This window comes from Petromyzon marinus, chromosome 6 (genome assembly GCF_048934315.1).
Source record: "Petromyzon marinus isolate PM22_M1 ecotype Great Lakes invasive population chromosome 6, UKy_Petmar_22M1.pri1.0, whole genome shotgun sequence".
NCBI classification, from domain to species: domain Eukaryota; kingdom Metazoa; phylum Chordata; class Hyperoartia; order Petromyzontiformes; family Petromyzontidae; genus Petromyzon; species Petromyzon marinus.
In genome coordinates this window covers 16,941,977-17,057,284 of record NC_133672.1, presented here as the reverse complement: position 1 = coordinate 17,057,284, position 115,308 = coordinate 16,941,977, and the positions used below count along the sequence as shown (strand labels likewise).

Below are 115,308 nucleotides of genomic sequence, written 5' to 3'. Positions count from 1 at the left end.
CGTGTGCGTGAGGTGTATGGTGTGCATGTGTGTGTGAATATACGGGGGTGTTATTGGCTGTGCGTATGAGGGTGTGGGTTATAGGGCGTACGGACGGTTTGTGTATGCAATGGAGTCGTCTTGTTCGTCGGGATGTTTGTTGTTGTGGAGCAGCAACAATAAGAATTTTCCATCTCAGTGGTTGAGTCGGATGATTGCCTTCGGGGTAGCGGAGTGCATCGCTGTGGTGATGCCTCCTTCGTATTTGTGAATGGGGCAGCGAGTCGTCTGTTCCATGGTCTGCTCTGGGTGACCACAGGCGTACGCTACCGGAGGGATTTTAATGTTCCATTTGTGCATCAAGTGTCCGAATCTGCTACCATAGTTTGTGCGGATGCGATTTAGGGGTTGCCCATAAGGGATTGTATAGGTTATAGGGCGCCGCGATAGACAGGAGGCCGTGGGTTCGATCCCGAACCCTGACGCCTGTATATGTGGAGTTTGTATGTTCTCCCCTTGGTCGCGTAGAATCAACATGCGTTTAGAGCATTTGGCTGCTATAAATTTCCACATGATAAACCACTTCGTTGAGCTATCGTTTGTGGTGAGGGCGCTTCTGAAAACGAGATTCATAGCTCAGTGGGCCTTACCTGGTAATATAAAAAAAAAGAGTTCGTGTTAAGTCATGTATGTGGGAGTGTGTACGGTTGGCTACGTACGGTGCACATTGAGTCCAACATAATCGAGGTTTTTTTTGGGTTAGATCGCGTAAATATATAAATGTGTCGTTAAACCCGCCACCACCCGACACAGCCAACTAGTTGTCACGTAAACCGAACGTGGCCAATTCGTCACTAGTACAGCACACCGGTGTGTTGGAGAGCCAAGCCACAGCATTTACAATTCGAGTACGACGTTTCGCCAGTAATTACAAATTGCTTCATCAGGCGACAGCCAGATTTGTGGAGAAATCCTCCTGTTTCGTTCCTTAATTACAAGGGGTAGATGTGATAACAACACTCGTGTCACTTATATTCTCCGCGACGACGCCGATGATTACGTTGTGTTGCGTACTGACTAAATTCGTACACACCAGAGGACCCCACGGTCTATTCAGTGCACATGGAAGGAGGTCTTCTGTAAACACACACACACACGTGTTCTGGTGTGTACGGGACCCCGTGAGAGGGAACCCCGTGAGAAAGGGGGTGGGGAGAGCACGAGAAAGGGGGCCCCCGTGATCGAGGAACTGCGTGGGGGACATTAGCATGTGTGTGCGTGTGTGTATGAGGACGTCTCGCGACAACAAAGGCCCCTGCTTGACAATGGAGGCGAAGAGAGATCCCAACCAACAGAGAGACCTGAGCGGAGACGTCCATAGCCCGGCATGGGACTTTGACAGTACGTTGACATCCGTTGTGGGCGACGTGACTGTTAGTAGACTGCTGTGAGTGACGTGACCCCTAGCGATGACCATGACCTCTTCCCGACCCCGTGGATGAAATGTCTTATCCACCCCGAGCCGCGATATGTATGAGAATCCACCTCCCCCGAGGCGTCTGCTGTCCTCCCGCACACAGCCCACGTATTTGTAAGCATGGGGTTTGTTCTTTCGGGTAGGTTTTGTTAGGGGTAGGGTTTTGTTGGGGTTTTGTTGGTCGCTGGCGGGTCCAAGGAAGGGGGTGGAGAAACGTCATCGCACCCCACACCTTTTACGACCGTAAAAGTTGGCATTGTATCGACACTAAGCAGAGAAAATACATGGTATCCTTATATTGATATAGGGCCCGATTAAAAAAGCTTGAAATTTCGAGACTTCCCATAACCGGCCTTCTGGGAAGTGTCTAGATCGGTATCTGATGTTTATTTAGGTTATTGTGCTGCAATACATTTACACCCTATAAGCCACTTCGTTGAGCTATCATTTGTATTGATGCATGTTGAACTTCTTTCGCACCGTACGTATCCAACCGTGCTAATTGGAGGTACAGGACCTGGCCATTTATGGCCATGTCATTTATGAAAAATAAGCAAATAACTCAGTGGGCTCTATCTGGTAAGATATTAAAAAAAAACTTTATATTTCTTTGTATATTTTTTCTTTGTAAGTAGTTTGTTTACCTTTACTATACACTGCCCTCCTATCGTGCTTTGTATTGTCTGTTGTTGTAACGTTCTGACTTGCCCCAACTGGACATTTGTGAAAACAAATAGCGTTATAGCTCATCGGGTTCCTCCAGTATAAATACATATTCTGAGTCTGTGTGTGTAGGGAAGAGGTAGTGTCGTGGTGAATGAACTCCGCAACTTTTCCCGGGAACCGATCTCGATTTCCGAACATGGGTAAACACCAGTGACCATTTTTAAAAATCAGTCCTGAACTCAAATGAGTGCTTGATACGATAGGTAAACATTACGACGAGGGAGACAGAGGCGGCTGAGCATGGTGCTGGCCACCCATCCCCTGGAGTGCCTTGCAGGCTTTCCTAGGTGCTACTCGCTAACAGCACTTCCCCCTACAGTCTGTAAAGCCTACACGGGAGAAACTTTGTCTTTGTGTCTATGTGTGGGAAGCGGTGGTGTAGCGGTTAGCGCGCTGCGCTACGAACCTGGCGACTCGAGTTCGATTCTCGCTCACGGCCCACGCCAGTAACGATTATCTGAACCGGTACTGGGCCTCCCCTAAGTCGACTCAGCCTCAAATGAGTACTTGGTGTAGCGGTGTGTAATAAACATCGCTAGCACTGGGGAGACAAAGGCGGCCGGGCGTGGTGCTAGCCACCCACCCCCTCGTGTGCCGTGCCGGCCTTCATAGGTGATTGCTAACAAAACTTGCCCCAACAGTCTGTTAAGGCTACAGTCTTTGTCTGTGAGTGTGTCGATGTGAGTGAGTGTGTCGATGTGAGTGAGTGTGTCGATGTGAGTGAGTGTGTCGATGTGAGTGAGTGTGTCGATGTGAGTGAGTGTGTCGATGTGAGTGAGTGTGTCGATGTGAGTGAGTGTGTCGATGTGAGTGAGTGTGTCGATGTGAGTGAGTGTGTCGATGTGAGTGAGTGTGTCGATGTGAGTGAATGTGTCTATGTGAATGTGTCTATGTGAGTGTGTCTATGTGAGTGTGTCTATGTGAGTGTGTCTATATTCAACATCGCCTTGCCAGGCACGCTGAGGAGAGGCTTGCGGAGCCCCAATGCGGTTTTAGGAAAGGGCGGTCCTGCACAGATGCCATATTTTCTGTCCGTCTGCTACAGCAGAGGTGTAGGGAATTCCAACAAGACCTACATCTCTGCTTTATTGACCTGGTCAAGGCCTATGATACAATCAGTACCCCTGCTCACGATCATTAAGGACCTTCATGATGGTGTGCAGGCCCGGGTAAAACTACGTGGCCGGGAGTCAGAGCCATTTCCTGTACACCTTGGGGTGCGACAGGGATGTCCTCTGGCTCCCACATTATTTAACATCTATTTTAACCACAGTCCGTGAAGCCTTTGATGGCTGTACCGGGGGAATCTCCATATGGTACAGATATAATGGGAGGCTGATCGATGCCCGGGTGCGGTCAAGGGATGGCTCCCTATTGCTCAACCACGTTATGTATGCCGATGATTTGGTAATAGCTGCTCATTCAGAGGAGGAGTTGGAGACGCTGCTGCTGAGACTGGAGCGTGCCACTAGCCTCACCAGCCTCACCAAAACTAAGCACCTGGCTGGGTATTTTGTACCATCGGACACTCCACCCCCACAACTCCCAATCGGTGATGGGGCAGTTGTTGAGAGAGTGGAGAGTTTCCCATACCTGGGCAGTGTGCTCATGACCGGCTCCAGTTTAACAGCAGAGGTCTCACTCCGAATCAGTCGAGCGGCAATATATTTTCATCGGTTGCGTAACGCTGTGTGGAAGTTACCTGGTCGGTCGCTCCGCACTAAGCTTCAGGTCTTCTCGGCCACAGTCATTCCCTCCCTTCTCTACGCTTGCGAAACGTGGACCCCCCTAATGGAACATCTTCGCCGGTTAGAAACATTTAGGCTAGCCTGCCTACGATCCATCCTGGGTTTAACCAGGCTGGATTGTGTGAGGAGCTCACAAATCCTTGAAAGATCTGGGCAGGGTCCCATCGGTGAGCTCCTCCGGCAGGCAAGGCTGCGATGGCTGGGTCACGTAGCCCGCATGCCCAGCCACCGCATGCCGAAACAGCTTTTGTTTGGCCGGATCGAGGGGGGCTAAACGGGCGCGGCACGGGCTAGAGAAGAGATGGAGTGATGTGGTACAGGAGGACGTGGAGCTGAGTGGACTTGCTGATGACTGGTACCAGCGTTGTCAAGATCGGCCTCTGTGGAGGAGGCTCGTGAGGGACGCTACTGGGCAGTTGGAGGCAGTCGCCCTCCAACAACAACGGAGGGCGGAGGAGCGACGCTCAGAACAACGAGCGGAGCGCCGGGTGGCTAAAGCACAGCAGGTTGGCACAGTAGGGGGCACAGCCAGTCATCTGAGTCATCTTAGTCAGTCGACCCATGGCACTTGGGTCTGCCCCGTGACCTCCTGCCAGCGGGCGTTCGACACTTCACGTGGCCTCAAGGTGCACATGGCCTGGCACAAGCGTCGTGGTGACGTCACCGCCACTTAGTGGCGAATGGCGGTTGTTGTTGTTTCTATGTGAGTGTGTCTATGTGAGTGAGCGTGTCTATGTGAGTGTGTCTATGTGAGTGAGCGTGTCTATGTGAGTGTGTCTATGTGAGTGAGTGTGTCTATGTGAGTGAGTGTGTCTATGTGAATGAGTGCGTGTGTCTATGTGAGTGTGTCTATGTGAGTGTGTCTATGTGTGTGTCTATGTGAGTGAGTGTGTCTATGTGAATGAGTGAGTGTGTCTATGTGAGTGTGTCTATGTGAATGTGTCTATGTGAATGAGTGAGTGTCTATGTGATTGTGTCTGTGAATGAGTGAATGTGTCTATGTGAGTGTGTCTATGTGAATGAGTGTGTCTATGTGAATGAGTGTGTCTATGTGAGTGTCTCTATGTGAATGAGTGAGTGTGTTTATATGAGTGTGTCTATGTGAGTGTGTGTGTCCATGTGAGTGTGTCTATGTGAGTGTGTCTATGTGAATGAGTGTGCCTATGTGAATGAGTGTGTCTATGTGAATGAGTGAGTGTGTCTATGTGAGTGTGTCTATGTGAGTGAGTGTCTATGTGAATGAGTGAGTGTGTCTATGTGAATGAGTGAGTGTGTCTATATGAGTGTGTCTATGTGAGTGTGTGTGTCTATGTGAGTGAGTGTGTCTATGTGAATGAGTGAGTGTGTCTATGTGTGTGTCTATGTGAGTGAGTGTGTCTATGTGAGTGAGTGTGTCTATGTGAGTGTGTCTATGTGAGTGATTGTGTCTATGTGAGTGTGTCTATGTGAATGAGTGAGTGTGTCTATGTGTGTGTCTATGTGAGTGTGTCTATGTGAGTGTGTCTATGTGAATGAGTGAGTGTGTCTATGTGAGTGAGTGTGTCTATGTGAATGAGTGAGTGTGTCTATGTGAATGAGTGTGTGTGTCTATGTGAATGAGTGTGTCTATGTGAGTGTGTCTATGTGAATGAGTGTGTGTCTATGTGAGTGAGTGTGTCTATGTGAGTGTGTCTATGAGTGTGTGTGTCTATGTGAGTGAGTGTCTATGTGTGTGTGTCTATGTGAATGAGTGTGTGTGTCTATGTGAGTGTGTCTATGTGAGTGTGTCTATGTGTGTGTATCTATGTGAATGAGTGTGTCTATGTGAATGAGTGTGTCTATGTGAATGAGTGTGTGTGTCTATGTGAGTGAGTGTGTCTATGTGAGTGTGTCTATGTGAGTGTGTCTATGTGAGTGAGTGTGTGTGTCTATGTGAGTGTCTATGTGTGTGTGTCTATGTGTGTGTCTATGTGAGTGAGTGTGTGTGTCTATGTGTGTGTCTATGTGTGTGTGTCTATGTGTGTGTCTATGTGAGTGTCTATGTGTGTGTGTGTCTATGTGAGTGTGTCTATGTGTGTGTGTATGTGAGTGAGTGTGTCTATGTGAGTGTGTGTCTATGTGAGTGAGTGTGTGTCTATGTGAGTGTCTATGTGAGTGAGTGTGAGTGTCTGTGTGAGTGTCTATGTGAGTGTGTCTATGTGTGTGTGTCTATGTGAGTGAGTGACGTTGATCAGCCGCGCGGCTTCCCGGTTGAGTGCCCCGCGTCGCCGTTACGTAGCGGGCCCGAGGTCCGCCCCCGCGCTCCCCGCGATATAAACCCCGGCCCCCCGGGACACGCAGAGTCGCGTCCCGCGTGGCTCCAAGTCTCCGTGTTACCCAGTCCCCGTGTCTCCCGGTAGCCCAACCGACCCCGCATGTTGACGGTTCTCCCCGTGCCCGTGTTCCCGCGTCTCTCTGTCCCCCCACCCGTGTCTTTGTGTCTCCTTCGAGTCCCATTGTTTCTGGCTCCGAGGTCCCCACACTCCGTGCGCGCGCGCGCGCGTGAACCCCGAGCTCCGGATTTGGACCCCGCAGACTCCGCTGGGCCCCTGCCCGCAGGTACGAACCCACACCCCCCCCCCACTCCCCCGACCCCCCCCCCCACGATCCCCGATCGGTCCCTAGTCCACGGGGTTCCCGAGTTCCTCGTTTCGCGACGTCGCGCCAGGAGTCGCGCACAAAGCGCGACTCCCGGGGACCATGGCAACCGCGCCGCCCGCACTCAGTGCTGCCCGGCAGGCGGGGCACGGCTCCTGTTGCCCGTGGGGCACGGCTCCTGTTGCTCAAGGGGGCACGGCTCCTGTTGCTCAAGGGGCACGGCTCCTGTTGCTCAAGGGGGGGACACGGCTCCTGTTGCTCAAGGGGCACGGCTCCTGTTGCTCAAGGGGGGGACACGGCTACTGTTGCTCAAGGGGCACGGCTTCTGTTGCCCGTGGGGCACGGCTCTCGTGGGGCACGGCTCCTGTTGCTCAAGGAGGGGGCACGGCTTCTGTTGCCTGTGAGGCACGGCTCTCGTGGGGCACGACTCCTGTTGCCCGTGGGGCACGGCTCCCGTTGCTCGTGGGGGCCATGCCCTCGCCCACGCTCCGCTAATGACTTTGCCGCTTGCGTTGACAGCGTTCGCGGACATGCTCGGAGCTGCCCCGCGGCGGCGGCGGCGTCTCTAGCGTCGCCTCTCCACCGCCTCCAACCGGGGCGGGGGTGGAGGAGGAGGAGGAGGAGGGCGCCTCCCGCACCGCCTCCCCCCGGGCCACCCGGCACCCTCGCCGCGCGCCCCCACACCGACGATGTCCTCCACGGGCCTGGAGATTCTGGGCTTCTCGCTGGGCGCGCTGGGCTGGCTGCTCGGCGTCGTGGCCTGCGCGCTTCCCACGTGGCGCGTCACCGCCTTCCTGGGCCAGACGCTGATCGTGGCGCAGAGCACCTGGGAGGGCCTGTGGATGAACTGCGTGGTGCAGAGCACGGGCCAGATGCAGTGCAAGGTGCACGACTCCATGCTGGCGCTCAACGGCGAGTTGCAGGCGGCTCGCGCGATGACGGTGCTCGCCAACCTCCTCGCCCTGCTCGCGGTCGGCGTGGCGGCCACGGGCATGCGCTGCACGACGTGCGGCGACGAGGACGGCTCGGCCAAGGGCCGTCTCACGGCCACGGGAGGCGTCGGGTTCGCGCTGTGCGGCCTCCTAATGCTCGCGCCCGTGTCGTGGACGGCGCACAACATCGTGCGCGACTTCTACGACGTCGGCGTCCCCGTCACCCTCAAGCGGGAGCTCGGCTCGGCCCTGTACGTCGGCTGGGGGGCCGCGACGCTGCTGTTTCTCGGCGGGGGGCTGCTGTGCTGTTCGTGGCCACGACCAGAGCCTGGTCGGCCCCGGCCCTTTTACGGCCTCCAGCCGGGCGGGTTGGCCATGCACGGGACCGGCCCGAACGCTCCCGGGGCCCCGTTGCCGCGGATGCACTCGGCGGCGGCTGCGGCGGCGGCGGCGGCGGCGGCATACAGCGCCCCGCCGTACGAGGCCGCGCCAGCACCCTGCAACGGCAAGCAAAGTTACCACGTGAAGGAGTTCGTGTGAGTGGAGCGACCTCCGTGGGGGGGGGGGGGTGGAGACGTCGTGGGACGTGCGCGTTCACTTGGAGCAGCCCCTCTCGCCCGCAGCGAGTCCGCAATGCACAATGCCGCGCGCGTGAAACCCCTGGATTTGTGTTTGTTTACGGCGACGGGTGCGTGGAGTGGCCACGCCGGGCTGGGTGAACTGCGCGTGCCAGTTCTGTGTGCGGGGGCGGGGGGGGCACTCGTGTCGTCGTGAGCCGCGTTGGTGTTGACGAAACCATGCTCGCGTCTGTCCACTTGACGCCAGGAGTTAGATTATGGAGTTTAACCGAGCCACGTGTGACGTAAAGAGAGAAAGAGAGCACGCGACTTGTGTTAAGCTCGTCATCCCATCAGGATCACCGCGCAGACGCCGAGAGACACGGATCGCCATGCACTCAAGGCCGCCTGCTAGCCCGGCCACTGAGCACCTCGTTGCATTCCTCCAGACAGAGCCCACGGCTGCAACACGCGTATACCCCACCACCCTGTCAGCTGTCTTGTCAAGACAAAGCCACGTGGACACCCGAAGAACAACCTCCTTGAGGGAATTCACCTTGAGAAGCTCCACCTTGAGATGCCCCACCTTGAGATGCTCCACCTTGAGATGCTCCACCTTGAGAAGCCCCACCTTGAGAAGCTCCACCTTGAGATGCTCCACCTTTAGATGCTCCACCTTGAGAAGCTCCACCTTGAGAAGCTCCACCTTGAGATGCTCCACCTTGAGAAGCTCCACCTTGAGATGCTCCACCTTGAGAAGCTCCACCTTGAGATGCTCCACCTTGAGAAGCTCCACTTTGAGATGCTCCACCTTGAGATGCTCTACCCTGAGAAGCTTCACATGGAGATGGTCCACCTTGAGAAGCTCCACCTTGAGATGCTCCACCTTGAGATGCTCCACCTTGAGAAGCTCCACCTTGAGATGCTCCACCTTGAGATGCTCCACCTTGAGAAGCTCCACCTTGAGAAGCTCCACCTTGAGAAGCTCCACCTTGAGAAGCGCCACCTTGAGAAGCTCCACCTTGAGATGCTCCACCTTGAGAAGCTCCACCTTGAGATGCTCCACCTTGAGAAGCTCCACCTTGAGAAGCCCCACCTTGAGATGCTCCACCTTGAGAAGCTCCACCTTCAGATGCTCCACCTTGAGAAGCTCCACCTTGAGAAGCCCCACCTTGAGAAGCGCCACCTTGAGAAGCTCCACCTTGAAATACTCTACATTGAGATGCTTCACATTGAGATGCTCCACCTTGAGATGCTCTACCCTGAGAAGCTTCACATGGAGATGGTCCACCTTGAGAAGCTCCACCTTGAGATGCTCCACCTTGAGATGCTCCACCTTGAGATGGTCCACCTTGAGAAGCTCCACATTGAGACGCTTCACATTAAAAAGCTCCACTTTGAGATGCTTCACTTTGAGATGCTCCACCTTATGATGCTCCACTTTGAGTTGCTGCACCTTGAGATGCTTCACCTTGAGAGACGTCACCTTGAGTAGCTCCACCTTGAGAAGCTCCACCTTGAGGAGCTGATGTTGGCCCACGTGTCCCTCTCGTGGCAGTGCCCACGGGGGGAGGAGTCTCCACGGTCTCCACGGTCTCCGTGGTCTCCGTGTGGATGCGCACGAAGCTGTGAGGCCCCCCGCGTCTCACAGCCGCCTCCTGCTTGTCCAAGCGACGGCCACGCGATACAACTGAACCTTATGGCGGTACCCCGGGGTTCCATAGTACCCCGGCTCTCGCATAATGTGCGTGATGCAGTCATGTTTAGTCTGTGTTGATGGTCGGCGATGCGGCAATCGACTCATCTCGACGAGCTGTACTCACGATGCACCACCACGTCCTTGCTGCGTTTCGACTTTGCGGAGTCGCACCGATTTCGGATTGATTGGTGCCCCAGTCGTCGCGGAGTTAAGTAACACCCCTGGAAAAAATAGTGTCCCAGAAATACAATATTTAATTGCCTCGGCCCATTTTGTATTATTTGGTACCCCGGGGTACCACCACCAGGAACAAATGTCCCGCGCATTTATTCGAGGCTTTAATAATAATAATACTTCACAATAGTAGCCGGAGCATTACGATTGGGAAGTACGATTGTTATTTACAGAACGCCACGTTGAAACCGTGAGTGCTGTGTAATGGTGAAGTGTTAAGGCAACGTACTCTGATGGTAAAGTAACATTATGGTGAGGTAAGTACCTGCGCTTGTGAAGTATTGTAAGGGTGGCGTGAGCTCTACGATGGTGAGGTGAGCTCTGTGGTGGTGAGGTGAGCTCTATGATGACGGATTATGATGAGGTGAGCTCTATGATGGTGATGAGGTGACCTCTATGATGGTGATGAGGTGAGCTCTATGATGGTGATGAGATGAGCTCTATGATGACGGACTATGATGATGTGAGCTTTATGATTATCTGAGTTCTATGGTGGTGAGGTGAACTCTGTGGCGGTGAGGTGAGCTCTATGATGACGGATTATGATGAGGTGAGCTCTATGATGGTGATGAGGTGACCTCTATGATGGTGATGAGGTGAGCTCTATGATGGTGATGAGATGAGCTCGTTGATGACGGACTATGATGATGTGAGCTTTATGATTATCTGAGTTCTATGGTGGTGAGGTGAGCTCTGTGGTGGTGAGGTGAGCTCTATGATGACGGATTATGATGAGGTGAGCTCTATGATGGTGATGAGGTAACCTCTATGATGGTGATGAGGTGAGCGCTATGATGGTGATGAGATGAGCTCTATGATGACGGACTATGATGATGTGAGCTTTATGATTATCTGAGTTCTATGGTGGTGAGGTGAACTCTGTGGTGATGAGGTGACCTCTATGATGGTAATGAGGTGAGCTCTATGATGGTGATGAGATGAGCTCTATGATGACGGACTATGATGATGTGAGCTCTATGATGGTGATGAGGTGAGCCCTATGATGGTGATGAGGTGAGCCCTATGATGATGATCATATAAGCTCTTTGATTTTCTGAGTTCTATGGTGGTGAGGTGAGCTCTGTGGTGGTGAGGTGAGTTCTATGATGACGTACTATGATGAGGTGAGCTCGATGATGGTGATATGAGCTATATAATGGTGAAGTGAGCTCTTGTGAGGATGAGGCGTGGAATATGATGGTGGGTTGAGAGCTCTATGATGGTGATTAGGTGAGCGCTATGATGGTGATGAGGTGAGCTCGATGCTGGTGATGAGGTGAGCCCTATGATGGTGATAAGGCGAGCCCTATGATGGTGATGAGGTGAGTTATATGATGGTGATGAGGTGAGCGCGATGATGGTGACGCGTCGGAGTGGTGGCGCTGAGATGCGTGATGTTCCTGTTGTGGTAACGATGTTATCGATGTGCTTGTAATACATTTAGGCACGCGTTTTAATCATTAAAAGCAACGCGGAGGGGGGTGGGAGCGGTGGGGGATTGTGGAGTCGAGCGCGTCGGGGTTGGTAGTTACTTAGTGACACTTTAATTAGTTTTAATTGGGAGCCGCGAGGCAACACTGGGTGTTGATCAGCGGCGCGTGGCGTTTTTCTTCACTGTGTCTCGCTGCTGCTGATGTTGTTGTTGTTGTTAGCGTGCGAAGTTGGCTGAGCCCCGTTAAGAATCGTTGTCGTACGTCCCGTGATTGTCTGTGTTCGCGCACCTGACAAGCATTAAAGCTTAATCACTGATCGCGTGACTCGTGATTTTCACCCCCCCCCCACACCCTTCCCCCCACTATTCATAACTCAGGGAGGTCCCGATACCCCCACGGCCATACCTGAGTGGATTCTTCCCCCGTCTTCCTGCATACAGCAGCAAACCATCGTGACCTCCATCACCATGGTGACCTATATCACCATTATGACCGCCGTCGTGACCACCAGTACCATGGTAACCGCCATCGCCAAGGTGAACCATCACCATCGTGTTATCATCATCATTATTATTGTGGCCTCCATCACCACCGTGACCTCCATCACCACCGTGACCTCCACCATCACCGTGGTAACCGCCATCACCGTGGTAACCGCCATCACCGTGGTAACCGCCATCACCGTGGTAACCGCCATCACTTTTGTGCAAGATTTCCCAAACGTCACACCGACCAACCTACCGTATATAGTACGCGCTGTAGAATTGACCAATTTACCGGCGTCGAAACGCGCAAATGCAGTTGTTACACGCTGCACGCGCCCGATGATTACTGAGCGTCTCGCGTGATGTGGGGTAGAGTGCTGATTGCAATGGGAACGCTCTGCGTCGCACGGGACACGCGTACGCACCAGGGACATTCAATCAGTGCCCTCTAAAGGGCGCGTGGGGCTATTGTGGTCGTTGATGATCAGGCGCGTGCAACTTGCAACATCTCTTAAGTTATGAAATATGTGATTGACGAGAAACCCCCGCGCAAAAGAAATAAAAACAGCGCAGACCACAAAAGCATGAGTTGCAAATCGCACGCATAAACGTGTGCAAACCAAAACAAATACTCAGCCTTTGTGCATGACGCTGCATTCTGCAGGAATTGTTGGATTTTGCACCATGCACAAAGACTGAGTGAGTGTTTTTGTGTTGGTTTTTTTTTATACGTTTCTGTGCGTTGTTTAAACATTTGAGATGGCTTTTAACGGAACGAGAAGACTGGCAAAAAAACATGGAACGGCGTGCCTGGGTGGGTCAGAGCACTGGAGTTTGGGAAACGCTTGCCATGGTTACTGCAAGAGTGGGGCACGGATCTTGCCAGACACGAGGGCCGCAGCTACCCGGCTGTTCACCCGCAGCAGGGAGGAGGAGAGCAGGGACGGTTACAACAACAGGTGAGGAGGACGCCAAACAAAGAGCCGCCGGTATTCGTCTCGCACCTTCATCGAGTGGCCGATGTCGAGTGTGAGGGTGTGCATGGTGCGGCGTTGCCTGGCTGGTGTGTGTGTGTGTGTGTGGGGGGGGGAGTGTTTAGGGTAGGTGGTGTGGCCGTTGAGTGCGTGGTGTGGCGTGGTGTGAGTTGAGAGGCGGTGGGAGGAATGTGGAGTGGGGGTGTGGAGAGTGGTGGCGCCGTCCACTGGCACCCCGTCAGCTGAGGGTGCCCTAAGAGCGCGCGTCTCCGGGACGCGCTCTCAAGCAGCCTCGCGGTCAATGCCGACTGTGGATGATGCCTGAAGGATCCACGAGTGTGGCGGATAAACCCTGGGGATGCTGAGAGCCGCGCTGAGAGACCCGGGAGGCTGCTGCAGGTTTCTGAAGTGAAGGGATCTCTGTAAGATGGGGTCGAATCGTGGGGTCGGTGGAACGTTTGGCAGGACCCGCTTTCCTCGGCTCGCGTGCCCTCACCATGGCCCATGACCTCCACCCAGTGGGCCCCCTCACGAACTCATGAACACGTGCCCCAGCAGAATCAGAATGTGTATTTATCCTGGAGGAATCCGATGAGCTATAAAGCTCTTTTTTCCACAGATGTCCAGTCGCGGCACGTTGTAAGAGCGTTACAACAACAAACAGTACAAAAACACGAAAGTAATGCAAAGTACACGAAAGGGAAACACCCAAACACATACGAATTAAAGTAAACCATCCCCATCCTATACCAGGCAAAGCCCACTGAGGTGTTAACTTATTTTTCAGAAGCGACCTGGCCACAAATGATAGCTCAACAACGTGGCCCCCACCATTTGGACATTCGCAGCAGCAGCAGCAGCATTGTGAACATCCACGACGGAGGCGCAGACTCGCACAGGGGGACACGAGACTGCGAATTCCACCGATGACACGGGCCCGTGGTAAGGGTCCCTCAGTGCGCTTCACAGAGCCCCCCTCCCCACCTCGCAGCTCCACTCTCGAGGGCCTCCAGAGCCCGCAACTGCCACGGAGTGGCGAATACAGTAAATAAATGATATAACCGCGAGCCGAAACCGGACACCGCGGACAAAGAGGCCCCTTCATGCCCCAGCCAGACGGCCAGGTGACGCGCGCCGAGGGGAGGAGGTATGTGGGTCAGATAACGGGGAATGTGACCATATAACGGGTGATGTGGCAGCGCATCCCTTCTCTTTTTTTAATTCGCCGACATAGCTGATGGATTAATTGGTGAGCCATGGAGATGTTAATGTCTTTCCCCGCGCAGAGGTATTTTCGTGACAATGGGAGGGAACCTGGATCGGGTCTCAGCGCGCTCCAGGACATGGAGCCACAGGTGGTGATGGTGATGATGATCGTGATGGTGATGGGGACGATGCTGAGGATGATGGCAGGATCATGGGTTGGAATTGAACCTGGATCGCTTCTCCCCATGCTTAGACAGAAAGGGGACGCAGGTGGATGGAGAGGGAGGCGGAAAGGTAGTGGCACAAGGAGAATGGAGATGGGAAGATAGGCAGCGAGACGCCGGCACCCCGGCTCGGATGAATGGACCTTGGCGAGGCATCTGGCGTTTTGTGTGTGGATGGTGAGTGTCCCTGTTCTCCATGGTAACCGTCGTTAATGCCGACAGAGTCCATCACCAAGCGGCACTCGGTGCTTCAGCATCGCTGGCGCAATCGCGCTCACCAACCCATGGAAGGAATTGTTACACACATTGTACACACCGTGTGCATGCCGTGTTCGACCATTTATGGGGTGTTTATGCGTGTGTATTCTTAAAGACTGAACACGTGTTTGTGTTGCTCTATATGTATTTGAATAAACACATCATAATCATTTGAATATTTGAATACACAGCGCTTACCAACAGATGCGTCTCTGCGTCCCCCTCAACCTGCATGCTATTATTATTCTAAAATGTGTTTTTTTTTTGCTCAAGGCAGCATCATTGAGTAACGACTCATTCTTTTTCGGAGGGACCTTACCTTAGGATATTTGGTAGATTATGTTGGTTAGCTTTTTTGCTTCACGTGGGACTAAACAGGAGTACCCAGAGAAAACCCAAATAAGTAAAACTCAAAAGCTTCGCACGTATTAAACATTCATTGATGCAGTCATACATCATCTGTTTCCAGAAAGTATCTGATCAAAGCACATCCCCGACTCAACCCATATTTAGCTGTAAATATCTGACGAGATCGGGCGCATTCCTGACGATGTGTTGGTCGATAACTACATGGCGAGGAGGAACTGGCCACCGTGAAACTCTGCAACTCGCGTCTCTGAGAACCTCGTGTTTTATTTCAGAGTGGTCCCATTGGGCCAGTGGACAGGGTGGCCCGAGTGACCCAGAGGTGAGCCAGTTTGGCCCGTGGGCAGGGTGGCCCGAACGTGGCCCTGTTTGGCCCATGGGCAGGGTGGCCCGGGCGTGGCCCTGTTTGGCTGGTGGGCAGGGTGGCCCGGGGGTGGCCCTGTTTGGCTGGTGGGCAGGGTGGCCCGGGGGTGGCCCTGTTTGGCCCGTGGCAGGGTGGCCCGGGCGTGGCCCTGTTTGGCTGGTGGGCAGGGTGGCCCTGTGCCGATTCGGCGGCGTTTGGAAGCGGATAAGCCGAGTCACACCGGGATTTTGAGGGTTAAGCCGGTGGCAGCGATCGAGGCTTCTGTGCGTGGAATGCGGCATGGCCAGGCCATAGTCCGCATGATCCCGCTCGGGGGTCGTGACTCAGCTGAGGTTACGGCACAGGGACGGGGGTGGGGCAGGTGATGGTCATCGCGGGGTAGATCTCCCAAGGAGCGAGCAGAGAGGGAAAGTGATGGCTTGTGAATGATTTGCACTCAACCAGCCTTCTCGCCGTTGATTCCCTGGGTCCCTCTCCCGGCCCTGCAGGACGCACTCAGCGTTCTTGAACGGGAGCCAGCGAGGGCTAGGATTGTTAGCGCTAATAACAACAATAATAATAATAACGCGTGTTTCTTACAAGTTAATGGGCAGGATGAGAGGCGTTCCAGGAGAGCAGCCAAATCAACAAAGCAACAACAACAACAAAAAACATCTCCGTAGATGAGTTTACACAAAGGGGCATTCCAAGTGCTCCACACAAAGACCCCCCTGCTCCCACAGCACCCTGCACCCCCACCCCCATCGCCCTGCTCCCCCACCCCCATCGCCCTGGACCCCCACCCCCAGCGCCCTGCGCCCCCACCCCTAGCGCCCAGCACCCCCACCCCCATCGGCCTGCGCCCCCACCCCCAGCACCCAGCGCCACAACCCCACCCCCAGCACCCCCAGCGCCCTGCACCCCCAGCGCGCTGGACCTCCAAATGAGAAGGGCGCTCTCCATTAGTGAGCTCCGGTGCAGGGCGCCCACCGGAGATAGACGCGATGACCGTTGGTGTATCTTCTGTGTTGTTGTTGTTGTCGATGTACCAGATGATGAGGAGGACGATGACGTCTCCGTTCTAGAGATGCACGCGGTGACTCGGGAGTTATTACTTTTCTTATCGTCCGGGAGATGCTTGCGATGACTTGTCTTTGCACTTTAAAATGCGTAATCACTCCCGCAAGTACTCCCACGAAATAACAGGGTTACACGTCATGCTCGTGGAACTCATGGGCATCAGCGCTGAGGTGCGTGCCTTCGTGGTGAGGTGTGTGTCTTGGTGGTGTGGTGTGTGTCTTGGTGGTGTGGTGTGTGTCTTGGTGGTGTGGTGCGTGTCTTGGTGGTGTGGTGTGTGTCTTGGTGGTGTGGTGTGTGTCTTGGTGGTGTGGTGTGTGTCTTGGTGGTGTGGTGCGTGTCTTGGTGGTGTGGTGTGTGTCTTGGTGGTGTGGTGTGTGTCTTGGTGGTGTGGTGTGTCTTGGTGGTGTAGTGTGTCTTGGTAGTGTGGTGTGTGTCTTGGTGGTGTGGTGTGTCTTGGTGGTGTGGTGTGTCTTGGTGGTGTGGTGTGTGTCTTGGTGGTGTGGTGTGTGTCTTGGTGGTGTGGTGTGTCTTGGTGGTGTAGTGTGTCTTGGTGGTGTGGTGTGTGTCTTGGTGGTGTGGTGTGTCTTGGTGGTGTGGTGTGTCTTGGTGGTGTGGTGTGTGTCTTGGTGGTGTGGTGTGTCTTGGTGGTGTGGTACGTCTTGGTGGTGTGGTGTGTGTCTTGGTGGTGTGGTGTGTATTTGTGTGGTGTGTGTCTTGGTGGTGTGGTGTGTGTCTTGGTGGTGTGGTGTGTGTCTTGGTGGTGTGGTGCGTGTCTTGGTGGTGTGGTGTGTGTCTTGGTGGTGTGGTGTGTGTCTTGGTGGTGTGGTGTGTGTCTTGGTGGTGTGGTGCGTGTCTTGGTGGTGTGGTGTGTGTCTTGGTGGTGTGGTGTGTGTCTTGGTGGTGTGGTGTGTCTTGGTGGTGTAGTGTGTCTTGGTAGTGTGGTGTGTGTCTTGGTTGTGTGGTGTGTCTTGGTGGTGTGGTGTGTCTTGGTGGTGTGGTGTGTGTCTTGGTGGTGTGGTGTGTGTCTTGGTGGTGTGGTGTGTCTTGGTGGTGTAGTGTGTCTTGGTGGTGTGGTGTGTGTCTTGGTGGTGTGGTGTGTCTTGGTGGTGTGGTGTGTCTTGGTGGTGTGGTGTGTGTCTTGGTGGTGTGGTGTGTCTTGGTGGTGTGGTACGTCTTGGTGGTGTGGTGTGTGTCTTGGTGGTGTGGTGTGTATTTGTGTGGTGTGTGTCTTGGTGGTGTGGTGCGTCTTGGTGGTGTGGTGCGTCTTGGTGGTGTGGTGTGTCTTGGTGTGGTGTGTGTCTTGGTGGTGTGGTGTGTCTTGGTGGTGTGGTACGTCTTGGTGGTGTGGTGTGTGTCTTGGTGGTGTGGTGTGTCTTTGTGTGGTGTGTGTCTTGGTGGTGTGGTGTGTCTTGGTGGTGAGGTGTGTCTTGGTGTGGTGTGTGTCTTGGTGGTGTTGTGTGTTTTGGTGGTGTGGTGCGTCTTGGTGGTGTGGTGTGTCTTGGTGTGGTGTGTGTCTTGGTGGTGTGGTGCGTCTTGGTGGTGTGGTGTGTGTCTTGGTGTGGTGTGTCGTGGTGTGGTGTGACTTGGTGGTGTGGTGTGTCTTGGTGGTGTGGTGTGTGTCGTGGTGGTGAGGTGTGTGTCGTGGTGGTGTGGTGTGTCTAGGTGGAGTGGTGTGTCTTGTTGGTGTGGTGTGTGTCTTGGTGTGGTGTATCTTGGTGGTGTGGTGTGTGTCTTGGTGGTGTGGTGCGTCTTGGTGGTGTGGTGTGTCTTGATGGTGTGGTGTGTCTTGGTGTGGTGTGTGTCTTGGTGGTGTGGTGTGCCTTGGTGGTGTGGTACGTCTTGGTGGTGTGGTGTGTGTCTTGGTGGTGTGGTGTGTCTTTGTGTGGTGTGTGTCTTGGTGGTGTGGTGTGTCTTGGTGGTGAGGTGTGTCTTGGTGTGGTGTGTGTCTTGGTGGTGTGGTGTGTCTTGGTGGTGTGGTGCGTCTTGGTGGTGTGGTGTGTCTTGGTGTGGTGTGTGTCTTGGTGGCGTGGTGCGTCTTGGTGGTGTGGTGTGTGTCTTGGTGGTGTGGTGTGTGTCTTGGTGTGGTGTGTCGTGGTGTGGTGTGACTTGGTGGTGTGGTGTGTCTTGGTGGTGTGGTGTGTGTCGTGGTGGTGAGGTGTGTGTCGTGGTGGTGTGGTGTGTCTTGGTGGTGTGGTGTGTGTCTTGGTGGTGAGGTGTGTGTCTTGGTGTGGTGTGTCGTGGTGTGTGTGTGGTGGTGGTGTGGTGTGTATCTTGGTGGTGAGGTGTGTGTCTTGGTGTGGTGTGTCGTGGTGTGGTGTGACTTGGTGGTGTGGTGTGTCTTGGTGGTGTGGTGTGTGTCGTGCTGGTGAGGTGTGTGTCGTGGTGGTGTGGTGTGTCTAGGTGGAGTGGTGTGTCTTGTTGGTGTGGTGTGTGTCTTGGTGGTGTGGTGTGTGTCTTGGTGGTGTGGTGTGTCTTGGTGGTGTGGTGTGTGTCTTGGTGGTGTGGTGTGTGTCTTGGTGGTGTGGTGTGTCTTGGTGGGGTGGTGTGTTTTGGTGGTGTGTGTGGTGGTGTGGTGTGTCTTGGTGGTGTGGTGTGTGTCTTGGTGGTGATGTGTGTCTTGGTGGTGTGGTGTGTGTCTTGGTGGTGTGGTGTGTGTGGTGGTGGTGTGGTGTGTGTTGGTGGTGTGGTGTGTGTCTTGGTGGTGTGGTGTGTCTTGGTGGTGTGGTGTGTGTCTTGGTGGTGTGGTGTGTGTCTTGGTGGTGAGGTGTGTGTCTTGGTGGTGTGGTGTGTGTCTTGGTGGTGTGGTGTGACTTGGTGGTGTGGTGTGTCTTGGTGTGGTGTGTGTCTTGGTGTGGTGTGTGTCTTGGTGGAGTGGTGTGTGTGGTGGTGGTGTGGTGTGTGTGGTGGTGGTGTGTGTCTTGGTGGTGTGTGTCTTGGTGGTGAGGTGTGTGGTGGTGGTGTGGTGTGTGTGGTGGTGGTGAGGAGTGTGTCTTGGTGGTGTGGTGTGTCTTGGTGGTGTGGTGTGTGTCTTGGTGGTGTGGTGTGTCTTGGTGGTGTGGTGTGTCTTGGTGGTGTGGTGTGTGTCTTGGTGGTGTGGTGTGTGTGGTGGTGGTGTGGTGTGTGGCTTGGTGGTGTGGTGTGTGTCTTGGTGGTGTGGTGTGTGTGGTGGTGGTGTGGTGTGTGTGGTGGTGGTGTGGTGTGTCTTGGTGGTGTGGTGTGTGTCTTGGTGGTGTGGTGTGTGTCTTGGTGGTGTGGTGTGTCTGGTGGTGGTGTGGTGTGTCTTGGTGGTGTGGTGTGTCTTGGTGGTGTGGTGTGTGTCTTGGTGGTGTGGTGTGTCTTGGTGGTGAGGTGTGTGTCTTGGTGTGGTGTGTCGTGGTGTGGTGTGACTTGGTGGTGTGGTGTGTATCTTGGTGGTGTGGTGTGTGTGTGGTGGTGTGGTGTGTCTGGTGGTGGTGTGGTGTGTCTTGGTGGTGTGGTGTGTCTTGGTGGTGTGATGTGTGTCTTGGTGGTGTGGTGTGTGTCTTGGTGGTGTGGTGTGTCTGGTGGTGGTGTGGTGTGTCTTGGTGGTGTGGTGGGTCTTGGTGGTGTGGTGTGTGTCTTGGTGGTGTGGTGTGTCTTGGTGGTGTGGTGCGTCTTGGTGGTGTGGTGTGTGTCTTGGTTGTGAGGTGTGTGTCTTGATGTGGTGTGTCGTGGTTTGGTGTGACTTGGTGGTGTGGTGTGTATCTTGGTGGTGTGGGGTGTGTCTTGGTGGTGTGGAGTGGTTCTTGTTGGTGTGGTGTGTGTCTTGGTGTGGTGTATCTTGGTGGTGTGGTGTGTCTTGGTGGTGTGGTGCGTCTTGGTAGTGAGGTGTGTGTCTTGGTGGTGAGGTGTGTCTTGGTGGTGTGGTGTGTGTGTGGTAGTGTGGTGTGTGTGTGGTGGTGGTGTGGTGTGGTTTGGTGGTGTGGTGTGTGTCTTGGTGGTGAGGTGTGTGTCTTGGTGGTGTGGTGTGTGTGGTGGTGGTGTGGTGTGTGTGTGGTGGTGTGTCTTGGTTGTTTTGGTGTGTGTCTTGGTGGTGTGGTGTGTCTTGGTGGTGTGGTGTGTGTCTTGGTGGTGTGGTGTGTCTGGTGGTGGTGTGGTGTGTCTGGTGGTGGTGTGGTGTGTGTGTGTGGTGGTGTGTCTTGGTGGTGTGGTGTGTGTCTTGGTGGTGTGGTGTGTGGTGGTGTGGTGTGTGTGTGTGGTGGTGTGTCTTGGTGGTGTGGTGTGTGTCTTGGTGGTGTGGTGTGTGTCTTGGTGGTGTGGTGTGTGTCTTGGTGGTGTGGTGTGTGTCTTGGTGGTGTGGTGTGTCTGGTGGTGGTGTGGTGTGTCTGGTGGTGTGGTGTGTGTGTATGGTGGTGTGTCTTGGTGGTGTGGTGTGTGTCTTGGTGGTGAGGTGTGTCTTTGTGTGTGTCTTGGTGGTGAGGTGTGTGTCTTGGTGGTGAGGTGTGTCTTTGTGTGTGTCTTGGTGGTGTGGTGTGTGTCTTGGTGGTGTGGTGTGTGTCTTGGTGGTGAGGTGTGTGTCTTGGTGGTGTGGTGTGTGTCTTGGTGGTGTGGTGTGTGTCTTGGTGGTGAGGTGTGTGTCTTGGTGGTGTGGTGTGTGTATTGGTGGTGAGGTGTGTCTTTGTGTGTGTCTTGGTGGTGAGGTGTGTGTCTTGGTGGTGTGGTGTGTGTCTTGGTGGTGTGGTGTGTGTCTTGGTGGTGAGGTGTGTGTCTTGGTGGTGGTGTATGTCTTGGTGGTGTGGTGTGTGTCTTGGTGGTGTGGTTTGTGTCTTGGTGGTGTGGTGTGTGTCTTTGTGCTGAGGTGTGTGTCTTGGTGGTGTGGTGTGTCTTGGTGGTGTGTGTCTTGGTGGTGTGGTGTGTGTCTTGGTGGTGAGGGTGTGTTTCTTGGTAGTGAGGGGTGTGTGTTAGTGGGGAGGTGTCTTGGTAGTGAGGGGTGTGTTGGTAGTGAGGTGTGTGTGTTAGTGGTGAGGTGTTTCTTGGTAGTGAGGGGTGTGTCTTGGTGGTGAGGGTGTGTTTCATGGTAGTGAGGGGTGTGTGTTGGTGGGGAGGTGTGTGTGTTAGTGGGGAGGTGTGTCTTGGTGGTGAGGTTTACGTCTAGGTGGTAAGGTGCGTGTCTTGGTGGTGAGGTGTTTCTTGGTAGTGAGGGGTGTGTGTTGGTGGGGAGGTGTATGTCTTGGTAGTGAGGGGTGTGTGTTGGTAGTGAGGGGTGTGTGTTGGTGGTGAGGTGTGTCTTGGTAGTGAGGTGTGTGTGTTGGTAGTGAGGTGTGTGTGTTGGTGGTGAGGTGTGTCTTGGTGGTGAGGTGTGTGTGTTGGTGGTGAGGTGTGTCTTGGTAGTGAGGGGTGTGTGTTGGTAGTGAGGGGTGTCTTGGTAGTGAGGGGTGTGTGTTGGTAGTGAGGGGTGTCTTGGTAGTGAGGGGTGTGTGTTGGTGGTGAGGTGTGTCTTGGTAGTGAGGGGTGTGTGTTGGTAGTGAGGGGTGTGTGTTGGTGGTGAGGTGTGTCTTGGTAGTGAGGGGTGTGTGTTGGTAGTGAGGGGTGTGTGTTGGTAGTGAGGGGTGTGTGTTGGTGGTGAGGTGTGTCTTCATAGTGAGGGGTGTGTGTTGGTGGTGAGGGTGTGTGTTGGTGAGGAGGTGTGTCTTGGTAGTGAGGGGTGTGTGTTGGTAGTGAGGGGTGTGTGTTGGTGAGGAGGTGTTTCTTGGTAGTGAGGGGTGTGTGTTGGTGGGGAGGTGTGTCTTGGTAGTGAGGGGTGTGTGTTGGTAGTGAGGGGTGGATGTTGGTGGTAAGGTGCGTGTCTTGGTGGTGAGGGTGTGTTTCTTGGTAGTGAGGGGTGTGTGTTGGTGGTGAGGGTGTGTTTCTTGGTAGTGAGGGGTGTGTGTTGGTGGGGAGGTGTGTCTTGGTAGTGAGGGGTGTGTGTTGGTAGTGAGGGGTGTGTGTTGGTAGTTAGGGGTGTGTGTTGGTGAGGAGGTGTTTCTTGGTAGTGAGGGGTGTGTGTTGGTGGGGAGGTGTGTCTTGGTAGTGAGCGGTGTGTGTTGGTGGGGAGGTGTGTCTTCGTAGTGAAGGGTGTGTGTTGGTGGTGAGGTGTGTGTGTTGGTGAGGAGGTGTGTATTCGTAGTGAGGGGTGTGTGTTGGTGGTGAGGTGTGTGTGTTGGTAGTGAGGGGTGTGTGTTGGTGGTGAGGTGTGTGTGTTGGTAGTGAGGTGCGTGTCTTGGTGGTGAGGGTGTGTGTTAGTGGGGAGGTGTGTCTTCGTAGTGAGGGGTGTGTGTTGGTAGTGAGGTGTGTGTGTTGGTGGTGAGGTGTGTGTGTTGGTGGTGAGGTGTGTATTCGTAGTGAGGGGTGTGTGTTGGTGGTTAGGTGTGTGTGTTGGTAGTGAGGGGTGTGTGTTGGTGGTGAGGTGTGTGTGTTGGTAGTGAGGTGCGTGTCTTGATGGCGAGGGTGTGTTCCTTTTCCCATGTGAACAGCATTTGTTCACATAGGTAAAACTCTGAACGAGTTTTAACCTTCGAGTTCTCATTGCCAGGGAGGCCTCTTAAACAAACGCTGCTGTCGCCCAATGCTTTAGGCAAGTGCCATCCATTTAAACTCTAGGGGCCCACTCACCGCAAAACGTAACTGTAAACGCTCATGTGCTTTTTTCTCATGGCTGTCTTGTAAATACAGCGACTTTCTCTCCGTGGACACATTCCTCAATTTTCCCTCGGTGTGTATATACAGGGCGTATCAAAAAGATGGACCCGATTTTGAAATCGCTAAATCTCTGCAACCACGAACCGCCCATGAATGAAACCCTAACCACTTGAGAGGGCGGGGCGTAGAGAGGGCGGGGCGTAACGTTTCAGATGATTACTGCTAGATGCCTCTCCCAGCGCACAAACAGCTCCTAGCCTCAGTCATTCTCTAGATGGTGGCCCCAGCACACAAACAGCCCCTAGCCTCAGTCATTCTCTAGATGGTGACCCCAGTGAACACAAACAGCCCCTAGTCTCAGTCATTCTCTAGATGGTGACCCCAGTGAACTAACAGCTCCTAGCCTCAATCATTCTCTAGATGGTGACCCCAGCACACAAACAGCCCCTAGCCTCAGTCATTCTCTAGATGGTGACCCCAGTACACAAACAGCCCCTAGCCTCAGTCACTCTCTAGATGGTGACCCCACAACACAAACAGCCCCTAGCCTCAGTCACTCTCTAGATGGTGACCCCAACACACAAACAGCCCCTAGCCTCAGTCATTCTCTAGATGGTGACCCCAGTGAACACAAACAGCCCCTAGCCTCAGTCACTCTCTAGATGGTGACCCCAGTACACAAACAGCCCCTAGCCTCAGTCATTCTCTAGATGGTGACCCCACAACACAAACAGCCCCTAGCCTCAGTCACTCTCTAGATGGTGACCCCAGCACACAAACAGCCCCTAGCCTCAGTCACTCTCTAGATGGTGACCCCAGTGAACACAAACAGCTCCTAGCCTCAGTCACTCTCTAGATGGTGACCCCAGTGAACACAAACAGCCCCTAGCCTCAGTCATTCTCTAGATGGTGACCCCAGCACACAAACAGCCCCTAGCCTCAGTCACTCTCTAGATGGTGACCCCAGTGAACACAAACAGCCCCTAGCCTCAGTCACTCTCTAGATGCCTCTCCCAGCACACAAACAGCCCCTAGCCTCAGTCATTCTCTAGATGGTGACCCCAGTGAACACAAACAGCCCCTAGCCTCAGTCATTCTCTAGATGGTGACCCCAGTGAACACAAACAGCTCCTAGCCTCAGTCATTCTCTAGATGGTGACCCCAGTGAACACAAACAGCCCCTAGCCTCAGTCATTCTCTAGATGGTGACCCCACAACACAAACAGCCCCTAGCCTCAGTCATTCTCTAGATGGTGACCCCAGTGAACACAAACAGCTCCTAGCCTCAGTCATTCTCTAGATGGTGACACCAGTGAACACAAACAGCCCCTAGCCTCAGTCATTCTCTAGATGGTGACCCCAGCGTACAAACAGCCCCTAGCCTCAGTCACTCTCTAGATGCCTCTCCCAGCACACAAACAGCCCCTAGCCTCAGTCATTCTCTAGATGGTGACCCCAGTGAACACAAACAGCTCCTAGCCTCAGTCATTCTCTAGATGGTGACACCAGTGAACACAAACAGCCCCTAGCCTCAGTCATTCTCTAGATGGTGACCCCAGCGTACAAACAGCCCCTAGCCTCAGTCACTCTCTAGATGCCTCTCCCAGCACACAAACAGCCCCTAGCCTCAGTCATTCTCTAGATGGCGACCCCAGTGAACACAAACAGCTCCTAGCCTCAGTCATTCTCTAGATGGTGACCCCAGTGAACACAAACAGCTCCTAGCCTCAGTCATTCTCTAGATGGTGACCCCAGTGAACACAAACAGCCCCTAGCCTCAGTCACTCTCTAGATGCCTCTCCCAGCACACAAACAGCCCCTAGCCTCAGTCATTATCTAGATGGTGACCCCAGTGAACACAAACAGCTCCTAGCCTCAGTCATTCTCTAGATGGTGACCCCAGTGAACACAAACAGCTCCTAGCCTCAGTCATTCTCTAGATGGTGACCCCAGTGAACACAAACAGCCCTTCGCCTCAGTCACTCTCTAGATGCCTCTCCCAGCACACAAACAGCCCCTAGCCTCAGTCATTCTCTAGATGGTGACCCCAGTGAACACAAACAGCCCCTAGCCTCAGTCATTCCCTAGATGGTGACCCCAGTGAACACAAACAGCCCCTAGCCTCAGTCATTCGCAAGGCGGTGACCCCCGCAACACAAGGGGCGTTTTGCGTTCTGCAGTTCAGCAAGACTGAATCCGTAATTGCAGTGCAGCGTGCGTTTCAACGGCGTTTTGGCATTGACCCGCCAATGTCAAAGAGCATTCGACGTTGGTACCGACAATTTGAGGAAACAGGCTGCTATTGATGTAAGGGGAAGAGCACAGGGCGACCTCGCACCTCGGAGCAAAACGTGAGAAGAGAGAGGCGTTTGGGGCGAATTCAACTATCGACTCGACGCTGTCCGTACAGCAGGTGGAGGGCACATAGAGCATTTATAAAATGGTTAGTAAGACTTGTATATCTATTACCTACGGCTTTCATAACTCTCTTATGAAGACAACTCAACTTCTATGTGTCTGTGGCCCGAGGCTCTCAGGCGTGTTCGTCAGTCCAGCTTCTCGAAGCAAACACTTTGTGGGACGCCCTTTCTCTCAAGCGCCTCGAAACCCCTGCTGCTGCTGCTGTTGCTTTACTGTAACTCACGCGTCCAGCGAGGGCTGCGGAGATGCAGTGGTCGGTGCACCGGAGGCCACCGGTGCGATTGTATCATCCCGTCGCACAGCAGTGGAAACGACGGTCCAGGTTTCTCAAATCCCAAACCCACCGCCGCCGTCTGCCCAACAGCGGTATGAATGGGGTTACAGCGCAGTAAGTCCAAGACGTCTGGCCACTGTGGAAGAGTAGACCAAAATGCGCTCCAGAGTTTTTTTTTCTAGCAGAGGCGCACCCGCCAGTGGTGGCCTGAGCAAGCGGTGGCAGGTCTACCCATTTCCCTTTTATAGCACCACCACCACCACCGGTAACACCGGTGAACTAGCACAGGGGATGTTCCTCCAAACAGCACGCTCAACTTCATCGGAGCACACACAATACCTCGCTGATCTCGTCAAGGAGCGTAAACCATCAGTCGGACTCCGGTCATCCTCACAGCAGCAGTGGCTTCTGGTTGGCGATCGAAGAAAGACGGTTACTGCGTCGCACGCTATAAGATACACTTCTGCGGCCGTCTGGAACGCTCTTCCTTCTGACATTAGGATGTCACTGGAGCTATGCACTTTTAAATCGAGATTTAAAACTCAGTTCTTTATAACTGCTTTTTGTGTTTAGTTTATTGTCCTTCCCCGCATGTCTGACTGGCTATGTACGATGTGAAAGAAGTTCAACATACATACATACGAGTAAACTTAAACATCGCTGACGACGCAGGGCAGCAGGGATGCCTCTGCCTGGCCACTGTGGTGGGGCCTTCTCGTGTCTGTTAAAGCCTCGGGACTCGGCGATGGGGGTTGGGATTCGGAATTGTGTGTTGTGATCCTGAGCAATTGTAAATTTCCAGACCATTGCTTCAGACAGGATATCAGGGTGGATGTGATGACACGACTCGAGCCCTGAAGTCACAAAATAAACCAAACAGCATACCCAGCATAAAGTCGTCATTATTGCTCGCTTCGTGGTTTGTGTGGTGAGAAATCTTTGTTTCTGTCTCCACCCCTCCTTCTCTTATGGTGTAAACTAAATATTGTATGTAAGAGAAGATGAACGATTATTTTTAATGCTTAGTGTTTTAATGTCATTTCAGAGATTTATTTGAAAAGTGGGACGTTGTTTAATGTGCTTGTGTTGGTACGTTGGCATGTGGTTTATATTTTACAGATCGCAGTGAGATATTTGTGAACCCTCTTGCACATGCATCCCTCCACGCTGACGTCCACCATCGCTTCCCGCTCACCGCCACAGCCATCGCCTCCATCACCTCTTCCTGTGTTCATAAGCAAAGAGGTGCGTTCACTCTTAAGCAATCAGGCACTCGTAATATTCGGCCATAACAAACGATGCCACGAACGGCCAACGAACACAGTGGACATTGAACGGCAATGAAAAGACTTTCGTTGCACAAGACAAAACACTCGATGGGAAGGCATGACGGGTACGCACGTGCAGAACAAGGAAAATTGAAGCCGGTCCTCCCAGCACACCTGCGCCCCTCTGCGCCTGCACACCTACCTGTACCTGTACACCTACTGTACCTGTACACCTACTGTACCCGTACACCTACCTCCCCGCCGGGGCCCTGCTCAGGCTGCCGAGCGCAGCGTGCTGGCGGCCGACTGCACGGCGTAGGTGGCGGCCGCCAAGTGCTGCCGCACTCGGTCCCAGGAGCCCGACCCCGCCAGGATGTCGCCCACGGCGTCCACCACCCCGGGGAAGGCCTCCACCGCGGACGAGCGTGGAGTCCACACCACGTGCCTGTAGCGACCGTGCCCACATGAAAGGTGGTGATGCACTGGGGTGGACGGGACACGAGCTTCCACGGGATATGGGGGCCTCCGGGGGGAAGTGGCTCTGACCGCGCCGTGGGGAACCCCGGCATGGCCGGTGGGAAATGACCCAGTGGCGGCAGCAGCAGCGACCGGTGGCAGGTGGGGCTTAATGTCTAAGACGGACAATGTGTGTCGCTCAGGAGTTGTACAAGCATTGCTGTACAAGCAAATCTGTAAATTACGACAAACAAAAACCCCCAATGCCCGTTTAACAGACGCCGGTGTGCCGGTGTGAATTCTGATGGTTCGTCATGCAGGTCACAGCGAGTGAACTGGAAATGTGGGGAGTGTGCTGAACCTAACAGCCTTTAGAGGGCTGGGTGGGCTCGTGGGTGGGCTAGTGGGTGGCTGTAGAGGGTTGGGTGGGATGTATGGCTGGGTGTAAAGTGCTATCGGGGGGGCTGGGTGGGCTTGTTACCAGGTATAGAGTGTTGTAGCGGGCTGGGCGGGCTGTGTTGTAGGGTATAAAGTGGTGTCGAGGGCTATGTGGGTTATTTGGTGGGCTGTAGAAGGCTGGGTGGGTTATATAGTAGGCTGTAGGGGCCTGGGTGGGCTAGATGGGGGCTGGGCAGGCTGGACTCAACCCCCCACTGGGTCCCATGTAAATGCTTCCCACATAAATGGGTTTCTATGAAAACGGTTCCCATGGAAGCAGCTGCCATGGAAATGGCTTCCAAGTAAAACGTGCTGAACGCTTTAACCCTTTCAGAAGCGCAGAGACTTCATTAACTACTGACTGCGGCAGCTGCGGGAATTAGAAAATTCAAGGCTGCTGCTGCTGTGTTGTCTGAAAATGTGTGGGTTTGTGTCGGTGACTTATTGGGAGAAGGGGCGTGTGTGTGTTTGTGTAGAGCTGTGTGTGTGTGTGCTGATGTGATGGTGGTGTGCTGTTTGCATCCCTCAAGTAGAGCTATGGGTGTAAACTTCACATGGGCCCCACTCATTCGGGGTTAATACCCCGAAAAACGTAGAATACTATCATTTCAAAAATGTGCTGGGTTATTTTCCCATTTAAATCACAATTTGTAGCTAAGCTGTAGATTCTTTATGAAAACTTCACTTGCATGATATCATTGTTTATGAATATATTAGTCCTATCGTCACCCTACATCTAATTAATGTGTAATATTTCCATAGCTTAGTTTTGTATTTTGTGCAGTGTTCTGTTTGGAGGTAATCTGCCCGAGCCGATTTGTGCTGCGGGGAATTGTGCTCGCGATATTTTCAATCACTCATCGTGTGATAGATGCATTCCTTTTTTGCAATTTGTTCCCGATTTTTGTTATTTTTTTTGCGCTTTTATAATTTGCGCGGCCAAGGTCACCCGAAAGTTGTGCGTGTCGTTGTGAGGGTGACGATGTGCGGCGCGCACCTGTAGTAGAGCTTGTCGGGAAAGGCCACGGGGTCGGTGAACGCTCTCTCCAGGAGCATCAGCTGGTCGTTAATCGCACGCACCTTCATTGGTCTGCATCAACAGATACAACTTTGATCACCGTGTGACTTCAAAAGCGTAGCTGGTACGGCCAGTGAGCACTTGCACAGGAGCCGCGGGATGGTGGATCCGCACGGCACCCGGGGACGGGTTTCGGAGAGAGGAGCCGCTCCTTGGGTGGAGGCCGCATCTCCCTCTCCTCAACGGGGCCGCGGTGGCCGCGGTACATGCCCTGGCTGTGTGGCCCCCACTCGCCGCTTGGAATGGAGCCCTTCACCCGGACATTCGAGCCCTTCGTTGTTTTGGCTGCACCGAGTTTTTCACTGAATAATTAATTCATCGGGATGAGGGAGTTTACTTTGATGGTAATCGTCTTGAAAGTAAATGTACTTTCGTGTATGAAGGGGACAGAATACATGTGACCGCTTGGGGAGGTTTTTTATTTTTTTGCTTTAAAGCTTTCGCGACTGCAGGGATTCATATTCTTGGTTCATATTGCTTTTTTCAAATGTCCTTGCTGTGGTTTTCACACCTGATGATGATTGCTTGTGTTGCAGTCGAAACGTCGTGAGAATTGTATAGCTTGGGGAGGCTTTAATCCAGCAGTGGCCGATATGGGTAATATAATACATATTTCAATGTGTACGTACTCTATTTCACATACAGTGTAATATGTGCATTTCACTTGTGGAGGTAGTTTAAATATACCGTGCATATAAGTGCTGGTAAACCGATTGAGAGCGGGATGCTGACAGGAGTCCCAACAGTGTTGCTGTTGGGCTTACTTTGCAGTCCTATCTGCATTGGCTACTCGCGCACATGAATGAGAGCGGTGTCATTAGGGCAAGCTAATCTTCATTATATTTTTTGTGTAATAACCGAGTTTGACTTGAAATTTCCCTTCATGCGTGTCCCATTTTATGAAAACATGTTGACAGCACCGAACGCGTGAGGTCACCTGGCGCGAGACGTGTGCACAATCGGAATCTTTATTTGGAGTTAGGATTCCTATGAGCTATGAAGCTGTTTTTTTTTTTCACAGATGTCCAGTATGGGCGGGTCAGCGAGTTACAACAAAAACACGACGGGAGTGAAAAAATCGAGAAAACGGTAAGCAAGTCACAAAACAATAAATAAGGGCATAACGCATTATTTATGAAAATTACATAAGTCCGATTTATCAAGCTTGGGCAAGGCAGCAAATACAACAACAAAAACAGTCCCAGACCCCACCAAGGCAGCAGCACAAAGTAGGCCCTCAAGGAGGGGAGGGAACTCACTCTGTGTCCGGGTTCACCGCGCTGATGAGGATGTTGAGATCCTCCGCGGCCTTTGATAAATCCTCGACCGCCGACTTGAGATCGTCTGTCGATCAGAAGTTACGTTAACAACTGTGGATGGTTAACATTTAAACTCGCAATAAACTCTTTGTTTCTATTTTACCAAGTGAGGCCCACTGAGCTACATAGCTGTTTGTTTCAGAAGCGACCAGGCCACAAATGATAGCTCAATGAAGTGGCTTATCATGTGGAAACTTAGGCAAATAACTTAAACGCATGGTTCTAAATGTGGAGGGGAAAAAACCGGAGGACCTGGAGAAAAATCCACACGACCAAGGGGAGAGAGACGCGCAAACTCCAAATACACAGCAGTCGTCATGATTGGAATGGAACCCACGACCTTCCTGCATACTGGGCGAGGTAATTAACATCTCGCCACAGCTGCTGATTCGGTGCTGGACTCGAGTTCAAGTTTTCCTTGCATTTGTTAAAACAGGTGAGGACTCGAGAGAGGCCAGGATAAAAAAAAATCTTCTTTGCTACAGGGATCTGTGTCAACAAAATGACAAAACGCAAAAACGATCAAGTGCAGCAATGATGCAAATGGGAATGAGAGTAAAGCAACTGTATCGCGTGAAAAATCGAAAATATTACCAAAACAATAAATCACCGTTAAAGAATGAATTACCTGTAGTCTAACTCGGCTCGGACAGATTCTGTTTAGACTGATCGGAGTACAATTACAAATTAACTAAAGCTGAACCGCTGTTGACTCAGAGGCCACAGGCCCACAGCCTCAATACAATTTTACCTTTCGATTTAAAGCTTTCGTGACTGCAAGGATTCATGTTCTTTGGTTCTTTGGGTAAAGTCACGTAGAACGAGATTATTATTATTTAGTTATTTTATTCTCATTCTACGTGACTTTACCGAAGAACCAAAGAAGACAATTTTACCTGATATATTTTAGACCTTTATACGCGTCCTTCACGCATGCAGTCACTGCACATGTATAACATTTACTGATTGTAATGTGGAAGAAAAAAAACTTGTCTTACAACGCCTGCAAAACGGCTTTTTCTTTGCACTTCTCTCATGCGTCCAGCCACGGCTACTGTTGCTCACTCGATGCTGGCCTCCCAATGTGCTGCCCTGGTAATATTTGAGGTCAGGTCGCTTCTGAAAAATAAGTTAATACCTCGGTAGGCTTTGCCTGGTAGGACGGGGATGGTTGAGTGTTGCATTTGTTTGTGTTTGGGTGATTTTATTCCTTGGTTCAATCTTGATTTTGAAGCTTTCGCGACTGCAGCAATCCATACTCTTTGGTTCTTTCGGTGAAGTCACGTGGGTAGAAATGAAATCAAACAAATCACGACGTTTCGATCGCCGCTTGTGCTGCGATCGAAACGTCATGATTTGTTTAATTTTATTCCCAACTAAATAAAAAAAATATATATATTTTATGTCTACGTGACTTTACCGAAAGAACCAAAGAATACGAATTCCTGCAGTCACGAAAGTTGAAAGTAAAAATTTGGGTGATTTGTTTACGTTCCTTGTACTTTGCACAATCTCACGTTGTTGTACTGTTCGTTGTTGTAACGTTCTTACCCGCCCCTACCGGACATCTGTGAGACATTGCTTTATCGCTCATCAGATTCCTCCAGGATAAATCAAAGATTCTGATTCTGCTCTGTTGTACTGCCTTGGCACGCCGACCACGTGCTCGCCTATTGCACCGCCCCCGATGTGCAACCTGCACACTCCGCTCGGTGTGATTGATGCCCGCGCGACGCACGTGTACCAACCGAGTGAGATGCCCTGAGCGTCGAGCAGCTGCCCATGATTGGAGGCGAGCGTGGCGTGCATGGCGAGCAGAGTCTCCACGTAGTCCATGCCATTGTAGGGCAGCAGCAGGGAGTCCGCGAGGCGCAGCAGGGTGTAGGCAGCCGTTCGAGCCACAGCCTGGTGACTCGTGAAGCCTGCGTCGGGGGTGGGGGGCGGGCAGAGTGGTTTAGGGGTGTGCACGTGGAATCACGCGGTGGTATATGCAGGAATTGGAGAACGGAGAGACTGCATCCGGTACAGAGTGGGCCTTTGATAGGCGTTGAAGACATCGTACCCGGGTCGATGAAGGTGGAGGCGTAGTCGAACGTGTCGTAGCCGGTATGGTACGCCGGATATATGCGAGCCTTGGATTTACTCTGTGAACAAAAAAAAATAAACAACGCAAAGCTGTTTTGTTGACGGTACATAGAGTGCGGTTCCGATTGCCTTGGCTGAGCGTTGTGTGGTCGCCGGCGCGGGCACGTACGCTGTCGTACGTGTACGAGAAGTCGATGCACGGCACGCCCAGGTAGTGGATGAAGGGCCCGTAGTCACTCCCGTCCCCGATCTCCAGCAGTCTGCACGCGGAGAGAGGTGTGCAAGCCAGTGCCGGATTACCCGAGGAGCAACAGTAGCTGCGTATGCTACGAAACCCCGCACTTTCAAGGGTCCCCGCGCTAAATGATTTCAAGCTATAAATTCCGGTTCAGTGATTCTGCACTTGCTCTATTACTATAGTACTATACCGCCTTCAACTTTTATGAACGACTGGGTGTTTAAGTTTAGCGATTTGTCGTATTATTTGGCTGTATAGCACGTAAAAATAGGCAATTACTTTACTATGCAAGTAAAAAAATAGTTTTTTAATATTTATGTTTTTTTTATTTAGGGCCCCTTTTTAACAACATATGCTACAGGCCCCGCACTTAAGCTTCACCCGGCACTAGGAACAGCACAGGCTCAGGTCAAGTTGGCAGTGCCCTCCTCTGTGCCACCACGATGGCCTGCCTGCCTGCCTGCACCACACAGCAGCTCCACGCCGCTCGCCTTTAACGCGCGCAATTTGTTCTGCACGGAGAGAGAGTCAGCTGCCACTCGGCCTGGGGCTTCTTGTCGAAACGAAAGCGTCCTGTTTTGGAACCTCACCAGTTATCCACGGCGGGGGGGTGGGGGGGGAGTCGTTTAAAGGTGTGCGTCTGCCGACACGGCGGGCAATCCCAGGAGGGATGGCAGAGATCCCACGCCCCACGATTACCTGTGACCTCTCTACCCTCTTACTCTGTTGTCCTTGGTGAAACTGAACAAACACTGGGCCATGCCCGCCAAGATGATTCCAGCGTGTGTCGGTGGTGTTTGGGGGGGGGGGTGATCAGCTCACTTGGGGATGACGCCCAGCGAGGGGCTAGTTCTGTTGTAGTGCGAGAGCCACACGTCATACACGGACTTGTGGCTGCCCGACAGGTCCGGGTGCTTCACCTGGCAGAGAGAGAGAGAGAACGGCAACGCGCGGAATCTGGGTCAACGTTTTCGTTTCTGCTGCGGTAACGAGACCCTCTTGAGCACGGGGAGCCCCCTCGAAACCGTCAACGAAGGCAGCAGAAATTGCGGGCAGAAATCTTTTGCACGGCAACAGAATTCTGGTGACATCTTATTGGGTATGAATTGACCATTGAGGACGAATCCGTTACACAATCACGAGCACAACTCTTAGCGTCACCGATTTGGAACGCAATTCTCCAAAGTGCGAGAGACAATTCCGCAATTTCCCGAAAGTGTCATGCCTGGCGTTTCTTTAGCCGAACTGATGATGCGAGGTGGGGGCACTTTGCGTGGGGACGGAGCGTGCATTTGCGTGAGCAGGAGGAGGGATGAAAGAGTTTGTGAGTTATGGGGAGCGGTGGTGTGGCGGTTAGCGCGCCGCGCTACCAACCCAACGAATCGATTTCGATTACCCGCTCACGGCCAACACCCAGTGACGATCATCTGAACCGGTACCTGGGCCTCCCCTAGGTCGACTCGGCCTCAAACGAGTACCTCGCGCGCTGTGTAAAACAACGCCACGGGGAGGGAGACAAAGGCGGCAGGGCGTGGTGTTGCCCAAACCACCCCCTTTCGTGTTGTTAACAGGTGCTGTTCGCGCTAACAGCACCTGCCCCAACAGTCTGTCAGGGCTACACTATGGGGAGGGGGGGTGGATGGGGGGGGGATGAGTGTCTTTGTTGTGTGGGCGTGGCGTGTCTGTCCCTGCGTGTGCGTGCGTGCGTGCGCGTGCGTCCCTGTGTGTGTGCGTGCGCGTGTGTGCGTGCGTGCGTGCGCGTGTGCGTGCGTCCCTGTGCGCGTGCGCTTACGTTGCGTGCTGCCTCCATGGCGACGCGCTGCATGGGCGGAGTTCCGCGCACTCGCAAGGTCGCATTGGCTTGCGCGTTCGGGGGAAACGAGAAAGAGAGAGCGAGAGAGAGAAAGAGAGCCTCATCAACAACGTGGCCGGGGGCTGCTTGCGATGGGGGTGAAGAACGACCGTCGGCTTGACCGACGGTCGTTACGTCCCGAAGTTTAAACCCCCCTCCCTCCCACAAAACAAACGAACAAAAACAAAGGAGGAAGGCCGCTGACTTGCTGCTCGCACGCCTCCGATTAGCGCGCTCGGTCTACGCGCGGCGTGCCAAGGAAATTCCACGTGCACGGCGCCCTCGTGATGGGAACCGGTATTGGGTGACATTTACCCTTGAGATGATTCTCACGCGACGCTCAGAGGGAAATGTACGCGTTTCCTGCCTTAAACAGCCGTCGGCATGCTAAGATGAATCGCAGTTTGGCCATGACGGTTTAAAGGGCTCTTATCAAGGCTGAAGAAAATTACAAAACCGCAGCCACCCTCTCTCGGGAGAGGGCTGCAGGGATGTCCTCACCGAACACGGAAATGTCAACATTGATGTAGCCCACGGCCCTCTCCATGAGAGTCTTGTAATACTCCTGTGAAAAGAGAGGAAGCTATTACTCCGAGTCTGCTCGTTCACACGCGGACGCATCAAGGAGCAACTCGGCTTACCCCCAGGCCATTGTGACCTAAGCACGCTGCGAATGACTGTGGCACCCACCACAACCAGTGTCAGCGCCCCTCGGAATAAAGGCATTCGTGAAAAACACCCCGCCTCTTGATGTGGAGCCGTTCGGACGAGGCTGAGGCTGGCTCTGCTATGTTGTTTTGGCTATTGTCCACACGAAGACGAAGTAAATTAATTAAATCGACTCAAACATTTTTTTTTTTAAATATTTTACCACTGAGCTATATAGCTCTTTTTTTCAGAGGCGACCTGGCCACAAATGATAGCTCAGTGAGGCGGCTTATTACGTGGACATTTCTACGAGTATTTGTAAGCACAAGTAGGCTGGTAAATGCGAGACGAGCTTTTTGAGGAGGATGCTCATCAAACTCTCGCACGTCCAAATGAGGCGCATCTCATTTGCAAACGCCTCTGTCTGACGGCGCAGAAGGACGCTCTTCCGAGGCGTAGGCGACTGCTGGGAATGGCGAGAGCGGCAATCACTCACGACCCCCAACCGAACAATGTGAATGATCAATTTGAAAGAAAGAAAGAAAAAAAGCAGTGGAGGAAATAGATTGTTACAAGGCTTTTAATATTTAAATAAGTGTCGTGACTGAAAATGTCAGACCACGTTGGCCCTCACGCATTTAATCTGCGGAGGTTTCAGGGGGGTCGGCTTCCGGCTTGTAAAGCATCACGGCTGATGGCACGGGCTACATTTTTATAACGTTATCAGATGGACCATGAGGTTTCGCATTAACATTCATCAAAGTGACATGGAATCTATTTCCACGAGCTTGGATCTGGCTCCACATAGCCCCGTTAACAATTCAACACGTGACGAACAAGAACCATAAACTCGTGGCCACGTGCGGGTCGGTGCGACCGTTGTCGCTCGCGATGTGCGAGTCTTCATCCCTATCGGGGCAGTGCTTGGTTCAGAGGGCATGGAGGCAAGACGGCGGTGTGGATGGTGGGGCGAATAAGGGGGTGGTGAGAGAGGGGGGGGGGGGGGCAAGGGGTGGTGGGGGAGGGGGCTCTGTCGTTTGTGAAACCTCGGCCCACTCGACGGAGCCGATCAGTCCGAACTCCTCCGCCCCCCAGCTGCAAAACACGATGGAACGCTTGGGTCTCCACTGGCCTGGGGGAGCGAAGCGGCCATGGGGGGAGGGGGGGCGGAAAGAGCACAATGGTTACACTGGGGGGGTCACACCGAGATCGGGGATTAGAGATTAGGGTCAGGGGTCGTGGGTCGGAGGCTGGGGCTGTGTAGCGATTGGCGGAGGAGGCTGACCTTCCTTGACGATGCTGCCCAGGGCGCGCGTTATTTCCAGCATGACGCTGGTGCCGCTGCTGGGGTCGATGGCGCCGTGCACCCAGCTGTCCCGATGGTTCCCGTACAGCACGTAGCGGTCTGCAGGCCGCGGCACCGGCTCCCTCGGTCAGCCACGGCTCGCACTCCCACCCCCCACACCCCCCACACCCCCAACGGGTTCGTGCCCGCGACTGAAGCAGGGCGCTTCACGCCGCCTCACCCCCCCCTCGTTAAAAAAATTAAACCCCTACGCTGGCACGATGGATTTTGAGTTGTTTTTTGTTTACGAGCAACTACAGCCACAGCTGTTGTTAAGGGTTGAGGTATGAAGCCGTGACGGTGTTGGCTTCGGGGAGGAGTATGCCCCGCGGTTGTGCAGTTTTACACTCGCGTGTTCAATTTAGCCTGTCATGAGGGCGTGCACCACCGCTGTCTCTGCGGCAGTGCAGCTGCCAAGAGTTTCCCTCCGCAACGTCTCAGGTTTCCCCTGTGCGAACACACCAGCTGATGTCTGGTGAACGCTGCTTCCATTGTTTCCCGCACCTGATGTGGCCGATTTCGACAATTTGCAAAATTCTGGTGTGGAGTGACATTGTACCTGGCTCTGTGCTTCCGCGGATGACCCCGATCACGTTGTAGGATGTCTTGATCACTCGCTTATTGAAGGAATTTATTTGCACGTCACTGTTAACGGGGATATAAATAACACATTTTCTGCGTTGGAAACGCACTCTTGAAATATGAATGTGGCAGAGGCGGCGTTGCTCAACTTTCGCTGTGAAGCGGCGTGCAATGTGCACAGTAGTAAATAGGGCGATGAGGATGGTGGAAGTGGGATCACTTCAGCATGTGTGATCATTGTCCATCACGTAGCCAAGCTCTTTAGCCCGTGTACGTGGAGACTGGCCAATGATGCATCCCTCTGCCTTGGCAGGACAGGCAGCAAGGGGGACTTCACCTGTTTTCCTCAGGGGCGGAGAAGCCGGGCCCGATGTTGTAGGGGCAGTCCAGGGCCCCTTTCCAGTCAGCTGGCGCAGCCTCACCCGCCAGCTTCCTGGAGGCACGCGGATCATCGCGAGTGGGGTGCACGGGTGAAGTGGCGTTAGCCAGTCACGAGTGATGGGATGCTCTGCTTGAGCATCCCATCATCAGAATCATCGTCTTCCGCAGACGGCTATTGGCAATAGGTGCCGCGTGTTTATGTACAGCACGACAGTCTCTAATTTGGAGTCTTTGACACCAGGATATGGACATTTGACTCCCAAGAAGCGTACATATGATAAATCATAATTTTTTTATTGATGAATACGATTAATATGGTTAGAAGCAGTGGCAGCCCAAATCAGCAGAGCTGGAGTCAAGATCCTGCTGATGCCATGGCTGAGACGAAAGAGATACTGCTTCACTAAAATCCTACCTATAACGCCCACGGATGCGTAGGGCTTTCACCCACAAGCTTTGGCATAGCGAGTACTGGAACGAATTCGTGGAATCCGCTGAGCTGCCATCTCGTTTGCGAGCATTTCAGGGTTGCTCAGCAAGAGCAGCTTAATGAAGCTTCAGCCAGTTTAACCACGTAGGCTTTTGCGACCAATATTATCATGATGCTAGCTGTAATTACTGGCAAAACGTCGTACTCGAATTGTAAATGTTGTGGATTTACTCTCCAACGCACCGGTGTGCTGTACTAGTAACGAATTGGCATGTTTTGTTTACGTGACAAACCTTACTAATTGGCCGTGTCGGGTGGTGGCGGGTTTAACGACACATTTATATTTACGCGATCTACTCCCCCCCCTATTATGGAAGCCCAAGCCATTGGCGTGGCAGTGTTAAACGTGCAACGTTGCCACCTGCTGCACGAATGGCTGAGGTGATGCACTGGGCACCCGTGCCGCTGGAGGGGACCCGGGGGAGAAAGTGTCCTGCGATGGCCTTCGAGGTCACTGCGCTCACCTCATGAGGAGCTCGGCATCTTCATAGCCAATCGGCTGGGCTGGGATGGGAGGGAATGACTTGATCTCGCTGTCGTTCTTTCGGAAGGCGTAAGCTGTGACACAATATGGGTCACGCTGGTGAGAGACGCTGTCGCCGGGCGAGCCCTATGGAGCCACACTCAAAACAGAACGCTCTCCCCCAAGACACGTAGAGCCAACGTTAGTGAAACCCATTTACCACCGACGGGTGCGCGTCAATTTTTCACTTTGCTTGCAAACCTGTTAAATGGTTTCGTTTAAGTTACACATTCCTCTTGTGATCCCCGTGTTTTTTTTCATGACAATTCCCCTTGTTGTGGCCCCTCGACTTTCAAACTCAGATCATGCTTTGATGTTCCGCGTGGCGCGGGGAGTCGCAGCGTGAGGCATGAAAAGCACGTTTATTAATTCTCAGAAACAGCCGTCGTCCACGACTTTAGCCACACGCACGGCACACGCAGCGCTGCGCTGAAACTCAGCCAGCACCTTCGCTGATGCCAAGCGTCTGCCCACTGTCACATGTTACAATTTAAACAGGAAAACATTCAGGAGAGAAAAAAATAACATTTTGAATGTTCGAAACAGATACATGCCCTCTTATATGGAATTTTTTTTATTTTGTCAACTGACACCCCGGACAGCCTTGCAAACAAGACGGTCCATCCTCAAGGGATGGTACTGGTGAAGCATATTTATAAACAGAATAAAGTAAGAACGTGAGCGTCAGGATCTTCACTCACAACACGTCGTCCCGAGTCGGTTTGAACTTTGAAGCCTCGATGGTTGGGCTTACTTCGTTGGGGTGCTCAGTCTGCCAGCGAGCTGCGCCCATTGACAGGCAGCGGTGCCTTTGTGCGTGCCTTTGTCTCCACTGTGTGGGGAGCGGTGGTGTGAGCGGTTAGCGGCACTGCGCAACGAACCCGGCGACCCGAGTTCGATTTTCGCTCACGGCCAACGCCGATGACGATTATCTGAACCGGTACCCGGGCCTCCTCTAGGTCGACTCAGCCTGAAATGAGTACCTGCTGTGGCGTGTACAAATCGGTACTGGGGAGACAAAGGCGGCCGGGCGTGGTGTTGGCCACCCACCCCCATCGTGTGCCGTGCCGACCTTCACAGGTGCTACTCGCTAACAGCCACTTTGCCCTAACAGTCTGTTAAGGCTACACGGGGGATCTTTGTCTTCGTTGATCTCCACTGCGTGGTGTGGGCGTTCTAGGTTTAAGTGAAGGGGGTGCGAACCTTTTGCTGGGTAGTACGGGGTCAGAGGGTCGCCCATGTCCTCGAAGTAGGAACCCCTCTCCACGCCCGAGCGAGGCAGGCCCCAGGATTTGGGGTAGGCGTTGTCGACATCCCCGTCGTTGATGTCGGCCGGGTCGGTGTACACCAGAAGGCCTACGACGCCCACGCTCTCCGCGTTGATTGCCTGCGGCGACAAGTACGACCGTGTCCATTGGTGGGACAAACGGCTGAGGTTGACGAGCTCTAGCCGCGCACTGGGGCAGTGCACCACATGGCGTTGATGTAGCTGTAGTTTCCAAGCGTTTTTTGCCCGATGCGCTACGCTACACAATTGCTGTGCTAGCGTTCTCTTAAAATACATGGGGAATAGATTTTTTTTCTCTCTCTCTCTCTTCCAATGGAAAGAATCGTTTTTATTGAGCTGGCCTCTTTTGAAATAAACATAACCTTTTCTAGTCAATGGGAAAAATTCAATATGAATTCTCTTTCATCCCCTTGACCTCAGCAATGGTCACCGAAGTGGCAGCAGTTTATTTCCCAAACCTGAACAGGTCATCTCACTGTCTGCATTGGTTGTTTGGACCAGCAGAAGCACGTGGCATGGCCCATCGTTAGCCTGTTCGCGGTTTGAATCGGGACGGCCGTGCCGGTTAATACTGCGGGTGTTTTAACCGTAAAATTACACGCCGTCTGCTCCACAGCCGACCTTGAAGGTCCCGTGACATTCATTCGAAGAAGAACAGGCCATTGTGTTGCCAGCGTCATTCTTTCGTCGGGAAACACGCAGCGGCTTTAATAGTCACGCTCTACTTGGAAAGCCTCGGCAGGACCCTGCTGAAAAACGAGTACCGAGGCTCGGTGAGGCTTTCCTGGGTAGACAAGCCGTAAAAATACGAGTACTGTAACAACACACCAAAATGTATTACAGCAATTGTAACGCGAAAACACGAAACGCTCGTTTGGGGTGTTCGTGGTGTGGCCGGGGCCCCGGAGGGGGGGGGGTGCGAGACGCCGCTTTCCACCTTCCTCGCGCGTCCCGCTTTGCCGTATTTGCAGATGGCGATGGTGCCCGTGAGGTTCACGTTTCTGGATTTCAGATGCTCAAAGTCCTCGGCTCTGCCGTAGTTTGCGAACACGAGCTTGCCCTGCGCACAGCACACAGCATGCGAGTGCACCAAAGCGTGCGCCGCTCAAGAAAACCCCGCCGAGTTCTCTCTTTCTGCAGCGCTGGGGTTTCGTTGGAGTGATGCGTGGAATATTATTGGACTAATGTGACGTATAACAGCAGCTAGTTGGGACGAATGATTGCGGGCTCAATTATAAGTGAGTTGTTGTAATTACGGACGAATGCTCACCGACCCATGGCAAGGTGTACGTGACTCCACAGTACACCCTACGGCGTGGCTCTGATGGGAGGGAGTGGGGCTACGTGTGGTTTACTGGTGATGCGGTGGTGTGTGGTGTGTGGAGCGGTGGCGCAGCCGTTAGCGCACTGTGCTAGGAACCTTGACTACCCGAGCTAGATTCCCGCTCACGGCTAATAGCAGTGGCGGATATTTAATCCGGTCCTGGGCTTCCCTTAGGTTGACTCGGCCTCAAATGAGTACCTGGCGCGGTGTGTAAGCATCGCCACTCGGGAGACAAAGGCGGCCGGGCGTGGCGCTGGCCACCCAACCCCCTCGTGTGCCGTATCGGCCTTCATATAGCCGCGTTACCCGCTAACAGCACTTGCCCCAACAGTCTGTAAAGGCTATACGGGGGGGGGGGGGTGTCTTTGTATTTTGTGTGAGCAGAGAGTGTGTTGAGGGTCAAGTGTGGGTCATGGTGAGTTCTGTTGTCCATGCGTCTGTCTGTGCTTAAACTTTCTGACCTGCCCCTACTGGACATCTGTGAAAAAGAGCTTCATAGCTCATCGGATTCTTCCAGTCGAAGTAAGTAACTGATTCGTTCCGTGGGCGTTGCGAGTTACGGGTCTTGTGTGGGAACAAACGAACAAACAGTCGGTCAATATTAGAGGGTTTTTTTTCGGTGGGGGAGGGGGGGGTGTCATCCAAAAAAACCTGTCATGGATAATATTGGTCGCGAATGCCTACGTGTTAAACAGTCGGTCGGCGCTCACAAAAGGGCACTTTCCGCCGCGTGTCACCTACACCGTGGCCCAGCAGAGGGCAGGAGCAGGAGGGCGATGCTCGGGGGGAGGCACAACGCAGCCCTCTGGCGACGGGCGAGAGCAAAAACCGAGCGCACGGAGAGGGGAACTCCGCCGTGAATCGATAGCGCCGACTCAGTAAGGTCTCCCGCAATACCGCACGAGTGCCTTGGGGCAGGCAGCCTCACTGCCAGACCTCCGCTCACAAGTGGTTCGTTGTTCGAACGCTTTCCCATCAGCTTTCTCTGGTCGAACCCTCGTTCCCAACAACAACAACAAAATGAATGAAACCGAATTGACGAGCGGGCTTGAACGTGTGAGAGAACAGTCGTATGATGAAACAATGTCCATGGGCTGCTCACCTTTGGTCTCCCAGGGGGTGAGTAAGCGGCGTACGGTGGGACGATGCTTGAGTCCTCCTGGTCCGCGGTCACCACCTCCTCCTGCTTTCGTGCAGTGTAGGTCTCCACGCCGCTCGAGTTCACTGGCGGTGCGGCCAGGGGCAACCGCGTGTGGGCAGGTGCAGGGGCGAGCAGGTGCAAGGTGCAATGTTAGTCTTGGACATAGCTCGGGGCTACCTCTGCTGGAGGCCAGGGCATCCACTTCAAAGAGCCCCAGCGGAGACATATGAGTCATGGGGGACTGCGAGGAGCTGTGTCCCCGCAGCGATGAGAGGCTGCTGGAGTCACCCAGGAGGGGAGGGAGCCAGGTCCGGATGTTGATGGTGATGGTGAGATTGGTGGTGGGAGTGGGTTGATGGTTGTCTTGTGGGGAGCAGTGGTCTAGCGGTTAGCGTGCTGTGCCAAAAAAAAAACAGTGACCTAAGTTCGATTTCCGCTGATGGCCAACACCGGTAACGATTATCTGAATCAGTCCTGGGCCTCCCCTAGGTCGATTCAGCCTTAAATGAGTACCTGGTGCGGTGTGTAAACATCGCCACCGGGGAGACAAAGGCTACCCAGCGTGGCGCTGGCCACCCACCCCTGTGTGTGCCGAGCCGGTTTTCACAGGTGCTCGCTAACATGCACTTCACTAAAAGTCTGTTAAGGCTTTGTCTTTGGTGGTGGTAGTGGGTTCATGGTTTTCTTGCGGGCGATGGGGGTGATGGTGGAGGAAGTGTTGATGAGAGTAATGATGATAAAGGTGATTGTGACAAATGCTGCATATGCTGTGATGTTGATGGGGGTGATGTATCACTGCTGCGCACAGAGGTCACGACATACAAAATGTCAGCAGAAGCACATTTTAAATGAACAGCGTGAAAGTCATTCTTGGGACACGGCACAAAAGCATTCCATACATTTTTGGGAGCTGAGGTTTTAAGCTCTGCATACCATCCCGTTCATTACATGCACCGCGGGAGCACTTTGGATTTTAAATTACAGAAATATTACGTAATTTAGCATCATTGGAGGAAACAAAAAATCACGGACTTTAAAATGTATGATTGTGTACCTTCCCTGTGTCTGTAAGTGTTTGACGTGTGTCGAGTGCCCACGTCAGAGATCTCCACCCGCTTGTGTGACTGACCACCCTCCTGGGTCCGTGTTCACCTTTCGGCATTTGCCCCGGTAAAGTTCGAATGGATGGTCAACGATTGCTGCGCGCGACCGTGTCCCGGGCGACTCACGGGTGACGAAACGTCTCCTCCCTCTCGTGTGGGTGCGCGAGTGTTTGCGAGGTCAGCGCCTGCCCGGCGTTCACGAGCGGAACGCACCGACCGTCACGCTGTTTCCGTTCTTCTCGTCGGGGAAGGAGAGGAGCACGTCGTAGGGAACCAGCTCGGCGTGGTCGAGGCCCTCTGCTCCGTCGGACCAGCGCGACAGGATGAGCTTGGCGAGATTCTCGTCGCCTGCCGTGCTGGCCAGGTGGGGCTTCGCGGACAGCTCCCTGCACCCAGGGAGGTATCGCCAAACCCGTTCACATTCCCCCCCACCACCACCACCACCACCTTGGCATGCTCTAGCAGGAGCGAATGCGTCGTTGCCGAATAACTATGATACTTTTTTTTCGTCCTTTCTCCCCCTCCCCCCGATGTTGCCCCGTTTGTTCTCCCAGAGTTACGTCACGAGATAATCAATGAGACAAATAATCCATTCGCAACTCTCGCATAGGGAATTCACTCCCGATTCCCCCTCCCCGCCCCCCATTCGTGTGAGGAAATGGCCTCCGGAAGCAGGTATCACAGCACTACTTCTTAAATCCCTGCAAGTGATCTCTTATCTCCACGGGGGGGCAGAGCTTTCCCACCCACCTAGCTTCAGAGTAATGCTCATGGCATGACAACTAATATTTATAATTTTCAGAGCTGGAATTCGGCCAAATTAATTAGAAAACTAAATTTCACATCGTGGGGTTTTTTGTTGTTGTTGCAATCATTGGTGGCTGGATTGACACCATCAACTCAGCTCATCTGTAACCCGGTTTAATCACAAGAGTCTGAACCTTGAGTTCTAACCTGGGATCTTAGCAGTGCCAACTCAGCGTTCTGACATTTGGGTCCCCACGGCCACCTCGTTATGAAACTTTAATGCAGTCGCAAGCATCTCGCTCGTCTGCTCTGCCTTACTCAGCGAATGCGTCTCGCGGCTCTACGTCGACACGCGCTGATGAATTTGTTCAGGGTGCGAGTGTGTGTCTTTTGGTGTTCCTGATGTGTTCGTAATAGGGGAAAGGATGGAGTGTGTCTGTGTGCGTGTACTTGTGATGAGTGACACAGACACATACAGACTGCAGTCTGTATGTGTCTGTGTGTTTGTGTGTGCGTGTGACTGTATGTATGTGTCTGCGTGTTTGTGTGTGCGTGTGACTGTATGTGTGTGTCTGCGTGTTTGTGTGTGCGTGTGACTGTATGTATGTGTCTGCGTGTTTGTGTGTGCGTGTGTCTGTATGTGTGTGGGGAGCGATAGTGTAGCGGTTAGCGCGCTGCGCTATAAACCTGGCGACCTGGGTTCGATTCCCGCTCACGGCCAACACCAGTGACAATTATCTGAACCGGTCCCGGGCCTCCCCTAGGTCTACTCAGCCTCAAATGAGTACCTGGTGCGGTGTGTAAACATTGCCACTTGGGAGACAAAGGCGGTCGGGCGTGGTGCTGGCCACCCACCCCCTCGTGTATCGTTCCGGCCTTCAAAGGTGCTCGCTAACAGCACTTGCCCCTACAGTCTGTTAAGGCTATATGGGGGATATTTTTTATGTGTGTGCGTGTGTTTGTATGTGTCTGCGTGTTTGTGTGTCCGCGTGTTTGTGTGTCTGCGTGTTTGTGTGTGCGTGTGTCTGTATGTATGTCTGCGTGTTTGTGTGTGCGTGTGTTTGTATGTGTCTGCATGTTTGTGTGTGCGTGTGTTTGTATGTGTGTGTCTGTGTGTTTGTGTGTGTCTGCGTGTCTGTATGTGCCTGCGTGTTTGTGTGTGCCTGCGTGTGTTGTGTGTGCCTGCGTGTTTGTGTGTGCGTGTGTTTGTATGTGTGTGTCTGTGTGTTTGTGTCTGCGTGTCTGTATGTGCCTGCGTGTTTGTGTGTGTCTGCGTGTCTGTATGTGCCTGCGTGTTTGTGTGTCCGCGTGTTTGTGTCCGCGTGTTTGTGTGTGTCTGTGTGTTTGTGTGTGCGTGTGTTTGTATGTGTCTGCGTGTTTGTGTGTGCGTGTGTTTGTATGTGTCTGCGTGTTTGTGTGTGCGTGTGTTTGTATGTGTCTGCGTGTTTGTGTGTGCGTGTGTTTGCATGTGTCTGCGTGTTTGTGTGTGCGTGTGTCTGTTAGTGTCTGCGTGTTTGTGTGTGCGTGTGTTTGCATGTGTCTGCGTGTTTGTGTGTGCGTGTGTCTGTTAGTGTCTGCGTGTTTGTGTGTGCGTGTGTTTGCATGTGTCTGCGTGTTTGTGTGTGCGTGTGTCTGTTAGTGTCTGCGTGTTTGTGTGTGCGTGTGTTTGCATGTGTCTGTGTGTTTGTGTGTGTGTCTGTGTGTTTGTGTGTGTCTGTGTGTCTGTATGTGCCTGCGTGTTTGTGTCTGCCTGCGTGTTTGTGTGTGCCTGCGTGTTTGTATGTGTGTGTCTGTGTTTGTGTGTGTCTGCGTGTATGTATGTGTCTGCGTGTTTGTGTGTGCCTGCGTGTTTGTGTGTGCGCGTGTTTGTATGTGTGTGTCTGTGTGTTTGTGTGTGTCTGCGTGTCTGTATGTGCCTGCGTGTTTGTGTGTCCGCGTGTTTGTGTGTCCGCGTGTTTGTGTCCGCGTGTTTGTGTGTCTGTGTGTATGTGTGTGTGCGTGTTGTGTGTGTGTGTCTGTGTGTTTGTGTGTGTCTGCGTGTCTGTATGTGCCTGCGTGTTTGTGTGTCCGCGTGTTTGTGTCCGCGTGTTTGTGTGTGTCTGTGTGTATGTGTGTGCGTGTGTTTGTATGTGTCTGCGTGTTTGTGTGTGCGTGTGTCTGTATGTATGTGTCTGCGTGTTTGTGTGTGCGTGTGTTTGTATGTGTCTGCGTGTTTGTGTGTGCGCGTGTTTGTATGTGTGTGTCTGTGTGTTTGTGTGTGTGTGCGTGTCTGTATGTGCCTGCGTGTTTGTGTGTCCGCGTGTTTGTGTCCGCGTGTTTGTGTGTGTCTGTGTGTATGTGTGTGCGCGTGTTTGTGTGTGTCTGTGTATGTGTGTGCGCGTGTTTGTGTGTGTATGTCTGCGTGTCTGTATGTGCCTGCGTGTTTGTATGTGTCTGCGTGTCTGTATGTGCCTGCGTGTTTGTATGTGTCTGCGTGTCTGTATATGTCTGCGTGTCTGTATGTGCCTGCGTGTTTGTGTGTCCGCGTGTTTGTGTCCGCGTGTTTGTGGGTGTCTGTGTGTGTGTGTTTGTCGCGGTTCGATTCCCACTAACGACCAACATCGGTGACGATTATCTGAACCGGTCCTGGGCCTCCCCTAGTGCCACTCAGCCTCAAATGAGTACCTGGTGCCATGCGTAATAAACATCGCCACGAGGGAGACAAAGGTGGTCCGGCGTGGTGCTGGCCACCTACCCCCCCGTGTGCCGTTCTGGCCTTTATAGGTGCTATTCGCTAACAGCACTTGCCCCAACAGTCTGTTAAGGCTATACGGTAGGGCTGAACGATTAATCGATTTCAAATGGAAATGGAAATGTTTAACAATGCGATTAGCAAATCGCAAAGGCTGCGATTTTTTGCGATTTGAAAAGTCCTATTACTTTCTGATTGGAATTGTTTTATGTTTTATTATTATAACTTTATTTATTTAACTTAACAATTGTTCTATGTTTGATTGTTCTAGTTCAATTAAAACGTTTTAATGAATACATGTTAGAAGCAAATCATATCTTTTAAGTTCTCATCCTTGCATTATATAATATAGAGCATATTTTGATGGTATCATGTGGTAACGCTCCATCACATGTTTTAAAACCTATTACACAGTGAATATTGAAAAAAAAAATGTAATCGCAAATCAAATTGCAATCGCAATATCTATCAGAAAAATCGCAATTAGATATTTTCCCCAAATCGTTGAGCCCCACTATACGGGGGGGGGGGGGGGGGGATCTGTGTCTCTGTGTGTGTGTGTCCGCTTGCGCTCGGGATGTCGCAATGCCCCGCGGGCCACCAAGCACGGAGCGGCCCTCCTACTTGAGGTTCTGCTCCAGGCGCTTGGTGTCGATGTCGGACAGGAGGCGCCCGACGACGTCGCTGTCAAAGTCGCGGCCGTACTCGGCCAGCCAGGCGGGCGCCGTGTTCGTCTCCGCCTTGGGGATGGCGAAGTGTCCCAGCAGCATGCCGACCGTGAGACACAGGGCCCCCGCGGCCACCCCCACCAACGCCACCGTCCAGCTCCCGGGCATTGTCCGCCGAGGCCTGACTGCTGCCGTGTGCCGGCCGCTCGCCCCTTTTTGACGGCTCGGTTTCTCGTTTGACCTGAGACTGCCCATTTTGTGATGAGCAGGCGATTCCATAACCACCTTTGGATCTTCCTAATCGTTGACGCGTCTTTATTATTTGACGACCCTACGTTTATGGCGAGGAAAGCATTTTTTATGGCAATCAGGATACAAAGTTTGTTTTAGGGCTTGGTCATGAACTGTGTGAAAACCTCGCTCGCTGCTCGTCGCCCAGGGTGCTTGAGGCCCGCGCGTCGTGAACCCGGCCAAGCGCCGCTGGTGGGACACGAGACATCTGGCGGAGTGCTCCTCCAAAGGCCCCCAAGGGTCGTGTCGCTCTTCGCTTGTTCTTGACATGAACCTTCACGGAACACATTTGGGGCATTGAGACGCTCTCGTGTTAACTGCTCGGCGCATTCATTCGACGTGTTGACGCCAGACCCTGCATCCACGGGTGAACAGAAGGAAGAGCTGTAATTAAGAATCGTTGGCTGATGCTGACATAGATCAAACACACGCACAAAGGGGGCTCTGAGGGTGTGGTTTTGAGGGCGCTTATGGGGTCTGGAGGGTTGATTGTGTATGTTGAACGTCTTTCTCACCGTACGTAGCCAACCGTGCTAAACGGAGGTGCGGGGTAAGGACAACAAACTAAACACAAAACGCTGTTCTAAAGAAATTCGTTTTCCATCTACATTTAAAAGTGCATAGATCCAGTGGCTTCCTAATATCGGAAGGAAGAGCGTTCCAGACGGCCGCAGAAGCGCATCTGGAAGTGCGCAATGCAGCGACCATCTTTGTTCGATGGTTAGAGAGGAGCAAAAGGGTCCAGAGTTCAGGCTGGGAGCAGGCTGGGAGCAGGCTGGGAGCAGGTTAGGGCAGGCTGGTAGCAGGCTGGGAGCAGGCTAGAGCAGGCTGGGAGCAGGTTAGACAGGCTGGGAGCAGGCTGGAGCAGGCTGGGAGCAGGCTGGGAGCAGGGTGGGAGCAGGCTGGAGCAGGCTGTGAGCAGGCTGGGAGCAGGCTGGGAGCAGGTTAGAGCAGGCTGTAAGCAGGCTGGGAGCAGATTCGAGCAGGCTGGGAGCTGGTTGGGAGCAGGCTGTGAGCAGGCTGTGAGCAGGCTGGAGCAGGTTGGGAGCAGGCTGGGAGCAGGTTAGAGCAGGCTGGGAGCAGGCTGTGAGCAGGCTGGGAGCAGGCTGTGAGCAGGCTGGGAGCAGGCTGGAGAAGGCTGGGAGCAGGGTGGGAGCAGGCTGGGAGCAGGTTAGAGCAGGCTGGGAGCAGGGTGGGCTCAGGCTGGAGCAGGCTGGGAGCAGGCTGGGAGCAGGGTGGGCTCAGGCTGGAGCAAGCTGGGAGCAGGCTGGAGCAGGCTGGGAGCAGGCTGGGAGCAGGCTGGGAGCAGGGTGGGAGCAGGCTGGGAGCAGGCTGGGAGTAGCCTGGCTGCCCCGCAAGACAAACCGATCTGGAACCGCACCTGTTTCTTTTGTCATTCAATCGACTCATGGTGTCCCTTGGAGCTGGAAAAGTGAGTCGCCTCCATCTGTAACCATTGGTTTCACAGTCAATTCCAACCGTGGGCATCAATTTATACGTTCGCCTTGGCCTTCATTCACCCCAAGTTACCGATGGTTCCGGGCACATCTAAGTGGAACGTGTTTACCCCTCTGGTGCTTCTTGTAAGTCGTGACTGTAACTTGTAACATCGGCTGCCTCTGATGTGAGTTTGAATTTACATAGCTAGATATTTTTTTTTGATGGCGATTGCTTGTGTTGCGATCGAAACGTCGTGATATTTTTATTATTATGTTTATATCTACGTGGCTTTACCGAAAGACCCAAAGAATATGAATTCCTGCAGTCACGAAAGCTTTAAGGCAATCCTTTTGTGGTTTAGACGAAGGTATCTCCATGCCATGTGCATTGTTTAACCGTGGTGGCAATGGTCGAGTGGGTTTCAGAACGGATCTGCACCACAAAGCCCCATTACATGCAGGAAAATAACTTTGATCGTAAAGCGATTCTTTCAATGAGCTTTGATATTAGTGAACTCAACAAATTTGAATCATTTCAGCCGTGGAAATTCCTTTCAACGAAGGCCCCATGTATCTATATGGCTACACCGATTTGTCCACAAATTAAGCGTAGCGTGCCCTTAACGGATCTCGGGACCTTTCCCTTTGTTTACATTGGAAAACGCGAATGTGTGTTCAGGCAGGCGATTGCGCTCGGCACGCTTGCCTTCGTCGGTCATGAAGGTCGTCCACTTCAGAGCCGCCCATCATTTATTCCGCTGCCTGAGTACAGCAGTATGCATTTCCTCTCCTGCCGCTAATTACTCTTAATTCACGGCCACGAACATCCACGCTCATTCAGGCTTTTGTGACACTATTAGGTGCTGGGCGTGACGCGGAGAGCCCACCGCTGTCTAGTCTGTACCTTTATGAATTAGCCGTAATCGAGGATTGCTTTTCTAGTAATGTCAATAATTAGCTCTGCTGTAGTGTCAGCCTCGTTAAACATCCCCGTGGGTTTTTAATCAGGTTTTCGTGTGGTGTGCAATTTCCGCATTGGGGTTGTTTCCTTCAACACAGCGCTCAGCAGACATATGACTCGCTGGGAGTTACTTAATTATACCCTGGTCTGATGATCAGGAATCAGCAGTGCACATTAGCCACAGACGTGTGGCTCTCAGCTCGTGTCTCCCGGGGACCCCATTCTGTGCGGTCCGTGGTGCCAACAGCTGGGCATAAGGTGGCTTCACACGAGTTTTTGAGGTCTACCTGTGATCGAGCGTTTGCCTTGTCCGCGTGGCTCCTGAGTCAGAGACAGTGGCGATTTAATGCATCTGGACAAGCAAAGGTATGCCCTCTGTGAGTCATGCGCAGAAGATTTGTGTAAGTATGTGCTGCTATCCCGTTTTAAGCCGCACCCCAAATTGTAGCTTTGCTGAGATAATGTATTCTCTTCAGAGGCCGTGGTCATGCAGACACTGCTTTATTGAGAGAGCCTCGAAGGGGATGCCTCTCGTGGCATCACAGCCGCTCGACTGCCGGCTTTAATCACAGCTTTCTTCAACAGCTCTTCTTATTCCTGGCGGCGGGGCATGCAGGTGCCAGTATCCGGGCAGCAGCGCTTCATGCCGATGCCTGCCTAATTACACCGGGCGAGAGAACCCCATCACACCCTGAACATTGGCTGCCACCCTAGGTGGCGGTTCACCAGACTCGCTGAGCATCGACTACACGCGGCACGTGATCGGCCCGCCCGCACCAGCTGGAGTGTCGATGCCGCTGTGGGCCGCGATATCGCAGCTGGTGGACTTGGGCTGAGCTGGGTATTGGCCGCACCAATGACGCCAAAGGCAGCGGTGACAGCGGCTTCACTTGGCACGCCGTGGCCCTAAGTGACACATCATCAGAAGGACTCTGCTTCGTTTGAACAGTGATCACATTCGCACGACATCCCTGACAGAATTGCAGTTATTTGTGCACCACAGTGCCTTGCCTCACCCCCTCCCTTCTGCACCCCAACCTCTCACTGCTTTCTACCTCTCCCCATCTCCCTCCATCCCCCTCCATCCTCCCCAACTCCCCTCCCCCCTTCTCTCCCTCCCCCCCCCCTCCACTCCCACATCCTCCCCCTCTGCTCTCCATCTCCTCCTCCATAGCAACGGAGTAACGCGTGCTTTGCAGAACCATAATCGTGCGCTCCGACTCGCCGCTGCATCCCAAGGGGGATCGCAGAGAAGAGACGCTCACAAACCCCTCTGTCGGATCCCTCACGATGCCGCTCGCTGCCGCCACGGCGCTCTCGCTGCGCGCCGGGTCCTCGGAGCCGCGAGCCTCGGCGAGGCTCCCGGCGCCACCGCTGTGACCGATTCAGTGATCGCCTCGCCGGATGACTCTCCTCCTCCTTTGCCACTCTTCACCCATCTGCCGGCCCGGAGACACCGACCCTGAGCTAGCGATTCCGCCCACTGGAAGTAAGTGCAGCCCCCCCCCTTTCCCCCCCCCCCCCCCGGCGCCACTGCGGTGCTCGCGTGGAGGTTTGGTGTCACCGTCCACCACGTGGTTGTGCGCTGCCGGCGAGAGAACGCTCCCGGGGATGTTTCTGAATGTCGCGGGAAAGCTGTACACATTTTTTTGGGGGGGTTTTGTTGCCAACGAAGCGGCAGTGACACTGGAGCATCGTCGTGCAATTACGGGCGGTGTGCTTTGTCGTGTCGGTTGACCACGATGTAATTTCGCGTGTGTTCATTGCATGCATATCAGGTGGCGGATCTGCACCATGTCATTGCATAAAGCCGTATGCTGATGGGCGTTAAATTGTGTGTACGTGGTTGCATGGCTACACTCTCTTTGCTCCGAGCATGCCGGAGGTATTGGTCGCTTAACGCAGCCGCGCACGAGAAGGGAGATGAGAGACGAGCGTTCACTGAGCTCTGAGCCCTGCGTGTGTAAAGGAGAAGAGGGCGCGATGGAATGGGTCTCGTCGGGGCTGTGGTTAGCGGTGACCCGGTCACGTCGGCTCGAAACACCCGGACTGCAGCAGAGCCGTGCCAATTAGAGGCAGAGCTGTAGCTCATGGTACCTGCCTTTCGGGGACACGTGTGCCAGTGCTAATCAGCACACTGTGTCATGTAATGGGGGCTGGTGGATGACACTGCTGAGAGCATTGGACAGATTGCTCAGATTGCTCAGTTCGCTGCTTGGCCATTTAAGCCGCCCACAACCACAGCTTCCGCTCCGCATCGCGAGAGCAAAACCCAGTTAAGCCCTTTCGGTTGCCCGATGCATTTGTGAACGTGATCCAAAACATCTGATTGGGCAGAGTTCGATTGCAATGATGTTGCTGTAACTCATAAGGTCTAAATATAGATTGAAATGTCCTAATCAGCGCAAGTGCATTGGCGTGCTCTGAGCCGTCAACAAGACGGATCGCATCAATGATGCTTCTGACGATACATTATGCATTAATGTCACGATTTAAAAACAAGCGTGTAAGAAAACTCCCCAGTATATTATTAATATACCGGAAATGTTGTCAAGTCCAGTAATTTTTTGTTAAAAATTAAACACGTGGCAAAGACCAGCCACCCAACGCGCCGCCGACACCGAGGACACGTACAACGCAAGGGATTTTAGTGACCCCACAGGAGCCCACGGCGGACGCACCCAGCAGAACCGAGTCCTCCTGTCACCTCGCCGCTCTCTGCCACTGACCCCCCCCCCGTGCCAGTGGAGGTCCCATCATGCAGCAGGGCGGCCCCTCGCCTCTCCATCGACTCTCGCGTGACGGTGCTGACCGCGGGCGAGGATGCGGCGGACGGCGGCAGATTGGGCGGCTCCGTGATGAAGCGCAAGACGGTGCTGGCCGTGTTTTTGGTGGTGCTCGCGTACCTGGTGCTGGGCGGGGTATTGTTCCGCGCTCTGGAGCAGCCGTTCGAGAGCAGCCAGCAGTCGACCGTGGCGGCCGCCAAGGCGACCTTCTTGAGCCGCCACGGCTGCGTGCCGCCCCACGAGCTGGAGGTGCTCATACAGGTGGCGCGAGCGAGCGGGCGAGCAGCTGCACGTTCACCACCACCACCGCCGCCGCCGCTGCCACCAACAGCTTCACCGCCACCAATAGCTCCGTCACCCCGGCAGCGCCACCACCGACAACAGCTCCACCATCGGCACAACCGGCATCTTCGTCCCTACCACCTCCTACGCCACCACTACCACCACCGCCATGTGCATCTTGACTACTGCCTCTACCACTGTCGCCTCCACCACCACTACCTTCATCTCCTCTGTCGCCACCTACATATGCCCACGTTCACAGCCTCGCGCAAGTCACACGGCCGATCTTTGTGTCATCCGTACTGTAATTCTGTGCAGTGGCACGTGCGACACAAGCCGATGTATTGTGCGATTATGAAGGAGCCTAGAGTTTGGAGTGAAGAGCGTGACATTTACCCAGGCCCCTTTCCCTTATCCCCAACAGCAAATCTCAGACGCCATCAAGGTTGGGGTCAACCCCATTGGCAATGCTTCCAAGAAATCGAGCCACTGGGACCTGGGAGGAGCTTTTTTCTTTTCGGGAACCGTCATCACGACCATCGGTACTGCCCGTTTTGTCAGCTCCATCGTTGCGTTAGCACCGACGGTCATCGCCATCCTTCCTTGTGCCACTGCCATCTGTGCCTCACTACATACCGGGAATGAATACCGTCCACGTTTCGTGACTGACATTGTGTGTGTGTGTGTGTGTCACAATCGGCGTGTCACCACCGACTTTATGTCACTGTTATCTGCGCGTCACTGACATATTGGGTGCTGTCTTAGGTCGCAGCAGTGAAAACCGCCCTGTTCGAGATTGTGATACCCAAGATAAAGACAATGGAGCTGGGTCTATGTTTATAGACACACACAGTGTATATGTGGGGAGTGGTAGTGGAACGGTTAGTACCTTGCACTATGAACCCGGCGACCCGAGATCGATTCCCGTTCACTGCGAACACCAGTGACAATCATCTCAACCGGTCCTGGGCCTCTCCTATGTCGACTCAGCCTCAAATGAGTACCTGATGCAGTGCATGAACAATGCCACTTGGGAGACAAAGGCAGCCGAGCGTGGTGCTGGCCACCCACCCCCTCGTGTGCCGTGCTGGCCTTCATAGATGCTCGCGAATAGCACTTGACCCAAAAAGGTTGTTAAGGCTATACGGGGGATCTTTGTCTCTTATAGACAGTGTAGGTGTGTGTATATCTGTATAGACATTCTACATGTGTATACAAGTGGAGACGGTGTATGTGTGTATGGAAACACAGTGCAGGCCATAATAGAGGTTTTTGGGTTCAATCGCGTAAATATAAATGTGTTGTTAGTAAGATTTGTCTCGTAAACAAAACATGCCAATTCCTTACCAGTTCGGCACACCGGTGTGTTGGAGAGTAAACCCACAACATTTACAATCCGAGTACGACGTTTCGCCAGCCATTACAACTGGCATCATCAGGCGGAACAGCCAGAGTTGTGGAACCTCCTCCTCCTCCTGCTTCAGTGCAGGCGTGCATACACGTGCGTCGACGTTCCACGGTGGTGCTGTCTGTGCATAGGCACACAGTGGCGTGTGTTGTGTCCGCGCCTGTTTCTCGTGATCGCGTTCTGAATGCCGGAGAGCAGATTGCCTGTGGCCTTCGGGCGATCTGAAGGGGGGGGGGGGGGAAGGGGCGATGCTGGGGGTTAAGTGGGGAGTCGGGGCGAGCGGATGGGATTCTCGGGTCCACACGTTTAGGGTTGCATGCCTGAGGTGGCAGCGGGGTCAGGGGGCTCGTCGGGAGCGTGAATGAGGAACCGGTGCAGGTGAGGAGGTTTGGGGATGGGGGTGCGAGGGACAGCGGCGCGGGGGGAGTGATGGTGGGGGGGGGGGGGGCTCGAGATTCCGTTTGTGGTGGGGGAGCTCCAGATTCGCCGTCCCCAAACGGAGCAATTCCACCACAGATGGATGACGCTTTAGCACGAAATGTCTATACGGCAGTCTCCAATCGAACGGCGCGTATGTTCCTTATTGCTTTATCTCATATTTATATTGACATGAATGCTCCCAGATAAGTAATTATGCGGTTTAATGCCATTATTCTAGCCGCCGCGATAGAGGTTTGTCCATCACATTCATAATTTCTCCTTAGAGATGCATGGCGTGCTAATGAGAGTCGGACACCGTCTTTGTGTTTAAGTGGATCATTGCGGAGAGATGACAACACACTTCTCTGCAACACTCATCACAAGCACCGCTTCACAAATATACTCTTGTCGGATAATGTTTGCTCCATCGGTTCAACACAAAGAGCTTTCCATTTTCCGAGACAAATCCCCGAGTTTGCCGCTGGGACACACAGAGCAGCCTCGCGCACGGGCATGATGGCACATGCCCTGCAACCTCGCGTTTTGGAGATAAGCGTCAATGGAGTACGTCGGTTTGTTATACTAATTTAACAAATCCACTGGCTTGCAAGGTGGCAAGGCCAATGCAGTACAGCAAATCCGTTCGTGAATCCGTCTGTGAGGATTTTTGAGACCCGTATGTGAGTTTTCTCCCAGTGCTGAGGCTACCTTCCGTGTGCTAACACTGCTCAAAAAGAAATTGGTCAAACATCCCAAACACAGGGACCCTCCTTCAATTGCTCTTTGCTATGCAGACTTTCACACACACCCGCGTCCCATCACCGTGACTGGCCGATACTAGCGATGGCCCTGTCACCCTGGCCTGTGCAGGGTTCGGGAACATCGCTCCAAGCACACAGGGAGGCCGCATCCTGTGCATGGCCTATGCGCTCATCGGCATCCCTCTCTTCGGCATTCTTCTCGCCGGGGTGGGGGACCAGCTGGGCACCATCTTCGGCAAAGGCATCGCCAACATTGAGAAGATATTTGTGGTACGCAAGGGCAGCACTGGGGCAGCACTGTGGCTTATGGTGGTGGTGGAAGTGTAGCGGTCAGTGTGTTGCGCTACGAACCACCACAGTGACGATTATCTGAATCGGTCCTGGGAGTCTCAAATGAGTACCTGGTGCGGTGTGTAAACGTCGCCACTCGGGAGACAAATGCGGCCGAACGTGGTGCTGGCCACCCACCCCCTCGTGTGCCATGCCGGCCTTCACAGGTGCTTGCTAACAGCACTTTCCCCAACAGACTTAAGGCTACACGCGGTGTCTTTGTTATAGTGGTGGTCATGTAAAATTTAAACGGAACTATTTTGTGACAATAACAAACATCAACTACAGCAACGCATTCACAAGGTCCGACACAAGGTGTGCGAATGCAAATTGGGCCCACAATAGTTTAATACTGGCGACACATTTTGTACCCATTGACCCTCTCTTTGTTCGATGGCGAATGCATATAACTCTGCACGCCTTTGGATGCGTCACTTCGAGCCACGTGGATGGCTTTTTTTAAACACGGCTGATGACCAGAGTTGGATGCTGCTGCCGTAATTTTGGGAGTTGTGATTATCAGCAGCAGCAGCAGCTCCATTGGGAGGGTGGTAGGAGAAGGAAGAGGGCTGCCCTGGGTGAGCAAATCACACGAGCGTGGCACGTGTTGCTGTCCGCAAGAGCTTAAAGAGAAACAGGAGGGGAACTGGAGGCATTGATTATTCACATTTACCTTAATGAGACGTGCATTGCCTTTAGGGGGAGAGCAGAATCGAAAACTGCACATACAAAATTAAATATACATTGCAGTGAATAAAAAAAACCCCGACATTTCATTATGGATGAGCGTAAGATGAATATATTTGTGGCACTCGCGATAGAACCGTGAATGCTGCCGAGGGGAGGCTCGGTGCAGCCAGTTTGTAGACTCTCCTGTAATGAGATTCCAAGTTGAGTGGCAGACCCCAGCACCAGGGCAAGGCCCCCCTCCCCAATGCTGCCCGCAGCCCACGATCTCTCCCGGCAGACAGGGAAGAAGGTGTTGCTCCACGAGAAAGGAACATCTCATTCCTTCCTCCACCGCCTACCACAACCAACCATGTTCAGGGACATTAACACGGTGTACAACATTTGAGAGAGAAATCAAAGATTATTTTAAAATGAAGAAATGTTTTTTTAATGAAAAATTGAGTTTGCCGCTGGCGGGTCAACACAGAAACACACGCAGCGTGAGCTCAACATCCCTCTCTTGTTGTCAGTGTGAGCTATGCTCGGCAAACTGATGATGCAGCAGAACATTGATATAATGAACGTGCAGGGAATAAATGAAGGATGAAAATCCGCTCCCACAGTCTCCTATCTGCCTGGCATCTACACAGCCCCATGAACTGCATAGCGCATGCTTGTGCTTAATCAGCGCTCCTCTCTGAAGTGAGACAAAGGGGTAGACTCCGTGGCCCTGAGAGCATGTAGCACCTGGCCATCCACTGGGAGACCTGGAGGCACTGACGCTGCTCGCTGCTGGAGTGTATGTCGCCGACTTGCGACGTCCATAACGGTGCTCTGTTTGTTGCCATCTTGTTTCGCTCTTCTGTTTTGCGCCAGAAGCGGAAGATCAGCCAGACACGAGTTCGTGTCATGTCCACCGTGGTCTTTGTTTTGGCCGGCTGCGTGCTGTTTGTGGCCGTGCCAGCTGCCATTTTCATGCGCACCGAGGGTTGGAGCTCCCTTGAGGCCATCTACTTTGTGGTCACCACCCTCACTACCATTGGGTTCGGAGACTTCGTGGCAGGTGAGTGGTGTCGGCTGGTCTGCTCCCTGGGCTCTGGGCGGGTCCGGGTCCCTCGCTGATCATTAACTCGGTTGACCCCCAAGTGTGTGTTGGGTCAGCTTGTGCGATACCGAGGCGGCTTGGCAGTAGGAAGCCACTTCTGAGGATCCAAGCTCTTCCTGCTTAAGCCACCCATGGTGCTGGGCCATGGATGTTGCGCTGAGGTGCACACTGTGTGGATGTGCCGAGATCTGACAGAGATGCCTCTCCGTACATGCAAGCCATTGTCAAGCTGCGCACAAAATCCGAGGACTGTTCTTAAACTCGAAATGGCTGTATCCTACACAATGGCACCAATTATGGCGACAGTTTATTCGTCTTCTTAAATATTTCATAAATTCCTGATCTAACTCGAAAGTCAGCACGTTACCATGCTGCAAGCCTGGTGCGGTGGCGTTGCCTTGTTAAAGTGAGCTGGCTGGAAGCAGGGGTTTTGTCTGCCAGAGATGTGCGCGCACACGTCCTGGGGGACAGAATTTGTCTCGTTGAGAAACCGTGCCTCGGGAGAGCGGCTGCCATTCGACTGCCAGGGCGGGATGGGCACCCCCTTCACAGTCTCCCCGCTGGAGCCGCTCACACAACACACTCAACGCGTAGAAGTGGATCTCTGATAGCGCGCTCCACCCCACCCCCCCGTGCGCTCTGAAGGTTACTTTACTCTTTTAACTCTGCTCCAGTGGCCAAAGGAGCCGCTTTGCACCTGTTGACGGTTATGTAATGGTAGCCTTGCATCACGCATGGCCGGCCAGAGGTGCTTAATGTCGTGCATATTTTACCGCCCCCCCCACTCAATAACAATAACGTTCTCGATCGTGTTTGAAACGGCAGCGTCACCCGATAAAAAAAAGACAAACGATTTGACGTGTCCTGCTGTCCTCAAAGAGGCCCGGACGCATTTGACCCCAATCCCACTGGTGTGATGCCTGGTGCGACTTCCCCCAAACCCCACCCCGAGTGCAGCTGGTTGGTGTTTTATTGATGGGCACTGACTTCAAGCAAAAGCCATCATGTTGCTTTATACTACGCAGTTGGTTTAGTAAATATCGTCCATGTCCCGTTTTGTCTATATGTCTGTTGAACTTCTTTCTTACCGTACGTCGCCAACTGTATTCATCGGAGGTGCGGGGGAAGGACGACAAACTAAACACAAAAATCAGTTCAAAGAAATTCGTTTTCAATCGAGATGACGATTTGAAAGTGCACAGCTCCAGTGGCTTCCTCGTGACGGAAGGAAGAGCGTTCCAGACGGCCGCAGACGCGCATCTGAAAGCGCGCGATGCAGTGGGCCGTCTTTGTTCGATGACCAGCCTTTGAAAACTTTGCGAAAGGTGATAACATTTTCAGTCAGGGGTTCCACCAATGATCTTCTCAACCCTTTCCAACCAAGGGTGGAAGTGTTTCCGATGCGTCGACTCGGTCCGTTCGTCGGACTGTCCATCCATACACGGTGGGGGGAGTGGGGGTATGCCATCTCTCATAAAATGCATTCAATATGAAGCCAATCGTTGGTATAAAGTTGTGTCGCTATTAGGGACTTAACCATTTTGAAAAATAGCTACGTCGATCAGACGGTTGCCCATAATAAAGGTTTTTGGGTTAGATCGCGTTATTTATAAATGTGTCGTAACCCTCCACCACCCGACACGGCCAATCAGCAAAAAAAAGTGTCACGTTGACAAAAGACAAATAATTCACTACTTTAGCCCACCGGTGTGTTGAAGAGTGAATCTACAACATTTAGAGTTTGAGTACGACGTTTCGCTGGTAAATACATCCAGCATCAACGGGCAATTCGCCAGAATGGTAAAGCTCTCGCTTGCTCCCGGTTTTATATAGAGCAGCAGGGTGACGTCATCATTTAACTGATATCAGGTTGCCGACAACCTAAAGAGTTACAACGCCGCATTGAAGGGTCCCGCCCCGGCATCCCGGCTGAGGCTCACCTTCCCGGGCAGAGCGACTATCCGAGCCCAGCGGTCTCATCGCGGCCTATGGATGCGCCGCTTCTTTCCCCGCACAGTCTTGGCACCATTATTACCGCTGATCTTAAATACTTACGAGGGCCAACTCCGTTTCGAAAAGGGTCGCACGGCCACCCGGCTTCGCTGTCATACTTGCCGATCAACGTTTCAAACGTCGGCACAGGCGTCGAGGTCCATAGCCGCGAAGGCACGTAGCGATGGCTCCCTGCTCGAGGTGCCCAGGGGAGAGAGATGTAAAGTTGTCCCGCGGCGTTCTTTGTCGGCCTGCCTCTGCCACCCACCATCGTCGCCTGCCAACTCGCCCGTGCCGCGGGTGCCGCCTGCGCTGGAACGCCAGCGGCAACGAAGGGCTCCCTCGCCATTGCGCGGTGCCCATCCGAGCGTGGGGATGTGACATTGAGACGTCTATGGAGCCCGGTGTCGGCCGCATCGCCCGAGCACCGAGCCTCCGATCTCCTGAGATCATCCATAATAGGGGAGGGTTGGGTTAGATCGCGTAAATATCTAAATGTGTCGTTAAAACCCGCCACCACCCGACGCAGCCAACTAGTAAGGGTTGTCACGTTAACAGAACGTGGCCAATTCGTCACTAGTACAGCACTAGTGTGTAGTGTAGTGTATAGTAGTGTAGTATACTAGTACAGCACACCGGTGTGTGTTGGAGAGCAAAGCCACAACATTTACAATCCGAGTATGACGTTTCGCCAGTAATGACAACCAGCTTCATCATTAGACCTCCTTTGCCAGTACCAAAATGTAATAATAGGGTTTTTCCCCTTTTTTCTGGCAACAAAACTGAAACCTTTTTTACAAGGATTCATGTCTGCATTAACCACAATACCTGCAGTCAAAATGCAAACAAAAAACATTCTATGATAATATATGCATTGTCCTTGAAACTGATTGGTCCACACCAAGGGACGGCATCTACATCTCATCCCGAGCCCTCGTTACTTTGATAGTGCATTGTCTTTGAGCTGTACGCCTTCTGGCGTCATCTGGTCAAGCACCAATTGGGTCGAGGCTCAAAAGAAAGCCGTCCCTTGGTGTGGACCAATCAGTTTCAAGGACAATGCATATATTATCATAATATGTTTTTTGTTTGCATTTTGACTGCAGGTATTGTGGTTAATGCAGACATGAATCCTTGTAAAAAGGTTTCAGTTTTGTTGCCAGAATAAAGGGGGAAAACCCTATTATTACAACCAACTTCATCAGGCGACACAGCCAGATTTGTGGAGAAGTCCACCCGTTTCCCGACAAATGTTTGCCCAGAGGATGGTGGTGGGTCCAGGTTGGCGTGAGGGTGAGAGCCCTTCTCCCCAGCATCGGCACAAGGAGTCACACGTATGGGCCCGTGAAGCATTCAAACGGGCGACATCATGTGGATGCTGACAAGGGATCGACCGAGCCTTTTTTTTTTCGTTTTTAAGGCAGCAAAGGTTATTCACTACCAGGGCATGGAAACATGGCAAAGGTGCCGTTGGGGGCTGTGTGGCAGCCGTGAAAGATGCGGTGTTTTTCATGGCACCTGTGGGAACAGATTGTGATGACCTTGCGTGTAAATGTCCCACCAGCGGTCCTCAGTGGGGACAGGACAATGCTTAAAATAAAAAAAATCACTCAAGGTGATTACATTTACTGGAAAAACGCAAGTGTATTGTTCGCAACACATCCATGCTTCCTGTAACATCTGAAGCTGTCACTTTTTTGTGCCATAAACAGAAATTACCGGCCACCTTAGCCTCCAAAAGTCATAGATCATTCCCCAATGCGTGTATTCAATTGCACGCAAAAAAGTTGCCTAAACATGTTAATATGCTGAGTGCATTCATTCCAACATTCGGTGCGATGTTGTGTATTTTGAATTCCACCACACTTTACTGCCCCGTCTGTACACGGTATGAGGATAGTGACGCATTCTTTCCACACGCTGTTGATTTATCCTTTTGGCTGTGCAAAGCGTAGCACCGGTGTCAAACGCAGGCGATGTCGGGCCTCCCCATCAATAATTAAACACTATCACATTGGAATCCCACGTAATATCTTAAAATGTGTCGCATTTTGATTCATTTCACGTGTGTGCGCGCTTAGTAATTGATGAATTCTAATTTGATATTGCGGTATTGCGAGGTGTAGTGTGTAGTGGGGGAGAGTTGCTGGTTCAGTAATCATGAGCCATTCTGTCTCAGCAAATAATTAAGAGCCATCTATTATCAGCCATAAAAGCACAGTGTGTTCAGCCATGCCGGCTTCGCTACCAGGGTGGTGGGAAGGGACTGTGGTGAGAGCCCTGACTGTTGTGGTGAGAGCCCTGTTGTGGTGAGAGCCCTGACTGTTGTGGTGAGAGCCCTGTCTGTTGTGGTGAGAGCCCTGACTGTTGTGGTGAGAGCCCTGTTGTGGTGAGAGCCCTGTCTGTTGTGGTGAGAGCCCTGACTGTTGTGGTGAGAGCCCTGTTGTGGTGAGAGCCCTGTCTGTTGTGGTGAGAGCCCTGTCTGTTGTGGTGAGAGCCCTGTCTGTTGTGGTGAGAGCCTTGACTGTTGTGGTGAGAGCCCTGACTGTTGTGGTGAGAGCCCTGTTGTGGTGAGAGCCCTGACTGTTGTGGTGAGAGCCCTGTTGTGGTGAGAGCCCTGTCTGTTGTGGTGAGAGCCCTGTGTGTTGTGGTGAGAGCCCTGACTGTTGTGGTGAGAGCCCTGTCTGTTGTGGTGAGAGCCCTGTCTGTTGTGGTGAGAGCCTTGACTGTTGTGGTGAGAGCCCTGACTGTTGTGGTGAGAGCCCTGACTGTTGTGGTGAGAGCCCTGTTGTGGTGAGAGCCCTGTTGTGGTGAGAGCCCTGTCTGTTGTGGTGAGAGCCCTGACTGTTGTGGTGAGAGCCCTGTTGTGGTGAGAGCCCTGACTGTTGTGGTGAGAGCCCTGTTGTGGTGAGAGCCCTGACTGTTGTGGTGAGAGCCCTGTTGTGGTGAGAGCCCTGTCTGTTGTGGTGAGAGCCCTGTTGTGGTGAGAGCCCTGACTGTTGTGGTGAGAGCCTTGACTGTTGTGGTGAGAGCCCTGTTGTGGTGAGAGCCCTGACTGTTGTGGTGAGAGCCCTGTTGTGGTGAGAGCCCTGACTGTTGTGGTGAGAGCCCTGTTGTGGTGAGAGCCCTGACTGTTGTGGTGAGAGCCCTGTTGTGGTGAGAGCCCTGACTGTTGTGGTGAGAGCCCTGACTGTTGTGGTGAGAGCCCTGACTGTTGTGGTGAGAGCCCTGACTGTTGTGGTGAGAGCCCTGACTGGTGAGAGCCCTGTTGTGGTGAGAGCCCTGACTGTTGTGGTGAGAGCCCTGACTGTTGTGGGGAGAGCCCTGTCTGTTGTGGTGAGAGCCCTGTTGTGGTGAGAGCCCTGACTGTTGTGGTGAGAGCCCTGACTGTTGTGGGGAGAGCCCTGTCTGTTGTGGTGAGAGCCCTGTTGTGGAGAGAGCCCTGACTGTTGTGGTGAGAGCCCTGTCTGTTGTGGTGAGAGCCCTGTTGTGGTGAGAGCCCTGTCTGTTGTGGTGAGAGCCCTGTTGTGGTGAGAGCCCTGTTGTGGTGAGAGCCCTGTTGTGGTGAGAGCCCTGACTGTTGTGGTGAGAGCCCTGACTGTTGTGGTGAGAGCCCTGTTGTGGTGAGAGCCCTGTTGTGGTGAGAGCCCTGACTGTTGTGGTGAGAGCCCTGACTGTTGTGGTGAGAGCCCTGACTGTTGTGGTGAGAGCCCTGACTGTTGTGGTGAGAGCCCTGTCTGTTGTGGTGAGAGCCCTGTTGTGGTGAGAGCCCTGACTGTTGTGGTGAGAGCCCTGTTGTGGTGAGAGCCCTGTCTGTTGTGGTGAGAGCCCTGTCTGTTGTGGTGAGAGCGCTGTCTGTTGTGGTGAGAGCCCTGTTGTGGTGAGAGCCCTGACTGTTGTGGTGAGAGCCCTGTCTGTTGTGGTGAGAGCCCTGTTGTGGTGAGAGCCCTGACTGTTGTGGTGAGAGCCCTGTTGTGGTGAGAGCCCTGTCTGTTGTGGTGAGAGCCTTGACTGTTGTGGTGAGAGCCCTGACTGTTGTGGTGAGAGCCCTGACTGTTGTGGTGAGAGCCCTGTTGTGGTGAGAGCCCTGACTGTTGTGGTGAGAGCCCTGTTGTGGTGAGAGCCCTGTCTGTTGTGGTGAGAGCCCTGACTGTTGTGGTGAGAGCCCTGTTGTGGTGAGAGCCCTGTTGTGGTGAGAGCCCTGTCTGTTGTGGTGAGAGCCCTGACTGTTGTGGTGAGAGCCCTGTCTGTTGTGGTGAGAGCCCTGACTGTTGTGGTGAGAGCCCTGTTGTGGTGAGAGCCCTGACTGTTGTGGTGAGAGCCCTGACTGTTGTGGTGAGAGCCCTGACTGTTGTGGTGAGAGCCCTGACTGTTGTGGTGAGAGCCCTGACTGGTGAGAGCCCTGACTGTTGTGGTGAGAGCCCTGTCTGTTGTGGTGAGAGCCCTGTTGTGGTGAGAGCCCTGACTGTTGTGGTGAGAGCCCTGACTGTTGTGGTGAGAGCCCTGACTGTTGTGGTGAGAGCCCTGTTGTGGTGAGGAACCCTGACTGTTGTGGTGAGAGCCCTGACTGTTGTGGTGAGAGCCCTGTTGTGGTGAGAGCCCTGTTGTGGTGAGAGCCCTGACTGTTGTGGTGAGAGCCCTGACTGTTGTGGTGAGAGCCCTGTTGTGGTGAGAGCCCTGACTGTTGTGGTGAGAGCCCTGACTGTTGTGGTGAGAGCCCTGACTGTTGTGGTGAGAGCCCTGTTGTGGTGAGGAACCCTGACTGTTGTGGTGAGAGCCCTGACTGTTGTGGTGAGAGCCCTGTTGTGGTGAGAGCCCTGACTGTTGTGGTGAGAGCCCTGACTGGTGAGAGCTCTGTTGCGGTGAGAGCACTGACTGTTGTGGTGAGAGCCCTGACTGTTGTGGTGAGAGCCCTGTTGTGGTGAGAGCCCTGACTGTTGTGGTGAGAGCCCTGACTGGTGAGAGCTCTGTTGTGGTGAGAGCCCTGACTGTTGTGGTGAGAGCCCTGACTGTTGTGGTGAGAGCCCTGACTGTTGTGGTGAGAGTCCTGACTGTTGTGGTGAGAGCCCTGACTGTTGTGGTGAGAGCCCTGACTGTTGTGGTGAGAGCCCTGACTGTTGTGGTGAGAGCCCTGTTGTGGTGAGAGCCCTGACTGTTGTGGTGAGAGCCCTGACTGTTGTGGTGAGAGCCCTGACTGTTGTGGTGAGAACCCTGACTGTTGTGGTGAGAGCCCTGTTGTGGTGAGAGCCCTGACTGTTGTGGTGAGAGCCCTGACTGTTGTGGTGAGAGCCCTGACTGTTGTGGTGAGAGCCCTGACTGTTGTGGTGAGAGCCCTGACTGTTGTGGTGAGAGCCCTGACTGTTGTGGTGAGAGCCCTGACTGTTGTGGTGAGAGCCCTGTTGTGGTGAGAGCCCTGACTGTTGTGGTGAGAGCCCTGACTGTTGTGGTGAGAGCCCTGACTGTTGTGGTGAGAGCCCTGTTGTGGTGAGGAACCCTGACTGTTGTGGTGAGAGCCCTGACTGTTGTGGTGAGAGCCCTGTTGTGGTGAGAGCCCTGACTGTTGTGGTGAGAGCCCTGACTGGTGAGAGCTCTGTTGCGGTGAGAGCACTGACTGTTGTGGTGAGAGCCCTGACTGTTGTGGTGAGAGCCCTGTTGTGGTGAGAGCCCTGACTGTTGTGGTGAGAGCCCTGACTGGTGAGAGCTCTGTTGTGGTGAGAGCCCTGACTGTTGTGGTGAGAGCCCTGACTGTTGTGGTGAGAGCCCTGACTGTTGTGGTGAGAGTCCTGACTGTTGTGGTGAGAGCCCTGACTGTTGTGGTGAGAGCCCTGACTGTTGTGGTGAGAGCCCTGACTGTTGTGGTGAGAGCCCTGACTGTTGTGGTGAGAGCCCTGACTGTTGTGGTGAGAACCCTGACTGTTGTGGTGAGAGCCCTGTTGTGGTGAGAGCCCTGACTGTTGTGGTGAGAGCCCTGACTGTTGTGGTGAGAGCCCTGACTGTTGTGGTGAGAACCCTGACTGTTGTGGTGAGAGCCCTGACTGTTGTGGTGAGAGCCCTGAATGTTGTGGTGCGAACCTTGACTTTTGTGGTGAGAGCCCTGTTGTGGTGAGAGCCGTGTTGTGATGAGAACCCTGACTGTTGTGGTGAGAGCCCTGACTGTTGTGGTGAGAGCCCTGACTGTTGCGGTGAGAGCCCTGGCTGTTGTGTGCTGCAGGTGGAGATGCGGACATTGACTACAGTGAGTGGTACAAGCCTCTCGTGTGGTTCTGGATCCTGGTGGGGCTGGCATACTTTGCCGCGGTGCTCAGCATGATCGGATACTGGCTGCACGCTCTCTCGCGGCGCACAAAGAAAGAGGTGAGGGTGGAACGTGGAGCCGGGGGGGCGGGGGGGTCGATGAGGGAGTGATGAGGTGGGAGGTGAAGTCAAGATGAGGCCTGGGGGAATATTTCCTTTAATCCGGGAATATTCCTCCTGCCACGGCAAGACCGTGCCTTGTTGCTCGATCCCGGTTTGTCGTGTTGGCCCTGATTTATGGATAATTGCACGCGTTAACGGAGGCACCCATCTTCATGTCCTTGCCCGTTTGACGTGACAATAACGTTTACCGGACGTGATCCTAACACAGGGCACACTGATCAAGAGGGGAATAGCCGGTGACAGGCGCCTGATCTCGGCGCCGTCGGACAAGCTTCGCGGTGTCGTCGCGATCGTAGCGCCGTCACTTGGTCCCCGGGAGAGGCTCCGATGGCTTTCTGCAAAGTTGTGCGTGCATCGGGCCAAATGAGCACGGACACCTCTCCTTGTTGCAGCTTGCTCGGACGACAAATGAAAACATTCGTAGATTCTAATCCCGCCTGGGTTCACTCCTCGGCCCTGGGGTTGACGAGAGCCAATTTTTAAACCCATTACAAGCTGCTCCGGAGCAGCTGCACGAGCTGCGGGAGATTGTCGGTGATGGTAGCGCTGTGTGTGGTGGGGCCGGTGGATCAGACAGAAATGCCACTTGCCACCAGATGCTACGGAGAGCTCATTCAGAGCCGGACGCCGTCTCACGGCTGTGTGCGTGTCTCTGTGCACGTGTGTGTGTGCATCTGTGCCTGCGTCGGTATTTTGACGTGCGTCTACGTCAGTATGTGTGTGTGTGTTGGGGCCTGTGTTTGTGTGTTTGTGGTGGGTGGTGGTGGTGGGTGGTGGGTGGGATCCTTGTCTTTGTGTGTGCATGCCCTGCAGGTGGGAGAGTTCACGGCGCAGGCTGCCGAGTGGAAAGCCAGCGTGGCGGCCGAGCTGAAGCAGACGCGCCGTCGGCTGAGCGTGGAGATTCACGAGCGGCTGCAACGAGTGGGCAGCAGCAGCAGCAGCAGCTCACGGCGGCGAGCTAACGACGTACTGCGTCGCCACTCCATGGACGTGCTCACGGCACAGAAGCGCGGCTCCTTCTCGCTCGCCCCCAAGGCCGGCTCCGCCGACGGAATCTCGTCGGCCACGTCGCTCGCCAACGGGCAGGCGATTGGCATCACCCACGGCAACAAGCTTCTGCTGCCAAACGGGCACTGCCTGCCCGGGGCTCGTCTGGAGAAGCGCTACTCCAGGTGGGAGGGCACATGCTCGCACGACAACACCAAATACGTACATTTACACACGTATAGCACACACTACAAATATACAGCACATGCCACAGACACCACACACGTGAGCTTATCACACACCACACACACACACCTATAAGGCATCTTGTTTAAATGCAAGATGACTTTGGATATAAAATTGTGCTTATTGTACCATATTGTATTTTTCGATTTAAAGCTTTCGTGACTGCAGGGATTCATATTCTTGGTTCTTTCGGTAAAGTCACCACGTAGAAGGGAAATAATAAAATAATAAAGAAAATTTTCTTGCTGTGGTTTTCACACCTGGTGATGATTTGCTTGTATTGCAATCGAAACGTCCTGATAATTTTATTATTTCCCTTCTACGTGACTTTTACCGAAAGAACCAAGAATATGAATACCATATTGTGTAAATAGGAAGGGCTGTATTTAAGTGAATGGGTGTTTCATTGCACTGTTTGTACTTTCTGCCCGCAGCCCATTCACATGACCTCCAACCTCCAGTTGAGGAATTGACAAATCAATGTATTACTCTGAAGCAAAGGCTGACTCGGGGCTTCTGGAACCCAGTGTCTAAGGGTACAAATTAAAAAAAAAAGATCCTGACTCGCAAAGAGAAGTTTACGGAGTCAGGCCGCTCTAGTGCCCATCGGGTCGAGCTCCTGTGCACACACTTTGTTGACAATAATCACTGCAACTACCTGGAGAAAGGATGACAACTCTTGCGAAGCGCCGACTTGAAGGGTTTTCTTCCACCCCCCCTGCTGGCCGTTGCTCACTAATGGACGCAGTTTCCCAGTGCCAGGTGAAGAGGGCAGCTGTGATATCACTGAACCGTTCTGGAGAAAAAGGAAGAAAGGGTGCACAATGTGGGGGCCAGGGAGGAAGCCTCACCGTGTCGGTAAAAAAAAAAAGACATGATTACACTTTCTGTTCATAGCCATGTATGCAATGTACGCTGTTATTGTGCATGAGTCGTGCACCGCTGTCACATGGTGGATGTTCACGTGCGAGGAGGGAAGTTATTTGTATGGAAATCAGGGCTCCCTGCTCGCGTCACAGTGAAGAATGCAGCCAAGATGGCTGCTTTGCACTTGTGATGCCCCTTGCAAGGCTTCCAGCGTACCGGGCTGTTTGTGATGCGATTCCTTGGTCGGCTCAGGATTTAATTGAAAGAGCTTGATGCTCTGTTGGTGGAATGGCTTTCAGGCCACCACAGTACTTCAGAGTGCATCGAATGGACCTGGGATGTCGGAGATAATTTTGTTGAAACAAGGTGCTAAATTTCGATTTAAAGCTTTCGTGACTGCAGCGATTCATCTTCTTGGTTCTTTCGGTAAAGTCACCACCACGTAGAATGGAAATAAAATAATAAAAGTATTTTTTGTTTTATTATGTTTTATTTTTTATTATTTTATTTCCATTCTACGTTGACTTTACCGAAAGAACCAAGAAGAAGGTGCTAAATGTGTTGTTCCTGCCATCTGCAGTTGGTGCACGTTATGTAATACATAAAACATCACTGGCTGCCCCATGCGCAAATATTTGGAGGCAAAACACGAGTATTATTTGCATACAAAAAACTTGTTGAGCAGCAACATGTGGTGTAGGGCATGGGCCACAGTAATGGTAGTTTACACAGGGGCCAAAGTGAGCACAAGAGCGGTGGTTTACACACAGGCCATGGTGTACACAAGAGGCCACGCCGTCCGTAATACTGTGGTTATGGTGTACACAACCAGTTGCTGTGTGCACATAATCGGATTGTACATTAGGGCTGTGGTGTATGTTCTTGGCCAAGAAGTGTGTTGCGTCACAGAATTCAATTCTGTCACAGGCAGGACAACACGCATCGGGTATTCTGTAAATGATCACTGGCCAGCTAAGTTGTGGTACAAAGGTTAAGGGATTAATAGAGGGGACGTTAGCACCCAGGATAACCTGACACACCTGGGGTGGAGGGCAGAGATCAATGCCCGTACTCTTATTCCGAGTCACATGATGCCGAAATGCAATTAGGCTCATAAATTGCTTGAAGTGCTCGGCGTAAAATTTTACAGGAACAATAAAATGTGAACTCAGTGGCGGCTGAGCCAGATGCACATTTTGCTTTTGGCAGAACTGACCTCTGGCTCTTTCCTCAAAGGGGGGCGGGGGGGGGTGTTCCTTCCTCCTGGCTAGCAGATCTAACCCCGTCGTCCCATAGGGGTTTGTCTGCACGTGCCATGGTTTGCAATGCTGTGAATTGCCATGCTTAAAACATGAGCATATTGTCAGGAAAAACAGATAGAGTGTGAGATGGAAAAAAATCCTGAATTCCTCAATCTGGCTGATGTGAGCCAAGGTCTTGGACATGCCAATGCCGTCAGCTTTGAGATTAAACAGAATATTAACAGTGCTGTATACAAAGCGACTCTTAGTCGAAACACTGTATATTACTAATTAACATTGATTTCAAAGCATTGTTTCAAACAATAGAACTGCTGGGATTACCATGCTGTAATTTTATGCGAAGTTCTTCAGCTTTTCCAACAAACCGTATAAATCAGCCCGATAAAAAAATATGTATTAAATGTAATCTCAATCACATTTTGGCCTCATTGGCCACCTAGCAGCACTCAATGGCCAAAAGCCCTATTTCGTCCCGTTAAGCTGAACAGTGTCACCTGGTAAGCTGTGTCAGGAGTGGGACCGGTTGCGACTGTCTTGTATCTCCTTCCTATCCTGACGAAAAGTCTCCCTGTGTCCTGCTTCTGACCGCCTCTCAGTGACACCCCCCACCCACCCACAATTCCTGCCGAGACGAGAGATAACATCGCAAGAGCAGTGCTTTTAAGCCCCAATAGAGATGGAAGCACATTGTGCTCTTTGATACTATATCGTATACCAGATAAATATATGTTAACAGGTCATATGTTAAACACGCGTAACCAAAATAGCTTGTTATTCCTCCGGTGTCAAGTTATTTGAAAGCAAAAAAAAAGCTTCTTCAGCACTGTGTGCTGCGATGGACGGTAGCTTGAATGGGGGAGCAACCCCTCCAGCAACGAAAAATGATAGAGGAGTTTTTAGTAAGCAAGGAGTTGTTAGTAAGCAATGAGTTGTTAGTAAGTGAGGACTTGTCCCTTGCTTTCTATTCGACGCGTGTGCGGCGATGGCGCAGCCATCGATCGAGGGGTCGAATTGCGAACCGCGTTGTGTGATTGGCACCGCGCTCGCTGAAGGTGTTGATGCCTTTAGGGGAAGTCGTGGACTGTATACGCAACTGCGCACAATTCTGTGAGTCACTTACAACTGCTTTGCCGTTACTTATTGCTAATTATGTACTCAGACTATTGTCCTATCATCTCATAGAGTCCCTGGTACGTAATAATATGCTACACAGTGCCAGTGGTGGTCACAAAATGCCGATTATCACTCATAAACCCCACTGATACGATCGAAATCCCTCATTTCGATCGGATCATTGAGGGGTGGGGGGGGGACGTCAGCCCCGCGGTGCGCGCACCGAGATGCGGGCCCCAGTGCCGATGCAACTGGCTTCACGCACGAGTTATTATGGCGAGGGTTGTTAGGGTGTGCCCGGCGTCGTGCATGGGGAGTGTACACACGTGTGAGGCGGTAACACGATGCGTTGCGTGTTCGTCTGTGTCGCATCATGCGTGCGCGTGTGTGTGTGTGCGCATATGTTGTCCGTCATTGTGCGAGTGCGTGCGTGTGTGTGCACGTAGCCTACCACCGTCACTTGGTGGCAAATGGGGGGTTGCTGTTATCGTTATGTGTATTGTATCATGCTGTGCCTGTGCGTTTGTGGCGCATCGTGCTATGCGCGCATGTGTGTTCCATCATGCGCGCGCGCGTGCGTGTGTGTGTGTTTATGGCGTTCTTCATGGGGCGTGTGTGAGTGTGTTATTCATCACGTGTGAGTGTACGGTACATCATGATTTGTGTGATGTGTGGTAAGCAACACTTCGATTCTCGACCACGGCTAACATCAGTGGCGATTAGTTGAATCAGTGCTGGGCCCTCAACTCGATCGATGCAACCCTTCAACTCGATCGATGCAACCCTTTAAAGGAGTATATTGTGCAATGTGTAAAACATCAGTAATGGAGGGACAAAGGCGACCAGGAATGGTGCTGGCCACATCAGCCGCCCGTGTCCCGTGTCGGCTTTAGTAGGTGCTGGCTAACAATACTTGATACAGCGGGTCTGTAGAGTTGGGTCTTTGTGTTGCATCATGCTGTGTGTGTTAGTAGCTCGTCGTATCATTTGTAGCGCAGTGGTTAGTGCACTGCGCGATTATAAATACAGTGACCTGAAAAAATAAATTCCCTGCTATGGCTAACATCAGTGGGAAGTGATACATGAACCAGTCCTGGGCCTCCCCTAGATTGACTCAGCCCTAAATGAGTACCTGGTGAGGCGTGCAACATCAGCACTGGGGAGACGATGGAAGCCAAGCGTGGTATTGGCCACAGCACTCCTCAGTGCTGTGCCAGGCTTATAGCTGCTTCCTAACTTTCGTCTGTTAAGGGATATACAGGGAATCTGTGCTTTGTGTGTGGTGTGTCATGCCATTTGTGTGTATGGTGTATTATACCACGTGAGTGTGTATGCATGTGTGTTGTGTCATTTTGGCTGTGTTTATGGAGTAACATGCTTTGCCCCAACACTCTGTTAAGGCTATACGGGGGATCTTTGACTTCATGCCCTCTGTGTGGTGTGTGTGGTGCGTGCACGCGTGCGTGGATGTGGTGTCATCACAATGTGTGGCGTGTGTGTGCACGTGCGCATGCGTGGTGGTGTGCGATACCGCGCTAATGTGCTTTGTGTCAATACCCATGCATGTGTTTTCTTTCTTTTTTGGGAGAGGTGATGCCGCATGTTGCAAGGTGGTGCAATGGGACTGCATTGTGGGCCCTGCGTGGCCGGGTTAGAGGTCCTATCTGTTGTGTGAGTAGTGGCCACAATCTCCGGTCAAAAATGAGAATTGCTTTCATGTATGATTGCAACAAGAATGTATCATATATTATGTTTATAATCACAAATGTATTATATATAATAGGTTTAATAAAAACAAAGTTAAATATTTATCCTTGCTTATTTCCCTTGCCATTATTCCGTGGACTCGGCAAGAGATGTTGTAGTTTTCAGATGCATTATTCCATCATAGCTCTGTAATGTCAGTCAAGCCAGCAAATGCTCAACTGTATTGCCCAAAGATCCGGGCAGCTGCACAAACCACAGGTGGTGCTAAGTGAGGGTCGCATCGTGAACAATAAAAAGTGAAAATAGCTACCACTCACTCAGTAATTCTTATTCAATGACTGCCACGCCATTAAGAGCCAAAAATCCCCACAGCGATAGCATTCTGATTCAGCAGCAGCGTCAGCAATGGTGGGAGCGTAAGGCGTGGGGTTGGGTGTGAGGTTTGGGTGTGAGGTGTGCAAGTGGGATGTGAGTGTAGGGTTTGGGTGTAAGTTGTAGATGGAGGATGTGTTGGTGTGAGGCGTTGGATGTGCGTGTAATGTGGAAGTGACGTGTGGGATGTGGGTGTGGGCCAAACCCGAGACCCACGTGGGAACAGTCATTATCACTGCAGCAATTATCCAGCTTAACCAGTTTGTGTGTGATACTCATCCCTGTTTTGTTTGGTTTAATTACGGAGTGTGCCAAGCGTTGTTAGGCTTTGGTAGACAGACCAGCCTGGCCAGGAACACAAGCTGCTGTTTGCATGGGCTCCCATCTGATTTAAATAAAGGAGCTTTGGATGACAGCAGGTTGAAACGGTACAGCACATTCACACTTGCACATTTAAATATTCAAACGTTGTAGGTAATTGCCAGTGTTGTGAATGTGTTCTAATGACCTCAATGCCCCCCCCCCCTATTCATACATGATACGTGCAAAATGAAAAATATGAAAGAATCTAATTAAAAGTAATTCCTTTGCCTACTCAAATTGAATTGATGTCAAATGTCTTGCAGTGGCACCTTTGTGAAGATTGAGGGAGATTTGTATTATCGTAAAAGGAGGCCTTGTGCTGCGCTACTTCTGTCATCCACGATGATTTATATTTCTTTTCCCGAATTGATAAGTGCAGCTGAGTGGGTGGGGTGGGGCGCTGTGGTGTGGTGGTGCTGGGCGCGTTTAGAATCGGTGAGATTTATCGCCTGCCTGGTGAGGATGCTTGTCATGAGGAATCTGGGAAACCCAATGGGGTTACGTGTCTTTGGTCCGAGTGGATGTGACCTCTTGACCGTGGGGTCAGAGGTTCCGACCAATGGCAGAACCACAAATCTTGGACTCTCTCAGATCTCCCGCCAAGACGTGTTCAAGAATTGAGGAATTAAAAAGACCAGATACACAGTTACATTTTATTTCATGCGAACATTGAATTGCTACTGGAACTCATTTTCCTTTGCGTGAATGCTCCTTGACTATGTACGCCAAACCTTGTCATGTTCCTTGCGTGCACACAGTGCGGATCATGTAAACAGCTCTTGCTCAAAAGAGACATAACGAGCTCCGGCGAAGTCACCCGTGGCAACAAGACGCCTCTCAGGGCTTTGACCTGGTCAGGTGACACTTTTTTTTCACATCACAATTTGTAAATTGGTGTGAAATATCGGCATGGGTGGGGTGGCCACTCGCCGGAAGATGTGATTGCAGAGGCAATTCACAGGATCTATTGCTGACAACGTTGAGGTAAGAGAAGGTAGCAAAACAATGAATCGTCACCATTGCCTCCACCCTTCTCCATAGGCACCTCTCTCACCACGCCGCCACCCCAGCGCAAAGGCCCAGTAAGTAATGCACTTTTGCCATTTAATTATTTCTTGTTCTCATCACTGATCCGTTTTAGTTGTTGAATTAGTGTAATTGGACAATGGCGAGTTCTCGATTCGTGAATACTGTTTCGTATACATTGGGGCGTATCAATTTTAAACGTTTTTTATGAGGATAAATTATGCGGCACATACATTTTTCACGTTTTTTTCTAAGGATAAATAATGCGACTACGTTTTCGCCCAAATTTCAATTGATGGTGTGATTATTATTAATACGCTTTTTTTTTGTCTGATTAATTTAAACGCTTGCCACGAATTAAAAATGTATAATCCACGAGATTAACTCGTCTGCTTTCTTCCTCTACAAGACTAACGGGGTGTTTTTAAAAGGACTGGGGTCTCCAAACAAATGCAGACGCAATAGCGCAAGACAGAACAAATGTCGTTTATACGGATATAAAATTGTAAACCAACTACAGAAGCATCAGCTAAACAATAACACATTTACCACGACAGGAATACAATACATGACCTCCTATAATCACCCAGAAAAGTCTGTCCGTCCCGCGCGTGACGTCACTCCACGAGGCCCACCCCCCCCTCATTAATATTCATGAATGGGTGGATTTTGACACGAACGCAGAGGAAGGTCGTGCTGAATTAAATACTTGATTACGCGAAGTCGCTTCAAATATGAGCTTTCTTTACAGAAAGTGACGGTAAAAAATACATCTACGCAGCACAGTGCTACATCCGAGCGTAACGTAACTGCAAAAGAGGCCCCGCCCCCCCCCCCACCGTTCATTAATATTCATACCCGCGTGGAAATTTACACCAACGCACAAGAAGGTCGCGTTCTCCATATGCCGCACCCCTCCCCTCATTAATAATCATGAGCGGGTGACGTCACTCCACATGCCGCACCCCTCCACAATAACCATGATGGGGTGACGTCACTCCACATGCCGCACCCCTCCCCAATAACCATTAGCGGGTGACGTCACTCCACATGGGGAAACCTCATTAATAATCATGAGCTGTTATACTCTGATAGTGCGCTGTTTAGTGCGCTGTTTTTGAGTTGTACGCCTTTTGGCGTCTTCTGGTCCAACACCAATGGAGACTAGGCTCTAAGAAAAGCTGTCTCGGGTGTGGACCAATCAAATTCAAGGACAGTGCATATTATTATCAGAGTTGTCTTTTTTGTTTGCATTTTGACTGCTTGTGTTGTGGTTATTGCAAACATGATGCCTTGAATAAAGGTGTCAGTTTTTGCGCCAGTTAAAATGGTAAAACCTATTCCTATATCTTGTTTCTGGCAAAGGAGGTCTCATAATGTTAATGCTCACCCCGAGCCCTCAATACTCTGATAGTGCGCTGTTTTTGAGTTGTACGCTTTTTGGCGTCTTCTGGTCCAACACCAATGGAGACTAGGCTCTAAGAAAAGCTGTCTCGGGTGTGGACCAATCAAATTCAAGGACAGTGCATATTATTATCAGAGTTGTCTTTTTTGTTTGCATCTTGACTGCTTGTGTTGTGGTTATTGCAAACATGATGCCTTGAATAAAGGTGTCAGTTTTTGTGCCAGTTAAAAGGGTAAAACCTATTCCTAAATCATGAGCTGGTTTAACACGTAGGCTTTCGCGACCATGAATCATGAGCTGAACAATTTTTATATTGAAAATTTCAGATTTACTGCAATATACACCCGTCCTTGAACGGGCAAAAAAGCTAGTATTTCATTATTGTGCATAAACTTCAACGTTATAAAGTATAAATACAGAAAATATAGTAATCATGAATAACATACCATGAGATGGGATGGTTGTTATCATAAGCGCCTAACATTCAAATTGATAAATCAATGACTAGAGTCCGTTCTTTAAAAACTAGGAGGGAATGTTTGTTGAATGTGGGAAGGGCATTGGTCTAATGTCGTGATCTCAGGACATCAGATTGTCGCTGTACATACTTAAGTTAAGAGGATTTACATTCGGATGTAATAAACCAGATAGACTTTGAGATCATTTAGATAAACGTGGACCAGTGTCCCTTTATATATCGTGGCAAGACGCCAGTGTGCAGATTGCAGTGATGAACGGAGCGATTCTCGTTTCGAATCAAGCCCAAGGCTGAACAGAAACTAACACTGCTCGCAAGGTGGAGGAAACACGTCGGCAGTGAGTGGTTAATGAGAAGCACCATAAATTTATAAAGTGTGATATTTCAGTTTCGAGTGTACATCCTGAAGAAATTCATAGAGGCAGGGTCCAGGATACTTGTCCCGTCTTATATCGCTCTATCTCTCGCTTAAGAGGAGATCTGAAGCTGCTTTTACACACGGCTGCCATACACTGACGGCACAGCACATGTTTCACCGTGTCAAGGATTGGAATTGTGAGCTACCAGTTAACGTGCGCGGCTTACATTATTTTGCCAAGTATGACTCTGCTAATGAAGCAGTGTGTATGTCCTCCGGAGCTTGTTAGTGTTGCATCAGTGCTGCTGGTGCTGTTGATCGGCCATGGAAAGCAATGCCGTTTGTTTAGGTTTAGCGACGGATTATATGGATACAAATTGACCTTGTTTATTTTTTTGTGGTAGGAGATTGCCATCTCCTGGTTGTACTAATGTCTTGCAGGATAACACTATATGTTAACAGGATTTTTGTTCCTGGGTAGTTAAGTGCAATTTCCTAATTGCTTACGCCTCGAAAGTATAGAAAAAGGCAATTATTACCCACAAACTTTGCTTTTGTGACCAGGACTTTATGTGAAGGAACGACACGAATGCACACCACGTTTTCTCATTGAAAATAGGAACATTTCAAAATACCACTGTCCTGGTCACAAAAGCAAAGTTTGTGGGGAATAATATCCATTTTACGTACTTTTGAGGCATTAGCAATTAGAAAATAACACTTACTACCCAAGAACAAAAAAATACAAATATTACACGGTGTTATTATTGGAGTGGATTATTAACTTTGATTTTGTGTCCTGGTCACAAAAGCAAAGTTTGTGGGGAATAATAGGCATTTTCTGTATTTTCGAGGCATGAAAGCAATCAGGAAATAACACTTACTACCCAGGAACAAAAAACATGTTTTTGTTACACTGTAATCTGGTGGACATGGAGCGAGGGTCGAACTGTGGCTCAGTCCCCAAACGCTTTCACAAGAGGGAGCCCTGAAGCCATCAGCAGACAGCAGTCAAAACACACACCGATAAAACCCAGAACGTTAAAAAAACCCCCCACAGGTTTTCATGGAATGCTCTTTGCTTTTTCATAGCCATAATTTAAATAATGATGTATAATTCGTTACTTTTCTGATTTGTTTTCGTTATCGACGATTCTATCCCAAGGGTGCAAAAAGTCAACGCCACTGGGGAGAAAACACAACCCACCCAGAATTCTTACATAAGAGCAACTCATTGTGTCAGGGAACAAGCAGCCTTGTAAAATGGCAACACAGAACTACGTGAACTTCTGCTTTTAAAGTGTTTCTTGTGCGTGTACAAACTCACCGCACACGAGAACGTGGTTTAATCACGAAGGACAGATTTGTATCCAGGCTTCCAGAGGTCCTTGCTGAGTATCCCCGGCACAGCCATTGTGAGACAAATGAACGGCAGTCATCTCATTACGCAATACAGTGATCACAAACAAGAAACGTTATGAAGTGACTTACAATATTTTTTCCTGTGTAATATAAATGACTAAATTGGAATATACATCGCAATAATCGCCTGCTGCTGCAAAATCTTGGCAAGAACCACGTGGGAAAAATCCATGAGACTCTGTGAGACTTCCCTGGGTAAACGAGCTGAATCATCATCATCATCAATAAAAAATACTAGAAAGGAACAAATGTGAGTTTCTTACTCCGTTTGTCCGGATTTCTTTTTTTAAAGCCCATTTTTTGCGCATTACATTCGCGAAACACTACAATTCCATTAAGTATCGGGTTTATGTCTGTTTAAATGCCAGTCAAACATTTAATTTTAACTTTGGGATGTATTTCCATCGGGGTTTGCGACAGTCACATTTGCTCCACGCATTTACGACGTCGGCATCAGGCTCCCATTTATTTACGGCGCCGACATTTCATTTACGACCCATAATTTCCTTCAGTACGTCCCCCTTATTTTGTCACATTTACACGTTTCTTTGATTTGATAGGCAGGTAGGACAACCTTCGGTTAATTTACACCGTGAAGTATTGCGATGCCCTCTTTAGTGGGGGCGAGTGTTTTTTTACTCCAACGAAAAAAAATTGAATGAATCTTGCAGAACGACTCTGGACACCGTCTGAGGAACGCCGACGTTTTTCCACGTGCAGCGTCGTTGAAAGTCAGCGAGGTTATTTTTTGTTATTATTATTAAACGCTTTTATTTAACTCACTCTGTCTGTTGTTGTTGTTGTCGTATCCTCAAATCTTGTAACTCAATTTTAACCCACTTCCCAATGTGGTATCGACTGCAAACTTGATATACTTATGTCATACTGATGACAATACTATATTCTATCATTAAAAATTAAAAATATATATTTTTAAACAATCTTTTTATATGTTATGTTTCGGCGTGGGTCTAATTGTCCACGGTCAACTGTTTCCCTTCGAAAGGTCAAGTCACTTGAGCAGAGGAAGGAAGAAGACAAGGTCAGGAAAAATAATTTTGAAGATTAAAAATACAATTTTTAAGTAAATTTCGGTAAAAAAAATCATTTTCAGCACTGCACATTTGAGCTATCGATTTTATAGCACGACGTAACTGTTCTCTAACATGGTATAACATTAACAGTGGTTATAATACGTTGATTTTGATATACAATTATTCATATTGTCTGTTCATGTCTTACTTGGAGTAGTTTAGATTTCACTAATGCGAACCTCGAATTGAAGCCCAAAGGCCCTTCTGCAGGACCTTGGATATGAAGGCCTAACAAGGGCCTGGACATTTTCTCGTAATGTCACCAAGAAAACAACAAACGCGTCTTTATTTATTGGACGTAGTATTTTAGATGCGATAATGACTTTCAATCATGATAGATTTTTTTTTTGGGGGGGGGGGTCAGATCGCGTGTCGTAAAATCCTCCTCTACCCCCACATAAGGATAGCCAAGTGAGCAAACATGCTAAATGTAAAGTCACGTTGAAGGGAAACAACAAAATAATAAAATATATATAAAACAATAAAAATTCTCACGACGTTTCGACCATAACACAAACGGTCGTCTTCACCTGAATTTTATTGTTATATATATATTTTATTATTTTGTTGTTTCCCTTCAACGTGACTTTAACCGAAAGAACTAAGAATATGAATTGCTGCAGTCACGAAAGCTTTAAATTAAAATTTAAAATGCTAAATGTATTCGCTGCTTCAGCACACCGGTGTGTTGGGAGAGCCAATCCAGACCATTAAACAAGTTGACCTTCTATGCCCTTTGTCAAGCAGTGCAAATTTTTGCCGCGAGAGAGAAGAGAGGCGAGACCAGGGTCAGTCCGTCTCCCCCTGTCCTGAAGCCTGCAGTCGACGTCTCGTCCGCCAGGGGCACAGATCGCGTTTCTGCTGGGCTAGTGGCTGAACCATTTGGGGAAAATATCTAATTGCGATTTTTCTGACAGATATTGCGATTACATTTTTTTTTAAGTCAAGCGTCAGTTCAATATTCACAGTGTAATAGGTTTAAAAGACGTGATGGAGCATGACCACATGATACAATCAAACTATGAACTGGCTCTATATATTCTAATGCAAGGATGAGAACTTAAAATATATGAATTACCTTCCAACATGCATTTATTAAAATGTTTTCAATTGAAATGGAACGATTGTTAAGTTAAATAAATAAAGTTATTATAATAAAACAATTCCAATAAGAAAGTAACATGACTTTTCAAATCGTAACAAAAAGTCGTAGCCTTTGCGATTTGCTAATCGCATTTTTTCAAATTGCCATTTCGATTTGAAATCGATTAATCGTTCAGCCCTCGTCTGCGCCTCACAGGCACAGCCAGGCCTGTCCCCCCCCCCCCACCACCCCCACAGCACGAGGTTGTCAGCGCCGTTGGCTGCTTGGGACCAACTGAGAGAGCCTCACACAGTGCATCGTTGCACGTGGGCTGGAACAGGGCACCGCTGTGTCCTGCGCTGTAGCGAGATGAGACCACCTGATGCCGTGCACGCAGCAGGGAATGTGTGGCACAGAGGGCATGGTGCCCGAGCCATGGCCAACCGCTGCAACTGCACAGGGAGCTCATTCTTTAGTTTCCCCGATTTGGCTCAAATTAGTTTTAACACCGGTGAACTTGTGGCAAGTTCTGAATTTAATGAAGGCGAATTCCTCTTGAATAATCAGGAAAAAAGAAAGAAGGGATTTAGAAAGAAACCGTGCCATTATGGGCGTCATGATAGTCAGCAAGGGTGTTGTGTGTGGTAGTGGGGACTGGGTGGAGAAAGTGGAGAGCGATTGGGCAGCGGTTAGTGCACTGCGCTATGGACCTGGTGACCCAAGTTTGATTCCCACTCATGGCCAGCACCGGTGACGATTATCTGAACCGGTCCTGGGCCTCCCCAAGGTCGACTCAGCCACAAATCAGTGCCTGGTGCAGTGTGTAACATCGCCATTGGGGAGTTAAAGGCGGTCAGGCGTGGAGGTGGCCACCCTCCCCATGTACCGTACCGGCTTTTATAGGTGCTCGTTAACAGCACTTGTCCCAAAAGTATGTTCAGGCGATACGGGGGATCTTTGTCTTTTGAAAATACGCATGCATTACTGACGCTGTTTTACAAAACATATTTCACAAAATGTAAAATTTTTGCAGTAATTAAAAATTTTCTATATATTTCCAGCATGTCTGCATTATATATTTTAATGACACGCAGAGAGAATTATTGGCCAACAAGATGTAAACGATAATGCATCATTATTGATTTTCTGTTTACAACACCCCATTTTCAAACGTGATTTGGTGCTTTCGTGACTGCAGGAATTACTCTTTGGTTTTTTCGGTAAAGTCACGTAGAAGTAATTCCTTGCAGTCACGAAAGCACCAAATCAAGTTCGAACCACCTCTACGGAGAGGTATGAAGTCTGTGTCTTTGTGTTTGTCTCTGCTGGTGTATCTGCCTTTGTGTCTTGACTTGGGTTTGTGTCGCTGTGCTGTCTCTACCTGTGCGTGTGCCTTGGTGTCTCCGAGTGTGCGCTGCGACTTCCTCCGCAGCCCCTGTGTGCCTGACAACTCGTATCCTCCACCCGCGCCGTCCTTTGATGTGTGCTCTCTTCATGCTAATTTGTGTCCCATTGTCTCCGAGTCCCAGCCCCGCCGTCTCTGTCTATTTAAGGCTTCGGCACAGAGATGCTGCTTCACTTCTTCACTGTGTGCGTGTCTCTCCCCATATGTCTCTTTGCGGTCTGTATCCTATCACTCTCTTAAATTTCACACTTAACTTACAATTTAGCAATCTTTGAAAAAAGCGTAATCAACCAGACCATGCGTTGTGTTTTAACCGACCGTCTGTGTTGCTTTATATAGTTTCCAAATTTTGCTAAACCCTGTTTGATTTAGTGTGCTTCTCCGTCTCTCTCTGTATCCCCTGATGTATGTGTTAATTCCCTCTACTTAGGGTCTGTATATATATCTGCGGTTGTGTTCCCTGTCTTAAATTTAGCTCTTCTGTACCTGATGATGATTGCTTGTGTTGCAATCGAAACGTCGTATGCTATTATATAATTTTATTTTTTATTATTTCTACGTGACTTTACCCCATTTTCATTTTAAAACTTTGCAAACCTATTAATAAATTTAATCTAAGTAGGCCAGATATGCACCATCAGAGATTTTTCGGAAGCCGCTGGAATGAGCAGGGAAACACCGAGGGGTATGAATGTTGATGCAAGATTTTGAGTCGTATTGAGATCTCGGTATCAGTAGCAGCAAGACCGTTTGACGGCAGAGACAGAGAGTTGCCACCGCAATGCCTCACACCAGCCATCGCCAGCTATTTGTGTTCGCAGTTGGAGGCTGCAAACGAGTAGATATGTTTGTTGAACTTTTCTCACACCGTACATATACAACTGTGCTAATTGGATGTGCGGGACTCGGAGGTGCGGGAGGCCAGTGTACACCAGTGTTCTTCATTGCAAGGCCACCACCGGAGGCCACCGGCGGGGGCCACCACCGGAGGCCACCGGCGGGGGCCACCACCGGGGACCACCGGCGGGGGTCACCACTGGGGGCCACCACCGGGAGCCACCACCGGGGGCCACCACCGGGGGCCACAGGTGGTGGCCTTTTGTGCGGACCCTGACGTGCGGCCCCCCAACAATACACAAATAGTAACAATACCCCCATTGTGTTGTCAAACTAAATAGTAACAATACCCCCATTGTGTTGTCAAACTAAATAGTAACAATACCCCCATTGTGTTGTCAAACTAAATAGTAACAATACCCCCATTGTGTTGTCAAACCAAATAGTAACAATACCCCCATTGTGGTGTCAAACCAAATAGTAACAATACCCCCATTGTGTTGTCAAACCAAATAGTAACAATACCCCCCATCTTACTGTCAAACTAAATAGTAACAATACCCCCATCTTACTGTCAAACTAAATAGTAACAATACCCCCATCTTACTGTCAAATTAAATAGTAACAATACCCCCATCTTACTGTCAAACTAAATAGTAACAATACCCCCATCGTACCGGGAAACTAAATAGTAACAATACCCCCATCTTACTGTCAAACTAAATAGTAACAATACCCCCATCTTACTGTCAAACTAAATAGTAACAATACCCCCATCGTACCGTCAAACTAAATAGTAACAATACCCCCATTGTGTTGTCAAACTAAATAGTAACAATACCCCCATCGTACCGTCAAACTAAATAGTAACAATACCCCCATCGTGCCGTCAAACTAAATAGTAACAATACCCTCATTGTGTTGTCAAACTAAATAGTAACAATACCCCCATTGTGTTGTCAAACTAAATAGTAACAATACCCTCATTGTGTTGTCAAACTAAATAGTAACAATACCCTCATTGTGTTGTCAAACTAAATAGTAACAATACCCCCATCGTGTTGTCAAACTAAATAGTAACAATACCCCCATTGTGTTGTCAAACTAAATAGTAACAATACCCCCATCGTGTTGTCAAACTAAATAGTAACAATACCCCCATTGTGTTGTCAAACCAAATAGTAACAATACCCCCATCTTACTGTCAAACTAAATAGTAACAATACCCCCATCGTTCCGTCAAACTAAATAGTAACAATACCCTCATCGTACCGTGAAACTAAATAGTAACAATACCCCCATTGTGTTGTCAAACTAAATAGTAACAATACCTCCATTGTGTTGTCAAACCAAATAGTAACAATACCCCCATCGTGTTGTCAAACTAAATAGTAACAATACCCCCATCGTGTTGTCAAACTAAATAGTAACATTATCCCCATTGTGTTGTCAAACCAAATAGTAACAATACCCCCATCTTACTGTCAAACTAAATAGTAACAATACCCCGATCGTACCGTGAAACTAAATAGTAACAATACCCTCATCGTTCCGTCAAACTAAATAGTAACAATACCCCCATCTTACTGTCAAACTAAATAGTAACAATACCCCCATCTTACTGTCAAACTAAATAGTAACAATACCCCCATCGTACCGTCAAACTAAACAGTAACAATACCCCCATTGTGTTGTCAAACTAAATAGTAACAATACCCCCATCGTACCGTCAAACTAAATAGTAACAATACCCTCATTGTGTTGTGAAACTAAATAGTAACAATACCCCCATCGTACCGTCAAACCAAATAGTAACAAAACCCCCATCGTACCGTGAAACCAAATAGTAACAATACCCCCATCTTACTGTCAAACTAAATAGTAACAATACCCCCATCGTACCGTGAAACCAAATAGTAACAATATCCCCATCGTACCGTGAAACCAAATAGTAACAATACCCCCATCTTACTGTCAAACTAAATAGTAACAATACCCCCATCATACCGTGAAACCAAATAGTAACAATACCCCCATCGTACCGTGAAACCAAATAGTAACAATACCCCCATCGTGCCGTCAAACTAAATAGTAACAATACCCCCATCGTACCGTCAAACTAAATAGTAACAATACCCCCATCGTGTCGTCAAACCAAATAGTAACAATACCCCCATCGTACCGTCAAACTAAATAGTAACAATACCCCCATTGTGTTGTCAAACTAAATAGTAACAATACCCCCATCTTACTGTCAAACTAAATAGTAACAATACCCCCATCGTACCGTGAAACCAAATAGTAACAATACCCCAATCTTACTGTCAAACTAAATAGTAATAATACCCCCATCGTACCGTGAAACCAAATAGTAACAATACCCCCATCGTACCGTCAAACTAAATAGTAACAATACCCCCATCGTACCGTGAAACCAAATAGTAACAATACCCCCATCGTGCCGTCAAACTAAATAGTAACAATACCCCCATTGTGTTGTCAAACTAAATAGTAACAATACCCCCATCTTACTGTCAAACTAAATAGTAACAATACCCCCATCTTACTGTCAAACTAAATAGTAACAATACCCCCATCGTACCGTGAAACCAAATAGTAACAATACCCCCATCTTACTGTCAAACTAAATAGTAACAATACCCCCATCGTACCGTGAAACCAAATAGTAACAATACCCCCATCGTGCCGTTAAACTAAATAGTAACAATACCCCCATATTACTGTCAAACTAAATATTAACAATACCCCCATCTTGCTGTCAAACTAAATAGTAACAATACCCCCATCGTACCGTGAAACCAAATAGTAACAATACCCCAATCTTACTGTCAAACTAAATAGTAACAATACCCCCATCGTACCGTGAAACCAAATAGTAACAATACCCCCATCTTACTGTCAAACTAAATATTAACAATACCCCCATCTTGCTGTCAAACTAAATAGTAACAATACCCCCATCTTGTTGTCAAACTAAATAGTAACAATACCCCCATCGTGTCGTCAAACTAAATAGTAACAATACCCCCATCTTGTTGTCAAACTAAATAGTAACAATGTTTTGCGGCCCTCACACTGACGTCTTATCGGCGAAAGTGACCTCCCCCCCCTCTAAAAATTCGTGAAGAACACCGGTATAGACACAGTGCTCTAATACCATAATCCATATACTCCGGTACTACTCAATAATAGTGTTTCTGTTCAAGGAGTAGTAAACAGCTTTACTGGAAGGAACACGAGCGTTCACACCCACGCAATCTCAACTCGACAAGTAAGCATTGAGAGAATAGATGCTGTTTACACTTTCGGTTTGTGGAACAAAGCGGCTATTTTTAGGGAGGCCCCCGGCCGCTGGCAGTGCCGATGTAGATAATGAGTGCCGCCAAGGGGCTTCCTGTGCCGCGCGTTGCGTCTGGGCCCGATGCACAATCTCCCCGTGGCTGTTTCCCTTCAGCTCCTGCGCGCAGAGAGAGAGAGAGAGGGGAATGGGGGGGGGCACATGGAGAAAACAAATCACAACAACACTGAAGAGGCCGTTATAAGGGACGCCACAAACGTGGAGAAAGGCAGCGCGCTGTTTCCCTTGGCAGATCTATTCGCTTCAATATTTAATTGCGCCTCAGAAAGCTGATCCCGTCTGTGTATTGTATTCACTCGAGGTTATACACCAGTTGGCGAAACTTACGCGTGAGTTTTGTTAAAAAAAAACAATTAAATGCCTAAACGTTCAATGCTAAGCTCGATTCGGGTTATCTTTTAACAAGCTACCACATCCCAGGTATGGTAACACACGCCTGCAATACAGGCGTTTGTTACCACCCCTGTTTGTTGATCGCGTAAACATGTTGAACGGCACACCAGACAACAGGCGGAATTTGAAGCGTTCCAAACAAGCTGATGATGTTTTTTGAGAATGTATTTTGAGGCATATGCAGTTATTTAATCAAATGTCTGAGTTTTTTCGATTTACTTCATGTGCACACATACCCCGCAGAATTCGGTAAACATTCCCACAAGGGACCTTTTCCAAAACGTCTTGCAATTTAGTGCAGCTTTTATAGGTAGAGTTATATGTTTTACGTGATTCATAGAACTTTATACATTTCACAGAAATATTAGATGTTTCCCAATTTTTTTTTTCAGAAATGAAGGCAATATGTAGCAAATAGCCATATCGTATTTTAGATTTATATGATCATCGTAACTAATTTTTAACAGGAAACGACTGAAGACTTACAAAAAGCAATATTAAATGTTTCCCAAATTTTTATTTATTTCAGAAATGAAGGCAATATATAGCAAATAACCAATTGTTCACAGGAAACGACTGAAGAAACTTATAAAAAGGCTGGAAAGTTGGACAAATAAAGACACCTGTTGGAGGGCCACAACGGAAAAAATACATCGAGATACGAATTCCCAGGGCAGTTATCGAAGATGGAATTTGATCCACATAATATACAGGTAGGCAAGCGCATGACGGGAGTGCATTTTGAAAAATCATCTTGATGCAAAACATACAAATGTGCCAAATAGTTGAACACGTTTAAATCGGTGCACATTGCCTGCTATGACTTATGCGTCACAAACATGGACGTTAACAATGGAACAAATGCCGAACAGTGTGAACAGTAGCATGGAGAGATGTACGCTTGGAATTGCACTGTGATGGAAAGAGACACGCATGCATCGGAGATCAAACGCAAGTTAGAGGTACATCGACTGCTAGGAAAAGTGAGTTTCACCAGGACACATTGCTAGAAGAGAATGACTGATGGTCGAGGCTATTGAAGGAGTGGCAGCCAAAGGAAGGAACACGCCCAAGAGGCTGTCTACCACACAGTTTGGAGTGATGAGATCAGCTTGCGGGCAGGAGCGAGATGGATGGTTGCATCAGGAGACCCACGAAGGACGGCGAGCTGGGCATCGCTCTCCCTTTATAAACAGCACTTCACGATAACTTCAAAGGGCTTCACGTTAAACAAAAAAAAACCCCACCTCTACCGCCACGCTTCCTGCAGGACCTTTCGCGTTTGATAAATGTAAGGAGACTTTTTGGAAGTGTTTATGATCTATTATAAAAACAACCCCCTGTGAATTGTTTAAAGCTTGAATATTATAACGAAAACCAGCCTTCATACACACATTATTTTTCAGAAATACCCGTCATTTTCAATAAAAAAACTAAAGCAGTACATAACAGGCAACGTGCTCATAATACTTGGAAATAGCTCCTGTAGAATAAGAATACCCTGTGCTTGGGTCACTTCGCAGACATTAACAGGTTTCATTTATTTGCCGAGCCTGGGAAAATCGACTGGACCCTCACCAAAAACTGCCCGGAGAAACACGTTCTCCTATTGCTCCACTTATTTGTTGAACAAAAAATTGCTTCCCACATTGATGAGTGTAAGCAGCATGCTCAGCCAGAGTGTTGGTGGTGCTGTAGCTGCTATGTGAGCAGCAGGACATAGATACGCAGACTTGAATTCTGACATCTCTATATCCGTGTGTGTAGGGTTGTTTGCCTGTTAGTTTTAATGTTAAGGTTTTTTTTTTTTAAACTGGGATTATGTTGTAAAGCGATGTGAGACCTTGAGTGAATGGAGCTATATAAAACGGACTTTTACTTACACAATTTTGGGATTTTTGGAGTATCGTGACGGGATGAGCGTCTCACCAGACACCGCTGCAGGACATCAAAGACGAGGCTTGGCTACCTGTCATAGGGGAGCATCAAACGCAGCACTTGGTGACGTGCCTGGCGTCGCTTTGGTTGACCCTGCCCACAAGGCTTTCGACGCGAGCATGCCTGCTGGTGGGTGAAGGAGGCCAGCGGATGGCCATGGCTTCTTGGCTGCAGCAGCTGCTGTCGAGCGCTCGGGAGTAGGAAAGGGGTTCGTGCCAGGAGGGATCCCTTGGGTTGGTGTTAGAGGGTGAATGCCGATCATATGCTAAGCTTCTGCTCTCTCACTTTGCTTGATCTGTGATGTTGCTGCTTTCAGGTTGCGTCTCCGAGAGGCCTACCTGCTAGCTTTACATTACCATGTGCCATTAGCCTTCACCCAATGGTGAAGGTCTCCCCATGCTGGCACCAATCATGGTTTCGTGATACAACTCCAACTTGCTCCTGCATTGAGCCAATTTCATTGCTCAATCTCCCCGCTGGATGTCCTTCCAGGCGCCATTCCCTCAGTTGGCCACCACTACATCGTCAGCCTCAAACGGACGATGTTTAGTTTATCCTTCCCCCGCATCTCCGATTAGCATGGTTGAATACGTACGGTGCAAAATAAGTTAAACATACATACAAACACCGGCTATCATCCCTTTAGCAATATGTATTGCTCAAGCCTTACTTCTCTGAATGCTCAATATGATGCGTCTAACTTTTGTAAGTTATCTGATCCATGTGTTGCTTTCACAGACCAAACATGCATCTCTCCTTTGAACACTTTTCAGATAGTAAAATGTTGTCAATGTTTATGCTTCTGATTCATAAGTAATTGCACGTAATGCACATTGATTTAGAAAGTTCTTCTTCTTTAGGGGTATTGGTATGTTATTAAATAAAAAAAATTCCCAAGTTTAATTCAGTGAGACTACACAAGCCATTAAGTTCAGATATACTACACAAGACATATAAAAACAGGTGGTGGGGAGTGGTCGGTTAACATGCAAATAAATGAAAGATTTAAGTTTAATATAGAACAGTATATAATACGCCCTATAAAATTTCTCTCAGCCTAATAAGTGATTTCTTTAAGATCAATTTCTGGAATAGTTATTAATAGTGTATATTTATTATTCCGTGTATTGAATGTTTTTCTTAAACCAGCAAAAAAGCTCAAACGAACGTGTACGCAAATATTACAAGGCCAATTTACTTAAAAAAAAACACAACTCAAAGGACATCATAGGCATAGAGGACAATATAAACCTAATACAAAATAACATGCATATCAGCAAAGGGCACACAAGGGGAGGACATATAAAGTGGTGCCAACAGCTGCGATGGATCAGGGAACGAATGAGGCGTTCACGTGGGAGTGGGGCTCATGGCGGAGAGGCTGCACACACGGCAGGCAACAGGCTCGGCATTTACTTACACCATCCAATGGCAAGCGCATCCCACGACCGTACACGATTTAGCGGTCGCCACTGATTGCCAGGTCATTGTGGTCGCGTGTCATCATGCACCATGGCTTGGACAAAACCCTTGAGGCCATGTGGCAGCCCAAGCAAGGCCATGTCCCGCTCAGTCTATCGGCTGTGCATTGCACACAGATCCCCCGTATAGCCTTAGACTTTTGGGGCAAGTGCTGTAAGCGAGCACCTATGAAGGTGGGCACGGCACACGAGGGGGTGGGTGGCAAGCACCATGCCAGGCCACTTTTGTCTCCCCGGTGGCGATGTTTTTACACACAGCACCAGGTACTCATTTGTGGCTGAGTCGACCTAGGGGAGACCCCGGACCGATTCAGATATTCGTCACCAGTGTTGGCCCTGAGCGGGAATAGGACTCAGGTCGCCGGGTTCGTAGCGCGGCGCGCTAACTGTTGCACTACCGCTCCCCACACACGCATACACACGTGGGGCACCCGGCCAGCACAAACATCCATGAGGACAGCCGCGTGATTGCACCAGGTTCCAAAAAGAGGGGGTTTCACTCCGATGGTGAATGAACAACTGGCACTTCGCCACGACATAATTGAACGTGAACGCTCCGATATTTGGTTGCACCAAAATAAAAATTCTCGAAAATCAGTGAAGTGACCTAAAGAGATTTATAAATGAAATTGCAGTACATGGAGCAATTAATGTGAATGTTGTAAAAATTAAGATTAAAGTTATAAAGCCTCACTGTACCTATTTTGCAGTGTTTCTTATAGAAGTTATTGAAATCATGTGCATAAAAGCGAAGCATTCAGAGTTCACCAATATCCCCGTGAATTCCTGTAATTCGAATGAATATTAGTCTCACCAGAAATTACGAGGCAAAATATCACCATAGCTTTCATATATTCGTTCAATCTTTGCGCGTCTATGCTTGAATCCCGGGCACCTACACGTGGGTGTGTACGTGGGGTGTGTCTGCACACGAGGTGTGTGATCGCCCACACTTATGCAGAGGCAGCCGTCCCACGGTGCTCTTGCTGTCGGGCGCTGTCGGGCACAAGCGTGCGAGCTCAGCCGTCCGTCGGTGGCAGCTTGGCCAGAATCCAGTCCTGCACCAGCGCCAACTCGACCGCGCTCATGTCGTGCGTCAGCCGGGGGAAGTCGTGCTGCTGCACTTTCACACCCAGGGCCCGCAGCTCCTGGGCAGTGCCCTGGCCCCAGGCGTACGGCACCAGATCATCCCTGCGCCCGTGGCACTGCAGCAGCTCAGGAAACGACTCGCCCTGCGCCTCTCGAAGAGCCTGCTCACACGGCAGCAGTGGCACCACCATGCGTCAAATTCAGACGCCGCTCATCATCCCAGGCACCGACGGGTGGAGCATGGCTCGTAGACTGGGCAATAATAACCAGCTGTGGGGCAGTTGCACGGCAAACCCATCAATGCGTGCATGGACAGAACATGCGAGGTGCATCGTTGGCACCCCCATTTCTACGAATGAAAACATCGATGTGACGAGGGTCTCGAAATGACAAGGGAGATGGGAAAACTACGTGCTTTAAAATCTACTGCTACCTGGCACATCTTGAGCTTGCATCGACACAAAATGTAGTGCTCAGTAAAATGGGCCGAGGCAGCTCGCCGCGTCTCGGCAGGGCGAGGATTTCTGATAGAGCCGAGTGCGTCGGCAATCCCTTACCAACCTTGACCACTGTTTGTCAAATCAGCGGCGAGACTGGCGCCGTTTGCTTTGCGCTCGTGTGCCCATGGTCTCTGCAGACGATTACACTGGTGGTGAGCAGTAAAGCGAGGTCGTTGTATTCATTCTCCATATATTTATCAGGAGTACCCTCTGCATTGAGCAGCACACGGTAATTACATACTGGAGAGAAAATGAGGCCCACAATGTTTGAAGTGCAATTATACTGCCAAGCGTGCAGCATATTAAAATACATTGCCTGACAAACAGCATGTGAGTTGGCTGCTCACTTTAATTATTCGAAGTTAGCACAGTCTACCTGTAGGCAAAAATTAAAGTACATTATTAAAATGCAAGACTAAGCCAAGATGGCAGGGATGGATGGAGGAGGAGGGGATGGCGGGTGTCACACGTGCCTGGGAAGCACCGGTATGCGCTGGTCTCAAGCATGGAGATTGCAGATAGAGCATGGAGACGCGTGCTCCACTCTTACACATCGCATGCTGCCCTGCAAGAAGCTCTGCGCTTCACATGACTTGCGGCTTGGCACGTCTCTCTCTCGTCTAACCAAATTATAGAGCTGATTACGCTGGCTTGAAGCAGCAAGATTTACTTCGATGCCATTCTTGGAACAATGAATAGATGAATGCACCGATAGAGCTCTAGGGGATTGTAAACGACGTATGAAATGACCTACAGGTCTTGCAAACTGGACACTAAATGTACCTCTAACATGTAATGAGAATCAACCCATCGTGAGCAGTCGCCAAGAGGGGTTCGGTGCTGTAAGGGAAGCCAGCGGGGTCTCCAGATTGTAGCTGCCAGTGTGAGTTTAACACACAGGACAGCTGCTTGCTTGGCAATTACTGCCCTTCCTGCATGCTGTTTGCTCGCTAAAATCTGACTCGACTTTATTTGAGTGCATTTTGACGAGGACCGTTTCATGAATCCACAACTCCCTTCTCTGCATCTCCCGTGGCTGTGGCCAGCAGCCAAGAAATTTGTGGCAGGAAAAACACGTCGAGGCAAGACCGAGCATCAATTAGAGATCTATTTCCAGAGCATACCTGACAATTTAAAACCTGAATAACAGCAGCAGCAATGAAGTGGCCAAGTGGAAGTTTGTCGAATGCCTACCTGCAACTCTCTACCTACTAATCCCTAGGTGCAACCACATACCTGCCAACTGCTGCCTGTAATCCCCTAACTACTAACTCCTACAGACCACCTATTGTCCCCAATCAGCAGCCCTTTACCCTTATCTAAAGCCATCTACCTGTTCCCTCTGACACGCCCTACCTGCCCATTGGCACCGCCTTGCTTACTGTGTACACTGAAGATCCTTTGTTGAGGAAGCTGGACAGGGCGAACACGCCTGCCACGTCACGATGGAACCTATAGGTCAGCAGCATGGCCATTGCGCCTCCCATTGAGAAGCCACCTAGACCAAAACAGGTAATTGATTCATAGAGTCCAAATACAACATAACATTTAACATATTTGTCAATAACATATGCCTTAAAATAAAAGTTTAAAATAGGTAACGATTTGAACAATTGCCCATCTTTATAGCACATCAACAGAAAGGCCAAAGAGATAGAATGGATAAGACTTGGAGACTGCACTTTACACCATGGAGTATGATGATAATTACATTTTTTAAATGTTTCCGAGCGAGCAGTTTTTAAGCTGGCACATGAATAGATACCCATTTATGGCTATTGAGTAAGAATGCTATCAATCAAGTTATTATAAGATACATTAATTTGTATTAAAAGTAAAATCATCAAATGTTATTGGCACATGACATGGGTAGAACTGATGGTTAATGAAACTGCAATTAACATAATCCACTGAAAGATGCAAATGCAAGATGATCTTCAGCCGTACCTATCACGATCCTGTTCTTGGAAATACCGGACTGAACCACCTTCTCAATGACCTCGTCCAGAGAGCGGCATGCGGCATCAATAGAGGCCTCGTGCTCAGGCACATCCCATGAGATCTTATAGCGGTCGTACCACACGTGTCTCTTCTCCCCGTTATTGGCCGTGTAGGGTCTGGGACCACAAAAAAAAACACCGCACTTACTAAACGTGCCATGGCATGTGCACTAAGGGTATGTGCATTACAAAAGGTGGATTAATATAGTTTTACAAGATGTTCGTAAAATTCTGCTTAAGTTTATGCTTTATAACTGCCAAACAGCAAATGCACTGGGGCAACGTGACATTGGATGAGAAGGGGGTCAAAGGATATTGAGGGAACACTCTTTGGGAACATGTTTAAACACCTTCAGCTCCACAACATGTCCTCCTCCAACATTAACACCGTTTGTAAAAGTGGACAACTCTGCAAGAAGCTCATGAAAACCTGCCGGTGGCAGATTTCCAGGTAGAAACTGATGGCGCATGCTGTGTGTTCGGTTTCACGGCAGTGAAAGTTTACACTCTATTGCCTGACTTTACAAAATTCACATTGCACACTCTTGCTTATAATGCCTTTCACATTGGTACACTCTAAATGAGCATATTGAACTATGTTGTGTCATTTGTAAAGTGAACGCATGGGTGTATAAATATCAAGCATTAAAACACTTAACTGTAAATACAAAAGAATGACCGCATTGTTGCAAAGGCAACAGTGATGGCAATAAGAAACGGTGAAACTTACTGAAAAGGGGCAGTGGGGTAAGAGACACGGATGTGTGGAGAAGCCAGATCCTTCTGGAGGAGACTCTTCACCCATGCCTGAAGTCCCTGACCCGTGTCACCTAATTGCACAGCACACACACCGTCAACCGCACAGTCTCCGTCTGTATCAGTCTTCCTTCTCCATCGCGATTATTATCCTTTTATAATGATTATGGACTAATCCATCAATTACTTCACAATAGTAACGTTTTATTTAACTTCACAGGTAAAAGTTTCATGAAGGGGCAACTTCAGGAGCCTTCATCGAGCCCAGGGCTAAGATGAAATTTTTTTTAACAAACAAAAAATTCAGAGAAATGGTCGGTTATGACTATTTAGGCAGGGGTGTCAGGTAGGATGTTGCAGATAAGAGTGGTTCGGTTTTGTGGTGGCACACAGCAAGACAGGCACAGGGATCTATCTCTATGTTCGTTTGGATGTTGGGATTATAAAACCCTCTATGTTCATGTCTCTCCCATTTGCCAAGATTCTACACACTGAACTCATTATTTGCAATGATCTCTAATTTTGGCCAAAAGATCAAAGTCCTACAACTGTTCACTTAAACGGGAAACTGGTTCAACGTTGCTTGTGCTTACAGAGGATGCAGCCACAGGACACCGTGCGGCCCTGTGTTGCTGCCAAGATGAAGAACACGTACCTGTGAAACAACAAAAATCACGACGTTTCGGCCACAACACAAGTGGCCTTCATCAGGTGAAGGGACCGTGCTGTCACGAAGACAGCGTTGACAGCACGGTCCCTTCACCTGATGAAGGCCACTTGTGTTGTGGCCGAAACGTCGTGATTTTTGTTGTTTTATTTTTTTACCTACGTGACTTTACCGAATAGAACCAAAGAGTATGGATCCTTGCAGTCACGAAAGCTTCTAGAATGTACTTGTGCGTTATAAACCAGTGCGCTCTAGGATGGATCAATTTCATTTAAAAAAAACACCTACATTTTACACTGCATTTCAACTTTACACACATATTGCATTGGCTCAGGGCACATAAGCAGGGATCCCCGAATCTGGTCATCTTCACTCACAAGACAGTCAGAGATCGTATTCCCCTGCACTATTACACTTTCACGTGGGGGGAACCTCAGGTTGCAACCTTTACCACAGACCAAACCCGTGCATAGTTCTCAGTCAGCCGAGGTCAATTAAAATCTCTGCAATTTACTGTTAACAAAGCTTTAACAAATATACCGGTACCAGATCTCGATACAAATCCATTCCTGCCACGAGAACAGACAGATGGCAATTCCCCGGGACTGTTGTCCGGGTCAACCCCTGACGGGTGATAACCTTCGGATGACGTACACAGGGGACGTTAAGAAACAAAGCTAAGTGGAGGGTCACCTCACCGCGACATGGGGGGTGTTAATGTAACGGAGCTATGGTAAAAGCACATTTCGCTTGAACTTTACCGCGTTGAAATGTGTAGGGTATCCGTTGTGGTTAGTGCTCTGAATCTCCCGAATGTTTTTTTTTAACTTCCGATCGAAACCAATCGTTGTGCCCATCACGGTAACACAAAAAAAAATCATCATCATCCACGCGAGTGTGAGCATCACACTCGTAAAAAGTCCTCCACCACGCGACCACACACAATCTGTGTGGGTTGTACATTTTGAGCTTTACCAAGCCCGAGTTTCACACACACACACGACGGGTGATGGGTGATCCTTGCGAATGATTGAGGAAGAATGCAGCGTTGGCAGCCGATTTAACATCGCGATTCGCGAGCCCTTGGCGCTTAGTTGCTGCTTAAGAGATGTAGCGTGTGCCAACCAGGGCAAGACGACGAGACCGCTGAACCACGGCACAACGGGGCAGCAAGGGGAGACCGGGGAAACACAACACCAGGGGCATCACGGGGAAACACAACACCAGGGGCATCACGGGGAAGCACTGCACGAGGGGCATCACGGGGAAGCACAACACGAGGGGCATCACGGGGAAGCAAAACACCAGGGGCATCACGGGGAAGCACAACACGAGGGGCATCACGGGGAAGCAAAACACCAGGGGCATCACGGGGAAGCACAACACCAGGGGCATCACGGAGAAGCACAACACCAGGGGCATCACGGGGAAGCACAACACCAGGGGCATCACGGAGAAGCACAACACCAGGGGCATCACGGAGAAGCACAACACGAGGGGCATCACGGGGAAGCAAAACACCAGGGGCATCACGGGGAAGCACAACACCAGGGGCATCACGGAGAAGCACAACACGAGGGGCATCACGGGGAAGCACAACACCAGGGGCATCACGGGGAAGCACAACACCAGGGGCATCACGGGGAAGCACAACACCAGGGGCATCACGGAGAAGCACAACACGAGGGGCATCACGGGGAAGCACAACACCAGGGGCATCACGGGGAAGCACAACACCAGGGGCATCACGGGGAAGCACAACACCAGGGGCATCACGGGGAAGCACAACACCAGGGGCATCACGGGGAAGCACAACACCAGGGGCATCACGGGGAAGCACAACACGAGGGGCATCACGAAGAGACCACAGTGCCGAACGGGGCGGTGTGGTACCTGAACCGTGCAGGAAAATCACGGAGGCCGTGACCCCGCGCCCCGGTGCCGCGGCCATCGCCTCCCTTGACCGCGTGTCCTTCGCATCCAGCGCGTTCACTTCCGGGCAGCTGGGGACCGCGCCACGTGACCGGCGACCAATTAGAGCGCGTCTTCTCGCGCCGCAGAAGCCATCGCCATGGCAACGGCTCGCAGTGGAGCTCCAGTGTCAGCTCACCACCATCCCACACCACAATCCCACACCACCATCCCACACCACCATCCCACACCACCATCCCACACCACCATCCCACACTCACCACCATCCCACACTCACCACCATCCCACACTCACCACCATCCCACGCTCACCACCATCCCACGCTCACCACCATCCCACGCTCACCACCATCCCACGCTCACCACCATCCCACGCTCACCACCATCCCACGCTCACCACCATCCCACGCTCACCACCATCCCACGCTCACCACCATCCCACGCTCACCACCATCCCACGCTCACCACCATCCCACGCTCACCACCATCCTACGCTCACCACCATCCCACGCTCACCACCATCCCACGCTCACCACCATCCCACGCTCACCACCATCCCACGCTCACCACCATCCCACGCTCACCACCATCCCACACCTCACCACCATCCCACACTCACCACCATCCCACACTCACCACCATCCCAAACTCACCACCATCCTACACTCACCACCATCCCATACTCACCACCATCCCACACTCACCACCATCCCACACTCACCACCATCCCACACTCACCACCATCCCACACTCACCACCATCCCACACTCACCGCCATCCCACACTCACCACCATCTCACACTCACCGCCATCCCACACTCAACACCATCCCACACTCAACACCATCCCACACTCACCACCATCCCACACTCACCACCATCCCACACTCACCACCATCCCACACGCACCACCATCCCACACTCACCACCATCCCACACTCACCACCATCCCACACTCACCACCATCCCACACTCACCACCATCCCACACTCACCACCATCCCACACTCACCACCAACCCACACCACCATCCCACACTCACCGCTTTCCACACTCACCAACAACACACAACACCATCCCACACTCACCACCATCCCACACTCACCACCAACCCACACTCACCACCATCGCACACCATCATCCCACACTCACCACCAACCCACACTCACCACCAACCCACACTCACCACCATCCCACACTCACCACCATCCCACACTCACCACCATCCCACACTCACCACCATCCCACACTCACCACCATCCCACACTCACCACCATCTCCACACTCACCACCATCCCACACTCACCACCATCCCACACTCACCACCATCCCACACTCACCACCATCCCACACTCACCACAAACCCACACTCACCACAAACCCACACCACCAACCCACACTCACCACCAACCCACACCACTCACCGCTTTCCACACTCACCAACAACACACAACACCATCCCACACTCACCACCATCCCACACTCACCACCAACCCACACTCACCACCATCGCACACCATCATCCCACACTCACCACCAACCCACACTCACCACCAACCCACACTCACCACCATCCCAAACTCACCACCATCCCAAACTCACCACCATCTCACACTCACCACCATACTACGCTCACCACCATCCCACACTCACCACCAACCCACACCACCACCATCCCACACCACCATCCCACACTCACCACCATCCCACACTCACCACCAACCCACACTCACCACCATCCTACGCTCATCACCATCCCACACTCACCACCAACCCCCAACCCACACTCACCAATATCCCACACTCACCACCTTCCCACACTCACCACGATCCCACACTCACCACCATCCCACCCTCACCACCAACCCACACTCACCACCATCCCACACTCACCACTAACCTACACTCACCACCAACCCACACTCACCACCATCCTACGCTCGCCACCATTCCCACACTCACCACCAACCCACACTCTCCACCATCCCACACTCACCACCAACCCACACCACCATCCCACACTCACCGCTTTCCACACTCACCAACAACACACACTACCATCCCACACTCACCACCATCCCACACTCACCACCATCCCACACTCACCACCATCCCACACTCGCCACCATCCCACACTCACCACCATCCCACACTCACCATCATCCCACACTCACCACCATCCCACACTCACCACCATCCCACATTCACCACCATCCCACACTCACCACCATCCCACACTCACCACGAACCCACACTCACCACAAACCCACACCACCAACCCACACTCACCACCAACCCACACCACCATCCCACACTCACCGCTTTCCACACTCACCAACAACACACAACACCATCCCACACTCCCCACCATCCCACACTCACCACCAACCCACACTCACCACCATCGCACACCATCATCCCACACTCACCACCAACCCACACTCACCACCAACCCACACTCACCACCATCCCAAACTCACCACCATCCCAAACTCACCACCATCTCACACTCACCACCATACTACGCTCACCACCATCCCACACTCACCACCAACCCACACCACCACCATCCCACACCACCATCCCACACTCACCACCATCCTACGCTCATCACCATCCCACACTCACCACCAACCCCCAACCCACACTCACCAATATCCCACACTCACCACCTTCCCACACTCTCCACGATCCCACACTCACCACCATCCCACACTCACCACCAACCCAAACTCACCACCATCCCACACTCACCACCAACCTACACTCACCACCAACCCACACTATCCACTATCCCACACTCACCACCAACCCACACCACCATCCCACACTCACCGCTTTCCACACTCACCAACAACACACACCACCATCCCACACTCACCACCATCCCACACTCACCACCAACCCACACTCAACACCATCCCACACCATCATCCGACACTCACCACCAACCCACACTCACCACCAACCCACACTCACCACCATCCCAAACTCACCACCATCTCACACTCACCACCATCCTACGCTCACCACCATCCCACACTCACCACCAACCCACACGACCACCATCCCACACCACCATCCCACACTCACCACCATCCCACACTCACCACCAACCCACACTCACCACCATCCTACGCTCATCACCATCCCACACTCACCACCAACCCCAACCCACACTCACCAATATCCCACACTCACCACCTTCCCACACTCACCACGATCCCACACTCACCACCATCCCACACTCACCACCATCCCACACTCTCCACCATCCCACACTCACCACCATCCCACACTCACCGCCATCCCACACTCACCGCCAACCCACACTCTCCACCATCCCACACTCACCACCAACCCACACCACCATCCCACACTCACCGCTTTCCACACTCACCAACAACACACACTACCATCCCACACTCACCACCATCCCACACTCACCACCATCCCACACTCACCACCATCCCACACTCGCCACCATCCCACACTCACCACCATCCCACACTCACCATCATCCCACACTCACCACCATCCCACACTCACCACCATCCCACATTCACCACCATCCCACACTCACCACCATCCCACACTCACCACCATCCCACACTCACCACCATCCCACACTCACCACGAACCCACACTCACCACAAACCCACACCACCAACCCACACTCACCACCAACCCACACCACCATCCCACACTCACCGCTTTCCACACTCACCAACAACACACAACACCATCCCACACTCCCCACCATCCCACACTCACCACCAACCCACACTCACCACCATCGCACAGCATCATCCCACACTCACCACCAACCCACACTCACCACCAACCCACACTCACCACCATCCCAAACTAACCACCATCCCAAACTCACCACCATCTCACACTCACCACCATACTACGCTCACCACCATCCCACACTCACCACCAACCCACACCACCACCATCCCACACCACCATCCCACACTCACCACCATCCCACACTCACCACCAACCCACACTCACCACCATCCTACGCTCATCACCATCCCACACTCACCACCAACCCCCAACCCACACTCACCAATATCCCACACTCACCACCTTCCCACACTCTCCACGATCCCACACTCACCACCATCCCACACTCACCACCAACCCAAACTCACCACCATCCCACACTCACCACCAACCTACACTCACCACCAACCCACACTCTCCACTATCCCACACTCACCACCAACCCACACCACCATCCCACACTCACCGCTTTCCACACTCACCAACAACACACACCACCATCCCACACTCACCACCATCCCACACTCACCACCAACCCACACTCAACACCATCCCACACCATCATCCGACACTCACCACCAACCCACACTCACCACCAACCCACACTCACCACCATCCCAAACTCACCACCATCTCACACTCACCACCATCCTACGCTCACCACCATCCCACACTCACCACCAACCCACACGACCACCATCCCACACCACCATCCCACACTCACCACCATCCCACACTCACCACCAACCCACACTCACCACCATCCTACGCTCATCACCATCCCACACTCACCACCAACCCCAACCCACACTCACCAATATCCCACACTCACCACCTTCCCACACTCACCACGATCCCACACTCACCACCATCCCACACTCACCACCATCCCACACTCTCCACCATCCCACACTCACCACCATCCCACACTCACCGCCATCCCACACTCACCGCCATCCCACACTCAACACCATCCCACACTCACCACCATCCCACACTCACCACCATCCCACACTCACCACCATCCCACACTCACCACCATCCCACACTCACCACCATCCCACACTCACCACCATCCCACACGCACCACCATCCCACACTCACCACCATCCCACACTCACCACCATCCCACACTCACCACCATCCCACACTCACCACCAACCCACACTCACCACCATCCCACACTCACCACCATCCCACACTCACCACCATCCCACACTCACCACCAACCCACACCACCATCCCACACTCACCGTTTTCCACACTCACCAACAACACACAACACCATCCCACACTCACCACCATCCCACACTCACCACCAACCCACACTCACCACCATCGCACACCATCATCCCACACTCACCACCAACCCACACTCACCACCAACCCACACTCACCACCATCCCACACTCACCACCATCCCACACTCACCACCATCCCACACTCACCACCATCCCACACTCACCACCATCTCCACACTCACCACCATCCCACACTCACCACCATCCCACACTCACCACCATCCCACACTCACCACCATCCCACACTCACCACAAACCCACACTCACCACAAACCCACACCACCAACCCACACTCACCACCAACCCACACCACTCACCGCTTTCCACACTCACCAACAACACACAACACCATCCCACACTCACCACCATCCCACACTCACCACCAACCCACACTCACCACCATCGCACACCATCATCCCACACTCACCACCAACCCACACTCACCACCAACCCACACTCACCACCATCCCAAACTCACCACCATCCCAAACTCACCACCATCTCACACTCACCACCATACTACGCTCACCACCATCCCACACTCACCACCAACCCACACCACCACCATCCCACACCACCATCCCACACTCACCACCATCCCACACTCACCACCAACCCACACTCACCACCATCCTACGCTCATCACCATCCCACACTCACCACCAACCCCCAACCCACACTCACCAATATCCCACACTCACCACCTTCCCACACTCACCACGATCCCACACTCACCACCATCCCACACTCACCACCAACCCACACTCACCACCATCCCACACTCACCACTAACCTACACTCACCACCAACCCACACTCACCACCATCCTACGCTCGCCACCATTCCCACACTCACCACCAACCCACACTCTCCACCATCCCACACTCACCACCAACCCACACCACCATCCCACACTCACCGCTTTCCACACTCACCAACAACACACACCACCATCCCACACTCACCACCATCCCACACTCACCACCATCCCACACTCACCACCATCCCACACTCGCCACCATCCCACACTCACCACCATCCCACACTCACCATCATCCCACACTCACCACCATCCCACACTCACCACCATCCCACATTCACCACCATCCCACACTCACCACCATCCCACACTCACCACCATCCCACGCTCACCACCATCCCACACTCACCACAAACCCACACTCACCACAAACCCACACCACCAACCCACACTCACCACCAACCCACACCACCATCCCACACTCACCGCTTTCCACACTCACCAACAACACACAACACCATCACACACTCCCCACCATCCCACACTCACCACCAACCCACACTCACCACCATCGCACACCATCATCCCACACTCACCACCAACCCACACTCACCACCAACCCACACTCACCACCATCCCAAACTCACCACCATCCCAAACTCACCACCATCTCACACTCACCACCATACTACGCTCACCACCATCCCACACTCACCACCAACACACACCACCACCATCCCACACCACCATCCCACACTCACCACCATCCCACACTCACCACCAACCCACACTCACCACCATCCTACGCTCATCACCATCCCACACTCACCACCAACCCCCAACCCACACTCACCAATATCCCACACTCACCACCTTCCCACACTCTCCACGATCCCACACTCACCACCATCCCACACTCACCACCAACCCAAACTCACCACCATCCCACACTCACCACCAACCTACACTCACCACCAACCCACACTCTCCACTATCCCACACTCACCACCAACCCACACCACCATCCCACACTCACCGCTTTCCACACTCACCAACAACACACACCACCATCCCACACTCACCACCATCCCACACTCACCACCAACCCACACTCAACACCATCCCACACCATCATCCGACACTCACCACCAACCCACACTCACCACCAACCCACACTCACCACCATCCCAAACTCACCACCATCTCACACTCACCACCATCCTACGCTCACCACCATCCCACACTCACCACCAACCCACACGACCACCATCCCACACCACCATCCCACACTCACCACCATCCCACAGTCACCACCAACCCACACTCACCACCATCCTACGCTCATCACCATCCCACACTCACCACCAACCCCAACCCACACTCACCAATATCCCACACTCACCACCTTCCCACACTCACCACGATCCCACACTCACCACCATCCCACACTCACCAACATCCCACACTCTCCACCATCCCACACTCACCAACAACCCACACTCACCACCATCCCAGACTCACCGCTTTCCACACTCACCAACAACACACACCACCATCCCACACTCACCACCATCCCACACTCACCACCATCCCACACCATCATCCCACACTCACCACCAACCGAGACTCACCACCAACCCACACTCACCACCATCCCAAACTCACCACCATCTCACACTCACCACCATCCTACGCTCACCACCATCCCACACTCACCACCAACCGACACCACCACCATCCCACACCACCATCCACACTCACCACCATCCCACACTCACCACCAACCCACACTCACCACCATCCTACGCTCATCACCAACCCACACTCACCACCAACCCCCAACCCACACTCACCAATATCCCACACTCACCACCTTCCCACACTCACCACCATCCCACACTCACCACCATCCCACACTGACCACCAAACCACACTCACCACCATCCCAAACTCACCACCATCGCACACTCACCATCATCCCAAACCATCATCCCACACTCACCGCAAACCTACACTCACCACCAACCCACACTCACCACAATCCCACACTCACCATCTTCCCAGACTCACCACGATCCCACGCTCACCACCATCCCACACTCACCACCATCCTACACTCACCACCATCTCACACTCACCACCAACACACACCCACCACCATCCCACACTCACAACCAACCCACACCACCATCCCACACTCACCATCATCCCACACTCACCACCATCCCACACTCACCACCAACCCACACCACCATCCCACACTCACCATCATCCCACACTCACCACCAACCGACACCACCATCCCACACTTACCACCATTCCACGTTCACCATCCCACACTCAACACCATCCCACACTCGCCACCAACCCCACACTCACCACCATCCCATACTCACCATCGTCCCACAATCTCCACCATCCCACACTCACCACCATCCCACACTCACCACCAACCCACACTTACCACCATCCCACGCTCACCATCCCACACTCACCACCATCCCACACTCACCACCAACCCACACTCAACACCATCCCACACTCACCACCAACCCGCACTCACCACCATCCCACACTCACCACCATCCCACACTCACCATCATCCCACGCTCACCATCCCACACTCACCACCATCCCACACTCACCAACATCCCACACTCACCACCAACCCACACTCACCACCATCCCACACTCACCACCATCCCACACTCACCACCAACCCACACTCACCATCCCAAACTCACCACCATCCTTCACTCACCACCATCCCACACTCACCACCAACCCAAACTCACCACCATCCCACACTCACCACCATCCCACACTCACCACCATCCCACACTCACAACAAACCCACACCACCATCCCACACTCACCACCAACCGACACCACCATCCCACACTTACCACCATTCCACGTTCACCATCCCACACTCAACACCATCCCACACTCGCCACCAACCCACACTCACCACCATCCCATACTCACCATCATCCCACAATCTCCACCATCCACACTCACCACCATCCCACACTCACCACCAACCCACACTTACCACCATCCCACGCTCACCATCCCACACTCACCACCATCCCACACTCACCACCAACCCACACTCAACACCATCCCACACTCACCACCAACCCGCACTCACCACCATCCCACACTCACCACCATCCCACACTCACCATCATCCCACGCTCACCATCCCACACTCACCACCATCCCACACTCACCAACATCCCACACTCACCACCAACCCACACTCACCACCATCCCACACTCACCACCGACACACACTCACCACCATCCCACACCATCATCCCACACTCACCACCAACCCACACTCACCACCATCCCACACTCACCACCATCCCACACTCACCACCAACCCACACTCACCATCCCAACTCACCACCATCCTTCACTCACCACCATCCCACACTCACCACCATCCCATACTCACCACCATCCCACACTCACCACCATCCCACACTCACCACCATCCCACACTCACAACAAACCCACACCACCATCCCACACTCACCACCAACCCACACTCACCACCATCCCACACTCACCACCATCCCACACTCACCACAATCCACACTCACAACAAACCCACACCACCATCCCACACTCACCACCATCCCACACTCACCACCAACCCACACTCACCATCCCAAACTCACCACCATCCTACACTCACCACCATCCCACACTCACCACCATCCCACACCCACCACCATCCCATACTCCCCACCAACCCACACTCACCACCATCCCACACCATCATTCCACACTCACCACCAAACCACACCACCATCATACGCTCACCACGATCCACACTCACCACCATCCCACACTCACCATCATCCCACACTCACCACCATCCCACACTCACCACTATCCCACACTCACCACCATCCCACACTCTCCACCATCCCACACTCACCACCAACCCACACCACCATCCCACACTCACCGCTCCCACACTCACCAACGACACACCCTACCATCCCACACTCACCACCATCCCACACTCACCACCAACCCACACTCACCACCATCCCACACCATCATCCCACACTCACCACCATCCCACACTCACAACCATCCCACACTCACCACCATCCCACACCATCATCCCACACTCACCACCAACCCACACTCACCACCATCCCATACTCACCATCATCCCACAATCTCCACCATCCCACACTCACCACCATCCCACACTCACCACCAACCGACACTTACCACCATCCCACGCTCACCATCCCACACTCACCACCAACCCACACTCAACACCATCCCACACTCACTACCAACCCACACTCACCATCCCACACTTACCACCATCCCACGCTCACCATCCCACACTCACCACCATCCCACGCTCACCATCCCACACTCACCACCATCCCACACTCACCATCATCCCACGCTCACCATCCGACACTCACCACCATCCCACACTCACCAACATCCCACACTCACCACCAACCCACACTCACCACTATCCCACACTCACCACCGACACACACTCACAACCATCCCACACCATCATCCCACACTCACCACCATCCCACACTCACCACCATCCCACACTCACCACCAACCCACACTCACCATCCCAAACTCACCACCATCCTACGCTCACCACCATCCCACACTCACCACCATCCCATACTCACCATCATCCCACACTCACCACCAACCCACACCACCATCATACGCTCACCACGATCCCACACTCACCACCATCCCACACTCACCACCATCCCACGCTCACCATCCCACACTCACCAACATCCCACACTCACCACCATCCCACACTCACCACCATCCCACGTTCACCATCCCACACTCACCACCATCCCACACTCACCACCATCCCACACTCACCACCAACCCACACTCACCACCATCCCACACTCAGTACCGACCCACACTCACCACCTTCCCACACCATCATCCAACACTCACCACCAACCCACACTCACCACCAATCCACACTCACCACCATCCCACACTGACCACCTTCCCACACTCACCACCATCCCACACTCACCACAAAACTACACCACCATCCCACACTCACCACCATCCCACACTCACCAACAACCCACACTCACCATCCCAAACTCACCACCATCCTACACTCACCACCATCCCACACCCACCACCATCCCATACTCACCACCAACCCACACTCACCACCATCCCACAGCATCATCCCACACTCACCACCAACCCACACCACCATCATACGCTCACCACGATCCCACACTCACCACCATTCCACACTCACCATCATCCCACACTCACCACAATCCCACACTCACCACTATCCCACACTCACCACCATCCCACACTCTTCACCATCCCACACTCACCACCAACCCACACCACCATCCCACACTCACCGCTTCCCACACTCACCAACAACACATCCTACCATCCCACACTCAGCACCATCCCACACTCACCACTAACCCACACTCACAACCATCCCACACCATCATCCCACACTCACCACCAACCCACACTCACCACCAACCCACACTGACCACCATTCCACACTCACAACCATCCCACACTCACCACCATCCCACACCATCATCCCACACTCACCACCAACCCACACTCACCACCATCCCACACTTACCACCATCCCACACTCACCACCATCATACGCTCACCACCATCCCACACTCACCACCAACCCACACTCACCACCATCCCAAACTCACCACCATCGCACACTCACCATCATCCCAAACCATCATCCCACACTCACCACCAACCTAAACTCACCACCAACCCACACTCACCACTTTCCCACACTCAACACCATCCCACACTCACCACCAACCCCCAACCGACACTCACCACTATCCTACACTCACCACCTTCCCAGACTCACCACGATCCCACGCTCACCACCATCCCACACTCACCACAATCCTACACTCACCACCATCTCACACTCACCACCAACACACACTCACCACCATCCCACACTCACAACCAACCCACACCACCATCCCACACTCACCATCAACCCACACTCACCACCATCCCACACTCACCACCAACCCACACCACCATCCCACACTCACCATCATCCCACACTCACCACCAACCGACACCATCATCCCACACTTACCACCATTCCTCGTTCACCATCCCACACTCAACACCATCCCACACTCACCACCAACCCACACTCACCACCATCCCATACTCACCATCATCCCACAATCTCCACTATCCCACACTCACCACCATCCCACACTCACCACCAGCCCACACTTACCACCATCCCACGCTCACCATCCCACACTCACCACCAACCCGCACTCACCACCAACCCACACTCACCACCATCTCACACTCACCACCAACACACACCCACCACCATCCCACACTCACAACCAACCCACTCCACCATCCCACACTCACCATCATCCCACACTCACCACCATCCCACACTCACCACCAACCCACACCACCATCCCACACTCACCATCATCCCACACTCAACACCAACCGACACCACCATCCCACACTTACCACCATTCCACGTTCACCATCCCACACTCAACACCATCCCACACTCGCCACCAACCCACACTCACCACCATCCCACACTCACCACCATCCCACACTCACCACCAACCCACACTCACCATCCCAAACTCACCACCATCCTACGCTCACCACCATCCCACACTCACCACCATCCCATACTCACCATCATCCCACACTCACCACCAACCCAGACCACCATCATACGCTCACCACGATCCCACACTCACCACCATCCCACACTCACCACCATCCCACGCTCACCATCCCACACTCACCAACATCCCACACTCACCACCATCCCACACTCACCACCATCCCACCTTCACCATCCCACACTCACCACCATCCCACACTCACCACCATCCCACACTCACCACCAACCCACACTGACCACCATCCCACACTCACCACCATCGCACACTCACCATCATCCCAAACCATCATCCCACACTCACCACCAACCTACACTCACCACCAACCCACACTCACCACCATCCTACGCTCAACAACATTCCCACACTCACCACTTTCCCACACTCAACACCATCCCACACTCACCACCAACCCCCAACCGACACTCACCACTATCCTACACTCACCACCTTCCCAGACTCACCACGATCCCACGCTCACCACCATCCCACACTCACCACAATCCTACACTCACCACCATCTCACACTCACCACCAACACACACTCACCACCATCCCACACTCACAACCAACCCACACCACCATCCCACACTCACCATCATCCCACACTCACCACCATCCCACACTCACCACCAACCCACACCACCATCCCACACTCACCATCATCCCACACTCACCACCAACCGACACCATCATCCCACACTTACCACCATTCCTCGTTCACCATCCCACACTCAACACCATCCCACACTCACCACCAACCCACACTCACCACCATCCCATACTCACCATCATCCCACAATCTCCACTATCCCACACTCACCACCATCCCACACTCACCACCAGCCCACACTTACCACCATCCCACGCTCACCATCCCACACTCACCACCAACCCGCACTCACCACCAACCCACACTCACCACCATCTCACACTCACCACCAACACACACCCACCACCATCCCACACTCACAACCAACCCACACCACCATCCCACACTCACCATCATCCCACACTCACCACCATCCCACACTCACCACCAACCCACACCACCATCCCACACTCACCATCATCCCACACTCAACACCAACCGACACCACCATCCCACACTTACCACCATTCCACGTTCACCATCCCACACTCAACACCATCCCACACTCGCCACCAACCCACACTCACCACCATCCCACACTCACCACCGACACACACTCACCACCATGCCAGACCATCATCCCACACTCACCACCAACCCACACTCACCACCATCCCACACTCACCACCATCCCACACTCACCACCAACCCACACTCACCATCCCAAACTCACCACCATCCTACACTCACCACCATCCCACACTCACCACCATCCCACACTCACCACCATCCCACACTCACAACAAACCCACACCACCATCCCACTCTCACCACCATCCCACACACACCACCATCCCACACTCACTACCATCCCACACTGACCACCATCCCACACTCACCACCATCTCACACTCATAACAAACCCACACCACCATCCCACACTCACCACCATCCCACACTCACCACCAACCCACACTCACCATCCCAAACTCACCACCATCCTACACTCACCACCATCCCACACTCACCACCATCCCACACCCACCACCATCCCATACTCACCACCAACCCACACTCACCACCATCCCACAACATCATCCCACCCTCACCACCAACCCATACCACCATCATACGCTCACCACGATCCCACACTCACCACCAACCCACACTCACCATCCCAAACTCACCACCATCCTACACTCACCACCATCCCACACTCACCACCATCCCACACCCACCACCATCCCATACTCACCACCAACCCACACTCACCACCATCCCACAACATCATCCCACACTCACCACCAACCCACACCACCATCATACGCTCACCACGATCCCACACTCACCACCATCCCACACTCACCATCATCCCACACTCACCACCATCCCACACTCACCACTATTCCACACTCACCACCATCCCACACTCTCCACCATCCCACACTCACCACCAACCCACACCACCATCCCACACTCACCGCTCCCACACTCACCAACAACACACCCTACCATCCCACACTCACCACCATCCCACACTCATCATCAACCCACACTCACCACCATCCCACACCATCATCCCACACTCACCACCATCCCACACTCACAACCATCCCACACTCACCACCATCCCACACCATCATTCCACACTCACCACCAACCCACACTCACCACCATCCCATACTCACCATTATCCCACAATCTCCACAATCCCACACTCACCACCATCCCACACTCACCACCAACCCACACTTACCACCATCCCACGCTCACCATCCCACACTCACCACCATCACACACTCACCACCAACCCACACTCAACACCATCCCACACTCACCACCAACCCACACTCAACACCATCCCACACTCACCACCATCCCACGCTCACTATCCCACACTCACCACCATCCCACACTCACCATCATCCCACGCTCACCATCCCACACTCACCACCATCCCATACTCACCACCAACCCACACTCACCACCATCCCACAACATCATCCCACACTCACCACCAACCCACACCACCATCATACGCTCACCACGATCCCACACTCACCACCATCCCACACTCACCATCATCCCACACTCACCACCATCCCACACTCACCACTATTCCACACTCACCACCATCCCACACTCTCCACCATCCCACACTCACCACCAACCCACAACACCATCCCACACTCACCGCTCCCACACTCACCAACAACACACCCTACCATCCCACACTCACCACCATCCCACACTCATCATCAACCCACACTCACCACCATCCCACACCATCATCCCACACTCACCACCAACCCACACTTACCACCATCCCACGCTCACCATCCCACACTCACCACCATCACACACTCACCACCAACCCACACTCAACACCATCCCACACTCACCACCAACCCACACTCAACACCATCCCACACTCACCACCATCCCACGCTCACTATCCCACACTCACCACCATCCCACACTCACCATCATCCCACGCTCACCATCCCACACTCACCACCATCCCATACTCACCACCAACCCACACTCACCACCATCCCACAACATCATCCCACACTAACCACCAACCCACACCACCATCATACGCTCACCACGATCCCACACTCACCACCATCCCACACTCACCATCATTCCACACTCACCACAATCCCACACTCACCACTATTCCACACTCACCACCATCCCACACTCTCCACCATCCCACACTCACCACCAACCCACAACACCATCCCACACTCACCGCTCCCACACTCACCAACAACACACCCTACCATCCACACTCACCACCATCCCACACTCATCATCAACCCACACTCACCACCATCCCACACCATCATCCCACACTCACCACCATCCCACACTCACAACCATCCCACACTCACCACCATCCCACACCATCATTCCACACTCACCACCAACCCACACTCACCACCATCCCATACTCACCATCATCCCACAATCTCCACAATCCCACACTCACCACCATCCCACACTCACCACCAACCCACACTTACCACCATCCCACGCTCACCATCCCACACTCACCACCATCACACACTCACCACCAACCCACACTCAACACCATCCCACACTTACCACCAACCCACACTCAACACCATCCCACACTCACCACCATCCCACGCTCACTATCCCACACTCACCACCATCCCACACTCACCATCATCCCACGCTCACCATCCCACACTCACCACCATCCCACTCTCACCAACATCCCACACTCACCACCAACCCACACTCACCACCATCCCACACTCACCACCGACACACACTCACCAACATCCCACACCATCATCCCACACTCACCACCAACCCACACTCACCACCATCCCAAACTCACCACCATCCTACACTCACCACCATCCCACACTCACCACCATCCCATACTCACCATCATCCCACACTCACCTCCAACCCACACCACCATCATACGCTCACCACGATCCTACACTCACTACCATCCCACACTCATCACCATCCCACGCTCACCATCCCACACTCACCACCATCCCACACTCACCACCATCCCACGTTCACCATCCCACACTCACCACCATCCCACACTCACCACCATCCCACACTCACCACCAACCCACACTCACCACCATCCCACACTCAGTACCGACCCACACTCACCACCATTCCACGTTCACCATCCCACACTCAACACCATCCCACACTCACCACCAACCCACACTCACCACCATCCCATACTCACCATCATCCCACAATCTCCACCATCCCACACTCACCACCATCCCACACTCACCACCAACCCACACTTACCACCATCCCACGCTCACCATCCCACACTCACCACCATCCCACACTCACCACCATCCCACACTCACCATCATCCCACGCTCACCATCCCACACTCACCACCATCCCACACTCACCAACATCCCACACTCACCACCAACCTACACTCACCACCATCCCACACTCACCACCGACACACACTCACCACCATCCCACACCATCATCCCACACTCACCACCAACCCACACTCACCACCATCCCACACTCACGACCATCCCACACTCACCACCAACCCACACTCACCATCCCAAACTCACCACCATCCTACACTCACCACCATCCCACACTCACCACCATCCCATACTCACCACCATCCCACACTCACCACCATCCCACACTCACCACCATCCCACACTCACAACAAACCCACACCACCATCCCACACTCACCACCATCCCACACTCACCACCATTCCACACTCACCACCATCCCACACTGACCACCATCCCACACTCATAACAAACCTACACCACCATCCCACACTCACCACCATCCCACACTCACCACCAACCCACACCACCATCCCACACTCACCATCATCAAACACTCACCACTAACCGACACCATCATCCCACACTTACCACCATTCCTCGTTCACCATCTCACACGCAACACCATCCCACACTCACCACCAACCCACACTCACCACCATCCCATACTCACCATCATCCCACAATCTCCACTATCCCACACTCACCACCATCCCACACTCACCACCAGCCCACACTTACCACCATCCCACGCTCACCATCCCACACTCACCACCAACCCGCACTCACCACCAACCCACACTCAGCACTATCCCACACTCACCACCTTCCCAGACTCACCACGATCCCACGCTCACCACCATCCCACACTCACCACCATCCTACACTCACCACCATCTCACACTCACAACCAACACACACCCACCACCATCCCACACTCACAACCAACCCACACCACCATCCCACACTCACCATCATCCCACACTCACCACCATCCCACACTCACCACCAACCCACACCACCATCCCACACTCACCATCATCCCACACTCAACACCAACCGACACCACCATCCCACACTTACCACCATTCCACGTTCACCATCCCACACTCAACACCATCCCACACTCGCCACCAACCCACACTCACCACCATCCCACACTCACCACCGACACACACTCACCACCATGCCACACCATCATCCCACACTCACCACCAACCCACACTCACCACCATCCCACACTCACCACCATCCCACACTCACCACCAACCCACAATCACCATCCCAAACTCACCACCATCCTACACTCACCACCATCCCACACTCACCACCATCCCACACTCACCACCATCCCACACTCACAACAAACCCACACCACCATCCCACACTCACCACCATCCCACACTCACCACCATCCCACACTCACTACCATCCCACACTGACCACCATCCCACACTCACCACCATCTCACACTCATAACAAACCCACACCACCATTCCACACTCACCACCATCCCACACTCACCACCAACCCACACTCACCATCCCAAACTCACCACCATCCTACACTCACCACCATCCCACACTCACCACCATCCCACACCCACCACCATCCCATACTCACCACCAACCCACACTCACCACCATCCCACAACATCATCCCACCCTCACCACCAACCCACACCACCATCATACGCTCACCACGATCCCACACTCACCACCAACCCACACTCACCATCCCAAACTCACCACCATCCTACACTCACCACCATCCCACACTCACCACCATCCCACACCCACCACCATCCCATACTCACCACCAACCCACACTCACCACCATCCCACAACATCATCCCACACTCACCACCAACC

The 115,308-nt window shown here is 51.7% G+C and overlaps 4 protein-coding genes across 7 annotated transcripts; 2 read left to right on the top strand and 2 right to left on the bottom strand.

Moving 5' to 3' along the window:
• Positions 1–6,177: 6,177 nt before the first annotated feature.
• Positions 6,178–11,717, top strand: LOC116939386 (claudin-9-like). Its single transcript, XM_032947659.2, has 2 exons — positions 6,178–6,507; positions 7,066–11,717. Exon 2 carries the CDS (start codon positions 7,236–7,238, stop codon positions 8,016–8,018), a length of 783 nt encoding a protein of 260 aa, XP_032803550.2. The 5' UTR covers positions 6,178–6,507; positions 7,066–7,235; the 3' UTR covers positions 8,019–11,717.
• Positions 11,718–26,225: 14,508 nt separating this feature from the next.
• On the bottom strand, positions 26,226–47,652 carry NAALADL1 (N-acetylated alpha-linked acidic dipeptidase like 1). Its single transcript, XM_032947658.2, has 20 exons — positions 47,330–47,652; positions 43,441–43,613; positions 42,086–42,207; positions 40,597–40,719; positions 39,575–39,758; positions 38,313–38,406; positions 37,315–37,410; positions 36,955–37,040; positions 36,336–36,455; positions 36,097–36,182; positions 34,904–34,967; positions 34,343–34,410; positions 33,373–33,470; positions 32,482–32,572; positions 32,290–32,371; positions 31,976–32,149; positions 30,168–30,252; positions 28,828–28,920; positions 27,191–27,381; positions 26,226–26,893 (listed from the first exon to the last, which is right to left on the bottom strand). Exons 1-19 carry the CDS (start codon positions 47,650–47,652, stop codon positions 27,210–27,212), a joined length of 2,334 nt encoding a protein of 777 aa, XP_032803549.2. The 3' UTR covers positions 26,226–26,893; positions 27,191–27,209.
• Positions 47,653–47,997: 345 nt separating this feature from the next.
• Positions 47,998–72,520, top strand: LOC116939387 (potassium channel subfamily K member 10-like). Of its 3 annotated transcripts, none has more exons than XM_076065136.1 (8): positions 47,998–51,553; positions 52,810–53,099; positions 53,557–53,674; positions 55,831–55,991; positions 57,597–57,783; positions 66,029–66,171; positions 67,048–67,406; positions 67,902–72,520. In XM_076065136.1, the coding sequence occupies exons 1-8, from the start codon at positions 51,469–51,471 to the stop codon at positions 67,912–67,914; spliced, it is 1,356 nt and encodes a 451-aa protein (XP_075921251.1). In that variant the 5' UTR covers positions 47,998–51,468; the 3' UTR covers positions 67,915–72,520. The 3 variants fall into 3 exon arrangements, with proteins under 3 accessions (XP_075921251.1, XP_075921250.1, XP_032803551.2); XM_076065135.1 differs by having other exon boundaries at positions 52,810–53,111; positions 57,600–57,783; XM_032947660.2 differs by having other exon boundaries at positions 52,810–53,111.
• Positions 72,521–89,147: 16,627 nt separating this feature from the next.
• Positions 89,148–96,486, bottom strand: LYPLAL1 (lysophospholipase like 1). 2 transcript variants are annotated; one of them, XM_076065138.1, is made up of 5 exons: positions 96,357–96,486; positions 93,771–93,870; positions 92,988–93,157; positions 92,397–92,538; positions 89,148–90,701 (listed from the first exon to the last, which is right to left on the bottom strand). In XM_076065138.1, the coding sequence occupies exons 1-5, from the start codon at positions 96,412–96,414 to the stop codon at positions 90,578–90,580; spliced, it is 594 nt and encodes a 197-aa protein (XP_075921253.1). In that variant the 5' UTR covers positions 96,415–96,486; the 3' UTR covers positions 89,148–90,577. The 2 variants fall into 2 exon arrangements, with proteins under 2 accessions (XP_075921253.1, XP_075921252.1); XM_076065137.1 differs by having other exon boundaries at positions 92,423–92,538.
• Positions 96,487–115,308: the final 18,822 nt, after the last annotated feature.

Bases quoted from the DNA above. Each gene is read 5' to 3' on its own strand.
- LOC116939386 (XM_032947659.2), top strand. From the start codon at position 7,236: ATGTCCTCCACGGGCCTGGAGATTCTGGGCTTCTCGCTGGGCGCGCTG.
- NAALADL1 (XM_032947658.2), bottom strand. From the start codon at position 47,652: ATGGAATCGCCTGCTCATCACAAAATGGGCAGTCTCAGGTCAAACGAG. The intron at 42,208-43,440 runs GTGCGTTCCGCT...CCGCACCGCCAG, and splicing joins CGGAAACAGCGTGACGGTCG to TGAACTCGAGCGGCGTGGAG. The intron at 33,471-34,342 runs GTAAGCGCACGC...TCTCTCTGCCAG, and splicing joins CCATGGAGGCAGCACGCAAC to GTGAAGCACCCGGACCTGTC.
- LOC116939387 (XM_032947660.2), top strand. From the start codon at position 51,469: ATGACTCTCCTCCTCCTTTGCCACTCTTCACCCATCTGCCGGCCCGGA. The intron at 51,554-52,809 runs GTAAGTGCAGCC...CCCCCGTGCCAG, and splicing joins AGCGATTCCGCCCACTGGAA to TGGAGGTCCCATCATGCAGC. The intron at 55,992-57,596 runs GTACGCAAGGGC...GTTTTGCGCCAG, and splicing joins ACATTGAGAAGATATTTGTG to AAGCGGAAGATCAGCCAGAC.
- LYPLAL1 (XM_076065137.1), bottom strand. From the start codon at position 96,414: ATGGCCGCGGCACCGGGGCGCGGGGTCACGGCCTCCGTGATTTTCCTG. The intron at 93,871-96,356 runs GTACCACACCGC...CTGTGCAATTAG, and splicing joins GATTTTCCTGCACGGTTCAG to GTGACACGGGTCAGGGACTT. The intron at 92,539-92,987 runs GTACGGCTGAAG...GTTTTGGTCTAG, and splicing joins CAAGAACAGGATCGTGATAG to GTGGCTTCTCAATGGGAGGC.